Below are 121,446 nucleotides of genomic sequence, written 5' to 3' on the forward strand. Positions count from 1 at the left end.
TTCGGTTATTTATATAGTTTTATTCGTTGTCTTATCTTTTCTGATTTCATATTATTACTTTGTGATTTCTTTTTTTGTAGCTGAGATAGAGGAATCCTTCCAATAATCATATGGGAATACTGTCTTAAATTTGAAAATGTTTTGAAATGCATTTTTAAAGTAGATGTGGTTGATAGAGCAATCTTTAACCATAATTTCCAAGTACTGTGCTGAATGCGAACCTTGTGATGGGCTCCACTTGAGTAGATCTTCAATGAGATCCGGTCAAGTCTAGATTGGATGATGTAGGTTTCATATGGGTGATCGGAGCTGTTAAATGTGATCTGCTATCTCTGAACAGCATATATATCAAAAAATCATATAATTTGGAGACTGCTAGCCTATGCATCAAGTGATCGAATATACATATATATATATATATATATATATATATATATATATATATATATATATATATATATATACACACACACACACACACACACACACATATATATATATATATATACACACACACACACACACACACACACACACACACACATATATATATATATATATACACACACACACACACACACATATATATATATATATATACACACACACACACACACACACACACACATATATATATATATATATATATACACACACACACACACACACATACATATATATATATATATATATATATATATACACACACACACACACACACACATATATATATATATATATATATATACACACACACATATATATATATATATACACACACACACACACACACACACACACACACACATATATATATATATATATATATATATATATATATATATATATAATTTGGTATTATTTAGATTATTCAATTTTTTGATCATTTGATGCATAGGTTAAAAATTTTTAAATTACATGATTTTTGTCGTAAGTAGTTTGTAGTTAGTAGAACACATTCAATAACTTGGATCATCGATATGAAATTTTATCGTCGAATATAGATATGAGCGGATTGAAGTGGAAATTTACTCGAGTGTAGCCAAGTCTAGTTTTATATATATGTGCGTGCACGTGCTGACGTGCGCCTGCACATATGTGCAAATATAGCTTACTATATATTTGTATATAATTCTTTAAATTATCGTGCTTTTGCATGAATAACTTTTTTGTTAATTTTGGCTTAACAGAATTATAAGTAACTGTTTGTAGTATTTTATGACATGGATGCCCTTTTAAGTTATTACGACTGAAAAAATTTAACAGTCAGGTTGTATTAAAGAGTTACATTGTTGAGACATTGTTTTGTCTTGAAGGACTACTTAGATAATTTGAAGTTCCATAATAGTGTCCATAGGAATCAATATTAAGCATCAGATTTGTGAGTACCCTCAGAAGACTTTCCTGCATCCTTCTGTACCATCACATCTGAAAATGTTCCACAATGGAGCAAAGGACCTTTACAAGCCTTTCGTCAATTCCAATTGGTTTTCCTGTAGAAGATCGGCGACTAAAGCCTGGACGGCTAGAATTGGTCCAAGTCATCTGGTTTGTGTTGTTTCTGATGGTGTAGATTAGGTTTATAATTCACGGCTATTTCCATCATGCAGAGAGCTCATATTATTTATTTATATGCTTTAGTATTTATAAGTTATGGAAAATTTATTGATAAAATAATCTGGTTGCATCGAGGTATACGGGAAAGTTATATAACCGTTTATATGCTGGAATCTGAGCAGTGATGGGACTCGTCGAATAGTGAACTGTGATAGCGTTCTTGTAAATAATCTTCAATTAATTAACAAAGAGTCATTATTTGATCCTGTCAAAGTAGGGCAAGCAAGCTATGCCATCAGTGACCTACCTAAGTTCGGCTCTCAATTAAGAAATCAGGCGAGCTAGACCTAGGTTTAGCTCACTCGAGCACAGCTTGAACTACCTCAAAATACTGGTATATAAGTAATATATTATTTTTTAATTAGACAAGAAAGGATGGAGAGAGTGGGTGATATAGTCCAATGTGATGATCCTATCTATTTGTAAGTCAAGTTATAGAACAAGATCATAGTCTAATTTGTTTAGAAGTTTTACAAAAGAAATAATTGAGAAAGGAGAGCATGTATATTAGTTAATAGTAAGAAAGCCAGCAAGATAACTAGCATTTTATTGAAGATATATGGATGGATACTCGTGATAAAAATTGATGGACGAAATTAAGAGAACATTTTTTGGTTTCTAAACTGTCATTTATATACTAGATATTATGTAGAATATTATGCTGGCACCCTCCTCTGCTTCCACACCCTCGACTATTGTTTTATATGCATCCATCTAGCATTACAAGTTGGGTCCATCTAAAACATAAGGAGATCTATGATTTTTGAAACATGTCAACAGCATCTGAATGCATGTGCATAAGCAATTTCCGACTAGATTTTGGATGGTTGCCATCCCTCTTTACATGTCCCCATTTCCATCCCTATTGTAGAGTCCCTGCTACATTTTTTTATAAAAAAAGTATTTGCAGTTTTTATTTTAGTGGCCCTTAGAAGCCATGAGTTGAAAATCTCTCTCTCTCTCTCTCTCATGGTTTGGAATAAGTTAATATTTAAAATGGCTAACGTAAGAGTAATATATATATAATCTTTGTCTTAGTTATCCGAGGAGAGATAGAAAGTGGCTTATCCAGCAAGAAGTCAAGAGAATTTATCCTAGAATAACTAGAAATAGATTAGTCTTCCACTCTCCATTTTGCTTGACTAATTAAGCTAATGCTTTTAGGCTACCATTACTAAAAGCAAGAAAAACATTTGCATTGAAAGTTCAATGAAGGAAATTAAATCCTTTTAGACCCTAGAATGTCAAGAACATAGCTAAGCTACCATTTACTATTATAGAAAAAATGTCAATAAATAAAAATAAGGAGTCGGTCTCCTATAGACTTTCATAATCCTTCCCAATGAAGGCATGATTTTATTAGTGCAAGACATGCGAGCTAATTTTTTCTTATTACACCTCATTTGTATGCATAAAATGAAAACAACCATGAGTAAATTTAGGTCATGATACAAAATTTTTCTAAAATATTATAACATGTGTTATCGATCCTACCAAACTTAAGAAGGCAAGAAATAAAATAGATACAAGAAACTAAGCCCAAGTAATCAAATAATCTATATTTGTAATTAAAGGTGGAGAGCATTTAATTCTTGTTACATTATGTGCACTCTGGCTCCGTGTGAGAATTCTCACCGCAACAAGTCATTTAAGTAATGAAAAGCTTTCAACAATTTCTAGTTCAAATTTAAAAATATATATAGAAACTTAGAAATATAAATGTAATAATAAGTGAGCTTCAAATAGGCTTCAGGTCTCTTCTCTCTTTTCCTCTATTTGGCATGCATAACATACAAAAATTTGGTAACATAATCAGTTTTCCATGCATGCAGCTCTCTTGAAGTGGGAAAAAATGCTATATTAATTTCAAAATTGGTTTTCTCAACAACCGAACCCTTTTCAAATTCAATTTCAAAGTGTATGAAAGCTAATCAGATATCATGGATTATTAAGTTATTCATATTATCTTATATTTTTAGGTAGAGTGCATTTGCATTCAAACTTTTCGTTGTAACCCAAAAAGAAAAAGAACAGAAAAAGATAATGGAACAACCAGTGCAAAAAAAAATATCTACTTGGGACTGGGAACAAAATCAACTCCCTTGATAACCTCTCTATAGCAATTTGGAATGGAATAATATGTAAATGGAAGAAAAAAGAAACAGAAAAATTTGGAACAATTTGGTAACAACAAATTTGTTAAGGATTTTAGAAGGAGCTTGTTTTTTAAGAAATTTAATGATATTTTTTTGTTTATCTTATTTTTGCTGTGTAAATGTTCAGGAATCTAAAAAATTCAGCAAGTTTCTTAAGGTTTTAGCAAAATAGTTGTCTAGGAATATAGTCCAAATTTAAGGATGCATAATTATAATTTACAGTTATTCACCTATACTGACATAACCTAGTTGATATTTCTATATTTTTTAAAAAAAAATTTGAATTCTAGAGGGGGGCGGAGAGAGCTTTATTTCTCCTATATGTTTTATAGGTGTAGAGAAGCGAAGAGATTTTCATGTTACTTTTTTTATCTAGAATACTCTCCATGCAAAAAACAATCCCTACTTGTAATCATGATGCGTCTTTTTTCCTCTAGCCAGGGGTTTGCACATGATTAGAATTTAATACATCAATAAGTGTATTATGGAAAAATAAAATTTGGAGCTGAACTAATTGGCCTTTGCTCATGAACTTATTCATATTTCATGACTCAAGTTAAAGATGATTTTTTTGCAATTGAGCTTGGATATGGTCAAAGCTTATTATAGGTTACTGTGGCCCTCGCTTCACCCAATAGTTTTGTAGTGGAGCCTCTCTACTCACTTCAAGAAATTGATTTTAGTGCATTTCTTCATCTTCATCTTCATTTTTTATTCTAATCCATGGTTGGAAAACTCGGTAAGTCAATTTGTGACTCAATCAAGATGGCTAGGCTACTATAAAAAGACAAGCAAAATCCGGACGAGTCTTTGATGGCTCGATTAAATCGATGAGTCAAAAAAATGATCGGTTCATGTCCTTAATTTTTGTTTCCGCAAGATCTTAACTTGGCTAAGTTAGATTGAGTCATTGATAAGCTATGTCAAGTCATCTCGAGTCAAACCAAATCATCACCAATTTAGATAATGACAACGGTATTGATGATGAATAGGAGCAAGGAGACAATGGATGATGAAACAAAACTTTATCCCTTTGCTAGCAATAGCTAGAGATCATTGTGATCTTTTGTATATTTGCGAAAGACAAGTTTAATCACAAGTGATAAGTTTTTGTTTAATTTGAAGTTTGCATAATTTCTAGACTAAATAACTTGAACATGATTTTTAATTACTTGGAATGTAGATGACCATTTTGATAATACTATTCTTCCACTTGATTTTGCATTTAGTTACCATTATTGAATCTATAATATCCATATAATTTTCATATATTTAGAATTTTAGAATAAATTTAATTCATATTAGTTATAGATCTTTAGCATCATCAAATGTCTTTTAGTGATTTATAGAAACATGTCTTATATATAATACATGATTCATCTGAGATGCCAATGTGACTTGTCTGAGTCGAAAAATTAATTGAGGGTGAGTCGAGTCCAAGTCATGAGTTTTGCAACCTTAATTTAATCAATAGTATATCTAAAAGAATTTCCTATCTTTAAGGTCTGAGATAAGGTTCCGTCTATCTCCCTATTTGTTTATTATATGCTCCGATGCCTTTTTCACATTTGATGAGTTTAAAGAAGGAAGGAGGGTCCATCCATGGTATACGAATAGCCTGCACCATCTATAACATATTTAATGTTTGCAGATGATCTCCTTTTAATTGGTAGCGACCAATGATGAGTTTTCATGATTAAAAATGTGTTGGCATCTGGTCAAGAAGTCAATTATGAAAAAACTTCTCCTTTATTTAGTTCTAACATCCAAAGGCATAATATAAAACCGAGGTAGTAGTACGGTGGGAACAGAACTTTGATTTCACCGGAGTGGCCCAGGTTTGAAACGCGTGGGTGTCGATTAAATACGGGGATCGGATGCCGCCCACCTGGTTTGTCTGGTGAAGTCGATATCTGGTCCGTCGTTACTTAGGTGATGCTAGTGTGACGTACTTATACGGGGATAGGGCTGCCATGCTGGTGGGGCTCTGCCATGGATGGGGAGGGTATGAGTAAAAAATATTCTACCCGCATCGAATACTCTCCAGCAGGATAGGGACCCAGTGGGGATTGCTATGCGGGTGAGGTACTCCTCGCTTTCTTCTTTCATTTTTCTAAGCAAAAAAAAAAAGAAAAAGAAAAGGCATAATATATATGTTTTGGTGGGGGAACTTGGGGTGAAACAAATGACAAAAGAATTTTTTTTTTTGGGCGGTCCTCTCTCTTTATCTCGCTTTAAGAAAAAGTACTTTTAACTTCTTTATTGATACATTTAAGTCAAGGCTGAAGTAGTTAGAAGGCTTGTACTCTTTCTCATGCTGGTGCTATTAGTATCTACAGTTAGCATACCATATGTTATCATTAGTAATTCCCATAAATAATATCATAGCTTTTAGTGGAGTGCTCTTTGCAAGGAAAAACACTTACACATGAAATCATGGAAGTATTTTCAAAAGCCTAATTTCTTGGGTATTGGCACTTGAGACTTGTAAGTAGTGAATTAGGCCCTAGGTTGGAGATTGTTGACAACCAAAACAATTATGGAGTGTGTTCCTCCAAACAAAATATTTGTTGAAAGAAGGATTTTGGAATGCAAAAGGCTATTGGTAATAACTTCCACATATGGAGAAGCATTATTTCTTATAGAGAAATTTTACAAATTGGAGCTTAGGTTCCTTCTTTCCCAAACTATAGGCCAGCAATCATAAATTTTCATGAGGATTACTCGAAAGTTCCGATTTTATTGATCCTATTACAAGAAGGTGGAATGCTTTCATTGTTAATGAAGTTTTCAATTTGGTCGTTGCACAAACTATTTTCGAGATAAATTTATGCTAATTGCTAAGTGGATGTAAACCAACTAGATCAGCTCCTCTGATTCAAGACCAAAGTGGGTAAATTTTCTACTAAATCTATGTATAAAAAGCTCTTTCAAAATGTTTCATGTGAATCTTCAACTATGATTAGTAGTGACAAGGAATTATAGGGCAATATTTGGAAAGTACAAATGATTGCACCAATGATTCTAATGTTTATATGAAGAGGTCTCTTTGCCCTGCTTCCAAATAGATTTGAACGTGAGACTCCCAAATATGGGCACCACAAGCGCTATGTGCAACCAAATGGAGGAGACATTGGATCATTTATATACTTTTTTATGTTCAATTTGCACTATTAGTTTGGTTTGATTCATTTAAGGATGTTCGTCTATTCTAAATCTAAAAGCTTTAAAGAGTGAAGAAGCCTTGGGCAAGCAAGGGACCACTGGGGATTATAAATGAAGTTATCTTTACTAAAAGCAAGCCAAATCCTCTAGTACTTGTTAGGGCTGATGTATGCTAGGGAAGAAATTTATAGGACCAAAATTTTCACTTCTATCATTTTTCTAGGGGTGGTGATTGAGTTTACTTAGGATGAGAGTAGTGGATGGAAAGCATCTGAGATTGGTTATTTTAGATATAATAAGGTGGCACAATATCATCATTTAGATCAAGTATTGATAAGTGATTATCAAAGATCATAGAGGACATCAGGTATTTATAAAGCAATACCGATATCAACATGTTCGCCAAAAGAAGTCGAAGCATCAACATTAAAAGAAATTGACATCTCAAATACTTATTTGGAGGGTGATACAAATAATGTCTTCAAGATTCTATTAATTAAAGGATCTCATCCACCATGGTACATTCATCATACAATTTCAAATAATAGTAATCCTCTCCATAAATTTTAGCATATCAAGATAAACAGCGACTATAAATCCAACTATTTCTTCCACAAGGAATCACGAAATAATTTCCTACTATATTGAATCTATCTATGCTAATGATCTATCCAATATAGATATTTGTTAAGTTTTAATTGTTGAATGAAATCAAGTAATGTGTGACCTTCTAACAAAAAGAAAAACAGATCAAAACTTTGAAGGCTGCATTTGGCATTGCTGTCATTTTGTTAAAAAAAATCTAAAAATAAATATTCTATTTTTTTCCAAATTTCTGGCTATAGAAATCATGTTTAGTTTTTTTTTAAAACAAGGGTCAGCGATGTGGCTGATGATAAGGAAGAGGGGATGGGGAGCAGCAAAATGATCGAAGATAAGAAAAAATAGAGATAGGACTGGCAATGCAACATGAGATTAAGAAATATCTCGACATTGGATAGAGAAATGACCAGTGGGAACTGGGAAGCCGGTGTGGTTGGACGGAGGTAATAAAGCTGAGAGCGAGATTGGACAAAAAAAAAGGGCTCGAAAGAAGAAGGGTAAAAATCTAATTTTATTTTTATTTTTTTAAAAATGAAAAATATTTATAAAGAAAAAAAAGAAGATGATTTTTTTTTTTTTTGCATTAGATTCGATATTTTTGTTTAGGAAAAATAGTAAAAAAAAAGTTATTCTTGTCCATGGGCCGGCACGCCTGGTTCGATACTTTTCTTGCAGGGAAAGTACTAGTGGGGGATAAGATCCCGTCCAAGTAATATGATCTTGTCTTGAGATTTGCACCACATAAGATTTTCATTAGGAAGAGAAAATTTAACGAACGGCGGATGATTGGACATCCCTTTTCACTCATACACCGTTAATTAGTTGATGGATGGTGTGGGCAACATAATCACAGGAAGAATTAAATGTACCGAGCTTTACTTTTCTCCCTCAACACTAAGGGATACCCGTCCTTGAGGTCGGAAATCTAAGATCACCTCATGGTGGTGATTCTGGCTTAAAAGTTAAAGACAAAAATATCCCTCAATTTAGCAGAAAAATTGATATATCAATATACCATCAATATTATATATACATATATATATAATATTATGTTGATATTATATATTATATTAATGATATATATTATATTATATTATAATATATTACTAATCATATTATTATCCTATTATTATTGAAAGATAATTTTAAATTATAGTAGAAATATATTATTATATTTTATATTTATATGATAAAAATATTTAATATATTACTTCTATTTACCTTATTTTTCTAATCAAAATAATTACTAGTATTAAAAAATCTATTATAAATATAAATAAAAATATTAATTCTATAATGAAAAATAATATATTTTTATAAGATTAATAATTTATAGGAGTAATAAATATATTTTTATAGAATATGTTAATAATTAATATATTGATAAATATGTTAATATTTTATTATAATATATTTTATATGATTAATAAATATATGATAAGAGCTACTAAAAGTAGAATATGTGACAAAATTATGAAGCTATTATAAAAATTAGCATATTGACTTACATTTTTGATTCATGAAAATTAAAAATATATAAAAAATCCATCTAATATATATCAAGGTATTTGTGGTATTATATGGTTGGTGATTTTAAATTTTTGTACCATACTAAGCTATTTATGGATATTCGGAGATTTTTAACCAATGGCCTACCAAATATTGATATTGGATAACTAGGATCAAATCGCCCCCAGATCACCGGGATCTTAGATCTGTAGTGATCCTGTTGGAGTTACCAAACGCCCCCTAACACTCGACTTTTAAGACCCCTTTCCCATTCCTAGGGTTTTCCAGTTCTTTTTCTCTTCTGTGATCAATCTCCGAGTTGCTTTCGCTCCGTCCAGCGTCTCGCCATGGCGGTCGATCCGAGCCCTAACAGCTCCGCCGGCGGAGAGCAGGCCCCCCCCAAGCCCCCCTTCAAAGACCCCAAGAAGAAGAAGGACGAGAAGAAAGAAGAAGATCTGGTGATTTTGATCTCTCTCTCTCTCTCTCTCTCCCTCCCTCCCTCCCTCCCTCTCTCCCTTCTATGTTTGATCAATTTTACTCGATTGTCACGCTAATGGTCTACGGTTTCGTTGCAGTCGGAGGAGGATTTGGCGTTCAAGCAGCAGCTCGAGCTTTACGTTGAGAGGGTTCAGGATGCCGATCCCGGTGTCCAGAAGTTCGCCCTCGAGAGCATGAGGTATCTGGTTGATGCAAATCATGTCAACAATTGGATTCCTGATGCTTAGGGTTTTGCAGTTCTTGATTTACTATTTTCATATTTGTTTTCAAGAAGAAAGCCTGCTTCTTGTTTTGTGTTCTTGATTTTGCTGATGAGTTTGGAGAAGGTGGGTTAGGATTTTTTCCGTGATATGTTACTATTTTGTTAATAGGAAGGAGATTCGTACGGCAACAAGCTCCATGACGTCTGTCCCGAAGCCTCTAAAGTTCCTTCGACCCCATTATGGAACTCTAAAAGCATACTTTGAGACGATGCTAGAGTCTGACCTGAAGGTATAAATCATTAGAGTTTCTATGTTGTTGTTGTGTTTTTTTTTTTGTATGTTTTTGTTTAATTCTCAGAGTTGATATGGCTTTATGAATTGCAGAAGTACCTAGCAGACATTCTTTCTGTCTTGGCCTTAACGATGTCTGCTGAAGGGGAAAGGGTATGTAATTTGCTTTCAATTTAAATCATTATTTGGTTACAGTTGTTTATCTTTTGTTCTTTTTTTTATATATAAGAATGAGTTGTATGAAGGATGATTGGGATGTTGCAACAAACAAGGACCAAGAATGAGTTGTTTGCTTAGTTGAATGGATGTTTATTTTTGCTTCGTTGAATGGATGTTTATTTTTGGTTCAATTGGGTTACGGATTTTGATTTCCTAGTTCTTCCATCTATTTTTAATTTTTCTTTTATCCTAGTTAATATGCATGTTAGTGTTTGTGTCATCATTTTGGATAATGCTATTGTTGCCGAGCAACAAATTTGGCTGATGGCATCTAAGTTATTTCAATTTAGTTTGATAAACTTCTCGCTGGTTTTTCTAGGAACTTTTGCCCTTAGATTAATGTTACTTGAATCTTAGAGGATTAAAAACACAGTTCTCTTGTATTTTTATATATTATTATCTGCAGCAGTTAGCATATAAGAGATGAGATGAAAAAATGATAGTACCATCACCACCAAAGTAAACAACAAAGTGGTTGTTTAGTATATGTGCTTGAATGTTTTTAATCCAAGTCTCATGAATTGCTGTATTATCTATGGGTAATTCAATAACTCAGTAATAGCTAGATACTTGCTTGTTCACTAAATTGAAAATTAAAGTTTATGTGTATGAGAACAATTGCAACTGAAACTCACTTCCCCCTCATCTTCTACTATACATGTATGCCTCCGCATATCATTCTTTTCTTTTTTCACTCAGAGTTGATAATATGGCTGTCATTAGGTCAATTTTTGGTCCAAGTCTTATTTTCCAATTATTTCTTCAGTTACGTTGCCAATAAAGTTGTAAAGTGATTTTTTTTGTCAATTTATCTCCTTTGTAAGCCTTTGAGTCAGAATAATTTTTTTATGACATGAGCTTGTACTTTGTTAGGTGGTGTGGGAAGACTGTATTTAAGCATTACAGGGTAGGATTTGCGATGACTGTGTTGCCAGGTGTTCTCATGAGTTGGTCTATATCCTGATAGATAATGATGGAATATACTAATGGCATGGAGGTGGATAATTTAGAGTACAATGTATGAATTTTTCTATGATGAAGGATGCAATGCTTAATAGAATCGTTGAAACTTCTTTAACCTGTAAATGAATAGAAGGCTTATGATTGGGAAAAGCTTATATGTCACCTATTGACTGTACCAGCTGAGGATGCTAGTTCATAGAGCTGGGATGAAGATGTGAATTTTATAGTGAAACCTTTGTGGAAATTTTGGAATGATGATGGTATGTGAGACTTAACAGAATAGTTGAGGCTTTTTAGGTATCTGGTTGAGTATCAGGCTTATCATCGTGGAAGGCTTATGATACTAAGTTTGCTTGTTATTTTGTCACACCAACTTGGCATATTCCATAGTTCAGTTTCTAAATAAGGGCATTATGACAAAAGCTGAAAGGTATTGTATTGATGCGTATGTGGAACATGGTTATAAGTCCTATCTTTGTGATGATATTAGGTGGACTATTTAGGCTTGGAAAAACATCATAAAAAGCTAAACAAGTGAAACCTATATGTGAAAGTTGGCAGATGTAGTAAGATTACAAAGTGTATGTGTGCTATCATATTTTATATTATATTTTACAAATTTAGAAGTCATTGCATCTGTGGGTGCCTTTTTTTTTGGTGGGGTGCGGCGGGGGAGGTTGGGACGACTTTGAAACTTTGGACACTTGATCAGATTTTCTTGATGTTTTGCATGTCTAAATATTACCTCCAGTATTACCAAGTTAGCACCTTTTATGAATCCTGCAAGTGCACCCATATGATACCTTTGTCCTTTCATCATAGAACTCTTATTTTGACATTGTTATATATAAAGCATAAATATTACCATCATCATACTATACTTTTAATCAATCTAACATGATATTTCTCCACTATTGATGGATTACCTATAACTACTTTTATAAATCCTTTGTTTGCTAAGTTTTGCATCACATAGTTGCCATTTTTGTCATGTAGATATGCTGGTATTTTCCTACATGTTTTGCTAAGTAAGTGGGCGACTGTGAAATGCTTTCTGATGAAATCCTCAAAATTCCTTTTTACATTTGCACGTCATTGAAATCACGCTTCAACATGCATTATAGATGAATCATATTGGACACAATGATGGAGATCAATTTGAAGAAAAACATTGTATCATAGTTCATAATATGCAGGTTGAGTATTATACACTCTGTCATGTGTATTGTTGGGATCTTTCTGTGAAATAAAACATGGTCGAGATTTCTGCACTCCTCTTCACAAGTAGTTATGTTCTCTTTGGAAAAAAGATGTAGATGGCATATGGATTTGTGCTTGGGTCATTAAACATAAAAGAATAAATAAGATGACTTTAGCCAAATACGATGGTTGTGAAATGCCCTTGACTTATTACTGGAAAATGTCCTGTGACTGGAATTAGATGCGATGTGAACCAGGCAATAGATTGGTTTGATTACAAGGTGGTTTGAACAAGGATTGTTGGTTTGGATGCAGAACTTTCTTTGACAATTATGAATTTGTGAGGGTGGAATTTTTGGGTCTATAACGCTTCTATAACGTTTGCTCTTTCGGTACTGAATCCTGTATGGGTACCACAATGGTACAATTTTGATATGTCTGGTATGGGGGTCAATTTGGTGTATTGAGACTTGGGTATGCCCTTTGTATTAAGTCTTGGTTCGGTACCGTTATAGTATGGTACGCTTGTATGGGGCGGTATGCACCAATATGGTGAATTGTATCTTTGCTAGGTGCCTTGGTTTCTTGGCTTTTTTTTTTCTTTTGGCCATAAGATGTGGGGAAGCTACATGTACATAGATGTTTTTATAAGTAGCTTGCTAGTTGCATGCTTTTATGCATATTTTGGCTTTTTCCCCTTTGAGAGGCTCATTATACATGATGTCTGTTGAGGTCTTGATGCATTGGTACATGTCCACAGTTATTGTGCAGCCAAAGAAAGTATCATTTCTGAACTGCATGTCTAAACATGATGTTAATTGAGGTACCAATGCACTTTTACTTACTGTACATTGATCATGCACATTACAAAATGTGGTTCCACTACAAAATTGTCTTCTTGGAAAGGCATGATACCTTTCCTTGAAGAATAATAGCATTCTTGTCACATCTTTGTATATAATCAAGTCTAGTTTGAACATGCTACCTCCAGCTTTGGTCAATGTATTGTGACAGTGGATTCTTAGCTTGTGAAGCTCAATATAATAAACATTTATCTGCCTTTTTTGTAGGAGAGCCTGAAGTACCGGTTGTTAGGATCTGAGGAGGATATTGGTTCTTGGGGCCATGAATATGTAAGGTAATAAACTTAACTCATCTTAGCTCATCAATGGTGGTGGCTATCTGTATTGGTTTTTTGAATATTTATCAAACTTTCATTAGCCGATTGTTGTTTGCTTTCACAGAAATCATGATTAGCTGAGACAGGTTTACTTGAGTGGATTGTTTTGGCTGATGATTTCTTATGTGATACCATGGCTTCCATAAATAATGGTTATGTTTTGTGTTAATTACTAAATGAAGTTTCTAATTACTAAATGAAAAAAATTTCTTCAAGTTGTAGGTTTACTTAGTTGTTTCGTTCTTCAAAATTGATATGGATGATGGGTTCTTAAAAGGAGCCAGAACTGGTTTTTGAATTATATCTAGAAGGATTGGAAGTTTTGATCAAGCCTATCAGGTTGCATACAAGGGCAAATTGTTTAATCTCTAAAACCTACTTTCTACTAACAAACTAACAAGCGGGAAGGTGTAGAGGACTTGGTCTGGTATGAGGACTTCAGATAAATGTGTATCTTATGGTGTTGAATGGATTTGAACATTGGACCATAAAAATGGACTGACAGACAGGGAATCACTTCATAGACCTCATAGTTACAAAATTCGTTAATTGTTCATGTTCAGCATGCCAAATGAATTGTTCTGTAAATTATTCTTTCATCCACATACATATTATGAATAAGTCATGAAATCTTGTGTTTTTTGTGATTTATTTGTGAGCAGTATATAGTTCATAGCTTGTGGAAGGAGCTCCTTGGGCTCTCACTTTGAAGAGGGGTGCTGAGAAGAGATGGGCCATGAGCAATGGAAAATGGGAAAGTAGTGTCCCAATAACTGGGGATCTGACTAGATATTAGATGGACCATTTTTTTCGATAATGTAGACCATGAGTCACCACTCCTCTCTCCTTTCTCTCTTCTATTCTTCTTATCCAGTCTCCATGTTCTTCTTTTTTCTTCTCATCCTTCTAGGCCCCATTTACAACTCTCCCGTTCATACTCTTATTTTATGTTCTTCCATTTTCTAAACTTTCTTTTCTCATTCTCTCATGGCCACATCACTTATCTTTGTCTTCTCTTTACTGATGATGTCCAATGCTCAGCTCCATTCTTTAGAAGATAAAGATTCATAGTTGTTCAGACCAATTATTTTGCTTTCTCTCTCTCTCTCTCTGTATATATATTTGTATTTATTTATGAATAATACTTTAATTATTTAGCAAATATTTCTGAATTCCAAACTTCTCAATTTTGCCAGATTATTCCTGAAGATCGAATTTGTCACTATGACAGACCTTTTCTTATAAGAGCTAACTATTTTTTGGGGGAAAATGTGTGAGAAGAAATCTTCTTGAATTAAAAAATTGTTACTTTTTAAAAGTAGAATGGAGTAGGTCTTCACAATGAAGTTCAAATAAAGTACAAGAAAAGTCAAGGATTGAAAGGTTCAAAAGCAACAAAGAACATCTATGTGACGTTTTACTTATCCATTGTAGTGGCCCTGTTTTGACCTTCCTCTTTGTTGCTTTAGCTTCTGGATAGGCATATAAGTAGGAAAATATCCCCTTGCTTGTTATTAAAAAAATTAATTTTCATTTTTTATTTGTCTTTGTTTTTCTATTATTTTGATTTTTTCTTCATAAAAAAAATGATTTCTCCATGCCCTCAGAGATATGTATGCATTATACACCTCATTTGCTTCATGATGAAGAGGCCTTTAACTTTAAGTAATAGTCAAGATGATGATTGAATGTTAATTGGTTTTAAACAGATCTAGTTGATGGCGTTGCGACCATCCATCAAGTTCTCCAGTCTTTAACAAATCTGGTGCATTAGACCTGACAGAAGTTGCCCAAATAAATGTCCTAAATTCTGACTCTTTCCTCTATCTCGTGAGACACCCACCCCAGTCAGCCATCTCATGGCTGCACCACCTTCGATCTCTGCTGGCCACCATAATCTGCAAACCATTTCCTCCCGGTGCCAACCTTCATGTACACTGGCCTGCTTCCACTTATGTAGGTGCCTCGCCTCCATCATTGACACCCTCTCTCTCTCTCTCACCCCTCTCCCACCGTTTCCGCTCCTTTTGCACCTCCTGTCTCTCTATCCTCCCCGCTCCTGCCCCTTTCCCTCTCTTCCCTGTCCTGCTGTCGCTCCCTCTCCTCCTCCACCTGAGGCTTCTCCTTTCTCTCTACAGCTTTGTCCAAGCAATGAGTGCTTTTTGGATGCTGTTTCCATACCTTTTTGCTTGCGTTGTGTCATGTCAAGCGAGGTATACTGGGGTGCTCAGGCATGTTTGTGCATCATTGGTGAAATGAGCTTTATATTGCCACGTTAACAATTTTTTAAGTGCTCTCTTTTACATATTCTGCTTTTTTCCTTTAACAGTTCTGAAGTTATTTCTGCATTGGCATGGGTCTTTTTTTATCAGTTTGATAAAATCCAAGATAGCACCTGTCTAGACTCTACATGGAGGCATAAACATAAACTTCCAAGACAGGATGGCTAATTTTGGGGACAATAGAAGTGGAACAACTTGTCCTCAGTAAAAGCAGAGTCAGTAGAGAACCAGAAGCCAAGCTTAGCATGCTGAGATCTTCCAGTCATCTTAATTAACTTTTAATTTCTGTAGTTGCCGATCATGATAGAACTTGTTAACTTGGTTAGCTTTTTGTGAAGCAAGGATGAACCCAATAACATCAAACAGATTGCAATTTTGTTGATGCATGGTATGAGTACTAGATGCTTTTGTCTTCATTGTTTTTTATTGGTATCATCTTATTGTAGCATATTATTATTATGATTTTTATATTTTAATATTACTTTCTGGCTACTTTGATTTTATCATTCATGTTATTCTACATCCATATTTCTTGCATTGTTTTACATTTATTGTGGCATTATACATTATTCTATATTTAATGTACTTGGTCATGATTCCATGTTGACCAACTAGCCATGATTAGAGATCTATTGCAAATATATGAAAGTCAGGCCATCTTCACATACCAGTTGACCTCAATTAAAATTATGCCACAAAACTATGGAAAAGAGATGTTGTTGATGGATCATAAAATCAATCCCAAGTTAAGAAGTAGATCCTGCTTTAACATTGTTATTTATGATCATTGTGATAAGTTTATACATATATTCATGGTTGAATACTGATTAGGTAGTTATGCTTATTTTTCTAATGGTGATATTAATATTTCAGAAACCTGGCTGGTGAAATTTCACAAGAGTTTGCAAAACGCCAGGTTAGGCTCAGTCTCCCTGAAGTTGTGATCGGAAATTTAGACTTTGTTATATAATTTATGTTGGTAAATATATTTTCCATTTTATCCTATATTATCTGCTTGGTTGGTTTACTTGACATATATTGTTATATGTGGTTGTTCTCTTTATTGCATTTAGTGGTTTATGGTAATTGGTGGATTTAGAAATGCATTTATTTTTGTTTTGAATATGCATAAGGGGCGCCTTGACTTCACTGCGTTGCCAATATGCATTACTATATGTGGTCATTCCTTATATGGAACAAAAAGACATTCCACTTAGCATTGCATGGCCACATATGTGTCCTTCTCTGTATTGTATGGCTGCATATATGAGTCTTCTAGCATTCTGGAGCTACATATATAATGTACTTTACATGGGCACATATTGTGAAGCGGGTTCAAGCTGATATTTAGGTTTGAATGGGTTTCAGGTGGGACCTAATATGGGTATTAGTAGTGCTAAAATTTGATTATATTATAATTATTGCTGTTGGGTGTTAGATACTCAGTAAATGAGCACTAATTGTCAGTTGCTATTATAATTATTAATATTGCTATTATCCATCCACAAAAAAATAATATCATTATTGTTGCTTTTATTGTACTTTATATGTTTATTTTTAAATAGTTAAAATATATTAAGCACATGCACCTCATATGCAACCCATATGTACCATGGAATCCCTTGTCCGCCCACAAACCATAGCTGTTTTACAAAACACTGCAAGAGAATGACACTAATATCGTGCCTCAACAAAGAGTTGAATAATCTTATTAGTAATGTTACCATGATTGTGCATTTGGATGCCGCAGTACCCATGGTATCCAACTATAAGTTATTTCATGTGCATCGCCTACTTAGTTTCTTCTGAATTCATTTGTTCCAAAAGTGCATTGAACTACATTAAATGTATTTTGCTTCAGGAAACCTACAGATTGCTTGGGAATTGTAGAATGGTGTTGGTTTATGTGTTAAGCATAGAATAACATGTTGAGTTTTATGTCTATTAACCACAAAAATGAATTGTTGAGGTGCAGCAATGATTAAAGCTTTGGTGTAGGGATTGCTAATTTTCCATGTTTTTTCCTATTTGCCGTGATTTCCTATATAACTTTAGACTATGCAATCTATGTTTCTTGCTATCAATTCTTGTTCCTTCCCACTCACATTTTAATGAGAAGGATGTGAGAAGAAAATAATCGAATAAAAAATAAAGGGTTTTTTTTGCATAGATACCCTTCTAAATATAGGATTTTGCGTGAATACCTTTCCAAAATTGATATTTGCATGTATACCCTCGTAAAATATTTATTTTGCTATTCTACCCTTTTTTATTCTTATTTTTGCATATGTACCAATACCATCTAACACCGTTAACAAATTAATGGTTGTAAATTAAAATGACTAAAATATCCTTAATGGGTAGGCGTGCAAATAGAAATTTTTATAAGGATATACAAGTAATGAGAAGCTTTACCACGCTTTTAAATAAGAATTTGGGCAAATCTAATTAGTCATATCATAATTATGAGGTGCCGGGCGACCCATGACTTGAAAGACTTGCAATTGACCTCCAGTCAGAATAGGTGTCCCATGACCTACTAACTAAGTCCGTTTACAAGCCAGACCTTCCAAAATCCAATTCCATTGCAGAAAACTGGCACATGACCCATATTTAGCTGTGTTCCCTCACTTTCTCCCTTCAAAAGTTAAAAGAAACAAAAATCAAAAAACAGAAGGAAAAAAATAAAAACCATCTACCGAGACACCAGGGGTATCAACAGTGTAATAGATTGAGAGAGAATCCTGACGGGCCGAGGTTCCTTTGGATTCTGGGAACCTATGCTTGTTGCTATCCTTCCACACTTGAACCTTACTCCCCTTAGGGCTTTTCCTCCTCATTGGCTGGCATTTCCCATCCCTTTAGAGAATAATAAGGCCATGGGAGCGCAAGCTAACAAGATCCTAAGAAACCCATATCTTCTTCCTGTCTGCCTTGAAAACCCGCCATAAATTCACTTAAAAACGACCAATAGTACCACCACCCACACACAAAAAAAAGAAGAGACTCTCTTGCTTGTTATCACAAAGCAAACTCATTTCTGTGAGCTTTTGCTGGATTTTAGGTGGCTTTGTGCAGCCTTTATCCTGATTTTTTTTCTCCTTTTCCGTTTCCATTACCACCAACTCAGTGCTGTTAAAGCCACCTACTTAGCATCATTTCTGGTCCTTAGACAAGCCACCTTCTTTCCAACTCAAACCAGCAGTCCGCCCCCCCCCCCCCCCCCCCCCTCTCTCTCTCTTTTCTGGGCCCAAGAGATTCTGAAGCAGAGCACAGCTGTGTGGAGCTTCTGTCTTCTTCTTCTTCTGGCACAAGAACAGCTATGTGGAACGCCCGCGATCGGGATCCTGATACAGCGGGGGTGGGGGGGAAGCTAGGGAGGGGGGGTGGGGAGGCGAGGGAAGAGTAAGGCACCCGGGGGGGGGGGGAGTGGTGGGGTGGGGTGTGGTGGGGAGGGGAGGCGAGGGAAGAGTAAGGCACTTGGGGGGGGGGGTGTGGGGAGGAGAGGGGAGAGTAAGGCACTGGGAGGGGATGGGAGAGTAAGGCACCGGGGGGGGGGGTGGGTGCTGAAGCCGGGCACCGGGGAGGGGGGTGGGGGTGGGGACGGAAGAGTAAGGATAATAATGTCATTTGAATTTTTTATTTTATTTTTAATTAATATAAATATGATTTTTTTTAACACCGTTAGAACAATTGTTATATTAGGGGTATTTGTACAATAAGAGAGTTTTACAAGGATATACATGCAAATATCAATTTTGAAAGGGTATTCATGCAAAATTCGTTATTTAGAAGGGTATCCATGCAAAAAACCCAAAAATAAAAGAACAAATGAAGGATAGTATTGGTTATCCATCTAGACCCAAAATTGCCATTTTCAGACCTATGCTTCATTTGTCTTAACATAAAAATGTATCATGGTGGAATTGTTGGTTTCTAAAAGCTTGATGTTCAAGCAAAGTCTTTGCCTTTTGTTTTTGGAAGTGTTTTAGAATAAAAAATGGTTGCAATCTTAAAAATGTGTTCAATGTATGTACAGAGTATGTTTCATTTGTCTCAACATAAAAATGTATCATGGCTTGGAATTGTAGGGTTCTAAAAACTTGATGTTCAAGCAAAGTCTTTGGCTTTTGTTTCTGGAAGTGTTTTAGAATGAAAAATGGTTGCAATCCTGAAAATGGTACGGCTTTGTACGAAGCATATCATAGGGTATTGATATTGTATCGAGGTTCAGCACCGCACAAGGGCTGAACTAGCCTGTATAGGTGGAACCAACTGGTGTGGCCCGATGTTGTACCATACCGGCTCGTTCAATTGCTGATTTTGGCAATACCATCGTTGGGCATGACAAAAAGGTCTGGCATCCTTTTCTCAGCATAGGGGTTGTACTATGCCATACCATATCTACCATACCGTAACTGTAAGGTACCGGGTACCAATACAATGAGCATTTTTATAGACCTGATTAAGTCCAAGATTAGTATTAACTATTAAGGTTTTTTCAATCTGTACAACCAATGAAAAAGTTTCTCCTACTTGAAACAAGAAGTGGAAGACAAATGAAGAATAAGTTGAGTTATTGGTGCATGCATGATTTATAAGTTCTGCTAAAAATGGATCGTAAAGATACATATACGACATACGTTGTGCCTGCCTATATTGCTGTGCCTACACTATGCTCATTTTAAGCTTGAACTCCTAATCTTGATGGCTTCTTGCATCCTATGCTTCCTTGCAACTTCACACCTTGCAGTGGTTTGACCATCATGAAATGCCTTCACAGGGACAAGCATTAGTATGGAGAAGGGTATGGCTGATTTTAGTCGGGTTGTTCTATGATTCTTTAGCATTGGCTCGATTGGAACTTGTGATGCCATAACATGGGAACAATTTTCTTGTATCAAATAAAACCTCAACCACATTCACACACATGCAATTGTAGATGAAAAGGACCAGGTCGATAATTAGTCTTTACGTAATTGCAAACTAATTCTGAATCCTCCTTGATCAGGTAGGAAGGAACTCTTGTTCTGAAGAGAATTTAATGAAGCATATTGAGACTTGTTAATGCATATGAATTCATTTTGTCGTAGCACATTCAAAAATTGTCCTTCAAACCTCGTCTATTGCTCAACCTAGACATTCAACAGGTAGTATTAGTAGTACTTGCTGAGTATCCAGTGATACTCAACTGACTTCTCGTTTTGCTCATAATAAGGTTCTCTTAGTTGGCTCTTAATTAACCATGAGCTTATATTTGTTGATAAGCCACTTGTTTGGGTGAAACGTTGCTTATGTGCAGCTAATATGACCCTTGATCATATTATACTATGATACTTGAGCTAAAAGAGAACTTATATTATGTAAGTAACCATTTCTTGCTACTTGATTTGGCTAATGCTACGTCTGTTCTTGTTTACATGGAATAAATCTGTACATTAAATAATTGATTGCTTAGTTCCTTCAACTCTCTTTTTGTGAAATAAAGGAAATGTTTTCTTTTTTAATTTAAAATTTCCAATAAGAGGTCTTTTCTTTCTTAGGTTATATTCTTTCTTGTTTGCTCTCATTCCACGAAGGTTATCTACCTCATGCTATACAATAGATTTTGACATCATTCCTTTGGAGGACATGGAATGTAGGGTTATCTGTTGGCTAAGCTGGCATGTTTTGAGTGCATGAGAGCCAAACTCCTAGGCTTGGCTTATGTTTTAGGGCCATGGGCTTGGAAATTGAGGTGCATCTAATTTTCTTAACTCGGAGTTTTAATAAATCTTAGGCTTGGGTACTATAGTTATTTAGGACCTGTTTGCCATTGCTTTTGGAGGGCCAAAAGCTCTTTTTGGCAATTTTGAGGTGTTTGGTAAAAATTTTGAAATAGATTTTTGGCTTGCCCAAAAGCTGAAAAAGGTCTACTAGCGAAATGCTCCAATTTGGAGCTTTTGGACAAAAGCTCTACTCAAGATGCCTTGAGAAGCTTTTTTATTTTCCCTAAAGTTCACTTGAGAGACTTGGGTTCAAGTCCCAGCAATGGATTTTTTTTAAAAATTAAATTAGAATACCTTTTGTTACCATAATCATTTAAGTTCATGTCTTTTTTATTGCCATAATCATGAAATTACGGATTTTGGATTTAACCTTATGTTCATGAGGAGGATCTAGTCCCTCCTGATTGTTTAAATATTGATAAGCCGTAGGAAGAAAGAAGCGCAGAAGAAAGTCAGGCCTTGAATAACTGCAAGATGGATGTTTTGTGTAATCATATTGCAATTCTTCTTATATGTTGTTGACTTATTTATTTAGGATATTATGTTTGTAGCATGGATATTAAAAATGTTGGAGAATATTTATGTTGTTATTATGATTGTGGATGTATGAAACGGTTTTATTGCTATTTTATATTTGGGTGAATGAAGTCAAACATTTATATTACTATTAGAATCAAGAAGTACCCAGCTTGATTTTGTGATAGTTTTTCTTACTTGCTAATCACCTATAAAAAATAATTTTATTACTTATTACATTATCTACATTAAAGTGTAAAAAAATAATTCATACATCAACAATCCTTTATAATAACAGTTTATGATAGTTCAATATAAAAATCATACAATAATATTGTGCTACTCTAGAGGTAAGGATGGCATAGGCTTGTGCTGGGATTTTTTTTATTATTTTTGACTTAAGCCTCCAATCTTTTGCTTGCTGATGGTGTACGATAGTTTGGCCTATGCCTATAGCATGGGCATCGGACTAGGAGATTCGCACCTGACTTGCCCAACATATTTTGACACCTTAACCTTGCCCCAACCTAGTTTACATAACATATTATGCTTCGTTCCCAAATGTACTCATCCGAGAGCAGCTACTTAAACCAAACTTGCTAGAATTATACAATGGACTAGTTACATATATTAGGAGAATTTCTTTGTGATGCAAAATTGCAAATTATAACTTGTTTGGATGTGTTTCACTAGGAACCTTTCAAAGGCTTCCTTTATAATTGGTCAAATAAAGCATGCAGGTGTGTCTTGTACGTGACCAATTTAATACATCATCCATTAGTGAAATAACCATATCAAGTGTTGTTTAAAAACGGTCATAGCAGCCACTAGAGTGGTTTTGGACCTAAGCTGCTATGCTATGTACTATAGTGGCCTCTTATAGCATTGGGGCCTATAGTGCTTGATATTGAGAGAAAAAAAGTTGCAATAGCGGGCACTACAATTTGGGTTATAGTGCGTGTTATGTGCCAAAGCGGGTTTATATGGGCATACCTTAACACTTACCATGATGAGAAAGTTCATCGATAAAATAGATTTGGTGAGATATGAAAAAACTTGGTTTGCTACTTTTTTGAGCTTGCAAAGTATGATAGGTAAGAAGACAGGGTCAGTGATTGGGAGAATGCTAAATGGTACAACAAAAATCTTGGAAGGAGATCCAAATTTGGGGCAATGTGGCATTTGCTTTGAAATTTTGGGAACACTTGTTATAAGTGCTTAGGCATGGATATGGGTTATATATGGGGTGATTTGATGATTGTTAAGGAGGAGGTAGCCTTACATTTGAATGAAGATGAAAAGATCTTACAAATTACAATTTGGGCAATTATTGATTCAAGATAGGATGCAAAACTTAAAGGCTTTTTGCACACGGTGGGCTGCTTCTTGAAATGCTGCTTCTACATTTGAATTGAAAGTGTGTGCAATTCATGAATTTGTGATTGAGTTCATTATGAAATTCTATCGTAACTATCAAAATTTGCAAGATGAAATTTCATGGGAGTTTCCTTGTACACAGGAGCTACTAGATCATTGGAAGCAAGGTCCGCCGTACCGGTACCGGTGGCGGCCTGGCCCGGTACGTATCGGTTTAGTCCGGTCCTATATCGGTCCCGATTGAATGGCCGGGTTTTGGGTTCCAGCGGTTTTTTTTTCTTGAAGTCTGTCTATGTTGGATCTTATTTTGTGAAATTAAGTGAAGTTTGATTTTTTTTATTATTATTTTTATGATTTTTGATGTTTCTATGTTTACGTTTAGGGTTGAAGATAGATGATGCATCTTATTACTTCCTTCCGTTCCAAATGATACAAAATTAGAAATGATAAAATGATACACATAAAATATTTTCAAATTAAGATACAATCATTTACATACATTAAAAGTACTCTCGGATATCTAAATTCGGGACGAGTGCCGATGGCTCTCGTAGATATCCAGATCATAAGTATAGTCAGAAGGAGGCAGATCAACCCAATCAGAAGGAACGCGCGCCAGGTTATAAGAACTGTCTGATCTCTTACTCACGCTTTGGATCTGAGAGGTGTCTTCTGACTGTGTAGGGGCTCATCCGAATATGGCGAAAGCAAAATTCGATGCACCATATCCATATTTATGTCTGAGACTCTGGATAATAAATCTGTATCTGTATGCGAGCTCATCTGCAGCTGTATCTTATCTTTCTGAACCATCTCGAGGAGCTCGTCTTCTATATCCAATGATATCCTCACAGACTCTATCAGATGGTCGACCGTGGTCCGTATCCTGTGTAGCATAGATAAATTGGGACTCACCGGTGAAATGAAGACCACCCTTCGGTTGTCTCATAACTACCAAACTATCCTCCGTTCCCTCTATGGCTAGAAGATCCATTACCACCAGAGCCTTCATCGCTGCTGGTCCAAGTCTCCTCCTCGACACTCTCCATTAGGATCCTTTGTTTTTTTTGCCCCTCTTTGCTTGGTTGTCGCCCTCCTCTGCTGAGCATCTCTCGATCAGCTCTCTGAGAGGATGTCTCGTACCAATCATGTGGTGACTGGCTCTCCTGTGCCTGCAGCTGATCAGCTCTGGGCGTGCGTGGAATATTGCGCTCAACCCATTGCTCTGGATCGACCCTAGTCTCGGTGGCTATGAAGCTAGTTGGTCGTGGAGGCGATCCTGGCTCGTCAAGCTCGGGCTCTTGCTGCTGACCCACAAGCCAGTTGAGCAGTGGATCATCGTCATCATCGGTGAAGGTCGCGTAGATCGGATCTGCATAATTGAGCTCCACTTTCTTCTGAATGCTTTTTAGCCTCAACTGCAGATTGTAGTGCACATAAACAAGGTCGTTGAAGCACGTTTGTGTCAAACGGTTTCTTTGTTTGCTGTGGATGAGGGCGAAGTTGGACCAGTTGTGCTCACAGCCACGAGAGGAGACTGTTTGGAAGAAGATCCGGATAACTATTCGCTTTAAATTTTTCGCGGACCTATCGTAATGCACCCACCATTCATCTGCAAAAATATTTATGAAAATCACATATATGATAGTGCCATATTAGTAACCAAGTAACACCAAGTGAATGTCTTCCTGATGTGTGACGTATCTGGATTCATAGTCTGCTTGCTGACGACAGCCGCTTGTTGTCCAAAACTATAGTTGCCCTCTAAATATTTTGCTCTGTGAAAAAGAAACGTGTTCTACGATGTTAATAATTGAAGATGCGGGTATACTTACACATGCTGCTAATTACTAAATCATAGTTACCTCTTCAAGACAGGGCCGCGGTTTATGGATCATGCTCCATCTTGTAAGTGACATTACACAAAGCCTCCAGAAGTGTGCCATCTATACCAATTTCATCTACGTTGTACTGAAACCGGAGGTTTAGATAGTATGCTGCACATATATGAGATTATCTTAGCATAATTATACATGTACATCTATCACTATAATTGTCAATATTTTTGCTTACCTGCTAGATGCAATTTCGTACCCATTTGTGCTCCCCACCGTTGCTCAATGATGTTGATGTACGACTGACCATGGGCTGGATCTGCCTCTATAATTTGAGCCTTTGCCTTGCTCATCATGTGATACAGAAACCCCATCTGGGGGTAGATCTCACTATCCACGACTCGCAGCACTTCATATAATGGTTTGATAGCATTAACTATTGAAGTGGCCTGCTGGCAGAATAACTGTCTCATCACCTAGTTTTCTATCTTGCTCCCTTCGGTACCGGCATAAGAATATTTACTATCATGCCACTCGAAATTGACAAACATCTGACGTAGAACTTCTTTCTTCTCGAGAATGCTATCAAGTGCAATGAAGTTGGTAGCAAACCGTGTGATTTCTAGTCTCAGAATCTCTCCTACATACTTTCTAATCCGTGAAAGGATTCAGGTATGGTTATAAATATACCTGGTGATGCATTGGGCTCTCTCCACCGTTTGTTGTACCTTACAGATCTTTTCAATGCCCATCAGCATGAGATCGATACAATGTGCAGCATATGGGGTTCAGAAAATATGTGGCCGCCGCTCCATCAAGATCTCTTCGGTGGTCTTATATTGCAGCCCATTATCAGTGACGACTTGCACGACATTCTGCTCTCCTTCCAGATCAATCATGTCCTCCATAAGTTTCAGGATATACGCGGCGTCGTGCACCTGAGTTGAAGCATCAACCGACTTGTGGAAGAAGATTTTTGCATCACAATATGTTAGAAAGTTGATGATGCTCCGCCTGGTCGGACCGGTTCAACCATCGCAAATGATGGTTAGTCCATATATGGGCCACTTGCTCTTGTAGGAGTCAACCTATTTTTCTAGCTCCTCTTTATTGTTGTCAAGAAGCTCATCGTAGATCTCCTTCGGGCCTGGAAGAACCACATTAGGACCGGCAGCTTATATGGCGGAAATGGCAGACCTGTAGTACGTATTGTCTGCCACATTCGCTGGGATGTGGCTGAAGTGGAAGTAGGATGCGATAGCTCGCCACATATTTTTCTTCTTATCCTTCATCCATATTGAGTCTATCCTCTGCTGCCTTGAATCTTTGCTGGGAAGAGCATGCAGATCTATATCATGGATTATCGCTTCTGGTAGAATCCCTCTAGATGGCTTCTTTCAGCTACCAAAACCACCCAGCATAGATGCAATCCGGCCACGTTCTCTGCTGACGCACTTCCTGACTGAGGTTGTCCTCAAGAACTCTGGATCTTGCCTGGTGATCTTAGAATCGCCGCCCGACTCGTAGGCAGAGGGCCCAAATCGAGCTTTATGCCTGGCCACCTCCTCCTGCTGCCACCGATCATCTAGGCTTGCCTACATGGCCGCTTGGATCTCTGCCCCCTCCTAATCTAGATTCTCAATCTCCTCTGGCTCTCTAGAGTGATAGGAAAGTGGCTCTCCGCTCGGTGATCCACCTTCGCTCTCTTCTTAAAAATCCTCTTCTTTGCTTTTTTGACCTCAACGAGATTCTGTTTCATCAGCACACGAATCTCGTCTGGGCAATTCGGGCATGTAGCAACCTCATTGGAATTTCCGGCTAAGTGTTGTTTCACTTACCTACCCCTCCTCCCTTGAAGAACTTGTTGCAATAGTTTCACTGAAACTGGTGCCGCTTCCCGACTCTTCGCCCATACGACCAACCAATATCACGCTTTGTGGGGTTGGCTTTTCTTGATGGTTCCATTCCTACCATAAATCTACAACATATCAAAAAATTAAGCCAAAATAGTAAATTTTGTCAGGATCTTTTTTTTTTTGGGCAATTTCTAAACTATTTTTTTTAAGCTACTTATTAACAAAATTAAAGAAATAAGATCGGAGAAAGAAATCATACCTTAAATAGTCTCAGCTTGATTTTTTGGGAAAGACCTGCTCCTTAATTTGTGGGCTATCTTTCAAATCTGCCCTTCTCTGTTTATCCCTCAGAGACGCAGAGGGCACTTCATTTATATTGGATAGCTGAGGCTCTCGTTCGGTTTTTATAGCTGAATGAGAGAGACAGACTCTTCACCGCGTCTGCTGTGCTTTTTTTTTTAATAAACAATTTGTCGCCGAAACGGCGACAGAACCACGCGCTTTGAATACTTTCTGACGAAATGTGGCCGAAAGGGCCACAACTCATGCCACAGCGCGTGGCTTTTTGGCCACAAAAATACTAAAAGAAGTCGTCGTTGTCGACTTCTTTTAAAACCTTATTGTGGTCTTTCAGCCACGTAAAAGAAGTGGCCGTTGTCGGCAATGGCCACTTCTTTTAAAAAAATACGTAATTTTCTTTTAAACCACAGTTTTTTAAAAAAATTATGTATTTTTTTTAAAACCACAGTTTAAAAAAAATTATGTATTTTTTTAAAACCACAATTTTAAAAAAAAATACGTAATTTTTTTTAAAACCACAACGCCGTGTGTTGTGGTTTTTTAAAAGAAGTGGTCGTTGTCGGCCACTTCTTTTACTATGACGGAAGGCCACAGTAAGGTTTTAAAAGAAGTGGCCGACAACGGCCATTTCTTTTAGTATTTTGTGGTCGAAAGGCCACGCGCTGTGGCACGAGCTGTGGCCCTTTCGGCCACAGTTCGTTAGAAAGTATTCAAAGCGCATGGCCTTTCGGCCACACACTTGTTTCTGTCGCCTTTTAAAAAAAAACCACGGCAGACACGGTGAAGAGTCATTTTTCTCGTTTGGCTATAAAAACCAAATGAGAGCCTCAGCTATCCAACATAAATGAAGTACCCTCTGAGTCTCTGAGGGATAGCTAGAGCAGGGTAGATTTGAAAGATAGCCCACAAATTGAGAGCGAAGGTGGATCGCCGAGCGGCAGAACCACTTTCTTATCATTCTAGAGAGCCAAAGGAGATTGAGGATCTAGATTAGGAGGGGGCAGAGATCCAAGCAGCTATGTAGGCAAGCTTAGATGATCGGTGGCAGCAGGAGGAGGTGGCCAGGCATAAGGCTCGATTTGGATCCTCTGCCTATGAGTCGGGCGGCGATTCTAGGATCACCAGGCAAGATCCAGAGTTCTTGAGGACAACCTCAGTCAGGAAGGGCATCGGCAGAGAACGTGGCCGGATTGCATTTATGCTAGGTGGTTTTGGTAGCCGAAAGAAGTCATCTAGAGGAATTCCAGCAGGAGCGACAATCCATGATGTAGATCCGTATGCTCTTCCTAGCAAAGATTCAAGGCAGCAGAGGATAGACTCGATGCGGATGAAGGATAAGAAGAAAAATCTGGGGCGAGCTATTGCATCCTGGTTCCACTTCAGCCACATTCCAGTGAATGTGGCAGACAATATGTACTACAGGTCTGCCATTTTCGCCATACAAGCTGCCGGTCCTGGTATAGTTCCTCGAGGCCCGAAGGATATCTACGGTGAGCTTCTTGACAACAATAAGGAGCTAAAAAAATGGATTGACTCCTACAAAAACAAGTGGCCCATATATGGACTAACCATCATGTACAATGGTTGGACCGGTTCGACCAGACGGAGCATCATCAACTTTTTGACATATTGTGATCCGAAGACCTTTTTTGATGGAAGACCACTGCAGGAAGAATAGAGTAGGAAGAGGAAGAAGAAAAGAGGAGGAAGAAGAAGAGAAGAAGAGGAGAAAAGGAGGCCAAGTTTTATTCAATTCTTCAATGCCCTAATTCATGAAAGGGGTGGCCTTTATATAGGCCTTACATCAGGTCAATTAATTGACGACATTACCAAACTTGGATCCTCAATCAATTGATTAAGTCAACCAGTTGATTACATACCAAAATCGATCCAATCACTCGACCCAATTACACGACTTAACAGCGAACTCAATTGACTTGACTAAAACAAAAGCAAATGACCAAATCGACTCAAATGCAGAAAATAAAAATAAAACAGACTCGAATGGATCCAATCTGGGCCCGACTCAATCTGGTAGTTCATGATCATCTTCTGGCCACAATGAAGTCAATCCCTGGTGCGAACGCAAGCGAGCGGCTCTGATGGCTCTATTGTTTGGACGGAAGGCTCTGATGTCCCCATCATTCTTCCATAAGTTGGTTGGTGCTTCGACTCAAGTGCACGATGCCTCGTACATCCTAAAACTTATGGAGGATATGATTGATCTAGTAGAAGAGAAGAATGTCATGCAGGTCGTCACTGATAATGGGCTGCAATATAAGACCGCCGGAGAGATCTTGATGGAGCGGCGGCCACATATTTTTTGGACCCCATATGCTGCATATTGTATCGATCTCATGCTGATGGACATTGAAAGATCCGTAGGGTGCAACAAACGATGGAGACAGCCCAATGCATCACCGATGGAAAAGTATGCAGGAGAAGAGATTCTGAGGCCAGGAGTCACATGGTGTGCTACGAACTTCATTGCACTTGATAGCATTCTTGAGAAGAAAAGAGCTCTACGTCAGATGTTTGTCAGTTTCGAGTGGCATAATAGTAGATATTCTTATGTCGGCACTGAAGGGAGCAAGATAGAAAACTTGGTGATGAGACAGTCATTCTGGCAGCAGGCACTTCAATAGTTAATGCTATCAAACTATTATATGAAGTGCTGCGAGCCGTGGATAGCGAGATCTACCCCCAGATGGGGTTTTTGTATCAAATAATGGGCAAGGTAAAGGCTCAGATTATGGAGGTAGATCCAGCCCATAGCCAGTCGTACATCAACATCATTGAGCGATGGTGGGGAGCGCAAATGGGTACGAAATTGCATCTAGCAGGTAAGCAAGAATATTGACAATTATAGTGATAGATATACTTGTATAATTATGCTAAAATAGTCTCATATATGTGCAGTATACTACCTAAACCTCCGATTTCGGTACGTAGATGGAATTGGTATGGATGGCATACTTCTGGAGGCTTTGCGTAATGTCATTTACAAGATGGAACATGATCCAGAAACTGCGGCTCTATGTTTTAAAGAGGTAACTGTGATTTAGTAATTAACAGCATGTATAAGTATACCGGCATCTTAAATTATTAACATCGTAGAACACGTTTCTTTTTCACAGAGCAAAATATTTAGAGAGAGCAGCTACAATTTTGGACAACAAGCGGCTGTCGTTAGCAAGCAGATTATGAATCCAGGTACGTCACACATCAGGAAGACATTCACTTGGTGTTACTTGGTTACTAATATGGCACTATCATATATATGATCAACCGCAGGCACGAGAGAGCCAGTTACCACATGATTGGTACAAGACACCCTCTCAGAGAACTGATTGAGAGATGCTCAACAGGGGAGGGTGACATAGCCAAGCAAAGAGGGGCAGAAAAGAAAAACAAAGGGTGCAATGGAGAGTGTCGTGGAGGAGACTTGGACCAGTAGCGATGAAGGTTCTGGTGGTGATGGATCTTCTAGCCATAGAGGGAGCGGAGGATAGTTTGGTACTTATGAGGCACAGCTGAAGGGTGGTTTTTATTTCACCCGTGAGTCCCAATTTATTCATGCTACACAGGATAGGGACCACGGTCGACCATCTGATAGTGTCCGTGAGGATATCATTGGATATAGAAAAAGCACTCCTCGAGGTGGTTCAGAAAGACAGGATACAGTTGCAGATGAGCTCGCATACGGATACAGATTCTATCATCCAGAGCTTCAGGAATACGAATATGGATATGGTGCATTAGATTTTGCTTCCGCCATATTCATATAAGCTCCTACACAGTCAGAAGACACCTTTCAGACTCAGAGCGTGAGCGAGAGATCCGACAATTCTTATAACCTGGCGCGCGTTCATTCTGATTCGGTTGATCTGCCTCCTCCTGACTATACTTATGATCTGGATATCTACGAGAGCCATCAGCACTCGTCCCGATTTTAGTTATCCGAAAGTACTTTAAATGTATGTAAATTATTGTATCTTAATTTGAAGATATTTTATGTGTATCATTTTATCATTTGTAATTTTGTATCATTTGGAACGGAAGGAAGCAATAAGATGCATCATCTATCTTCAGCCTTAAACGTAAATGTAGAAACATCAAAAATCTTAAAAATAACAATAAAAAAACATCAAATTTTACTTAATTTCACAAAATAAGATTTTATAGAGGCAGAATTTCAAGGGAAAAAAAACCGCCGGAACCGAAAATCCGGCCATTCAACCGGTATGAGACCGGTACAGGACTGGACCGAACCGATACGTACCGGTTTGAGCTGCTACCGGTTTGCCAACCGGTCCCTTGAAAGCTCCTGGTGCTGCGACTATCACCAGTTAGAAGCTCAAGCGGTAAAGAGACCCGCACAGAAGAGGGAGAGGCCCTGTTTAGGTATGGCGGACCTTGTATATGTCTTTGGATCAAGAGATACGAACAATGTATTGAAAATAAGGCATGTTTTAATCTTGCATGAAATATAGGCGTAAGTGTAAGTTTTAATTTAATAATTTTTGATGTTAGGTTTGTGATGCTTTATAGCTTTGTCCTTGATTTTTTTCCCTTTTGTTTTAAAATAAAGTTAAACTATTTATTATTGATACTTAGTGAGAAAAAAAATTTATATGTTTTAACTGCCTGCTTTGTGTTCATGGCACCGCTATGTACTATCTGCTATAAAGCATGGGGCTGCTACATGCCTGCTATCTGCATTTTAATACATTTTGATTACTGATGAAATGTGCAACCGCACCCTTTTGGCACTTCCAAAGTCCATTTTTGCTATGCAATCTTAAAATATCACATTATCATTGTCCCTTCTGCCATATGCTATTTTCATTTCATGGTGAAATGAATTCATTCTAGTATGCAGGATTGCTGATGTCAATTTATTAAGTTGAGTTTCTACTAAAGTTATAATGAGCCAGCCTTAATTTAGCAATGACCTTAAGTGCACTTGTGTTTCTAATGAGGTAAACAATTCCATTGAACTTGCCTTTGAAGTTTGTAGGTTTTCTTGGTTAATTCACTTTGATAACTCTCTCCATTTTGTAGTTTAAATGTCCAACATTTATACCACTGTCTTTCCTGAAGATGATCTTTGTCATTCTTCAGGGGCTTAGCCACTAGTACGTTTGGCTGTAAATTTGGTTACTTCAGTTTCTTGGTTAGAATGCCACAATATTTGGCCTGAACCTTGTAAATTCTGGAGGGTTCACAGAAGTGTAAGCTGATTACCTTTCTCTTTATGTTATGCAGTACGATGACATGCCCTTAGATGCTCTAATGGAACTCGTTCAACAAATTGTTGCATTTCACATGAAGGTATGCTTTGGATGAAATCCTTGTCATTTAAATTTCTCTGCTTGTTCATTTTTGTAGTTTCTATGTTATGCTTTGTTATTCTATGCCTTCTGCATTTTTCCATTTGTTTTTAAGATGATGCTTCACTTGTATCTTGGAAAGTTGTTCCTGGTTTAGTGAAATGGTTAATTTTGGTGCAGCATAATGCTGAGCCGGAAGCTGTAGATCTTCTGATGGAGGTAAGTGATGGCCTACTTTTTTGTGTATATCATGAGGTAGCTGTATATGCTGAAATTTTCTATCCTTCCAGGTTGAAGATCTTGATCTGTTGATTGAGCATGTTGATGCTACAAATTACAAGAGGGCATGCTTGTACCTTACCAGTTCTTCTAGGTAAGTAACCTGCCTGATGGACATGTCCACAAGTTGCATCTAGTGTTTTTCTTATTTCAATCATCTTATTTTTTGGCTGAAATAGTTAATGTTACGTAGACTGCAATAATGGGACATTCCCATTCTGGCACTTGCTTTTTGAGTTCATTAGTATCCCAGACTTTGGGTTTAAAACTTTGAGTGCCTTACCTGAGGAGTGGTCTATCTACCTACCAGACCAATTAGTTGCAAACAAGTGCATTCTCCATGCACTTGTGCCATCTTGATCATAGCTCTGCTTCATGCTTGTATTGGCGTTGTTTTTAAAGAAATATTACCTGGAATTGTAAATCCTTGTATCTCTTATTTATTCTAGAGTACGAGCCTTGATAATATAATTACTCTCAAGAATATTATGTCTAAAATAAATGTTGTAATGATATCTTTCTGCTCCCAAGGAGTGTATAACTATAGATGTATATGTTCAAAATATTAAAATGCTTCAATAAAGTTATGTAAAAAAATTTTCTTTTTAAATTATTTATTTTCTTTGATGATCTTTTTGTTGATTGTATGTGTATTGTATCTTCACGGTTGAAAAATTAAATTCATCTTTAGAATATCCAACTATTTTGAACCACTTGACTATTGCTGTCTGATATTAAAGTGGTTGTTCAAGTGGCTGATTAACATTAATTTCACTGTTTCATGCACTACTATAGCAGTCAATATAGCAATAACAAGGATGAGGTTGATTTGTAAACTAGTATACATGGTTGCTGGCAATAACAATTTGGAATAGGTCAAAAACAAACCTATTCCATAGATATTTGGGCTGGAATCTTCCTGAGGTGAGACACGACATCATATATAGCCTTTTGGGGTCGTTGTCGCCGTTGAACATTCTCTTGCGGCGTTGTGGTGGCGAGGCCATCAAGTTGATACTTGCCATTTACCTCTGGGTTCTCACTTGGGTGCCTACTTGGAGCCTAGGTGCTAGGCATCTCCCTAGCTGCCTGTCTGTTGCTTACAGTCTTTTAAAATAAAGTTTTAGTTGGATGGATCTTATTACAAGACAGTTGTTTGTCCATACAAATTACTGTCCATTGGGAATATCTACTTTAGAAATTTGTTATTCCAATAACATTTTACTTTACTACCATTGCATATTTTCTTCCCTTGTGTGTTTGAGTTTGGTATTGTGGCCTACTCAAGGAACACTACTGGGTTACTAGAAAATGCATACAGGATATGAACTTGTTCGGTTTGCTTTTTGAAGGCCCTTTTTTTTGGAAAAAAATCATTTTAGATTTTTCAGTTGAAGCTAGAAGTCCTTTAGCAATATAAAATAATCATCTTGGTCAACTTTTGTTTCATTCTGTGTATGTGAGATTTCTTTTTTCCTGATTACACAATCTTTAGTTCTATAATCCCGATGGTTGGATCTTTTATTTAGTGTAGGAAAAGTGTAGGTTGTGTTTGGTTACCATTGTTTTCTCGCCCTTCTCTCTTTTCTCCTTTTTAGTTCATGTTTTCCCTAGGCTGAATATTGTAACAAGTGAATGATTTCTTTCCCATAGCCAGACTTTTTCACCTATAATTATGTGAACCAGGCTATGCTGCCTGATGCTTGCATGCCTCTTTCAAATGTTGGAGGTTATGAGTTAGATGACTCGCAGAGGTATTTTCTGTGATATTGGGTGTGATCAAATCTAAATTGTGAATTTCCCTCCCTTTCTTTCAAAAAAATAAGTGCATACACGATCTCATCCATTTGTTGATATCAATGAATAGAAATAACTATTTATTATACCCTAAATATCGTTCCTTTTAGTCTTATGGGGTTGCACTGTTATTTCTGCCACCTCACATTCTTTAAGGGTGACTCAAAGGTGGTTTCCTGTGCAATATTGATGTCAAGTTACAAGTGGCATCACGTATAAGATGGTGATATATCTAGGGGAAATGGTGAAAGCATACTTACTCTATTACATTGGAGCTAGCACCCTGTATGTACTCACTTGCATGACGGGAACCCTATCCGAAGATTAATTCCTTAAATTTAGCCAGTGATCCGGATTGAGATTACTGAATCGACTTGCCAAGCATCATGGTATAATTGTTGCCATGAAACATAACATGTCTGAATATTACAATCTTGGAACTGACAAGTTAGCATGTGATCATGAGATATGACTTGCAATATGGACCATTATGTTTGGGAAATATATTAACTTATGGTCAAAAAAGTGTCAGAGCAGATCATGTTTTATATGATTTATGAAGGTTTCTGCTTTTGTAGAGGTGACACTGGTATTTGTAGACATTATGATAAACATGTACTTCTGGTGGATTGACATCTAGACTTAATGGTATAATTGTTGCCATGAAATATGACATGTCTGAATATTACAATCTTGGAACTGACAAGTTAGCATGTGATCATGAGATATGACTTGCAATATGGACCATTATGTTTGGGAAATATATTAACTTATGGTCAAACAAATGTCAGAGCAGATCATGTTTTATATGATTCATGAAGGTTTCTGCTTTTGTAGAGGTGACACTGGTATTTGTAGACATTATGATAAACATGCACTTCTGGTGGATTGACATCTAGACTTAATGGTTACATATTATGATCAAACCCATATATCCTCTTCCCAACTATTTAGGGTCGACTTCATGTATCCTCATTCGCTAAGTATTCATATTTAGGGCCTCCTCTAATGTTGATTGCAAGTTTCTCGATGTCCTACCTCACAACTTTTATTTAAAGTTACCTTAGGTCTTCCCCTCCTTTTTTGCAGCCTTCAACACAAATCAAAATACCTCTCTTTACTGGAGTCTCCTCCGATCTATTTAATGGTTAAAATACATGCTTTTGGAAAAGTAATATTTTAAAAATCATCATGGAATCAGGTTATTAGCATTTGCATTTGTGCTTGAGGACATTGTTCGACTACTGAATTTGGTGTCAACTGTCAAGACTTGCTTTGATTTTGACATGAGATGTCATCCATTTCTATAAATGGGACTTTTCAAACTTGCGTTTCCTTGGCTTCTTATGTTTACACAGGTGTACCAGATATTCCTCTCTTGATTTTGAAGAGAAGTAGGTTCAGATCTGCATGGACTTTCGTCATTTTTCTTAGAAGCTTATTTAGCTGCACTGGAATCTCTTTTTTTCCCCTCCATGATTCTTTGCACTCCACATTTCCATGAGCCGTAGTGCTAATAACCACTCCAATCAAGTTCTTTTTAATCAATAAGTATGCTTTTTTGCAGCAACCAAACTACAAAGAAATCACTCTTATCATTAAGTTTAGCATATTGTGCAAAATGTTGGAACAAATTTCTAATTAAATATGTTTTGCAGCTATCTCCCAAGTCCTGATGATGTATTGGCGTTGGATATAGCATATACGATTTATATGAAGTTTGAAGACTATGCAAGTGCCTTACGAATTGCACTCTTTATTGATAACATTCAGGTCCGCTTGTGAGCCCTTTAGTTTTTAGAAACCTCTTTTCACTTCTCTGACTGGACCAAGGTTTGGCTATCATGAACATGCTGTAATGAGAATTTGTTGGAATGACAGTATGTGAAACAAGTCTACACATCGACCGAGGATCTGTTGTTGAAGAAGCAATTTTCTTATATTATTGCTCGCCATGTAAGCTATTCTTATCTTATTGAGCATTTAATATTGGAAGCCTTAGTCAAATTCAATTCCTTATGGTTGGGTGCATGTATTATAACTAATATATATAGGTCTTTTCATCTTTATATAGTTTACATTACCTGCCATTTGAATAAATAAGAACTTAGGTTATTAGCTTATTATGTTAAATTTGATCTATCTATCTTGGTAAATTTGGTGCTCTGCTAAATATGTAATTTTTCATTATATTTGCATGTGATGTTTGATTATCTTGCTTCACTGATCGCTGTTCTGTAATCCAGGGATTAGCACTGGAGCTTGATGATGATATAGCTGCAGATGATGATGATAAAGAGGCCTTGCAAGATATAGTCAACAATGTTAAACTAGGTGAAGGATACCTTACTCTTGCTCGTGATGTTGAGGTCATGGAACCCAAATCTCCAGAAGACATCTATAAGGTGCTGACATTTATAATAGCCTGAGTATATTACACATTTATTTTCTTTTCTTTTTTAAGTAATAAATAGCAAAATGAGTATATCTTTCATATATTTTTGTCTTTGTTGAATTGAAAATATAAATATGCTTCAGACATGGTCTGCCGATACGGGCTGGTACGTATCGGTACCGGATGGAACCAGTACGGTACAACTATATTTTTCGATTCCAACTATTTGCAGTCCGTACCGACCTGTACCGACTGGCCCGTACCGATTTCTTTTTTTTTTTTTTGCTTTTGGCCCGAACCAGCCAAACAGGTACGGTACCGGTTCGGTTCGGTATGGTACCGGTACCGTATCGGTACCGGTGCACACCAGTACGTCGGTACGGTCGGTACAACGGATCTTGCTTCAGAGCTTTTATTTTGTTTTAATCTCTGATGTAAATTTTTTAATTCCCCTTCCAATGATTTACAAGATTATGAGTTGTGTCAGCAATGATTCCAATTCATGTTTAGGTTATGAATTTAGCCAACAAGTTTTTATTGATTAATATTTGAACATTTTAATGCATCCTTTGTTCAGTGAAATAATGAGTTTGTGTTTTAGTGTTGCTCCTCTCTTACTGTCAAATTTTTAATTAGCATTGCTTTTAGGAGTATCCACGGACATGTGCAAGCATGCAGATATATTTTCAATTAAAGTAATGAAAATTTCAATGTATCATTCTGAAGGGAAAAGTTATACACAACCCATGCAGTTATACATTCTATAAAGTAATGAAATCTATGATCAAGATGTGTTGTTTTGAAGAAAAAGGTCACATGTGTTCAATTAAGTTAATGGAAGCTAAGATAAAGAGGTTGAAAGAAAAATATCACAAAGCTTGTATGTGACAATATACGTGGTTATCTATGTGTGCATTTCCTGCCTATGTGCTTGGTTTTTAGTGGACATGCTTAACTTATTAGGCACACTTGATTGATGGCCGAGCAAGTGCAAGTTCCAGTCTTGATTCAGCTCGACAAAATTTGGCGGCTACTTTCGTGAATGCATTTGTGAATGCTGGCTTTGGTCAGGTAGACCTGAGCGCTTTTTTCCTTATATATTTATGTACTCACATACATACATATGTACATATGTATGTATGCTTTTATAATTATAATATTTTGGTATATATAGTAAATTTGAATCTTTCCTCTGCTTTTGTGCAGGATAAATTGATGACTGTCCCATCAGAATCTACAAGCGGTGGATCTTCGGGTAGCTGGTTGTTTAAGAACAAGGAGCATGGAAAGGCCAGTGCGGCAGCCAGCTTGGTACAGTTCTTGTCCTTGTGTGTTATCTGGTATTGAGCTCTTAATGACCATCAGAAATTGATGCCTTTGGTAACACTAACAGGGGATGATTCTTTTGTGGGATGTGGACAATGGACTTGCTCAAATTGATAAATATCTGCACAGCAATGACAACCATGTTGTTGCGGGAGCTTTGCTAGGTGTTGGGATCGTCAACTGTGGTGTAAAGAATGACTGTGACCCTGTGAGTTGTCTTTTGCGTGTTCCCACAGGAGCGGTGATATCCTTGTTTGGTTGCACTTTATCTCATATGGAATTTCGCTATTTATTTATCTTTTTCCAGGCTTTGGCACTTCTTATTGATTTTGTTAATAAAGAGGACACTATCATTCGAATTGGGGCAATTTTGGGCCTTGGCATTGCATATGCTGGTTCGCACAAAGATGAGGTGAAATTCCTGTAGTTTCTTTTCTATCTGTAACCCCTGATTATTCTTGTTTTTCACTGACGTTCACTGGAATATCAGCTTAAAGTTCGCCTGTCCCTTATATTGGGAGACCCAAAAACGCCTCTTGAAGTTCTTGTATTTTCTGCCATCACCCTGGGGTTGGTGTACGTTGGTTCTTGTAATGAAGAAATTGCTCAATCTATTATCTTTGCCTTAATGGACCGTAGTGACACTGAACTGAATGAACCGCTCATCCGCTTGCTCCCTGTAGCCCTTGGCCTTCTTTACCTTGGAAAGCAGGTAGTAATATTTTTTACCCTCCTGTGGTTTTTGTTCATATTTCTTGTATTTGATTTTTTTTCCATCTGGCACCATTTTTTGAAGTTTCATGTATGAAATTACTGCTTCTTCCTTTCTAAAGGTACATTTTGGTACCAAAAGCACTTTCTCAATTGAACATTGTCCAGAATTTCTTTTTGGTGGAAAATTGGAAATCATTGGAGTCACTTCTATTTAAGTAGGAAAAAGGATCCTGATTTTGGTGTCGTTGAGTTGGTTCTCTGGTTGCATGAGCTTGGGTTCTATGACTAATTTGTTTTCTCACCGGAAACAAAAAGAATGGACTGAACTTGCTAGGTTGTATTGTGGGATGGTCTTGTTGGAGTTCACATGGCAAGACGAAAATTTGTGCTGTTCGTGATCTGGGTAGTAATTCAGATGGTTTCATATGTTAGCTTGGGAGCCAGGTGTAGAACGTACTATTTTTATGTGTATGCGGTAGGAATGGCATGATTTTTTTCTTTTTGTGTGTGTTTGTGGTGGGAATTGCATGATTCATTTCTCAATCTGCATTTTTTTTTAAGAAACTTTCAATAAGGTGTGTTGGTTTCTTACTTTTCCACAAATTTTTGTTCAGTTGTGGTTTATGTTAGCTGTAGATATTACCTTTATGCTGTGGACATTATTATATTATTGATTGAGATATGTGTTTTCACAATGTTGACTAGCAGCGTGCTCTATCATTTTCTTACAATCTAGTTTAACTTTTTGTCTGCAGGATAGTGTCGAAGCTACTGCAGAGGTTTCCAAGACATTTAATGAAAAAATTAGAAAATATTGTGATGTCACACTCTTGTCTTTGGCATATGCTGGAACAGGAAACGTGCTTAAGGTCGTTTGTCATATCTATCATAACCATAGTGCAGCATCACATTCAACGAGTTTGGTAAGCTGATAAGTATCATCAATTCCTCATCTTGCAGGTCCAGAAGCTTTTGGGGATCTGTGCTCAACATCTAGATAAGGGTGAGACTCATCAGGGACCTGCTGTCCTTGGAATTGCTCTAATTGCAATGGCTGAAGAATTGGGTCTTGATATGGCTATCCGGTCTCTGGAGCACCTCTTGCAATATGGAGAGCAGAACATTAGACGAGCAGTACCTCTGGCTCTTGGAATACTATGCATATCCAATCCAAAGGTAGGTCAATCTTATGGATGTTGGCTTTACGTTTGTCACATTGCTATTGCTATTGAAGTTTCACACTTGGACACAATAGGGTGAAGGAGGGCAAACAACATCCTGTTGGTTTGTCATGATTATTGAGTTTGACTTGCTTCATGCACAGTTGTTGGTTGAGCTGATGCAGATGATTTTAGGCACTGCGCCACAGACTAAATGCTGTTGTTTGTGGCGAAAGTTATTATATGTTTAGACACTGCATGACCCTGTATGTGGTGTTGCCGCATAGTTTGGAGTTGTTGAGTAAAGCAAGAAAATGAATATAGAAGTGGGAGGAGGCTGCTGCTTCCCTGCTCCCAAATTTTTGGTGTAATGTGTCCAATTTAGAAAGCGATTTTGGTACCATAATGGCTAGGTGACCAAACTGGCTATAAATCAACCACTCTAGCTTTGTCTATGATATATTTGCAGTGATTATTGTTTTGTGGCTTACGGAGTCCAGTTTGATCAGGTCAATGTCATGGACACGCTAAGCAGACTCAGTCATGATACAGATGGCGATGTGTCTATGGTTTGTTTCTCTACATGGTATTTCATTGCATTTTATTTCACTATATCTTTACTTTTAATCTAACATTTGTTCTACAGGCAGCAATTATCTCCTTGGGTTTGATAGGTGCGGGCACCAATAATGCTAGAATAGCTGGCATGCTTCGTAACCTTTCAAGTTATTACTACAAAGAAGCTGGGCACCTCTTCTGTGTAAGCATAAGCATCCTTTTCCTTTGTATTTTAGCTATTCGCAATATTCTCAAGTCACACCATTTTCCAAATATATGTACAGGTGAGAATTGCTCAAGGTCTTGTACACTTGGGCAAGGGTTTGCTAACTCTTTCACCTTACCACTCTGACCGGTTTTTATTATCTCCGTAAGTATTTTTTTCTTGGAATCCTCTCATCCCTTTATATGATAATAAATAATCATGAATCCCAAGTATTGCCTCTCCACAGGATGGCTCTTGCTGGACTCGTTACTGTGTTGCATGCTTGTTTGGACATGAAGTCTATTATCCTTGGGAAGTATCACTACTTGCTTTATGTCCTTGTCTTAGCCATGCAGGTGTGGCTTGATATCTCTAACCTATGCCTTCTCTATAATCTATGCAACAAATGCCCAATGAATTAGAAGCTTCCTCTTCTTTGCAGCCAAGGATGCTAATGACAGTGGATGAAACTCTGAAGCCTCTCTCTGTTCCTGTAAGAGTGGGTCAGGCTGTTGATGTGGTTGGGCAGGCGGGACGGCCGAAGACGATTACTGGATTTCAGACACATTCTACTCCTGTCTTACTCGCTGCGGGTGAACGGGCTGAGCTGGCTACCGAGAAGTATGATATAACACAATTAAGTCCTGGATTGCATATAGTTGTTTTCATTTATGTTTAATGATCATCTTACTGCTTGAGTGTGTGAACTTTGTTTACACCCGCAGGTACATTCCACTCACACGAGTATTGGAAGGATTTGTCATCTTGAGAGAGAATCCAGATTACCGTGATGATCATTAAGGACCTGCAACTACAGATCCTGCATGGCAGACTAGGTGAAGGAGGTGTGGGTACACCTGTGTTAAGAGGAACGACTTGTGTTTGAGAAACACTGGCTCAGACAGCTATAACACAGTTCTAGTTTGAAGCCTGAGCACACATGAGAAAGGGATGCAGGGTCAGGGATGGTTTGGTTGCAACTTTATCCAGACTGGAGAGAAATTTTCCTGAAGATAATTTATTATTTAACTTACCACTTGTCAATCGATTATTTTTTCTAATTAAATATCAGTTCTGTTCCTTGGAAATTTTCTTTTCGATCCTGTATAAATATTGTTAGAAATGGCTTAAAACCGATAGTTTTTTTTTTTAATAGAAATCTAGTCGTTCTGTTTCGCGTGCAGAGCATATTTCATCTCTCTTCTCCTCACAGTTATATTTACAAGCCTTTTACAATCTTCATACTCACCTAGGGTGCGAACATGTGAGGTTGGATTGGGGCTTGCTTCACACCAACCCAATCCACTTTCGGGTTCAAGTCTCAAGCGTGTGTTCGGAACTAACCTATTAGTTAATTAGGTCAGGTCAAGTTGGGTTTATAAATAAAAAGGTTTTGGACCTGGTGGGTTATTTGGGTCAGATTGGATTTAAGTGTGTTCGGACTTGGTCAGGTCAAAAGCCAAATATGTAGTTGGGTTAAGTATTTAGCTTTTTTTTTTGTTATTTAAATATAAAATGACAAAATTTGAAAAAAATAAAAAAAAATAAAAAATGAATTCCTTCTTTCTTTCTTTTTTTAAAATTTCATTCAAGAGATTTATAATTCTCTAGGTGCAAGTTTACCGACTATAACTTGTAAAATTGTGTATCGAAGTACTTAAAAATATATTAAAGGAAATAATAGATGTTTATATATAATTAAGAGAGTTAGCGGGAGCCCGTTAGTTTAAATGAGGACAGATAAATGGACTGGTAAGATACGTAAGGTGACGATGTTTTATCTCACTCGGTCCAGTCCTAGTCGGACCAGGAGTCCATGTGGCAGTCATAGTTGGAGCAGGTTTTTTTTAACAATCTTGGTCGGACTTGGATTCCTTTACTCATCGTAGTCAAAGCATGAGTTCTCTGCAACCATCTTGATCAACCATCCCAGCTGAACCAACACTCAAGAAGTCACAAATTTCTTAGAAATACACATTTGCAGTTGAATTTTTTGTTTGTGAAAAAAATTTAGTCATATGATGGGAAACCTCTACAAATAATGATGCTTTGAGACTAATCTTCCTCAGTTAGCGCATCTTCAAAATTAGGATGCTAGGCCGCAAGTTGCATAAATATATTTATGAATAGCATCATTTAATATGAGATGCATAGAATTCCAACGAGTAGATAAATCTATGCATATCTCTTTCTTACCATTCATCTTGAATTGTTTCACAATTCTCATAAACAATTCCAACCTTGCTGGAGATGATTTTATATATTTAATAGCCTCGCGGATTCTATGAATAACATTCTCCACTATCTTCAACCGATCCTTCGCAATCAAATTAAGATTATGTACACAACAATGCACATGAAAGAATTTACCATCCAAAAATAATTTTTTTCTAAATTATTTTTAAAGTTTCGTTGCTACAACTGTATTTGCATACAAATTATCAAGGATGATTAAACCTAACCTTCTCTCAATATTCCAAGATAAAATAGAGCTAGCTATACAATCACTAATGACTAAGCCCGTATGTGGTAAAGGAAACAACTTAAAATTGATAATATGCTTTTTAAGTTTCCAATCATTAGTAATGTAATGTGCAGTGAGACACATGTATCCCAATGTCCGATTTGATGTCCACATATCAGATGTTAAGTTGATTCTTCCACAGTTCGTCTTGAACAAATCTTCAAGCCTTCGCTTTTCCTTTTCATATGTTTTAAAGCAATCATAAGCCAATGTTGTCCTTGAAACAATATGAAATTTTGTTCTAAGATTCTTAATAAACATCTGAAAAGCTGGATGTTCAACTGTTGTAAATGGCAACTTTTATAAAATTACCATTCTTGCGAGATCCTCACGGCTTCTTTCTTGATCAAATGAATAGGACGTTAACTTGTTCAATACAACACCATCTTTTGAAGTCATAGTGCCTATAGTTTTTTCTATTTTCTATCAAGATATTTTTTATCTTACAGTTCTTTGTATGTTTGTGAAGATGACTTGTCCCATTTTTAGGATCAACTGAAAAAATAAAATAGCAATAATTGCATTTAGCCTTGTCTTTTTGTTTTTTACCTCACCATAATGATTCTAAATCTCCGACCTCCTTTTTTTTTTCGCTTTGGAGCTATTTGTATTATAGGGCTCTATAGCTTGAGAACTACTGCAACGACGTGCACTTGAAACTTTTGCCATTTTCATTGCTACCCATCATAGACATTAACCTATTTTGTATAAAATTCAATAAAGATGTATAAGCATGAAATGCAACTAAATACGATGAAAATAACAAAAAAAAGATTAACAGTTTCATAACGATGTATAAACATGCCGAACAACTGCCAGTCAAGCTAACCTCTTCCCTCTTAAATCTTCAGGATGAATATTTAAAATAAATTGATGCTATGTAATAAAAGCAGAAGAGCAAATGATATGATCCACTTGTTAGCAAGCATACTAAATAGTCCGCTAGCATCAAATTTCTATCAACTATCAAGTATTGAAAAATAGAAATTTCAGATACATTATACTCTTGTTGTATATAACTTACAACACCTACCAGTTTTAAGTAGTTCACTTATGCACTAGTTTATCTTCGTATTAGTTTTCATGGATATACATAAATGTATACATCCTATTGTAAAACCTAACTCAAATCGTGCAAGCTACTATAAATGTGACTATCGAGCTTTCTTTTTTTGATCATATAGTGCATTAATTAAAAAACTTCTCCTCAAGTTTCAGAGGATCAAAACTCATAATCACCACTAAGATCCTAAGCCAAAGCTGCTAAAACATGGCCAAGTGAAAATCATCTACACCTTGGATTGCACAAATGTGACAATTCCTTCATCACTATGTTTTTACTTCTCATACACCAAAATTCAGAAAAACAAAAATAAGTTGTCATCTGAAGAGCAATTAATCTAGAGAAGGGGACAAGACCTCCTTAATCAATCTGCACACAACATTTTCTCTACAATTGATGGCACTAAAAAATGCAGTGGTAAATGAGAACACTTCAAGATGATGTTGTCATAGCCCGTCACAAGTTGAACTCCAAACACAGCCAATAATATATTCATGGAACAAATTAACTAATCATGCAAATTAATCATATTGTAGTTAATTATTCATGCAAATAGAACAAATTAACCAGATGGAGATGTCTCATTCATCCCATAGAAAAAAATGCATTCACACAGAAAGTCATGTGGAAATAGAGCCAAGGCCGGCACCCAGAAGCTAGGGCTGTTAATGAGCCGAGCTGCTCGGGATCGGCTCGGGCTCGGCTCGTTAGTCAAACGAGCCTGAGCCCGAGCCCAATATGAGGCTCGTTTACACTCGAGCCCGAGCCCGAGCTCGAGCCCGAGCAGCTCACGAGTCCAAACGAGCTCTAGTTTTCCACTGAAAAATTTTATTTCAGCACCATAATTCATAAAAATTTGACAACATAGAGAAAAATAGCTTGTTATTGAGGCCGAGCCTGAGCTCGAATTCGATTACGAGCCCGAGCTCGGGCTCGTTATAGAGCTCGTAATTGAAACGAGCTTTACGAGCTCAAGCCCGAGCCTTTGCTTTACCAAGCAAGCCCGAGCTCGAGCCCAATATAGAGCTCGTTACCGAGCCCGAGCCCGAGCCCAAGCCCGAGCTTCTGTGAAACGAGCCGAGCCGAGCTCTTCCAGGCTCGGGCTCGGCTCGGCTTGTTGACAGCCCTACCAGAAGCCCACTTACGCATTTCATCAAATAATCAAAAACATTAGAAAAAATGCTGAAACCTAGGATTATACAAGGACCTAAACCGGAGTAATATTTCGAGGAGGAAGAACTAGGATTTTGAAGAACCGAAGAAGAGAGGAATATCTAGAGGAGGAAGAATCGAAGAAGGGAGGATGGAGGATAACAATGTAGGGTAAGCTGCAGATTTAAGGTTTTGAAGGTGGGAGATACCTTGGGAGAAGGGATGAAGCACGCCGAAGTTGCCGGTCGCCGAAGAGACTTGCTGAATCGCCGCAAGGTCTACAGTTTTGTATGAGCACGAAGGGGGAGATCGATCCAGGAAGGAAGGGTTTTCTTTAGGGTTCCTCTGTCTCATCCCTTAGGGGAGAAATGGAGAACCTTCAAAAGAGAGCGAATGGGCTTATGGCTGTGGCTAGCATCGGCTGAACGTTTAATTAAGCAGTGAATGAGTTATGGGCCTGAGGACTCCTCACGGAAAATCGACTGCTGGAGCGATTTCCCTTGCGGGTGGCGGCTGCGGCCTGTGGGCTTGTGGGTCTACATGGATAATTCGGATTCGGGTTAGGTCGGATCGGGTTGGGTTCGGGTTGGATTGAGATTGGGTTATTCCAAATCCGACCGAAAAAATAAAATGGGTCTAATTTTAGAACCCCACTTGAACCCACGGATCCTCTAAAATGGGTCAGGTCTAACTCGGTTGGGTCGGTTACGGTTCAACCCGGCCGTTTGCAGCCTTACGCAAAACCCTTGTAAAACCCTTGTACTTTAGGGTTTATCTTCCGTTCCGATTGGCCAACCGCCGAGAGACTCCACCGAGCTGTTCCTGCGACGCCATCGAGAGCTCGGCTATGGCGTCGAAGGCGACGAAGCCCGACTACGAGGCCCTCCGCGAGCTCTTCCGCCCGCACATCGACTCCTTCAACTACTTCATCGACGAGGGCCTCGAGAAGGCTCTCCTCTCCATCCGCCCCGTCGAGGTCTCCGACCCCTCCACCGGTGGCAAGCTTAGAAATATCCTTTATCACTTTTTTTTTCTCTCACTCTCTCTCTTTCTTTTCTTTCCTCGATCGCTTCAAAGGTTTCTTTTTTGTTGCTTTTTGGCTGCTTGTTTTTCCTTGACGGAGTTCGGGCACTATATTTTGAGAATCCCCAAGTTTTCCACCCGGTGAGGGAAGGCCGTATAACTACTACCAAAGGCCGTATAACGGAGGCTCTCTATCCCCATGAGGTTAGTGATTTTGACTTCGAATTATCTCTACTGTTTGCTGTCAATGTAAGTAGCTAGAGTTTCAAGTATTGGATTCGATGTAAGTTCTTTCTTTCTTTCTTTCTTTTTTCTTGGGGGTGGGAGCAGTGCAGGCAAGCGAGGACAACGTATAAAGGAGAATTCAAGGTGACAATTTGTCTTCAGTACAACGAACGACAGCCCGTGCAAACACCCATGAGCTTTGGGCATTTGCCCATAATGTTGAGGGTATGCTTATGCTTCTGCTTCTCGTCTTTTTTTCTTTTTGTAGTTTTGTATATTTTCTTGGGAATTCTGTGGGCTGGGGTGTTGCCGGGGTATGGGGTGTACTGAGATTGGCTTTTTTTTTTTCTCGCTTTGATTGGAAAGTGGAAAATCTTTTTTTTTTTTCTTTTTTTTTTTTTGATTTTAGTGCAATCACTGAGGATCTTCTTAGATTGAGCCGAGTGGTTGATATGTGCTGTTAGAGGTTTTTCATCACTATAGAGGGGTATCTTGTGCTCTTAAATGTTGTTCGGGCTTATAGGTGGGTCAAGGGGATCTATGATAGTGTTTTAAGCGGAGGAGTAGATGGGCTACTGGAATTTGATTGCTTGTTGAAAAATTGTGGGGACGAGGCATGGGAGCTCTTGTGGTTGTTAAGTTAACTGTTGCTTCATCAGCTGGATGAAATGAATAAAGTAGGAGTCTATCTGAGCTAGCCACTGGTCCAGACAAACAAAGGAAAAATACATGCTTTGGAATGACCATGAGCTACATGAACATGTAACGTGGGCAGCAAAGAACACAAGGAAATGCAGTGCAACTCATCAAGTGAAACGGTTGTAGAGTCTTAGTTGCATTCTATGTTCTCGTATTATGATGTTTAATATTTCCCGCCATTTGTGTAAGCTCTGTTTGAATATTCATAATATGAAACCGTGAGAAGTACCTGCATTTAGAGATGTTTGATTAATGATATCTAAGTGAAAGATATAGGAGTCTATAAAGGCTGGTTGTGTTGTATTATTCTCTCTTTATTCACTTCTCCATCTAAAAAAATAACTTCATAGGACGTGGTTCTTATTCAAGCACTAAGGACAGAAGTTTTGTTTTTGCAGTCAAGACTCTGCCACTTAAAAGATGCCGACCCTCAGAAGCTAATTTTTCATAAAGAGGAGGCAACTGAAATGGGCGGGTGAGTATCTCTTTTTAAAATGATGCTTCAACCCAGACTTTAATGTTAATTTTCTTATCCTCTATTATTGTATTATTCCTAACAGACCTCAATTAGGATGGTTGCATTTTGAGACATTTTACTAAGGAATTGTTTAGATGATCTGAATTTCTTATGGCAACATGTATAGGATTTTTTAATATGATTTTGTTACCAATTTTTTTGTCACTTGTTTGTCCGTAAGCATCTAGATGTTAATCATAGACTTTAAGGTAATGTTTGGAGAGTTGATGCCATCTTGACAACAAGTTGTAGTATGAGATTCTAGTTATAATATCAAGATTAGTTGGAAACTTCAAGTTATGGTGCCATACCTGCATCCGGAACTTTTGGAAACTCATGCTGACTCTTGATTCCTAAATATTTCCTTATCTCGTATGTGCATGCTTGTGTGTAACTATATATGAGATCCACTTTCCCATGCTAGTGCCCAAATGTTCTCCTGCTTTAGATAACTTAAATGTTAACTATTGAATGGATTCAAGTCAATTGGTCAGAGGAAAGGTTCCCTAGATGTGTACATTGAGATTATTAATGCATGCGTGGGGCAGGAACTACCAAGTATCATGCCAATGCCAGACATGTCTTGGTGCAACTCATAATGTAAAATATTTGTGTGCCACTGGTTTTTTGCAAATAGACACAAATAATTGGAATTTTTATGCAAAAGCAACTACTTTTGTTAGCTTTATTATTGGTAACTAGACATGTTTTAAATACTAAACCCAGAAATTTGTACATAAACAAATCAAACATTTGAAATAAAACTTAAAATGCTTGCTACTGCTAATTTGTTAGAGCTGATATATTTATGACACTCACAATTGATTGACATACTAGCTCAAACCTATTTGATATTGGACTAAATGTATCAAATACAAAAACCTTTAATTGTAAAGGAAACTTGTGGAATGGCATATTAACAATGTAAATGATGTTATAAACAGAAGGAATAAGATATTCTAATTAAATAATTAATTATATATAAGATCAGCATTGTAGGAAAAACTTTTTTTCTTGCTTCTTGTGTATGCAGTGAACCTTAGGATGGTAATTTAGGACTACCTTAATGTGTTGTGTCAATGGTTTTTGGTGGTGTTGGACCCGTCTTATGTAATGAATTTAGTTTTCTTGGAGTACTCTCTCATGAGGTTCAGTTAATAGTAAAGGTGTAAGTTGTTACCACTATATATTAGCACTACATCAGTGAATATGTAGACATGTGAGGATCCATATACTATAGAACTGAAATAACCGTCAGTTGTCCTTTAGAGAAGTAGATTGTAATGATAGCTGATATTTGTCAAGAATCAAGATAAAGCTCTCACTAGTGATGTTCATTCCACGCCTTGACCATGCTCTTGGAACTATAGTGCTGTATATGGATAGCTTTGGTTTTTCATGTATTTTCTTACTTATCACTAATAGCACAAGGCATTATTATGACCGATCAAGCGCCATGATAGCTAAGGCTAAAATTTGATACCCCAAAGTGTTGGTATGCCTTGTTGTGATGGTTCAATATATGCTTCCACTCCTCATAATTGCTATGATCATCCATTGAACTAATTACCAGAACTTCACATTATGAAGGGACACAAATGGAATCATTTAGCAAGTAAGACCAATAGATGTGTGAGTGCCTGCATGGGTGTGCATTTAATCCCACTTCATGGGCATGTTGGGGAGGTCTTGGGTACCTAAGCAAGGTTGAGGATCCTAATTAATAACCTTCTGATTAGCCTTTTTGGGGGAGGTTGTTGGTCGTTGTAAGATGAGTTAGATCAAATCAAGAAGTGTAACATATTGAGTCGGGCTAGCTTTGCCTTGCATACCTAATATTTTGGCTTCACCAAAATTTCACTTGACTATAACATAGCTAACCTCCTTTCCTGTTATATTCTTTCTCTGCTTTACGACTTTGGCATGTGTCCTTATCTATGGGCATACGGTTTGTAATGATAGCAATAGGAGGTAATAGCTGATAACTATGTCCACTCTCTCTTGCTCTCTCTTTTCTAGTATATGGGATATTGTGAGTAGTATTAGTGATTGTTGTGGCACCTGTGGATGGTGAGTATGCAATGACATTTGAGCAAATTGTGGGAATCTGGGAAAAGTATGGGCCTCTTTTGTTGTGCTACTCTTATTTCTCATCCTCTAAGGATTAGCAGGCATCGGATTGTGCTAGGTTTATATTCATTGCACCATGGATTTCTGGGGCCTACGTATGTGTTCTGCTCCTAGTGGGTTGGTGAGTTAACCTTCACTTGGCTTTGATCTCACCTTTAAGAATAACATTACCATGTGATGGTAGTCTCATCGTCTTATAAGGCCATGCCAATTATATCATCATTTATTGGTGAAAATGATTTCAATCTTGCATTTTGTTGGGTTGCTAAGCCATTATCCTTCAGCAATTACAAGCTTTTTGTTGTTCATTTAGTTTTACAAATCTGTTGCCTAGTACCCTTAAAATTACATGTGTCTTGAATTTGTAATGCTACTCCTGTTGCCTGATCATCCACAATGGACAGTTTTTTTTTGATGTGAAGTGTGAACTATATTTGCGATGTAGAGTTTTCCCCTCCTTTCATTGGTTTAAACTTTAAACTATGCTTGGTTCATTTTGGCATTATGATTTTGCTGTGGGTTCACAACTTTTGTTAATTGTAAATTAATAAAGAATAATATAAACTTGAAGTCTGCATGTTGCTGTCTAATAGCTCTGGGAAATATACAGTTTTGCAATCTGATATTTATCATACTACTATGGAGTCAAATGATCAAAGGTTGCTAGCTAAAACACTTTTGACAAAACAACTAATTTGATTAGATTGTCCTATTTTGCAGTGACTACTTCTTGTTATTTTTTTTAATTCTCAATTTAATTTCATTTACTTATAGTATAATTTCTTATCAGTGGCTTCTAATGTTTTAGTATTTCAATGACTGCATTTTGTGGTGAATCATTGGGCATTTTTACTATTGATTCTTTGTTTACTAAATATGGTTTATTTTTTTTCTAGTTACTTCATTTGTAATGGGTTGGAGCGACTTGGCCGACTTTTAATCGTGCCGAAACGTAACTATGTAAGATGCACCATTCTTCAATTATATTCTCTCCTTATTTAAACACAAATGTCATTTTTTCTTTACATTAGAATCTCCGCCGTACCGATTGTACCGACGTACCAGTGGACATCCGTATCGGTACAGTACCGGTTGGAACCGGTACTAAACTGGCCAACAGAGTAGACGCGCGTGGACGCGAAAAAAAACAACGCGTGGATGCGCGCCTCTGTGTGCGGATGCATTCAATGCAACAGAGTGGCATTAAATGGCCCACGCGGGTTGACCTGCGTGGGTGCGCTGCCTCACGCGGGGAATCGCATGCGGGTGTGTTCCCTGCGCGGGGAATCACGCACGGGCGTGAGTTGGGGACGCGATTCCCCGCTCGTGCTTGCGCAGGCGCTCGTTCCTGCGCACGGGTGCGGTTCCTAGTGTGGGAAACCGCGCGCAGGCACGCGGGGAAGCCGCACTTGGGTTGGTGCGAATCGGCCCTGTTCACAACGGTACACAGCGGAAAGCGGTGCCTGTGTGCGGGCACACAGGGAAGCCGCACTTGGGCTGGTGTGAACCGGCCCGGTTCGCACCGAGACAGCGAAAATTGGCCGGTTCCGGCCCCACCGGTTCACACCAAGACAGCAAAATTTGGCTGGTACCGGCCCGAACCTTACCGGTTAGGACCGATACTGGTACGGTACATGCTGAACCGGCCAGTTCGGTAGACCTTGCATCAGATACAAACTTTTCCTAATCTATCCTTTTGTATTTGTCTATAGTTTCATCACTATAAAAAATCTTTATTGTTTCAGCCAATGGGCATGATTCGTTCATCATTTCGTTCTCGTGGCGTTGGATATAGTGATAAAGCAGTGGTCATAAGGTGCGTTGCTGTTTTCTTAAAGTGACAATTAATTAATTATATTTTGTATCTTCACATTATCGATCATGTAGCTTTCATCTTTAAAATTTGCGTAAATGGGTTGCGATGGATTGTTTGCTTTCAAATTTTTTTGTAATTTTGTTATATTATATCTTTCTTCTTTTTCATGTTTTTTTGTGCATTCAATTACATAGTTTCTTCATAACTTTCTCAAACTTTGTAACATTTTCTTACTTTGCTAACTTAACCTTCAAGCTATAGTACAAAGATAATAAAAATAGAATTGAGGGTCAGCATTGTTGCTAAAATAGCTCATTGAAAATAGAATTTACACTGCAAGCCCATGAAGGGGGATACTTGAAGTACCATACTACCATCATAAAGAGAATATGCAACCAGATTTAAATATTATTTCTTGAAAATTTTCTGGACATCTAACTCTTCGAGAACAATTTTATAGGTACCACAGTGTTTTGCGTACCAAATCATGACCATTTTTACACAAAATCTTATGTCAATCAACTTCTTGTGATATATTATAAGTCACAGGGAATCAACAATTTTTCAAGAAAGATGCGTATGTGTCTATGTATAGACCTGTATATTCGGATGTGGTCCCTTGATCGCACTGCATTCCCTATTTGCTGTTGTATATCATTGTGTTGCAATGGTTTGAATAGGAAGCTTGCTTGGTATTATGTTGCTGCATACATGGACCTCCTAGCATTATGCAGCCATATATGCTCCTCTTATATGGGCCTACGTAGAAGGGGTAGGTTCAGGTGGAGGATGTATATATGTATGCATTTGTATATTCAGATTTGCTCCCTTGATCACACAAAGTTCCGTATTTGCGGTTATTGTATATCATTGGGTCGCAATGGTTTGATTAGGAGGCTTGCCTGGTATGCATACATGACCCTTCTAGCATTATGCAGCCATTTGTGCTGTTATGTAGGCCTGTTAGGAGGTTGTTTGGATTGGGGTGGGGTCATATATGATCCGGACTCAACTCAAAATATTTGAGTCCGCGTCGGGTCCGGTTGCGGCCATGACTACATTTGTTTACTAACAAGAATTCATGAACAAAATTTTGTTCTTACTGTTGAATAAAATTGTTTGCTAACATGGTCAAAACTCTGAGTTAAAAGTTTATCTAGAACCGTAATATGCTTCAAGAGGTTAATAACCTCGATAGCTGGCTTTCTTGATGCAGTGAGATTAGTTTAAGAGCTTTTCTCTTAATAGAGGAAATGAAGAAATGACTCATGTAACTGGTCTAATATTTGAACCTGACCTGGTCCCATGGGTCTTCCATAATGGATTGGGTTGGTCTAATCGGGTTGGGTTGAGTTGGGTCACAGTCAACCTGTCATCATTTGTAGCCTTAATTGGAAGCTAGGCACAAGTTATTCCTGTTTTTCTTTGATTACAATTTTTGGAATAACTTCTGGTTGAGAGTGTTTTCTGTATAATAAAGGAGGCATGCATAAATGATGGTTTTATGCTGGGAGCAGCTTATGATAGTTTTCTCTTAGAATAGTTTATGCTTGGCGTAATTAAGTTTTTTTGACTAGGATAATTAACTGCTGCGTATGCTTGGTTTTTGGAAGATGATTGACATGCATAAGGGTTATTCCAAGTCTTCTGCCTTCTTTATTTCCCACCCAAACACTGGCTTAGGACATAGGACTTGTTTTGCAAGAAGTTATTATTCCCAATAAGAAATAGATATAACTACTGTCAAGATTATTATATAGTAGCACATTAATGTAAATTAAGTGTATTAAGTCCAAAAAATACATATCTAAACATATTGTGATCCTAATGTGGACTTGGAATAATTAATTACTTGTTGGGCATCCCGCTCTCACTTGCAGGTCAATCAAACAACTTAGTAAATTTGAGTTGGATTCATAATTACTACAAGTAAATCACATTAACTAGTTGTACCCTTGGTTCCTGACAAAGGTAAATATATGCATAGTAATTTGGTGCATTTCATTTGATAATATTGTTTCATAAGAAAGATACACAATTGCTGATCACTTAATGCAAAGCACCCTCATAAGGGGAAGAAGATTGCCTGCTATAGACAAGATTATTAGATTCTCTCCATTAGTTTTTCTGCTCCATTAATCATAATCGAAAATGGTAAGAAGGAAATTTATCATTGTTTTGTTTTCTTTCATGAGCAGACTATCATGGTGATGCAGTGTTCTGGGTTTCTCCTACAATGTTGTTCTTTAGTCATTTCGGCTTTGCACAAAATTGTAGATCTTGAGATGCAATAATGTTGAACTGAAGGATTCATGTGCCAGTGCCAATTAGCATGCCTGTGGCTGGCCAACATGGAATGGACCATGCAGTGCCTGTGCCTTGCGCCAACAAAATTAAAGAAGTTTGAAAATTTTTGCTTAATGTCTATGGGTGCCAGACTGTATTGCCCCGTGCAAAATTGGAATTGGTTGATGTTCTGTGATGTGCAGGGTATTGTGGCACAAGTGTGCTTATGGCACCATGTTGCTATGTCACAGGATGATTGGCATGCATTGGCACTTGGATCGTTGGACTTGAACCATTTATTAGTTTGATAAAGTGCAGTAATAAGTGGGGCGGATAGGCTTAGAATAATATCTGAAATTGCCACGTAGAGAGCAGAAACTATGATGCACACTTGAGCTATGACCAGTCTACTCCCTATTTTCTCTAGTACTGATAGAGAAAAGTTCTAAAATGTGGGTTAATAGGAATTGGGGACATACCTATCTTTGACAAGGTTTGGTAACCAGCAATGTTAGAAATAGAATGTATCTCAGTATGCTTTTTGTGAATATACTCAGTTTGAGGCGTAGCCATCATAAATGTTGTGAAAATACAAAAAATGATTTTGACAGTTGTAAATCATTTTCAATTAAACTATCATTTATAAAAATTACAATGAAATGGTTAGAAGAAAGGCCTTTGCGAATTTTTCAGAAGAATGCAAAACTATTGATTTTAAAAATAGCAAGTAAATTTTACATAAGTTCAAATTATGAATTAATTGTTGATTGAATTGATATGCGCTATTGGAATGATCTCATAAAACATGCATGGTATAGATATGTAGTTTCATCAAATCTAACCAAGTTGGTGCAGTAACTAGTAAGTAAATTTTTGAAAAGGAATTTATTGGAAAGAGACATGGGAAGAATTACATGCATCAAGAAAGATGTAGCTTATTGTAGTTTCTTCTCACAGGGTGCATGTAATGGTAGGCCATGTTGTTTAAATTGTCATCCATACATAAACTGTTATCTCCAGCTTGACTTTGTGGAACTTATCTAGCTATACTTAGTAATTTATAGCAAGTGCCAAATGAGGTAAAGCTTGCAGAAAACCATTCCAGTTACTTGTTCTTATTGTAGACTTTATGATCTGCTACAATAATTGTTTTAGAGAAAGCCTTCTCTGCTGTACATAGAGTTAAAGTTTGTCTTTGTGATGTTTCTATTTTGTGAAAACAATAGTTAGTATTTGTAAGTGGGTGTTAGTTGCTTTCTTTCCATAAGAAAAAAGAGGAAAGAGTTGTCTTTCCACTTATGACATAAGTCTTATGTTATAACTATTAATTAATTCATATGCATATATCAGTAAATTCATGCATATATAGGTTATAGGATAAATATTTTAGTTGGAAATTGGTTTGTAGTGATGGCTATTCTTTGATACTGTTCTAATATTTTCTGCTATGTTGTAGATGTGTTCGAGAAGACCAATCTTCTGTGACAGTTAAGTTGTATTACCTTCAAAATGGAAGTGCAAGGCTTGGATTCTGGTAACAGCCCCTACAGTGACATGTCCCAAAAAGTAATCGATGTTCCATAGTATTTACAACATGGATTTTCTACTGAATTTTTGCAGGATAAGAGGAAGGGAGTTCTTACTTCCTGTTGGGATTGTTTTGAAGGTGTTGTATCATGATCTTTGTTCTTGTCAACAGTTTGTTTCATTTATCATTTATTGTTCAATATTCAAGTTAAAGTTAGAAGAAAATATTGCGAAATGCAGAATGTACATACACATGCATAGTTTTTTTAGATCCTAAACTTGCATTAATGCCCCTCCAAAAGTTTGAAACTTGTATCTGTGGCCCTCCAAAATCTGAATACTGTAGATTCACCCTTCTGGTTAGATGACATTTTGCAAATGAACGTAATGTTACCATTTCATCTTACCAGTGGATCCTCTCGAGGTTTTTTTTTTTGTACTTGCATTCTTCCAAAGTGCTTAGTTACTTAGTTTACATGTCAAAGATTAAAAAGTACTTATAAACTGTTTGCACAAAATTTCAGCTAATTGCCTATGTTTGAAAAAATCATATAGTATTAAATATTAATTGTAACTATAATATCTAGGCTTCTCCCAACTATCTAGGTTTGGCTTTGCCAAAAATTCCTATTTGGGGCCACTGCTGATGTTATATATAATTGCGATAAAAATATTCAACAAACATGCTGTATTAACTGTAATCTATACAAACTGAGGTTAGAATGAAAGATGAAAGCAAAACGTGGGGAAGGGTGTACATGCAAATTTTAACTTTCAAGGGCATACATGCATTTTCTACTATTTATTTTTCTTGAATGGTAAATTTAATACAAAGAGATTTTTGATGTGTTTATATGCTAAACATTCATTCCAAAGTCTTTCCGCTACGATAATTGTTGTTATTGTGGTTGTTTCATTCATTTTGATTATCATCTGATGTTAATATTGAGCAGTTATTTAGTAGTTCTTTTAAGAGTTTGAAATAATACATGTAATCAAGGTCGACGACATCGGTACTGGGCATCGTACCGATTCTCCGACGGTATGAGTTAGTACGGGCCTACGTCGTGCCGTGTCGGGCCTGTATCGACGGAGGAGAGGGTGACGGACCGTGAGAGAGAGAGAATGGGGAGAGAGGGAGGGAGAAGGATGCTGAAAAGAGAGAGAAAGAAGGGGGGAGAGGGAGGGAGGGAGAAGGACGCCGACGGACGGTGGTGGAGGCTGGCGAAATAGGAAAACCGGCTGTGGCCTCACCTTCCGCTAAGGCTTCGGCCTCCGACGGCCTCCGCCGGCATCTGCGACCCTCCGTCGGCCTCCCTCCCTCTCCCTCTTCCTCCCAACCCGGCTTGCTCTCTCTTTTTCTGTTTCCTTCTCCTTCTCTGCCTCCGGCAATGGTTTTCGTTTCGGTTGCTGGAACCGTACCGGTGAGCCTCCGGTATGGCTTGGAACGGCCGGAACTGCCCGGTCGGTTCCGCCGACCCTGCATGCAATATATATGAGCATATGAGCTGGTGAGTTTGATCTCTCATAGAAGAATGAAACCTAGCCAAGATTTTGTTTTAATAGCCAAAGTGAAGTGTTCACAATGAGAAAGAAGAGATCTAGGTGTGGGCATGTGAAGAAAGCTAGAGAGGCAATCCAAAAGAAGAATGATTGATAACATTAAACAATTGTATATGGAAATTGTGAACTAAATAATCTTGAATTTCTACTAAGTATGTTACTAATATTGATCGAATGCGATCTTGTTGTCTTGAAATTGAAATTGCAGTGCCCTTTTTCCATCAATTTTCATTTGGAGGTATTTATATTGTATTTTCATCTACTTCTATTTGGTGTAAACTTAGTAGCAATAACTTATTACTCATCTTGTGCTATATTTTCATCATTTATATGTAAATCACCATTAGCAGCTCATAGGAAAGTGCTTGTATCAATACTAAAATGACAAAATTCCTCCATTACTAATCTCCATATTTTCTACTATATTTACATATTTATGTATCTACATTTATTTATATATATGTATGTTATATATCTGCAGATTCATGGTATTTTGTTTCTATACAGAATATGTATCTAACATTTGTGCCATGTAGTTGAGGACCATTACTTGTAGAAGTTACTAATGGTTAAATGATTATCATAACTACTATCACGTAGTAAGAATTTAATTTTGGGTAGTGTAGTTGAGCAAACGAGCATGATTGTTTTTCTCGCCGATTTGAATATCTGTAGCAATGGAATGATGTCAAATTTGGTATCCTTTAGTGCTTTTAGGGATCATGTCAAGTTATAGCCAATAACCAAGGTATGCTGAATGGTTTAGTTCCATTTTGATTACAAAGGGTTGTAAGTGTGCCAAGTTCAAACAAGTTAGGCCCGGCTTAATCTCCTTCACAATTGAGCTGAACATGAGGTAGCTTATTTCATTTTGAGCCAAATTTGAACGGTTTGCAAGTAGCTTGTTTAAGGGTCTAGTGTGAACTTGAGGCAAAGATTCGAAAGCCCCCGAAACAAGACTGTACCACTGATATCAACATTTGCCAAACTGATCTGAATCTAACGAACTAATCTAACACAAAATTGGGACGGTTCGACTGTTCAGGTTGGTTTGGCTTATAAAATCCCTGACCCTTCGGCTGAAGGCTTTGATTACTCTCTCTATCTCTCTCTCTCCTCTTCGACATCAAAGATGATGCTGTTGGCATCATTGATACCAAAGATGCTGTTGTCATCCTCAGTCGACGCCATGGGGTTCCTCGTTGACCCCGATTAACGATAGGGTTATGGTTAGGGTTTTGGTTAGGGTTTTGGTCTTCCGATTGCTGCCATCTACAAGGTAAACCCCGTCTATCTCTCTTCATAAGGGTGTGCTCGGGTCGGGTTAGGTCGGTTTGGAGATAAATGTGAAACCGAATCGATTCAAACCAGTTTTCTAAAATCGAAACCAAAACTAAACTAACTATCTACAAAAACCGCTTGAAACCGACCTAAAAAATTCGGTTCGGTTTATTAGGTTGACATTCAATGGGCTGGGCTAAATGGGTTGGGTTAAGTCTAAACATAAAAAAATTCATTTTATATAGGTTTGATATTCAATCGACTAGAATAAATGGGTTGGGCTAAGTCTGAACATAAAAATTCTATTTTATATACAAAAGAAAATATAAGAAAAAAATAAAAAATTGAAATTTATATATATAGACACATATGAGTTGGGTTGGGTTGGATCGGGTCGGGTCGGTTTGAACATATACATATATGTGTGTGTGTATGCATGGCTTAGGTCAGGTCGGCTCGGGTTGGGTCGGTTTGAATTGGTGTTTTGAAAACCCAAACTAAAACCAAGCTGAATTTTTTGGGTTCAAGATTTTCTCAAATCGAAACCAAACCATTTTTTTTTAAAAAAAACCCGATATAAGTTGTGTTCGCGGTTTGGCTATTTTTGTACACACCCCTCTCCGTCCCTCTGTTCCTTCCCCTCTCTTCCTCTCTCACCCTCTTCTCTCTCTTTCTTCCTCTCCTCCGTCTTTCCCATTGCCATAACCCCTCTCTCTCTCTTATTCTCTCTTTCACTCGCGCTCTCTCCCCTCCTGCCCTCTCTTCCTCTCCTCCCCTGTCCCCTCTTCGTAAGCCCCCCTCTTCTCTCTCTTTGTTTCTCTCCCTTCCCCCTGGTTCGGTACACCTCGGCTCGGTATAGTAAATAACAGTTCCATATGGAACTAGTCGTTAGTTGGTATGACGGTCGATGCTAGTTCGGCGAACCTTGACTCGTACCATACTTTTCGTTATGGAAATGGGACTGGGAGGCCCTCAGAGCAACCAAAATAAAGGAAAACAAGGTTTGGTGGCATCAGAGGATGTAGTGGGCTAGTGTTAGACAAGGTGGAGGCGGAAAAGGTGTGGCATTCTTCTGACTCTGGGTCGTGTAAGGGGAAGGAGGCAATTATGTTGGGTAGGGGGAAGGAGAAGGCTGGGAGCAGTGGCTTTCGCTTGCAATTATTATTATTATTTTTTTTTTGTGGGGGGCGGGGCGAAGGCTGGCTTTCACTTGCAAGGATTATTCGCGGGGGGGGGGGGGGGGGGGGGGGGTTGAGGAGTTCCCTCTGTGTCAAGAACCAAGGAATTAAAGCTAATTTTATTGGGTGACCTGCCAACCCAGTGCTGAAGCGGGACTAGGTGATGTATTCAAGGAATTAATGTTGCTTCCATGCCCAAGTGAAATGCTTGACCCTTTCTGAGCATACCAATGATCTTGTGCATCAGAATGGGACAATATCTAGGGTATATCGTTCCAAGGGAAAATTAGAAGGCCCTTGTATCCTGAGATTTCAATCTTTGAGGTCTTTTGAGCCTTTTGTTTGTTTACTTTGTGGAATTTATTCAGACAATATCTTAATTTAATGGTTGAAAATACATTACAAGTTATGTCAAATTATAATAATTAAAAATAAAATATATTTCTTGTTTACAAAATAACAACTAAAATATTACATCACCTACAATATATTTCTTATATATTCCTATTTTCAGCTCGATCGATCCAAGCTCGAGTGAGCTAAGCCTAGTTCGAGTTTGGGTCACTTGCTAATAATTGGGCCAAACTGGAGCTGAATTTTGAGCCGAAAATGGGTTGGTTTACAAACCAAGGTCGGAGGAACCGGTACCAGGCACCGTACCGGTTTTCCAGCGGGATGACTCGGTATGGGCCGTGCCCGGCCTGCACCGAGAGAGATTATTGGTACCATGGAAGAGGAAGAGAGAGAGAAGGGGGGAGAGGAAGAGGTGGCGGATGCTGGCGGAGGGCTGCGGGGGGCTGGCGGAGGGCGCGAGGGGCCGGCGGTGGCCGCGGCAGGCGAGGCTACAGCCGGTTTTTCTGTTTTGAATGAAACAGAGGTTCGTCCGTGGCTAAAACATTTTAAAATTTTTAAGTGAACTGCCTCCGCCGGCTCTCCGCAGCCCTCCTCTGGCGTGCGCCACCTCTTCCTCACCCTCCTTTTCCCGCTCACTCTCTTTCTTTCTCCTTCTTTGGCTCTGACAATGGGTTTCATTTCCATTGCCGGAACCGTACTGACGAGCCACTAGTACGGTTCGAGTCGGCCAAAACCGCCCGGTTCGGGACGGTTCCACCGACCTTGTTACAAACAGCTCACTAATTTGGCAGCCCTAGGTAATTTGGGGACATTACAAGTTCCAATTTTGTTATTGTGAAGGGATGTGCTTTTGATGTCCAAAAGTAGCTGCTCATGGCTGAGTATCTATAAACTGCAGATTTAATTAGTGAGATCATTTGTTTCTGCATGCAATCGATTGTCTGGTCATTCCAGTGGTATGATACGTTCAAGATCTTACTTACAATCTAATACCAATGCACTTAGCTGTATTCTAATGAGTCTCACCTATTTCTGTAAATATTACAAATTCATCAAGTCACTTGTTTGGCTGCCAAATGGGACCGTCAACTCCTGGGTCATTGAATGAAGAATATTCACAAAATGATTGAATGAAGAATATTCAAAAATTTTTGGCACCATAAATAGAAATACAGGAAAGCAAAATTTTGATGATCTGGGTTGTAATGACTTGGGTGTTCTCAAGTATCCAGGAGACTTCACAATGATCTATGACTAGCATATGTTTTTATTAGTTCTCTTGAACACAGAACCTGTACGAAGATTGATGCCAATTAAATCATGATAGTTTTAATTAATGCATGAATATATTGTTCAGTGGGCTATTTCTAATTTTATCCTTTTTTATTTGTGCTTCATCCTTTGGTCATTGTGGTTGCAGTCTTATGTTGTGTCTTAAACCTTATGAGTACCTCTAAATTATGCTTTTCTTCCTATGTTCCATCACTATTCTCTTTTTCTTGTATTGATGGTTTGATTGCTGAAGTGCTTGCTGGTTGTTAACAGGCTCTTATTGACACCAGTGACCGTGAAATCTTTGTGAGCTTGACATGCTGTTATAATGATAGATACCAAAAGCAGAGGGGTGCAGTTGGCAGTCAAATAATTGGTGAAAGGGCTCAAATAATTCTTGAAGAAGTCAGGGATTTGTCTCTCTTGACAAGCTATCAGTGCTTAAAGCATATTGGTACTCATGTTCTGTTTATACTAGTCATATGGTCGTTCTATGCTTCTATGATATATATATATATATATCTTCTGATGTCTTTGTTTAGGAGAGTATTTCCGACCTGTCATGGATGGATTTGAAAATGAGTTTCATACAACTGTAAGTTAGCCTCAGGAATGTCATTGGTGTTCTTCATGTTAATTTGCTTTAATGTGCCAATGTTTTCTGATTGGCATGTTCTTGTTACACTATCTGTATAGGTTGCAGAAGCTGTTCTTAGAGACTATGTTTTTGTGCATCTCACTAGAAACCATGACAAGTTCAATTTACTGATGTTAGTTACTTCTTCCTTTCTCCTATATTGCGATCCTTTAGTGTTTCAATGGTTTTTTCTCAACTTGTGGCATCTTTGCACCAGATATTGGAGATATAAATAGCTGGGTTTTCATAAAAGTGAAGTCCATTCTTGTGGTATTAATAGCATCTCTTGCTTTAGTTTTATGCTGCAGAAACTTTACGCACTTGTTGATCAAACTGTTGCACCAGATAATTCTGATGCATTACAAAATCAGGAGATTCTACTGCCTGGACACTTGATTACCATTTATGTCAAGGTATTCTGTTTATAGCTCGAAGTAAATTCATTGAACTTTTGTTATAATTTTGAGAGTTCAAGCAAAAAGTAAGTTTGATTGGGCTTCGTAAGCTACCTTGTGGAGCTAAAACTTCTACAATTAGCAGGAGCCAATTCTTGGCAGATTGTGGTTATGGAGTGCTTCTTGTTTTCTCTATCGTAGTTTCTAGGTATCTCTTCTATTGAGCTAAAATGGCTTTCAATCTTGAGCAGAGTCCTGCATTTATCAGATTCAAGGTGGCTTATCGGTACGGTTCCAGCAACAGAAACGAGACCTGTTGTCAGAGCCGGAGAAGGAGAAGGAAAGAGAGAGCGAGCGGGGGTGGGAGGGAGAGGGAGAGGTCGGGATGCCGATGGAGGGTCGGCGGAGTCCGATGGAGGCCGCGGGGGGCGCGATTGCCGACTTTACTTAAAAATCGTGAAATTTTTTAAGACCGCGGTCGGACCCCTATTTCGCTCGAAACAAGGAAACCGGCCATGGCTTTGCTTCCCGCGGACTCAACCAGCCTCCGCCGGCCCTCCGCCAGCGTCCACCACCCTTCCTCGGCCTTCCTCCCTCTCTCTCCCTTCTCTCGCTCTCTCTTTTCCTCTCTCTCTCATGGTACTGTGCCCTCTATCGGTATAGGCCCGACATGGTCCGTACCGAGTCGTGCCACCGGAGAACTGGTACGGACGTACGATGCTCGGTACCGGTTTCTCCGACCTTGATCAGATTACTAAAGATATATATGTATATATGTATTTATGTATTTTTGTATGTATATAATTTTCTGATTTGGGTGGCTTCTGCATTGGGTTGTTCAATCTTATTTGCCTAAGCCACGTGCTTCTTTTTTTTTAATCTTAATTTAACAGTATCTGACCAAGTTGTTCTATACTTCTAAGAACTAAATGTAATAGATTCATACCAGTCATGTATATTAATTGTTAATACAGAAGTCACTTGGCATTTTTTAGTGGTTAGCCGAGTGAATCTTTTGTTCTCATTCATTGTTTGAAAGAGCTCATATTCAAGCAATGGCTAGCATCTTGAGGAGAATATTGATTCATTCTATAGCACCAAAAGTTCTGTGGTTTTGTACATCAGTTTTCTATGGTGGTGGATATGTCATCTGAATACCTCCACTACTTTTGTTGATGAGTGGTGTTAATCATTTTTTGAGAGAGAACTATTTCTTGGCCTTCTGGCCTTTGTTCTCTTTTATCAACTAAGTTCTGAAGAAGAAAATTCATTTCTTTTTTGCTGTTGTGCAGTTTCATGGTTCATTTGTTTTCTTTACTTTATATGAAGGTTTCCAACATAAAGGATTAGTCATATTACTACTAGGAGTGAAATTGAATTCAACATCTACTGAATGGAGCTCGTACAAGAAAATTGTAGATGATGATATATAATAGTTTCATGTTGAGTTTGCCTTTGATGGTAAAACTTCTAGGAAGGATTAATTAAAACGCTTCCATAGCAGAAGAGATGGAATGTTCATGAATCAGTTTATAGGTCGATCTGATGGTTAAGATATATGGATCAAAAATATTTCCTTGTTAATATCATTTCTTATAGGGCTGTAAATTATTATTATTTACTTTAGTTTTTATATATCCTAACTGGATTTTTGTTATTTGGTTAATTAGGAAGATATGTTCTTAGCTGACATATTTTATATTTTGTGATATTTTGGATACTTTGTCAACTTTGCAGGAGAAGGTTCAAGATTGGTTAAACAAGTCAAGACGTCAGCTTCTTGATGAGCTAGCAAAGAAAGAGAAAAATCTGCAAATCAGTATGGGTATGTTAACTATACGAGTTTGCTTTTGTCTTGGCTTAAAATAATTTTTTCTCTTGGCTTACATGGAAATTGATTTTATGGAGCAAGAAGAAACCGTTTTTGTGTTTCTTATGCTTTTATTCTTTGGCATGCCTTTTAACAAGTATCTTTAGAGATGCTTTGAATTTTTCATTGATTAGTCATTTAGTATTATCTTAATTGAAAACTAAAAATCTATACCATCTTATCTAGTGCCACAATCATTTCAGGTCTTGCAATTACCAAATGTGTAAAATGAGAGTTGTAGTAAACCTATTATTTATCATAGAAAAGTCAAGACTTGAAATGGTGTCCTATTGTTAAGATTAGTTGCAAATCACGCCAACACAGTATCCGTGATTCTGTGATTGGTAATCCAAAGTGAGGATTCACAACAATGGTCATGATTCATAATATTTGTGGGAAAAGAAATGAACATTATCTATAGAGCTTGGATGCTAAAAAATATTGATACTGGGTACATGAAATGAGAGTTCAAATTATTGATCTTGATCTAGATGTATTAAGCATGTAAACCAAAATTCAACCTATTTGCATGCTTTTAAGCTACAAATCTCATAATAGCATTGTATCTTGCCATTAAAGTTGTTTTTTGGCCCCAGACCACTTGATGCATTGGAAATTACGTAACTTTTGTCATTTAATTTGTAGAACTTTTAGATGTTGTAGATCATATGTACTGTTGTGGATTTTCAATCAAGATGTTTCATCATCAATTTTGCATTGGCAGTATTGACTCTCCCATCCTAGTAGGACTCACTCTACTCTCTCTTTCATACACAATCACCCACACACACATATATAGGTATATATGCATACACAGCATACACACACACATGCACTTATGTACATAGATACATATAAGAATATGTACATATGTTTACATATGCACATAGGTATACATATACAGATATGTACATGCGCACGAACACAGATACACATGTATTACTAGAGCCTGCTGGTACAGCTTAATTGCAGGAGTCTCCCACTTAAGGAAGTATATCTGCTTTTCAATCTCCTTGGAAACTTGTAACCGCACCTACTTCCTAAACAATTTTTAGTAGTTAATTTTAGTTTTACAAGACCTGCTTCCCCATACTTGTGTTCCTGCATCAGCACCTGATTAACTAAGCCGAAGGGTTTAAGCCTCAATTTTATCAGTGCAAAGCTAATAATGAATCTTTACAATTGCAGTGCTCCATCTTACTAGTCCAAACCCAATAATGAGTCTTCGTAATTCATGATGTACATCGCTGGTTGGTTTCTGAACTATTAGAGTACCTTAAAATGGGAAAAGGTAGGATTTCAGGCTATCTTGCCTCAAGTGGATAGAAAAGGTGCAACATTATAGAGCCGGTATGCTCAAGTATGCTGTAGGCCTTGCAGATTGACAGTCCAGATTGTTAATCATGGTTTGCACATAACCAATAGACAAGTCAAAATAATGTATGGCGATTAAAACTATTAAATTGTTAATTCAAATGCATTAAAAGGAAATCTCTAAACATGGGACTTTTGGTTTTCATGCACTAAAAGGATATTCTAGGTTCTATTAATTGTATGACATCGTTGTTTAGTTACTTTGCTGGTTTAAAATAATAGTAAGAGAACCCTAGAGATCAACACAATTATATTGCTGCACACCAACTGTTTTTGGTTTTTTATAAAAATTCTTATTGGCAAACCATTTGAATATTGGTTTGAAATTGGCCATAATCTCCTATTTTGGTTGGTTCTAGACGGTTTGAACCAGTTTGAGTTAGTTACATCTGGTTCAACTAGTTTCAGTCAAAAATGACAGAAACTTCTTTTTGTTGCTCAACAGTGTATCATTTTTGAATTTCTCCTGTGTTTGAATTTCTTTACTAAAAAGACATCACATGTTGGTCATTCCTTTTTCCTTAGATGTTTCTCTTTTTTCATACAGAAAATGAAATATTGAATGAAGTGATGAAATGAAATATTTTCGTATTTAGATGTCTTTTCTTGCTTAGATGGGTTATTAAAATGAAATAGAATGAACTATGTTTTTTTTAAATTCTGCTTAGGTAATGGAGTGGAATATGCTTTAGATTGGTTATTAAAATGATATGTGATTAGCTGATTTACTAGTATGATTTTATTGAAATCAAAAGAAAGATGTTTGCATGAGTTTCTTATTGCTTAGATGGGTTATTTATCAATTTTTTTTTGAAATGCAGTGTATACTTCCACATATGTGCCTGCAAATGTGGATGTGGTCCCTTGACTGCACTGTGTTGCCTTTATGCAATACTATATGCGGTCATACCACATATGGACCAAAATATAGTCCATTTAGCATGGCGTGGCCCCATGTGGCCTGCTTAGTATCATATGGCTGTGCATAAGCCTGCTTAGCATTCTAGAGCTATGTATACAACCTGCTCTTATGCGGGCCCACGTAGGTAGGTGAAGCAGGCTCAAGTTGATATTTAGGTTTGATATGTTTTTTGGTGGGCGCGAACAGATATTAATAGTGTTATGTTATAGTTATTGCTATTGGGTATTAGATATTAAGTACTAAACACTAATTGTTAGGTCTTTGCTATTATATTTCTATTATCCATCCATAAAAAAATACCCTCCTTATTGTTGTTTTTTTATTGTAGTTAACATATTATATTTATTGTTGAATAGCTGAAAAATAGTAACTACAAAAGCACCTGCATATGCGACCTGCACACTGCATAGGTGCTATTCCCTCGACCACCTGCACACTGCAGCCGCCATTGAAAACACTGATTAATATTATACTCTTTGGATACTGAATAGGTACATGTAATAATTCTATACTCTTGTGTACTTATCCTTGTGATTAATTGAGTGGGTTTGATATTTACACTCGATAGTCTAGTTACTTAGTACATTATTTTGATCTACTTAATGCATTAAGCTTCAATGAATCTATACAATTGGATTTTAGTCTAAAACTACCCAATTTATACAAATTACAATCCTAGATAACCTAGAATGCAGTATTACAATGTTGAATAACTTGTCTTGTTTATTTTATTTTTGCTAATTTTGTTTTTATATTTTATTTTGACTTTTCTGTTCAAAACTTTGAAATTTTTGAGACAATTTAAACATCCAGAACTGAATCTCTACTTGGGGTCCGAAATTGAAACCAAGTTTTGGAAGCATATCGTGGATGGATATGAATATCAGTTGGTGTATAGTCCGTCTGGTTTTGGTATGATAGTTCAATAAACTTTTTGAACTGTATAAATTCATGGATGGCTATGGGTGATGTTTCATCAGGTTTTCTTGTTTCAGTCCATGAAATTGCGGGTGTAACACAGCTGAACTTGATGGAGCTTGGTTCTGATCTAGCTCGGTTTGAAATTAATTTCAAGCTTGAACTATTAGATCAAGCTTGATTTGTTACCATTGTTTTATGCTCAACTTGAGCTTAGTTTCGAATGATGCTGAACATGAGTCTAGTTGATGAACTTGATAATCTTACATTGAGCTGAAATCAATTCTAGATTGAACCAAGCCTGGTTCAATGTTGAAAGCTTGATTTCAAGCTTTCTTCAAGCTTGAGTTAACATTTAGTTGATTCCATGAATAAATAGAATGCAATAATTCACGCCCTAATCCAGCAATACATTATTTATGTAATATTACAATATACAATATAATTATATTCAAGCCTTACATAGTCGAGCTTGATCAAGCTGGGGCAATTTTTCGCTCGGCTTGAAATTTATTTCGATCTTGTTTTGCTGGTTCAGGCTTGATTTGCTTAGAGCATCAAATCAAGCTTGATTTGAGCTTTTCTTGAGCTAAGCTCGAGCTGAGCTTAAACTGAGCTTGAGCTGTTTGGAGTTTGTTTGGCAGCCCTACATGAAGCATAAACGGACTAGTAGGCAAGAGTGCGTGATGATTGAAGTGCCATTGGTGGAATCATTGGAATCACCAGGTTTTTGCTCAACAACTATTCTTGCTTTAGCATGCTTTCTGGCCTCTGCAATAAGGTGTCTTCTTTTAGTGAGGTTTGGTTGCAAGTATGATGGTGGAATGACCTGTAGCAACAGGGATATGTGGGTGATGATCAAAGCCACTTCTGCTTTTTACCCTTTCCCTCTCCTGTGTAAATCCAAAGGGAAATAACATGCATATCAGTTCATGAATTTACTAACAAGGATTTAACATTCAGCATGCATCAACTAGCACTACAAGTTTCTTAAACTCGCGACTGTCTATGGGCAGCACAAAGCTTGGATTTGATTTGCAAATCAAGTCTTGCAAAAGTTTTATGTCAAATACCTTTTCTAAAGCATGTATTTATACATTAATACAAGCATACACATACAAATATGAGTTGGAACATGAATTAAATGCTAAATCTCTGGTGAATGATTCTTATAGGACCATGAATGATTCTTATAAATGGCAGGCCATCCAAATTAGAGATTTGGGGCGATAATTCTTTCTATGGACTGGCTGAACTCGCCTGAAATAAAATAATTTAGTTAAGGTATTTTTATATTCTGCATCAATTTGGGAAACACAAGATCACAAGATTATAATTGGAAGGTTTGGACCTGGGTCTTGCACGAGATGGGTCATGATGAGTTGGAAAATTTGTTAAAACCCAGACTTAGGCCCCTAGGAACAGGCAGTAGTGTGGTGGGCCATAGGTTATTCATGTCTTGGTTTGGGTGATTCAGACTATCAAGCAATTCATGGCTAAGATAAAAGACAGTAAATGCTGTCTTGGTTTCGGTGACTTGGATGGTCATGCAGTTCCTGGTTAAGAGAAAGAACAGTAAAACTGAAAGATAAATGGACTAAGAGAGCGTGTTTAAGATTTATTGCTTTTTTTGTAATTTGATTTACTCTTCTCACTTTATTTGGACACCTAACCTTAGATTCTCTATTCTTTGCCCTACTCTGTTATCTTTTTTCTAGGGTCCATGAATAAAAAGTGAAAAACTGATTAGATTGGTGGGTTAGGCAAAGGTCTATAAAAAATAAAAGGATTGATAGGTTATCCATTCCAATACGATTCTAAATGGGTTAAATATGAATTGAGAGTTTTATATTCGATTGGCATTTGTCCCATCCATAACCCAACTGACCGGTTGTCACTATTATTGGAGATCTACACTGTTGATTGTGGCTTGTACTGCTTAAAATGCCTAGAAAGTAAAAATCATATGTTTTGGTGTTCTCCTACCTATAGCCTCAAATGGTGCAAAAATGGACGGCGCCAAACTACTAATTATCTGTATGTGATAAAATTTATAATGTAGCATGTGAACTAAAATTCTACACCGTTCATGATAGCACTGAAGTCATCTATTTCTGAAGCCACTTGGTGCATATTTAGTGCCTTCCAAAACTTATGATTTTGGGCTTCTAGGCTTTTTACATACATCATGATCAATGTGGATCTTCAATTTGGATGTTTTATCACTGTTTTGACTAACAAAAGATTTAACAGTAGTGTGAGGTCCATCACTGCTGTCTCTGTCGTTTACATGTGTGTGCAAATGAAGCACTGAAGGGAGTGAGGGATTAAAGTTTAGCAACTTATTGGGAATCTTGTTCCTTTTAAATGTTGCCATCCAAGAAAATTGATTTAAGTCCAAACATTCATTTTAAATTTTCAGCTTATTAAGTCAATAAAAGTTGTTTGTTTCTAATGTTTTTGACATGGCAAACAACAATGAAACTAAGAATTTTGATTTATTTCAAATCATATTTCGTAACAATCCTCATGGTGTATGTTTTGGAATATGTGGATAGTGTCATTGTTATGTCAAAATGTCTCTTATGGCTTGCCCGAACTTTGTCAAATTTTTGTGCCTTTTCATAAATATGGGTATGAAGGCCCGAACCCAGCTCATTGACACGATATATTCTAGCTTCTAAACATCTGAGTTTAATATTTCCTTCATTTGTAAGTTATTAGCAAGCTTTCTTGGAGATTTATGTAACCTGTATATGAACCACAAAGTAAACATTGTAAATCCGTCAATGTAGTATTTATTATTATTCTGGTATACAATTCATTATTATGCACCTTATTAGTTCTTGCCGATCATTGGCAGATTATGGCAACTTGATATAATATTTCAGCTGGTAGAATTTTCTTAGTGCTTCATCTTATCTTGAATTTTTCTTCATTTCTCTTCCTCCTTAGCTTCAGTGCGCTTATCTCAATTGGACATTCTTTATTGCTTTTGTTAGTTTAATAAACATTGTGTTGCTTTTTGGTTTTTGGCTTTTTGAGTAGAAGATCTTTTGCTTCTTGTTATTCGACCATTACATCTATAGTCTATCTTTTATTAAAAAAATCCGTTCTGCATAATTTGATACTTCTATGGCTATTCGAGACAAGTTTTATGAATACAGGCTTACAGAAAACTGAAAATGGAATTTTACAAAAGTAGTTTGGTTGCTTTCCATAAAACATATTTTGCCGAAACTGACAAATCAAAAATATCTCAAAAATGAGTTTCACGAAAAACAAATCTCTCCTGGTTTTTCATAAGGCTTGTTGGGGAATCATGCTTTATTATTATCTGTTTTAGGAAAACTCATATCCAACCAATCATCCCTGTAGTACATTGACTTATTAGGAAGCCCTATTTACCAGATTTTTTTGTAATTTTATTTTTAGAGCACTGCTTCCATCCTCCTGCTTATGAACCTGTTCACCGTGATGTGCACTGTTGCTTTTCTAGTGCGGTTGCTGTCATGTTTCTTAGAACTTGTTATCAAGCCTTCTGTTTCAAGGTCCTTTTGTTATGTAGTCATTTGCCCACCCTCATTAGTTTCTTCATGTCGTCATCTTAACTAGTTTGAATTCCAACCTGAATGTGAAATATAATATGGTTTGTCAACTTCAAATTGTTGAATGTGTAGATAGAGCATTGTAGTTATACTGACCAAATGAATCATTATGTTTAAAACTGCAGAACTGAACATTGATTCGATCTTCTTAAAAGCCTAACCTATTAATGTTAGGTAGCTTAAACTACATACTCTTCTCATAATTGACTTATCATTTATATGTATTATCTATAACAGTAGGAAGATATGTTTACTTCTTATCTTGTGGTCACTTGGGCATATGATTTCTCCTGTAGTAATAGCTTATGAATGGTTGAATTTGTAATGCAATATTTACATTCTAACATTGTTTATCAAACTGATATCTTCATGTGCATTGCATCCAGTACACCAGGTAGCAAAGTTTTTGAATCGAAATGCTGCTAGTGTAGGAAGGTCCGTTGAAAGTATGATAAAACTTGGAAGATTGACTACGTCATCAAGTCTTGATTTGCCTCAGGTTTGTTCCTAAAGCATTCCTTTATAGAATTTCCCTTCTTAGAATGTGAACTTGTACATGCATTAATGCTGTTTTTATCTTATGCTGAAGACATTCGTGTAGTGGACTTCACTCCAGCTGTTAATCTAGTTACTGTCCATGTGGTCTAATTGCCTGTGTTGTACAAGAATGATATTGATTGAAATCTAGATTCTGTTGATATCAGCAAAATCTGTTGCTCCCTAATGAATTTTATGCTGTTGCTTTTCCATATAATTGTTGTCACCATTTTACCTGACATTGGATTTTTTTTCCTTTTTCATTTATTAGATGATAAATAGTGTTATTTTAAGTTGTCCACATATGTATTTAAAAATGTAGTCAATGGATTCCACTAATGTTTAATTTAGTCTTTTTTTGAGACAATGCATGTAGTGTGTGTCAGTTTTCCCCTTTTGGGATCATATCTATTGTTTATCATTTCCACATAAACAATTTAACAGAATTTATCATCTTCTAGGGACTCTTTTCTTGTCTGTGAGGAATCTTAAAACAGAAGATCACAAAACCTTATTTACCATAAACACGTTTGATGAAAATGGGGGGAGATTTGTTGTTCACCAAACTCAATTTTCAAGTTTTTATTATGAAAAGTAACCAAACAATTTTTAACAAAATTTACTTATTTTAGGTTATGTATAAATCCATCTTAGTAAGCCTGCCATCCAAACAGGCCTTTTGACATATATGATTGCAACGGTATCTTAAGGGCATGCGGGATGGGGAATGGAAACATGGATGGGTTGGAAGTATATGGAGACCGTGATCTGTGGAGACCATTTTTGCATCTGTTTAAGCTTTTGATGGATATTGTACTTTTGGGTATTTAGGTGACCAAATTCAAGTTTGTGACTGAAGATGCTAATTATGTGACTTTCTTTATTTTTCCATTATTTTATACAAATCAGTCAGTGAAGCTTAGGAATCTCTAATTAGGACAACTTAGTAGGTCTTACATATGCGATTCATCAGTTGAATTTAAGAGGAAGTGCAGTTTGGATGCTGTCTCTCTTAATTAGTGAAATTAGGGATATTACGTTGCAGTATGAGGGTATCATGTTTGGTCATGCCCTGTCTTGCACCAAGGCTGTTGGACAACCTTGCTAAAGGAGTTGTCAATGCCCTCCTTTAGATAAGAAGAAGTCACTGATGGGTAAAATATTTTGTCAACGATCCTTTCCAGATTTTCCTTTAATCTTTTTCCACTTATTATTTCTAGCATTTCTCATTGTTCATTTCATAATCATCGAACTTAATCTTGCCAATAAAAGGTAGTTTGTCTGACCTATTTGTTGAATATCAATTGTACGTAAATATGCATAGTAACAATATTTTTATTTCTGTACTGAATGTTTATTAGATGAATGAATTATATTTTCAATTCAAAAAACTAGCTGTCAAATAGGGATGAAGCCATGACATATGTCTACTAATATCCACCAAAGCCTTTAGACTTGCTAAGTTGTTTTGAAGATACTTTTTATTTTCTTATTTTATCTTTTTTCTGGTACAACAAATATTATGTTTGCAATTATATGAAAAAAATTATAGCAAGCATATGTAGAGAATGATAATTACAATTTTTTAAATATATTTTTGATTATGCAATGAATTATATTTAACCTTGAGGATGCTTATTTAATTTTATTCTAGTAGAATTTTAATATGTTGACATTATTAACGATTTTTTTCATTATTTTAATAGAGAGAAGGGATGACTATTCAGGCTGAGAGGCTTAACTTTTACCGTTTCCTCTCACATTTTCGTTCTGTTCATAGAGGTGCTTCTTTTGCAAAAATGCGCATAACAAGCGTTCGAAAATTGCTGCCCGAGTATGTTGTCTTGCATATCTTATTTATATAATTTTTGTTCATTCTGTATGATTTGTGATGTCTAGACAGCTGCTTAACAGGTCTTGGGGCTTCCTTTGCCCTGTTCACACGCCTGATGGGGAGCCTTGTGGCTTGCTGAACCATATGACTTCTACATGCTGTAAGATTGTCTTACATATTGTAATTTGTCTCCATTTTTTAAATTAACTTCAGTTTGAATTTCTATGTTAATCTGTCATCCTCTAGTGTGCTGTCTTCATTTTAACTCTAATATGCATATGGATACTTGAGTCATCTTTCTATTTATCTCTGTTGTCTTACATGCACCTTCTAAACTACTATGATAATGATCTTGGTCTAGTACTAGATACATTATTAACTGGTGATCATCATTTTCATTGTAACTCATGCTACTGGCTTGGTGAAGAATGTGTTATAATCCTAGAAGAAAATATCATTTATTTTCAAACTTACCATTTGGTTTGGATCATTTTATATGGTTTTGCTTATATTTCCTGACAGCTGTCACTTATAAGTTTGATGTTTTAATGTATATTCTTCAAAATTTTGCTAGAGGTTGATGTAGAAACTTCTAAGTTAAGATGTATCATGTAACTAAACAGCTAATGTTCATAGAACTTTATGTTTCAGGCATTTCATCTTTCTATGATTCTGAAGGAAAAGTTAAAGATTTTCTTAAAATAAGAATGTCTATTATGACTGTTTTGGTTGGGGTTGGAATGACACCCTTGCTGCCGAAGCTTGAGCGGGCTGGCCCTCCAGTAGTTCTTCATGTTCTTTTAGATGGATGTGTCGTAGGCTCAATTGCTTCTAGTAAAGTTGAGAAAGCTGTTGCACACATTCGGAGCTTAAAACTTTCATCTCTGTCAGGGGTCTGTATTGTTGAATTTGGTGCTTATTTGTTTTTCTAGTTTTATTTTTCTTTTTCTTAAACAATAACATTAATGATGGCAATTTTACAGGTTCCTAATGATTTGGAGGTCGGCTATGTACCCCTGAGTTTGGGTGGGACCTATCCTGGCTTGTACCTGTTTACTTCTCCATCAAGATTTATTCGGCCAGTTAGAAATATATCCCATTCTTCAGACAGCAATCTTAACATTGAGCTTATTGGGCCATTTGAACAGGTGAAATAGCAATGGTTCATCTTATTTTTATATTTTCTTGTTTACTATTATAATTTTTTTAAGTTGCCGTATGAGTTTTAAGTTATCTAATGAAAGACTATTTCATTTTACATGATTAATTAGGCTTTTATGGAAATAAGATGTGCTGATGGTGGAGATGGTGGAAGAAGAGAGTCCTTCCCTGCAACACATGAAGAAATCCACCCAACTGGAATACTTAGTGTAGTTGCCAATCTCACTCCTTGGTCTGATCACAATCAGAGTCCTCGCAACATGTACCAGTGTCAGGTTTTTAACTTCTGCTAAAATTTAAATATGCGTGAAAAAAGGAGAGTTTAAATGTTGTTATTTTGGATCTTACCCTTCTCCATTTCTTTGGGGTTCTTTAGATGGCAAAGCAGACAATGGGTTTTTCTGCCCAAGCTTTACAATTTCGTGCAGATGTGAAGTCATATCATCTTCAGGTATGGTTGATCTAAATATATTCCGTTGTTGCATTTATTTGACGATGAAAGATGCCCCATTGCATAAAAGGCCTACTATTTCAATTATCCTAAGGTTTGGGCTGCTTTGAACCATCAGACTGCTTCTTGACAAACTACATCTTACTGGTCCTTTTAGTCTTTAATTTTTCTTTTGAATTATTAAGCTCTTTATTCATTAGTAGTCTCGTGCCTTTGAGATAATTTTTGGAAAGAGGCAACTTGAAGACTTTGATTACATGAGTTTTAGCCTTCCGAAGGCAACCATGTGCAAATTTTTGTGATGCAGAGTTTTTTGCTAATGACATGCTTCTAAAATTTTTGTTTCATGATAACTGAATGGATCAATAGGTTTATTATGTTTACCAATATGTTTTTAACTTGGTAAGTTGGAAGGTAGCATTTTAAGCAAGGTTTGCGGAACTGGTACTGGGGCTTGTATTAGCTAACACTCGTTCAATATGGTAATGTACATACAATACCAAGCCGAGGTGTATCGGAGGTGAAAGATTGCGAGAAATGGAAGGGAGAGAGGGAGAGACCCTGATGCTAACCCTAACTCTAGAAGGAGGGGAACCAACAGGGACAGAGAAGACAAAGGGGAGAAAGAGTGAGAAGGAGAGGGTGAAGAGGGAGGAGAGGGGTGTACTGAGGGAGAGGCGTTAGTGTTGACGTCGATGTCCATCAACATAGATTGTTGGGGGAGAGAGAACACTAGGAGAGAGATCGTGAAGAGAGAGGGAGAGACTCGCATAGATGGAGAGGGAGAGATTGTTGAGAGAAGCTTTGAGAGGCCGCTCGCTTGGTCGCCCACCTTATATCTTAAAAAGAGGATCGAATTGAAGGGCCTAACCATGCCAGTCACTGATTGGTTGAGTTCAGTACATCATGAATTGCCTGGTTCGGCATGATTTGGTGAACCTTGATTTTAATGTTTCCTTCCCAACTTTGCTTTTCTGCATAGCTAACCTTTTCTTTCCATCAACTTCCTTTCCAACCAAATCAACAAAATTTTAGGTTTTATGCATGTCAAACATGATTTAAGTTCATATGAGTCGATGACAGTCTGTTTTACAGCAAATGTTGGAAACGTTTTTGAGGAATATGGTGTTAAATGATATATTTTGTAAGGACGTTGGATATTAAGGTCTGAGAGTAGATAGAGAGATCTTAAGTTGAATTGTATCAAAAAGCAAGATTATAGAAGTTAATATAGTTTTTGTTTCTTGAGAGAATCAAGTGTAACTAACAGACTAGGGCTGGCATCTTATGGAGGACCATGGTCGAAAATAATGATAAGATTGAATAGTGTTGAGAGATGAGCTTCTAACCAGAAATATTTTGAAATAAGTCCATCATTAACATTGATGGAGTGATGAGCAAAGGAATAACTCATAGTGTTAGATGGAGCAGATTGGTACGTCTGGGATGTTGTATGTTTGCCAAAATTCATTTCATCTGCAAGAGAATAACTTAATTAGTAAAACCCCCCCATATTCTAAGCATGGATCAAGGAAAATGATGATGAATCCCTAAGATCATAACAACGATAAATGAAATTATAAGGAGGTCCATTTAAAGGAAGGTCTTGACTCTTGAGTTTGTGTTGAATTATCAAAAAAGTGGGTGATACAACTTGAGGAGAGCATTGTTGCAAGCATGTTCCGGTCTATTCAGCCTATACCGGACCGGTGCCTGTCCGGTCGGTTCAGCCCATCTCGTACCGACATGCACTGGTCCGGTACAGCCCTTAAAATCGGTTATGACCCCATCTGGGTCGGAACTGATCGGTTCCAACTCCGTCTCGATGCAAACCGGCTCGATTCACACTGATACGAGACCAGTTCGCACCGGTACAGGTTAAATATTAATTTTTCCGCGCCCTATGGCCTTTCTGACCACAGCGCACGGCCTTCTCCGTTTCGGTCCGGTTCGGTACGGTACTGATACCGGTGCCCATTGGTACGGCTGACCTTGGTTGCAAGTTTCTAAAATAGGTTGGTAAAATCTGCATTAACATAGAGTTGCCCTTTTGAAGGTTTGTAAGTGTTTTAGAAAGTAGCTTGATATGCAGGTGATCAAGCTATTGTGTAGTACATATACGGTATGCAGGGGGGTGTATATGCAGTTTCTATATTTTAATTGCTTTAAAAACAAGTATAATATATTAAATCCAATGAAAAACAACAATAATGAATTTTTTTTTTTGGATGGGTAATAGAAATACTGATAACAATAATAACTAACAATTAGTGTTTATTACTGTTATTTAATAACCGATAACAATGATTATAGCATAATCAAGATTTTAGCACTATTAATATCCATATCAGGCCCAACTGAAACCATATCTAACCTAACCATTAGGTTGAGTTTGCTTCACATAGATGGGCCTACATAATAGCGGGCTGTATTTGTGGCTCGAAAATGCTAAGTAAGATCACATATGCAGCCATACGATACTAAGCAGGCCACATATGTGGATGCGCATGCTAAGCGGATTATTTTTTTAGGTGTATATGCGGTATGACTGGATATAGGACTCCATGTAGGCAATGCAGTGCCATCAAGGGACCGCATATGCATTGTGGGCACATATGCAGCTGTAGGCACTGCATTTTAGAATACTAAGGGTTATAACTAAAGGACTTAAAGCTGGCAGATGTGGCTATGGCATAGCGAATGACGTATTATCTTTGATCACTTGTGTGAGTCTCTAGTAGAGAATTGATTTTCTAAGCTTCGGGTGCCATTTGGAATGCATGCTACTTTAGATGAAATGCAATATTTACATGATAAGCTGAAACCTGTGATTGTAATGAAGGACATAAGTGATAACTGTACCTAATCATTGTTGAAATGTTGATTGAATTATGCCAAAAAATGCTAATATTTTTGTGATATGAATAAGCATTAAGTAAATTTTGTTCTTGTACATGATAGTGTTACCCAGTATTACCATTAAAGAAAGATAGTGGAAAGATAAAAGTGCTACTTCACTTGTTTTATGGGGCCTTCTCATAATTATTTCAAGGGATCTATGTGGTAAAATTGCTTACATTAAACAATAATGTCAACTGAGAGTCTCAGTCTGAGACAATATAGTGGAACAGTGCCTTCAGCTGGAATGATCATATATGAATACAAATTTTGTGGGAAAAGGTTATGATGTAAGGGCAATATAGGACCTGTGACATCTAAATGGACCAAAAAAATGTTTTTTAACATTTGTGCTCCATTAAAGTTCCTTCCTAAATATGGTTAAAATGTGTGTTCCATGCCCTTAGGTTTTGATATCACTGGAGAATTGGGAACACAGTCCTTTGTACATAAAGAAACACAAATACTCCTTTGCGTTTATACTTGATAATGTTTTTTTTTGTTAAGCTTTTAATCAAGGTTCGCCGGACCGACCGTACCGGCATACCGGTGAGCACCGGCACCGGTACGGTTTCAGTTCGGTACTTGCTTGGAATCGGTACCGAATCGGAGCCGCGCGTGCGGCCACTCTGTGGCATTTAATGCCCCCATGTGGGCTGGTAGCCCGCGTGGGCGCGGTGCCCCGCGCGGGGAACCGCGCTCGGGTGCGATTCCCTGCTGGGGACTCGCGCGCGGGCGCGGTTCCTGCGAGGGGAATCGCGTGCGGGCGCGTGTTCTCCTGTCGCACGTCCGCGCGCGATTCTCAAAAAAAAAAAAAAAAAAAACGCTTCCGCGCGCGTCCGCAGACGCGCGCGGACCCGTCAAAAGCCACAGAGTGGCATTTAATGCCAGCATGCGGGCTGGCAGCCCGCATGGGCACGGTTCTTGCCCGGGGAATTGCGCGCAGCCATGCGTTCTCTGCTCGCGCGTCTGCACGCATTTCCCAAAAAAAAACGCGTTCGCGCGGACGCGTTAAATGCCGCCCACGCGGGCTCTAGCAAGCCGGTACCGGCGCGAACCGGCCCGGTTCAAGCTGGTCCAATTACGGAACCAATCGATTCCGACCCAGTTTGGGTCGGAACCGTTTTTATACGCTGTACCGTACCGATGCCTGTCGGCACCAGTTCGGTACAGGCTGAATCGACCGGTACAGGTCGGTTTAGCAGACCATGCTTTTAATCTTCTATTTGTAGTTTTGCTTCTGTTTCTGTTCAGTTCCTATCCTTGGAGCCACAACTCCTATCCCCGCTTGAACCAATGGAGCATTGCTCGGATCTCTGAACTCTTTTTCTTTCTCCATGTGCAAGTCTATGTTTGCACAGATTTGTCAAGCAAAGAGGTCTGGAGCGTTAGATGATTTAGGCCCTGTTTTGGGGAGCTTTTGGAGGGCCAAAAAGTACTTTCTGGCTCTCCAAAAGTACTTTTAGATGAAATAAGGGTATTTGGTAAAAATTTCGGAAAGCTATTTTAGCTTTTCTATAAAGCGAAAAATAGCTTTTTGGGAGAAGCTATATTTTGGAGCTTTCCAGAAAAGCACTTTTAGGTCCGGTCGGAAAGCTATTTTTTGGAACAAAATATCCGTGATAAAATATAACAATTACACAAATGTTTCTTTAATAATTGTTTAACCAATTTTATCACCAGGTAGAAAATTTGTAATATTATGAAAAATTAATTTACGCTAATAATTATAATATTTTATACCTTTATTATTGTATTATACTATAAATATAATATTATATTACATTATATCATAATGCATTGATATGTTATGTTAAATAATTTAATATTATATTAAATTATTATGCTATAGTATACAATATTATATTACTATATTATAACAATATTATATTACATTATAGTAATATTATACTATATCATATATTTATGTATTAATATATATTATATTTTATTATGCTCTGTTGTATAATACTATGCAATGTCCTTTATTGTCATTTTGTCATACCAAAAGTACTTTCTCAATTTATTTACGAAACATATGTTAAAGTAGCACAACATTTTAGAAATGTAGTTACCAAACAGCAAACAACTTTTTATAAAAATTCTACTTCAGAAAGTTCTACTTTCAAAAGCTCTACTTCCAAAAGGTCTACTGCCAATAGTTCCCCCAAACGGGGCCTTAGTAGTCATACAACTTTTGTGCGTAGTGATGGCTGCTAGATTGTTTGAGAGGGGGGGGGGGGGGGGGCTGCTAGCCAGTAAAGTAAGGAAAATAGCCTTCACCTATGGGAGGTGCAGAGTTTGGTCCTGCACATTTATGGAAAGCATGTATCTTAAGGCCATGAGTTGCAAAAAAAAAAGTTATACAAGTAATAGCTGTTAAGCCCCATATGAGATTGAAGACGTTCAATACTCCGTTATTGGATTATACTCTTACACTGTTACTACTTGAGCTCAACCTCCTTTATCCTCATCTTACAGTTTTTATTGAATTTAACTTGCATTACTAGGTCCAAGTGATTAAGGGCCTTAGATCCTCGTGATCCAAGAATTGTTTTCCAAAAATAAAGTACTAATGTCTTCCAGCAATTTTCATACTTGTGGTTTTTGTCTTGCTTTTCAAAGTCATTGGATAGGTTGGGAAGGTGTCACTTGAAAGGAAATGTATAGTTGTCAATGTGTCACTTGGCTGAAGTGCTCCAAGTCCATCTCAAGCTGGCCCTTAAGTCCATCTCAAACTGTGCCTTGTCACTAAAATTGGTCTTCATAATGACAACATCGGCTCAAAAAATACTTTGCAAATCAAGATCCAAAAACCTAAGATATATTATCCCTTCTAATTGTGTGTTGGATTCACATAGCATGCTTGTTTCTTTTTCATCCATCTTTTCTCCTCTTCTCTAAATAAAAATTATCCAACTATCCCTCTCCTTAATTTTTATCAACCTTGGGCTTTATGAGGACATGGAACTTGGCCTAAAAACACGTGGATTTGGACTTGGGATCAACCATTAGAATGCAATTCAAACCCGGTCTTTTATCCAATATCTACAAGTTGGATCCAGAGATGCACTTAAATAGGTTTGACTGGTGTACATCTGGAGATGTTATTTGGAGATGGCTTTCTATAAATAAGGTGAGGCTGTTCTTATTGTTAAAATTGGGTTTGGGATGGCATTGGGTTCTTGTGTGGTTGGGAGAAATGAGGGAATTAGGTTTTATCTTTGTGCAAGCTGGAAGAAACTCCTGTTCTTGCACATCTCACATTCTCAACTGCATTTTGTTGAATTGCAGAGAGATGCAGTAGGGTGGAGGACGAGGATGGCTATGAGTAAGTGGCATTGACCATGGCTGGGGATACCAGGTTTGAAATTGTGTAGGGTTCTGGTTACGTTCAAGAAGGGTATGGATGTGGGGATTTGTGGCTAAAAAGATTTGGTGCTCATGCCTAAGTGATCTGCAAGAGAAGGTTCAGATGGTTGTTGCATAACTAGGAATGCTCAATTGCTGCTATAAAAGGACTTTGTCATCTATTTGATTGTTTGATTCGTTTCATATCACCGTGGTTTTAAAAGACGAGAGGTGCAAGGCGAGCAGCCTGGGGGCCACTTAGTGCCTAGGTGCTAGGTTGGTGCTTAGATGACAGTCCAACCACAACCCCATCGTAGAAGTCTAATAGTGGCAACATATGCTGGTGTTATTGGTACTTCCAGAAGTTGCAGCTGTTGGTTATGGCTCCGCTAATAACAAGGAGAGCACTGCAGGGAACAGAAGAAGAAGAGGAGGAAGAGGAAGAGAATAAAGGAACTTACTTGAGCCACTTTCCCCACTGCTGTTCATCACCTACTACCCTATTGATGATCAGCACCAACCAGGTCATAGCCATATAGATTTGATCAGGAGAAAAGGTAAAATCCAGCATTATTTGTCAGCTATCACTCAAGTAGTAGACATCGCTTGCCACTTGGTGGCCGATTGACGACCACCACCAACCAAGCCATGACCACCACTAGATCTGGTCAGGAAAGTAGGTGGGGAGAAATAAATTGGGAAAGCACGTTTTAGGGTACCCTATCTGATTTGGACCAATGGTCTCGCCCCATTGTCTACCCTGAGCACTTGATTTAGGCACTGACATGCGCTTAGTTGCTCCCTTATTTCGGGCTGATTTTCTTTTTTGCACCAATGCGGCCTAGTTGAGTCGCTGTAGGGTCGAATGCATTTAAACCAGGCCCCTAACGCATTTTTTAAGATAACGTGTCATATATTCATTTGGAATTTGACTTTCCCTTGTTGATTGTCCTTGTATTTTTGGTACCAAGGAGGAAAGCTGTTTGATCAAGCTGTATTTTTCACCCACACCAGTCTGGACTAATACCCTGAAGAATTTTGTAGTACAAAATAAGAACTTTATGGTCATCATTGTTGCTTGTTGAGTTGGCATATGATTAGGAGGCTGACCATTCATATGCTGAAGTTGGATGTGTCAACAAAAAAGGTAACTCATGATTCTTATAGGTGCATAACTTGTTTGACCATTCATATGTTGAAGGCATGTAACTATATATGAAATCCTATATCTTTGTTGCATTGACAATTTAGATTGAGAAAAATCACATCTTTTGTCCTCTATGCTCCAAGGGTTTAACTAGATTGATATTGAGTACCAAAATCTAATTTTATAAGATCCCCTCAAATTTAGTAAAGTGATAGATGCTTCATTGGCAAAATATTCCAATTTTGAGGGCATTCGTGATTACAACAACCAAGAAGTGAAAGCATTCCTTTTAAATTTCTTATGGTTTAAAATACTGGCCGAACGAGACAATACCATTGCTATCATACTGTTTCAGCAAGAAAAGGAGGGGTGAAGGATGGGCGATAGCCTCCCCACAGCAGTTAGTAGTGGTTTGTGAGCGTTGGGACATGGTTCATGGCTTTCTCCTCCTGCATTCAAGCCGAGCAGTAGAAGGCAACAGTCTGCAGGGGGAGAGAGAGAGAGAGAAGGCTAGGAGTGGCAGCCTTTGTTGTGAGAGTGGGGAGTTACCTAGCTAGGATTCCTTGCTTTGCTTACTCATTTCACTATTTCACTGCTTGGATGTCTATTTTATTTGACGGCCCACTGAGATACACTGCCCAGTGCTAAACTTGGCAGATTAGGTGTACTTTTTTGGTAGCTTAAATGTTGATTTTAGCCCAAGTATCCTGTCCCTTGCATCCCAACCATTGGGAGGGGATAATTCGTGGGCATGTCGTTCCATGTTAAAACTGGTATGCCTCCATACCACTGGATTTGAAGCCTTGAAATTATTTTGTTTCTTCCAGTTAGTTGTTTTTTCTTTTCCTTTTTTACATGATCGTTTACTAATTATTTGGACTCTTGTCAGTCTCTCATTCTACGTACCAAATTTAATAAATTTCTAGTTCATTTTGTCTTGTAAAAGTAAATCAAAAGGTATGGGAAACCTTATGCTTTAAGGTCATGGTGAATAAAACAGATACTTTTCAGTTTTTTTTTTTTGATTCTGCTGTCTCTTTGAAATTTTTGGATGTAAAGGTATAATTTCAGTTTTCGTGGTTTCTTGAACCTTCATAAACAAGTTGTCTTCTGCGTCACATGAAGTACATGGAGTCTTTCTTCAAACCTGTCTCTCCTAAATGTGTTGCCATGTGTATTGGGTTTTCTTTCATACTCTTATCCATTCCAAGTAGTCAATGTTATTGTTATGCTGTTGCACCATAATTCTTGTAAACATATATTTTTGTTCCTTTCTTCAATTAAAAATCTCAAAGGTCTTTTAGGTGTACTTGCTCTAACTTAATTTAAACTTGCTATTGCCTGATTTGGTAGGTTTGAGCAATTATATTTTAGGCCAGATGGTCTGTAAATTTAAACTGCTGTCAACTATGTTCTCTCCATAGATCCTGCCAGGTTATTTAGAAGTTATATAAGGCATGTTATCGCAAGGTAGAATTCCATGCAAATGGTATCTAGAATCCTGAGCGTTGTAGTTTTAGGCACTCGATGTCGTAATTTCATGTTAAATGGCAGGCTTGAGTAATGATCCTGTTTTGATTTCTAATTTGCTATTTTCAAAATTCAGAACCTGCTAATATGTACTTCTTTTTTTCATTCATGCTGTATTTGTAGTTTATCTAGACTCTATAGCACATCATGTTTGATTTCTAGGTTCATGAATGATTTTCTATTATTTAGATGATTGGCACTTTTGTGATTATTTTCTGTAGTAAGTTGAGCACCATAATATAGAATTGTCGTTCCATCTTAGATTTAGACAGTTTATTTGCTATAATGTTTTTAGTAACACAGTGTTTTGTTATATGCTTCTTTAATTGTAATTAGTTATTTGTCCTTTTCTCCATTGATTGAGCAGTATTACAATTATATCTTTACCTTTTGCATTTATAAAAATGTCAATTGTCTTCTTGTAGACTCCACAATCACCAATTGTGCGGACAGCTTCATACAGTAAATATTGCATGGATGAATTCCCGACAGGGACAAATGCAATTGTAGCAGTTTTGGCATACACGGGGTAAAGCCATTAATGGAACCAAATTTTTTTACCACCAATTTTGAATCAGCTATCATGTTAGTTATTTAATTATATATATTTTACATATTTCAGTTATGATATGGAGGATGCCATGATCTTAAATAAGTCATCTGTTGATCGTGGGCTATGTCGTGGGCATATATATCAGGTTCCTTGCTTTTCTAAACGATGCATCAATTTCTCAACTCTATATGAATGTCGCAATCAATTTAAATAATCTTTTACATTCTTTCACAAAAGAATATTGAATTTCATAAATCATTCAACATTTGCAATGAAAACATTTGTTCTAATATTTGCACTGTAAATAATTCTAATGCATGGTTCCTGTCAGTCTAATCATGTCATTATATGCATTTGTTCCTGTTAAGAAGTATGGGGATCAAGGTACGCCGTCTCGATACGGGGCCCCATATTGGTGCCACCTAGTTACTGTGTCCATATGCTGGGTATGGGGCCAGTTCGGCTTACCAAGTGTCAATACGCCCCTCATACTGCATTCCAATACCAAACTAGTACGGTATGACATTCCTTAATGGGGATTATACACTACATCGCAAAATCATTCTTTATACATTACGACTATCAAGGCCAAGGGTGACTTTTTGATTGCTTTATTGCGATTTTGCAAATATGCACAATTTTGTTTTTCCCAACCAGAAAATGTAGTAGCATAATGTTGGGCTATAAGTGTGCTAAATGAGGTTTGAGAGTCTTCGAGACATTCAATTGTTAAATGAAATGGGATAGATCTAATAGACTTGGGCATTAAAACTAATTTTTGTTGGCTCGAGGCAGGTCCATTCTGATTAATCTGAAACCTGTGAGGCCATATATTGACCCAATCAAATTTGAAGTCTTTGCCTAAGACCTATATCTAATATAGTTTTCTACTTCAGGTTTAGGTTCGTTGTAGGATGAGTTGATGATGGAATAATATCTTTGTCATGTCAAACTTATGATTCAGTTGTTTCACTTCTTTTAAAATGTTCAAAGTTACTCTTTTTTAGTTGGGATTTCTTCCAACAAGGATTCAAATATTGAGCGATTTGATACATATTGCGTGGTAGGCACTATAGAGGGGTTTGCTTGGTACAAGGAGGCTCGATTTGGATGAGAACCATCTGAATTGCCCCTGAACATCATTGAACCTAGGTTCATCAAGTAGTTCGAGAGCTGGTTGAGGTTGCTTTGCCCTAAACTGGTTTTGAATCACTTATGAAGTATGCTTGTGTTCTGCTTGGGAAGTCTAGTAAAGGGTGATTCTCTCTTGTTTTCAGCCATTTGAAGGTGGAAATGAAATGAACAGGAGACAAGTTTAGGGCTTTTCATACTAAATCAACCAATTTATTTCATTCTCTTATATAGATATTCATTTTTGCTAGGTTATATTCTTCATAACTTTTTTAATAAAATAATTAATAATGTGACCCCTAATTAGTGACCAATCAGTGAAATTGGGGGGAAACTCCGTCAGGTTGCTATTAAACCATATTTGATCATCGAATTCATGTCCTGTAAATATATTCTTTTTTTGTGTTATTTCTATTTTAATTGCTAATTTTAAAACATGTATCTTAAATGTGTTTCTAGGTTGCAAGTTATTTTTGTGCATATTAATGACTTAAGCACTTGCTCAAAATGTTGACTAGGGCACTTGACTTGATGCTTCTACTTTGTTTCTTGAAAAAACACATTTGGACAAAAAAATATGATAAAATTACCCAAGATCAAAGTTTGAAGGCCACAAAAAAAGACAGGTATTTGTGGCATATCTATGTGTATCCATCTATAACCTTTATTAACACAATCCTCAATACAATGCATGCCATTCCTGCAATTGGTTGGTATGGTATCGATATGTGGTATTTTGAACCTTGGTCTCCATTTTGGCTCTGGCCCAGAGAGGTCCAATCATAAAATCACGTCTATTTGTGTATTGCACGACGGTCATGATTGCATCGGACCCATGCTATATATGGGGCATCAGCCTCCTGTACCATACAGAGCTTGTGTACTCATAACTGTTGTGCAATACATAGATGGATGTTATTTCAGGACTGGAATTGCCTAGTTCGGGCTTGAACAAGAGAGGGTCCAAAGTCCAAACGTTCTTTTGTTTCCTCGACACATTGATCAACCTTTTTAAGTTTTGGAGCCTCTTACAAGGTTGCTGGATTTAAAATTGTCAATAACAGGGTGAAGACATCAGCAAAGGAATACATTGACAGAGAGGAAGCACAACATAATGTCTTTATATTTATTTTCAATTCCTTTTCAACAGGGCACATCTAATCCCCAATTCCCTATTGGCCTTGTAGAGCAGTACAGCTTTTGATTTTGTGGCTCTCAAGAGTTTATAAATTGGTAGTATATAACATGAGAGTTGCTTAAAAATGCTTCAATCTTTGATTTCATTGTTCGGGCTTAGTAATGTAAACTGGTTCAACAGGAGCGGAAGCAGCACCCGGTCCCAGAGCTTGTCTAGTTATTAAAACAGGACCTGGTCCCAGAGTAGACGAAGCACAAATTCATAGTTTTTCTTGGTCGCATTGTTTTTCTTTTCATGCTCACTCCTATAATTAGTATATCCTCTAATCAATAGAGATATAATTAAAATATTTTCTAATCATTGGAGGTCTAACTGTGTGGCAAGCAATTTCTCTAGTAACAGATATTTATAAATACAAGTCCAGCAATGTTTCATTGATGGCTCTGCTTTAATGACAGTCAGTTATATGCTCATCTTAATAATCACGGTAGTCATATTAGTCAGGAATGGAGGGCCATTTAATGCTTGCACAACTATATTGTTATAACCCTGAACTTTCTGCATGTTTATTTAGTCTTCATGGATTTCCTCTGGCTTTTGAAGATTGATGCCATGCACTTAACAATCTAGGACGAGCTCAAGCATTATTGGTGCTGCTATATTTGCAGTTCCTTGGAGTCCTTGGATACTATTTCAATGGAACTCGTTTTGCTGTCAAGCAAAATTCTCATGCAAATATGCATATTTTTTCTTCTGTTGACTTCTTATTGTTCAGTCTTTCTGTTTAACTAAACCAGCATTAGATTATTTTGAACCTTATTACTCATAAAGTCATAATATAATCCATTTTCCACATTGTTTTGCTATGCAGACGGAATCTATTGACTTAACTAAGAATCATGACAGAGAAGATCGAGTTTTAGAAATCTTTGCGAGGAGCAGTGAGAAAACCATGAAGTCTTCAATTGATTCAGATGGCCTTCCTTACATTGGACAGGTTTCATGCGAAAAAAAATCGATTATGTAGTTCACCTTTTGATATGTGTAACCCAATCCTAAGGAGAGTTCTATTTGCTTTTGCAGGTGATACACCCAAATGAGCCTTTGTATAGCTCTTATAATACACTTACCAGTGTAACGAAACCTACACGGCTGAAGGGCTCAGAACCAGTCATTATCGACTATGTTACTGTGGATGGTACTACCTCAAAGAATTACATGCAAAAGGTAAGCCTGAACTTACTGTGCGCCTGAATGCATATACACACACATGAAGAGATAGAGCATCTACACGTTGTCCTACAGTCAAATGACCAAAATGCCTCTTATTTCCATCAACCTATGCTAGCGGCAATCATGGAGCATTTATTCATTTTATCTGTCGGACAATTTGCTAAACTATGTGATTGGAGCATTATAACTATACATATACATATGCATATGTCTGCTTCTGTACGATCAATGTTTATGCAATTGAATTTAATATACGATAATTGTCACATACAACTGTGAGATCTATTCAGTAGGTTTTTGATTTCAAACTATGGCCACAAGCGATTAACAAACTAGATGTTGAAAATTTGTAGAATTACCTAGTTTTGAAATAATGGCTTATAATTGTATAGCAGCATTTATGATGGTTTCAGATGCCTCCCATTAAGTATATATATTAGTGAATGGCATTTAAATAACAGTCCGTATTTAGCTGTTATTCTGTTATAATCAGCATTGTTTGACTTTTCGTTGTTCATTTGAGTAAAAATTTCAGGTGGATAAAAGCAATAATTTAGGTAAACAATGATCGAAGCAAATAAGTGCTCAATTTTTTGGTTACTGTCCATTATTTTGTTGTTACAACCATTATTTTATCCAGCTCAATTATGCAAATATTGGTTGTTCTTTCTATTATTACAATAAACAATGGTTTCAGAGGGAGGCTTATTGTGTGGGGATATTCATGTTATTGAACCCTTGTGAATTAGCAATGGAGATCAGAAAAGGAAAAGTTCAATGAAATCACCCCATTATGAGATCTTGAATTAGTTCTTGCTGTGGATATTAAAATTTTCTGAAGACAGTTAACAGTGTTGGGAATGCTATACCACTAGTACAAGATATTTCTTAAAGCATGGACTGACTACATGTCTGACACATGAAGCCTCATTGGTGCGGAAACCTTCCTCTTACTAGGATCCTCACATGCACATAATGTAAAAGGCAGCATACCTATTTAAAACCAGTGATTACGAGAAAGTTTTGACTGGAAGAATGTTGGAATAAATGTCCTTGATAAATCTGTACGTAATTAATTTTCTATGGGTCAAAGCATTTTAAGTTTGAATATCTTTTGAAATTTGCATTGTCTTTCTAGTAAATAAATTAATAAAAGCTTTTGTAGGTATAACATTGAACTCTTGCATGCAAGTTGTTATACTTTTCTCGAAATTTCATCCTAGTGTATTGAAACCAATGAATGCCGAACCGGCCCGTACCGAACTGGTCCGGTTCGGCGTTAAAAAACGGTACTGGCCTGTGCCAGCTAGTACCGTCCCCGTACCGTCTTCCGTACCGGTCTGTACCCGATGGTATTGGCTAGGCCAAATTTTTTTGGGCTTTTGGAGGCTGAACCAGTGGTACCGGTTCGTACCAGTCCGAACCGGTTCGGTGGCCAACCGGTATGCCTACCGGTACCGGTTTGACGATCGTTGATTGAAACTGAAACATACTTTGTGATCACAGATATCAAAGCAATCAAGTGGTTCCTAGGTAGGGTGAAGCTTGAACATTTGGGCACAGGCAGTCCCTTTTTAGAAGCAGATGTCTGAAGTATGAATATATTGCATACAAAGGATTTATGCGTTCATAAATTCTTAATCATTTTGACCTGGTAATCTTTCTTTTGATAACCTTGGACTGAATTAACAAGCATCCAGGGAATAAAGTTAAAGGGTCTTTTATCAAAAGTTATTGATAAAACGAGAGCACTTTTGACTATATTGCATGACCTACTAAGAACACTTTTAACTTTGAAGGAATTTAAAATTTATGAGCTTAGAGAAAAGAGATTAATTCTTGTAAATACTCTTTCTATTGGACAATAACATATAATCAACTTGGACTGGAAATAGATAATACTGATTATATCACCTCATACTAAAGGATGCTCGGTTAAGAATCACTTGCTTCAAGTATTTTGTATACTTTCTACTTCATAATAGACAAAAAAACACTGCAACTTGTTAATGACACTAATTTATAACTTTTTGGATATTCCAATTAAGCTTGATGGAAATGAAAACTAGACATACTTCTGACTTTATACTAGATGACCATAATCATTTTTTTTGGACAAGATGAAAAGATAATAGTGAAAAAAGAGGTATCGACAAACTAAGGAGAGGGGGTAAAAGAGGAAGAAAAGGGATGGGTCAAAGAAGAAAGCAAGGAGCGAATAAAAGTTAAAAAGAGAAAGATTATGCATGCAGTAGAAGAGGGAGAATTAGAACAATAGCATGATAAGGGATGAAGAGAAGCTTTATCTTCACTAGAGTAAAGAAAGAAGTGGGAAGAAAAAGAAAGAAAAAGAAACAAGAATGACAGAAGAAAGTGGAAGAAGGTAAAGAATAAATTAACAAAGATAGAAAAAGAATCCTAGAGCTGAAATTTTAAAGAGAAGTACCTGAGAGTTAAAAGTAGTAAGGTTATAGCCAAGGTCCGCCGTACCGACCGTACCAATGTACCGGTAGGCGTCGGTACCGGTCCGTCGATACCACTGGTTCGGTTTGGTTCATGCATCCAAAAGCTCCGAAAAATTTTTAGAAACAGTATGGGCCGGTGCGGATTTTTAACACCGAATCGGACAGGTCAGAGCCGTTATTGGTTCGGTACGGGCTGAACCGGCCGGTTCAGCATTCCTTGGGTTATACCCTATTGTATGACGTTGTATGCTAACTTTCTCCATTGTATCTTATTGTATATGCATATTTACATGTATATGCGTGTACATTCATGCTTGTGTTCGTATTTTACTGTCTTTATATTCACGGACTATATGCCAGTGTAGTTGTACCAATGTAAGCTAGATTCATCCGGAGTAGTAAACAAAAATAATGCAACATAATAAGCAACTATTTCAGAATCATTTTGCAGACATTTGGAGGTTGATGTGTGCATATGTGATGCACAATTGTTAGGACATTTAATCGGTTCCCACTGTGCATGATCTTGGATGAATTTGCCTCCCTAGGATACACCAAGCCAAGAAAGTCCTTTGTGCCCACTTACACACCCATCAAGGTTGACTCTAGAATACCCTTGAAGTCTCTCTCTCTCTCTCTACAGGTTGGAGTCAAAAAGGTTTATGGGGAAGACAACTCAATTGGGTTCCTCATTTTCAATTCCCATATAATCAAGCAAGCTTGCTAGGCTCATCAATACGACTACTAAAGTCCATTGGGCTAGAGAGAGGCTACATAAGTTCTCTATTCTCATCATAAACTACAGTAGTTTCATGGGTTTCATTAGGGCATGTGTACAATTAGGTTAGTGTATGGTATAGTCATTCAAATTAATTATTAGGTTATTAAATCTAGTACATTATCTATGACTAATAAAGTCAGTCGGCTAAATAGAAGACAGCCCAGTATTTGGTTTGGTTTACCACCAACTATGAATAGGACACCCAATTTAAGGTTTATTGGTATCTAATTTCCAGTTGTAGTTCACTGAACTGAACTATTGATGTCTGCTCAGTAGAATATTGAACTACATAAGTTCACAAGTCATGAGCTATATAATAAGGATACACCTCTATGTCATATACCTTAGAACAAATGCAGTAAACAAATTCTAACAAGATCAGAACACCAAAGGTCAATTTGTTATTATCTAATAAAGATGAAGTTGGCGAGTCCGACAATATTGGAATAATTAGGCCACATCAAATTAATATATCTTTATTAGCTTATTGAGGATAATTCTCAAAAAAATGAGACACTAGACACATGAATGGGTAAAAATAATGGATAGTTTTGAAATAATTTTAATAGGATTTCCTCTATATCTATCATTTTTTTCTTGATTGGGCTAAAAGTTAAAGCCTAAATCACATGAGCGATCATAAGTCAAATCTCAAATATATCGAGGTCTAGAAAATGGATCTTAAACCATTTGAAGTAAAGGTGATGTTTTAGCCTGTCGTCATTTCCAGCATAGAGAAGAGTGGAGACATCTTGATATAGCATGGTCAAGCTGAGGGTAGAGAGCAAAGAAGAGATTGGTGCATCGATCACGATGACGGGTAGAGGGTTTCTTGAATTCTTGGCTGGGAGTGGACTTTAATCCATCTCTTCCTTCTCAACATCTCTCTATAGTTTTCCCTCCACACTTTCCATCTCTTCTTTTAGATAGTTAGGGGATCCATTACCTCTCCTCTTAGTTTAAGAGAGAGGAGAGGCTATTGGCATGAGAAGGATGCCACATGGTGACACATGGTGACACATGGGTACCCATGTGTAACCCATTGGTAGTGTCTGTTTTTGCCTTATCTCTTAAGAGAAGAGATGGACTAGGCGAGCAAGGCCAAGTTGAGTATCATCGATAGGCTAGGTTTGTGGTTTAAATCGGGTCAAGCATGCCTGTAGTAATCGCGAGCTTAGTATCACTCAAACAAGGATTTCTTATAGTATGAGGGTATATCTATTGGTGGTTGGTACTCTATACTTTTCATTGCATGTTGTATCAACAGAATGGATGCCAATATGCTGTACAACTTTGGTTCAAATGTTGTAAATGTAATGCAGTTAAAATATATTGGTATATATGTATATATGTTCTTTGACAACTGAAATGCAATTAGGTTACTGGAAATCTAAAAATCACCCAACTCTAACAAGCATCATTTGCTAGTATTATTTTAATATTTACATGAATTTTTGGGGTTTCATCCAAAACTGTTATCTTGATTTGATCTAGAGCAACAATCTGGTGATCATGCACTAAAAACTCCGCCTAAAACATATTCCTTATAAGTTCAATTAAATCTAATCATTATTTGTTCTTTGATCTCTGAAAGAGGGGGGCATCACCTTGCTAAGTTTTAGCCCCAAACCTTGTATCTAAGCACCAACGAAATTCAGTTGTTCTTAATCCAAAGCCTTCTGACTTCTGATCTGCCCAAGCGGTATTAGACAGATTGCTTGGTTCGATGCGGTGTAGGGCTATTTCTTGCTTGATCTGCCCGATGCTCAAAGATGGGAGCATTACAATCAGTGATCTTGTTTCGCCAAATACCAGTACATACAGTGCCTACCACACCAATCCATGGCCGATAAAATACTTACTAGTCAGTTTGGGGTCAATTTTATCCCACGACAAAGCAGGCAACCAACTGACTTTTTTTTTTTTTTTGCGGTGGTGGTGGTGGTGGTGGTGGGGGGGGGGGTTTAAGACAAGGTTAGTAAAACTTTTACTTTAAAACACCTTGTTTTGAGATCAGATTACCAGTAGTATTACTATATCCCTTAGTTACTAGATGCAGGTCAAATGCGGGTACCAGGAATTGGGGCTCTTAAAAATTTAATAAACACTCAGGACTAGGTGCATGATGAGTTTCTAGAAGATTCAGAAGCGATTGCACCACCCTAAATGGAAAATTCCTGCTACTGAGTTACATCCAAGTGTAGTATGACACTGAAATGTATATTGGTTATTTTTTGGTGCTTTGTGGCTTTATTAATATTTAATATTCAGCTGTACTGTTATTAAAGAATTTTGACTTATAAAGAGTTGATGCTCGGGTGGCATACCCTGTGCTCTATACTGAAATTTTTTACTTTATTAGCGGAACCTTTGATCATTTTTTCCCCTGCTTGCTCCTAATCTAGTTGATTTAGGTCATGCATTTTTTCAAAATTAAGGATGTAGATTTATTTGAGGCAGGAAGCTTTGTCTTGGAACAACTTGGAGAACAGAATTGAGTCAATGTATTGCAGTTTTAATAAATAGATGGAGACTTCACTATTGATTGAAACTAATACATATGTGCTGATAATATGACCCTGAGATCCTGATATCATTCTATGGGACTGCAGTATGGTTTATATTCTATAAAACTTACGCAATGTTGCATAGGATTGAGACTGCAAGGGTCCTTAGCTTTCTTAATTTGATTTTGCCTAAATATTAAATAGTTTTGTATTGCACCATATAATGACAAAGTATAATGCTATAAATATTATGCTGAATTCCACTAAGTGTGGTATAATGTATTATGTTACAATATACTGTTATGAATTATGATATGATATGTTATTGTATGCTCAATCATTCACAAAAAGATTCAAAAAATATTCGGCAAATAATTTCAGTCATCCTCCAAATATGTTGAACAACAAAATCACCAATTCTTTGTGTGCACTCCCTTTCTTCTGCCAAGAATTGCCTTCTGTTTTCTCCTTTTCTCGTTTTGGTAATAGAACACAAAATTCTTTGGAAACAATCAAATCTCCCACTACTAAAATTTGTCTACCAGCCGATTATAATTTCAACAGAGATCAGTATGCAACATATATCGTTTCCTTTTTGCAGGTGAATATTCGTACCCGCCGCACTAGGTATCCTATAATCGGCGACAAGTTTAGCAGCAGACATGGGCAAAAGGGTGTCTGCTCTCAGTTATGGCCTGACATTGACATGCCATTTTCTGCTGTCACTGGGATGCGACCAGATCTCATTATCAATCCTCATGCATTTCCTTCAAGAATGACCATTGGAATGCTTTTAGAATCTATTGCAGCTAAGGTACCAGGTTTCAAGTTTTTTGTTGTTTTCCTTGTCTTTAAAGAAACCCTGGATTTGAAGGTTTTTACCCATTGGACATGTAATCAACTTTCAAATTATATTTTGTTTATTTTCCTCATCCATTGTGAATAAGTTTTACCCTTTGAATACTTTAAAAAGCTAACATCATATTATGAAAAATATTCCTCTCTAGACCTGAACGCCAAGAGTTTTATTCATAATATAGCAACTTACAAATAATAAATTTGGTTAATCCATCAAAAAGAAAAACGATAAATTTGGTTAATCAATGGGCAATGTATAAAGCAGACCATGTAGGCTCTTATTTTTTACTTCTGAGTCTTTTAACTGGATAAACTTCATTGGATGAAATTTTACATCTAATATGGATCCAGAACATTTATTCTCTGCACATTTATATTGCTTGTCTTTTTTCTGCCCATGAACTTCCATGAGCCAGGTTGATAGTTGACATTTCTTTGTTCCTTTTTCACTTGTGAAGTTCTGTTGTTTAATTTTTTGTTGATAGTTGTGGAGCATTCTTCACTCTAATATTTGTATGGAACTGATGATTTCCTGACAGGGAGGAAGTCTGCATGGAAAATTTGTAGATGCAACCCCTTTCCAAAACTCAGTCAGTGAAAAAGATGAAGATAGACCATCTAAATCAAGCACTCTGGTTGATGAGCTGGGTCCAATGCTGGCCTCTTATGGTTTCAACTATCATGGAGTAGAGGTCTTATATAGTGGAGTTTTTGGTACAGAGTTAACTTGTGAAATTTTTATTGGACCTGTTTATTACCAACGCCTTCGACACATGGTCTCTGACAAATTCCAGGTATGCTGTCTTTCTTCCATCCTCTTCTAGTGCTAATGCTGGTATTTATCTGCTTAGACTGACAGGACAAGACTGGTCATGTAAGTTTGAACTTGTTCGCCTATGCAAGGATAAAGAACTAAATGACATCTCGTTACTTCTTATTGTACTTAATATTTTGTTGCTGATAGTTTCCATCGTATCAATAGAGTGTATGATGGAAATGAAGGATAAGGAACCGGTGTATAATGACAAGATATCATGTTATATAGAGAACTAATTTGTTTATGTGATACATGGAAAAGATATGTTAATCAATTTGAAACCAATTTTGAGGAAGAACTTTCTGGATCATTATAGTTTAACTTCAAAAGAACTTCACACCTTGTGATCATCCTATTCCTTATTGCAGCAGTAGTTATTCATACAGATGTAGCCATGTCATGCAAGCAAAGTTATTTGGACAGTAATTAGCGTGAATAAGATTTTTATCATAATTCAAAATAGATAATTGTATTAAAAAAAGGGTTCAGAAGTCAAAACTACTCATTATGCCTTATTCATGCAGCCAGTGTCATGGGAACCAAATATTTTGGTTGGTAACTGTTGTGTAATCTGAAAAGAAGATTTTTGTGGACTCCATATTTGGAAATGGAGACAGTTACCACTTACCATCCTAGCCCTAGTTAAGATGGCATTGCATAAAAGTAGTTAAAAAAGTTGTATAATATTTGTGAGGAGTGTGGAGAGATAAGATTGGACAAGAAAGAGGGCCTAAGCAAACAAGATGAGTGTATTAGATATGGGAGCATTGTTGTGCTGTAAAACTAGAAAGAATAGATGATGCTAGGGTAAGCTAAGGAGTTTCTTTCATTATGGATAGGGGCAATACAGAACTAATTAAGATGGCATGCCCGTTAAAGGATGCCTCAGTCTATTGTCTGAGAAAAAATTGAAGTCACGTTAAGGCACGGCGCTTCTGAAGATTTAGCATAGAGAGGGCATAACCTAAATTGACATGGATGAAAGTCTTGAGAAAGGATTTAGAAATGACTGCAACAACACTATTGAGATAGCCCTTGACTGGAATGACTGGCAAATAAGGGTGCACAGAGCCAATTCCAAATATTTATAATAAGGGTTAGTGTTATAATGGTAATGATGAAATGATTAGGGGGATTATCTTTTAAAAAAGACCAAAAAAGTGCAAGTCTTAAAAAGTTACTAAAAATAATTACAGTTTTTATATAGGGTTTCAAGATGGTCACTATCGCATGTCATGGGAATAATTCATGACTTGATCTTCCAAAAATTGAAAGCAAAAAATCCAGCACAAGCTAGTTAACATTATGATTAAAGCATTGGATACTAAGGCCATGCTGGCTAGGAGCAGGTAGAGTACATGTACAATGCAGACAGGTAACTTGCATTAATGCAAATACCCATGCATATTGCTGTTTATGTACACCCATTTGTTTTTCCCCCCTTTAACATTGCTTGATTTTAATTATGCTATACTGGTGTGGGGACATATTTTGAACGAATAAACCTAGTTTGTAGTAAATACTGTCTTTATGTTTTCTGTTTCTGTATCACATACATATTGCATAATTTCAAGGAATTTATCATTCAAATAAACATTTGATGTCGCTGTTAAGACATCAGCAAATCAAAGACGTTAAGAGTACATCAAAGAAACTATACACATAACATGTCTACACACTAATAATGCATATGTACTGTACACCTGTCAGTATTTTGGGTTTTATTACTATGGAATGCCAATCTACTATGGGCATCCTAATTTCTAGCCTTCGTTCATATGTAGGATGAAAATTTTGCATGATTATTGTCTATAAACATCAGAAATTTCCAGTTGCACGGTAACATTTATATAAACCCTCATTACATGAAACTTAGTCATACAATAGTGACATTATGGATTTCCTCGTGTTTCTAACCATATCCTCATAGTGACTGATTCTGCATGTGCATTAGACTCAACTAACCTGAATTCTGAATGCAGGTTCGCTCTACCGGAACCGTGGACCAGATCACTAGACAGCCTATTGGAGGAAGGAAACGTGGGGGAGGGATCCGTTTCGGGGAGATGGAGCGTGATTCAGTTCTTGCTCATGGAGCTGCCTACTTGTTACATGACAGGCTCCACTCATGTTCTGATTATCACATAGCTGAGGTATGCTCATTTTGTGGAAGTGTTCTCACAGCATCTGTCATCCAACCTCAAAAGAGAGCAGTTCGAGAAATTCATGGGCTCCCTCCTGCAAGAACTCCCAAGAGTTACACATGTCATGCCTGCAAAACAAGCAAGGGAATGGAGACAGTAGCAATGCCTTACGTTTTCAAGTATCTAGCGGCAGAAATGGCAGCAATGAATATAAAAATGGAGCTCCAGTTGAGTAACAGAGCAGGATCCGGAGGTTGAGGACGTCTGGAAAATCCCAAAAATATCTTTAGAAGTGCTGAAGCCACTTGGAAAGTCAATTTTTTGATACTGCCACCAGCAACTGAAAACTGAAGTTATTCTGTTAAAGCCTCATGTTTTTATCTCGGATTGCTAAGTTAGGAGGATGGTGATGTGACCAAAAGCATCACTTTTGAAATGAGAGCACTTTTATATCTTCATTGTACAACAGAACTGGAGTTGGGGATGTTTTGTTCTATTTAAGATAACAATTTTTTCTATTTTATTTCCAAACTTGGGGTTTAGTATCTCATTGTATGCCCGTGCCATGTATCAATATATTATAATATTATTTAATTTTTCAGTTGCTTGCTTCCTGCGCATCAAATGCGATGCCAGAATTCAGATTTTGCATTTTATGCTTCAATTCAGGGTTAGAGTAGTATTTCTGGGCATCAGCTGCAACTTCTGTTTTTATGGTTAACTGAAGTTCTTGTATAAAAATACCCTTCTCACAGAATTTATGAGTCAATGAAGAAGTATGAAAATTTTGTATTGCACTTTATGACAAGTAACATTTGAAAAAACAATATTTAGCTTCAGTGACCATTACAATCGGCAGCTAAACAGAGCTGCTGTATATTTCCAGTTGCTATTGTTATTTTCTGATTATTGATGATTCCATAATGGGAGCATACGATTTATTATTCTTCATACAGTCATGAGTATTCCAACCACGAGAACCTACCTCATGCCTGTCAGGTGGTATCAACCGTTTATATGTGCTCCTTGAGTTATAAATCTTTATGGGAATGATTTGTATTTCAGGTACTTATGACGTATATATTCTTATACACATTTGCATGTTTCAGTGATATGCCTACTGTAACAAGGGTTGCATTTATGTTCTTAAAAAGCAGTTTATATGACATACTTATTGCAAAGCCTGCAATGAAGAATTACCAACATGATGGTGCCAAATTTCTCCAATTCCCTCTAATGTTTCTGGATTATTTCCTTTTCTTTATTTTACTATTCCCTACATAAGTTCAGTCTAAAATTACTGTATTGCAGTTTTTCACCAAAATGTTCCCTGGAACTGAGATTGTGATGTTCTTATGCCTCAATTAGGATGTCAGTTTGGCTTGTGAGCTTACAAAGGGAACCCAATAACTAGTAGCATCATTGGCTATGTCAGTGTATACTGTGACTCTGGGTTCGAACAGAAAATTGATGAGTAGATCATCAGCCGAAAGTTGGGCCATATAAGATTTTATGAGCATCCATAAGCAGGAAAAGGTGAGTAGTCAACCTAATGACAATGCACACAATGACTGGGGGAAAACTTTTTTCCTCCATTTTCATCAAAAAAAAAAAAAAGACAATGCAAACAATGAGATAAACTCGAGGTTCCGTTTATAAGTAGATGTAAGAATTCTTAAATAGAAATTAAATCAAGATAGTTGTCACTTTTGTGAAATTAAACAATTCTAACAAAAAGAAATAGCCTAAGAGTGATCAGCACGATAATCTTAAATTGAGCTGGAATTAGCTCGAGATTAAATGAAACTTGGTTCAAGCTTGGATGGAAGCTTAATTCTTGAATTCAAGCTTAATTGAAGGTCTTGTTGAGCCCTGAATTCACATTTAATTGATCCAAAGAAAATAATGCACCTATTAAAACCTTAATCTAATCGGTCATTTTTTTATTGCTGAAAATGCCTTCCTCTTTTCTCTGCAATCCATGGTCATTTTTTTTAAAAATTATCTTGATTATTTGAAAAAAAAATTATGGTTTTAAAAAGAAAGCAAGATTAATTGAATCGTAATCTCTACTTGTTAAGGAGGCATTCTGTTTTGCTCTTTGATATGATTCTAAATTGATTTATAATCCCTTTTACAAGGATGACACTACAAAATGAAAAGAACAGGAATCATCACGTATCTGACATGTTCGGTTGCTACTTTTTGTAAGATCTAATAGGATGATTGTAGTGAATATGGTTACATTTCATGAGTAGACAAGCATGAAGATCTTGAGCAGTGTTGTATCATAGCCAGAGAAAGGCGAATGAGAGGGAGGAAGGCACAGGAGAGAAGGGAGAAGATAAGAGGAAAGGGAGAGGCAAAGAGCTGCAGGAGAGGGGATGAAAAAATGTGAGACAGCATGGAAGGGGTTCCTTGGCTACACCAAGCCGGGGAGCCCCTAACTAGAATTCCTTGAATTCTCTCTTTAGAAAAGTTTGATAAAGAGAAAGTCCTTAGTTTACCATGCCACTATAATAGTAAAAAAAAAAAAAACCAGTTTAGCTCATGAACTTGCTATTTTTTCGAGCAAATTTGCCATTAATTTTGTGATAAAATGTTAGCACATATTTATGAAGTTAAAAAATCATCTTCCACTAGTCAATTACTTTACCCATACTTATCTTTAACCAATTTTAGCTCTTTCACAATTTTTTTCCAAACTACCTATTTTTTTTTCTTTCAAAAAACTTTAATTCGACATATGCATTTTTATTTGGCATTGTACCAATAATACTATTTCAAAAAAAATCTGTAACAAATAAGAATCTACTGATATTAGTATGCATGGATATGATCCAAAGAGTTAACAATTCCCAATTAATAATAGACTATTTAAATTGAAGATCCAGGTAGTTGAACATTAACTATATTATAATATATATATATATATGTATTACTTAAATATAAAAATAATTATTTTGATTATTGGCAGATGGAAGTTACATCTTCATTAACAAAATCTTTAGGAAAAGCAAATAAATCAACTAGAAGAAGAAGAAAAGAAGAGAAGAAAAATTTTACGGACCAACTCACTCTCTTGAAAGATGTGCAATGGGAAAGGAGTTATAATCTGCCTCTTTGCCATTCGAAGTGAATCCCTTGCATCAATAGACCTATTTCTTTTATTTCCCTCTTCGGGATTAGCATATGATGAACAATCCAAAAAGAAGAGAAATGTGTTCTCTTAGAACAAGAAGAAACAAAGGGTTGGAGTTTCTGTAATGCCAAAATTTGCAATGCTTCTTCGAACTTTGGAATCTCTCGGAAGTTCAAGTTCATGGTTGGAGGACTGTGGAAGGTCAGAAAATACAGTAACCGCTCTTAGATTAAGGTAATTGGGAGTCAAGCCTTGGAAGAATTCAAGAAGTGGCATGTAGTTGGAGATTCAAAGGACCGCAAATGAATGGCAAAGGAGAGGTAACACATAGAAGTGCTAGGTAGATTTGGAAGGTGAATTCTGTTACAAATTTATAAAAATGATTTTACAAGAATGATAATAACAAGGAGAACCAACAAATGTAGCATGAGAGATGTTTCAAAGAGACAAAAACAGATAAGGAGGTTTATTGATGTACTAAATACTAGAGAGACATGGTGGATTGGATCAAGTTGAATTGCTTTGCATGGGATGGTAGAGGTTTATTTTCGCTATTTTAGAAAGAAAATTTGAAGGGTTGAGTTGAATCTCTCTCTCTCTCTCTCATGGTTCGGAATAAGTTAATATTTAAACTGTCTAATTTTCATAAGAGTAATATATGTATAGTCCTTGTCTTAGTTATCTGAGGAGAGGTAGAAAGTGGCTTGTCTAGCGAGAAGTCAAAAGAATTCATCTCAAGAATAAGTAGAAATAGACTAGTCTTCCACTTTCCTTTTTGCTTGACTAATTTAAGCTAAAACTTTTAGTCTACCATTACTAAAAGCAAGGGAAACATTTGCACGGAAAGTCAAATGAATGAAAGAAAATCCTTTTAGACCCTAGAATGTCAAGAACATAGCTAAGCTATCATTTACTATTATAGAAAAAATGTCAATAAATGAAAATATGGAGTGGTTTCCTATAGACTTTCATAATCCTTCCGAATGAAGAAATGATTTTATTAGCGCGAGACATGTGAGCTAATTTTTCTTTGTTACACCTCATTTGTATGTATGAAATGAAAACAACCATGATGCAATTTTTTTTGAAACATCATAGCATGTGTTACCGACCCTACTAGACTTATGAAGGCAAGAAATAGAATAGTTACGAGAAACTACCCAGGCAATCGAATCATCTATACGTGTAACTAAAGGAGGAGAGCATTTAGATCTTATTACATTATGTAGACTCTAGCTTTGTGTGAAAATTCTTGGTGTAGCAAGTGATTTAAGTGATGATAAACGTTCAACAATTTCCAGTCCAAATTAAAGAAAAATATAGAGAATTAAAAACATAAATGTAACGATAAGTGACCTTCAAATGGGCTTCAGATCTCTTCTCCCTTTCCCTTTGTTTGTCATGCATAACATACAAAAATTTGGTAACATATTCAGCTTTCCATGCATGCAGCTCCCCCATGTGGGAAAAGAAAAGATATCAATTTCAAAATTGGTTTTCTCGACAACTAGACTCTTTTCAAATTCAATTTCAAAGCGCATGGAAACCTATCAGATAGCTTGAATTATTAAGTTATTCATATTATCTTATATTTTTAGGTAGAGTGCATTTGCATTCAAACTTTTTATAATAGCCCAAAAAGGGAAAGAAAAGAAAAAGAGAATGGAACATGTGCAAAAGAAAAAAATCTAATTAGGATTGGGAACAAAATCAACTACTTTGACAACCTCTCTATGGTAATTTGGTATACAATAATGTGTAAAAGGAAGGAAAAAGAAACTGAAAAATTTTGGGACAATTTGGTACCAACAAATCTGTTAAGGATATCAAAAGGAGCTTGTTTTTTAAGAAATTTAATGATATTTTTTATGTTTATCTTATTTTTGCAGTGTAAATGTTCAGGAAGCTAGAAGATTCAACAAGTTTCTTAAGGTTTTAGCATAATACTTATCTAGGAATATAGTCCAAATTTAAGGATGATGTTGCATAATTGTAGTTTACAGTTATTCACCTATAATGACATCGCATGGTTGATTTTTTTATGTTTTTTTAGAATTTTTTTGAATTCTGGATGGGAGAGTTTTCTCTCTCCTATATGTTTAATATGTATAGAAAAGTGAAGAGATTTTCATATTACTTTTTCTTTATCTAGAATACTCTCCATGTAAAAAACAATCTCTACTTGTAATCATGATGTGTCTTTTCTCCTCCAATGAGGTGTTTGCGCACGATTATAATTTAATACATTAATAAAGTATATTATGAAAAAATAAAATTTGGAGCTGAACTAATTGACCTTTGCTTATGAACTTATTCATATTCCGTGACTCAAGTCAAAAGTAGATTTTTTTGCAATTGAACTTGGATATGGTCAAAGCTTATGATAGGGAACAGTGGCCCTAGCTTGACTCAATAGTTTTGTAGTTGAGCCTCTCTACTCACTTCAAGAAATTCATTTTAGTGCATTTCTTCTTCTTCTTCATTTTTTAATCTAATCCAAGGTTGCAAAACTCGGTAAGTCAATTTGTGACTTAGTAAGTCGAGTTAAAAATTAAGATAACCAAGTCAAAAGTCAAGATGACTAGGCTACTACGAAAAGACAAGCAAAATCCGAACGAGTCTTTGATGACTTGATTAAATCAATGAGTCAAAAAAAATTGATCGATTCAGATTCTTAATTTTTGTTTCTGTAAGATCGGCTAAGTTAGATTGAGTCCTTGATGAGCTAGGTCAAGCGATGAGTGTTTTTTTTAATTTGAAGTTTGCATATTTTCTAGATTAAATAACTTGGACATGATTTTTAATTACTTGGAATGTTAGAAGACTATTTGATAATAGTATAATACTATTCTTCCACTTGATTTTGCATTTAGTTACTATTATTGAAACTACAATATCTATATAATTTTCATATTTGTAGAATTTTAGAATAAATTAAATTCATATTAGTTATAGATCTTTAGCTTAATCAAATGTGTTTTAGTGATTTATAGAAACATGTCTTATATATAATACATGATTCATCCGAGATGCCAATGTGTCATGTTCGAGTCGAAAAATTAATAGAGAGTGAGTCGAGTTCGAGTCATGAGGTTCGCAACCTTAATTCAATCAATAGTATATCTAAATGAATCTCTCATCTTTTGAAAGGTCTGAGATAAGAGTGCCCTCTATCTCCTTATTCGTTCATTATATGCTCCAAAGCCTTTTTCATATCCCTCCATCCATGGTATACGAATAGCCTATCTATAACAAATTTATTGTTTGTAGACGATCTTTTTCTAATTGGTAGCGACCAATGACGAGTTTTCATAATTAAAAATGTGGTGTTAATTTTTTATAATATTTATCTACCAAATAACTGATCAGGTCGAATATTAAATATCCGAGGCAACAGCGACCACCCATTGCTCCAAAATATTTGGGTAATGTTGAGAGATGGAGGGGTCTTTCAAGCCAAGCATGTTTTCCGAAAACCTAATTGAGCTGTGGACTGAGTGGCGGCTTATGTGGCCAGTTCTTTCGGTAATACTTTATAGATTGGAGATGAAAAGTTGCCTTGCGCATTTTAAGGTATTTTATTTTCGAATATTATTGGATGCATTCATGTATGATTTACCGCTTAAGCCAAAAAAAAATAAATAAATAAATAAATAAGGGTCACGCATTTTTATATTATTCTTTTTGTGTTTTTAAAAAATTCCTGGAACTGCTCCCTCCTTCCGCTTCCTTCTTCTTCTCTGTTCCTCCTACCCTTTTCTTCCGATACAAACCCAAAAATGCAATTTTTTTCTTGAGCTTTTCTTCTCTTCGTAGATGCCATGGAACTCGAGGCCGAGGACGGTACGAGAATCCGCATCGAGAGGGGTTCGAAGACCGAGGTCGGAAGAGGAGCGAAGTTAGGGTTTGGGCCCTCCGCTGCTGACCGGACCGTCTCCCGCCGCCACCTCTCCCTGTGCCTCCTAGGCCCCACCGGAGACGATGCTGGGTGCGACGACTCCGGTGGGGATTTCAGGGTTTCTTTCGAAGTAACCGGGAAGAACCCCATCTTGGTCTGTCGCAACGGCGGCGGGGACAAAAGGGTTTACCGTAATTCAGAGAAGGGCGAGCTCCGAGCTGGGGACCGGTTCTCCTTATCCCTAAAGAACCCTTCTTTCTTCGTTCTTAGGAGGAACGAAGGAAGTGGGGAGGCGCCGGAGGTGGAGAAGAGAGTCTTGGATGCGGTGGAGAGGAGGGAGAGGAGGACTCTAGAGAGGAGAAAGGAGAAGGAGAGGACGGCGAGGGCGGAGGCGCCTGGAGGCGAAGGAGATGAAGAAGAAACTAATGGAGGACTGGAACTAGAACTGGCCTCCTTGGACGTTTTCCAGATCGACCCCGTGAGAGGTTAGATTGCTTATTTGTTCAAGTGTTTGTTTTTTTTTTTTTTTAATTTGTTTTGTATCAATTTAATCTCAAATTTTGAATCGAATTGGGTTTATCCCGCTAGCTCCCATCTGGTATCCAGCCTTATGAGTTCCAGGAGAATGCTTGTGATTAGAATCGCCAATTTTAATTCCACGATTCGATGTTGCAGAGTTTGGATTCTTGGCGAGAGGTCATGAATTCGATAATTACCCGAAGCAAAAGATTCGTCCCATTGGAGATTGGAATTGGTTCCTCGAGGATCCAGGAGGGGATAGTGATGACGATGAACTTACTGATGAAGCAACTTGCCCAAGGGGGAAGGTTAGGAGGAGAAAGAAGAAGAGAGACGGAGGCAGCGAGGACGAAAATTGGAGCGGGGAGAGTGAGGAAGAGAAGGTATTGGTTGCAAAATTTGGAAGTTCTAAGCGACCTAGCTACCATACCAGATCTAAAGATGCCAAAAAAAGGCATCCTGCATTGCTGAAGGATGTCAAAGCTCAAAAAGATGAAGATATTGAAGAGGATGAGGAAGATGAGACTTCAGGAGGTTTTATTGTTGATGACAAGGAGGAGGAGGAGGAAGGAGAAAAAGAAGAAGCACTGGAAGAAGATTTGGAGAAAGTTGAAGAAGATGATGAAGAAGAAGAGTAGGATAATGAAGTTTGAGTTGGTGAGTACTGAGTAAAGCAAGTTCTTAGATTCTTTTGTATCACATATTATTGTGTAACCAACTAACCATGATATCAAATTAGGGAATTTTGGGTTATTCATTTCTAGTATGTATTACTAGAATTTAAGTGCTCCATACTAATAAGTGAACTGCAAGTACTTCAGATAATGTCATACATGGATCTTAAAATCAAATAATTGTTGTATTTTCTTTTCAGCTTCTATTTCCTGGGATGCCTAAACTATAAAATTCACCCTTTTGGTATAAAACTTATGAAAATGTCATTTACAATGTCACTTGTATACCAACCTAATTTTATTCTAGGAGATTTGTATGATATCTGACAACATCCCTCTTGATCTGGTACTGTGGTTATGGGGGTTGGACGAGGCACTTACAAAGAGATTGTGGTTGCATCAATTGCGAAATGGTACAACTTGTGTGTCATTAGTTTAACATTTCTTTCCAAACAAACCACCTAGCAGGGGGCAAAGGCATGAAAATCCTAATATGTTCTCTTCAACATGGAACTATTTTCCTGTGCCATAATGATCCAACTAAAGGTGGCCGACCTTTGACTTTGAATTTAAATTTTAAAGCAATTCAAATAAAGCAAACCAATCTATAATGCAAAAATAAATAATTGGCAGTTTCAAGATGCTGATTGCAAAGAGCACTCTGTCCACCTTCCCAACTTATGGGTCTCAAATTATCAATTGTAAGTAATTCATTCTTTTGTCAAAATTCATATAAAAATCTTCAATTAAGAGGTGCACAACCTTTCCATGATTGTTCAAAGACCAATAAAATTTGTGGATGGAGAATGCCCCATGAGCATCCATCTTATTTCCATTGCAGTGCTTTCCAAAAGGCTAACATCATTGAAGATGATTAAAATTTTGAACTCCTATGGTTGTGGCCAATGATAATAAGCACTGCCACTTATGGAAACGCAAGATGAACATTCCCTATTCCTCAATCTTCACAGCAATTTGCCATGTGTTGCGCAAAATCATAGAATCCAAACGATGAACAGAACGAAGAAATTTGAGAGAGAAAGAGGAAGAGAAAATCAACATAGGGATTTTATGTCATTCGGCAACGTGCCTACGTCCACGAGAGCGAAACGGCTGTAATTTCACAATCTCTCAAAATAACAAGGGTTACAAAATATTTATAGTTAAACTTTAGCCTTAGAGTTCCAACCCCTATTAGCATCCCTGATAAAATAAAACACTACATAATTGCCCCAGAGATAAGTATATGTCGTCGCTTTGCTCTATTCCGTTTGAATATCAGTGTACTACTCAAATAAGAATATCAGTGTACCACTCAATATGAGCTACTTACTCTAACAATCTTCACCTTGGCGAATATTCACCTCTTCGGAGAAAAAATAACCTGGGACACCATCTGATGCCGATGAGTTGGAACACCTCCTCTCTAACATCTAAAGATGTTAATCAAGTCCAAGCAATGCTTTAACTTTTCTGCAGTAACGGATTTTGTCAACATGTCTGCTGCATTTTCAGAAGTGTGAACTTTCTCAAGCAATATGTCACCAGAAGTAACGAACTTCCTAATCTTGTGATACCTTATATTTATGTGCTTGGTTCTCGCATGATACATCTGGTTCTTCGCTAAATAGATCGCACTCCGATTGTCATAATGCAACTGAACTCCACCTTGCTAAAAACCAAGTTTCTTGACTAATCCTGTCATCTACAATGCTTCCTTAGCAGGCTCAGCTATTGTCGTATACTCTAACTCAGTCGTAAATAGTGCAACTAGAGACTGAATCATGGACCTCCAACTGATAGGCCTTCTTGTAAGAGTGAATACATAGCCTGTAGTCGACCTCCAACCATCCAAGTCTCCTACATAATCTGCATCAACATACCCTATGATTGAAGGATCATTATGATGTCTGACAAACATGATACCATAGTCTGTAGTACCTCTCAAGTATCTGAAAATTTACTTGACTGCATCCCAATGTTGTCTCTCTATATTCACCATAAACTTGCTTATTGCACTAACTGCATGCGCTAAATTTGGCATAGTACAAACCATAGCATACATGAGACATCCTACTGCACTAGCATATAAAACCTTTGACATGACTTCAATTTTTTTCTCTGTCTCCGAGCACTATGAGATAGACAATCTGAAGTGATTCGCTAAAGAAATGCTCACTGGCTTCGCATTATCCATGCTGAACCTTTCCAACACCTTCAGTACGTAATTACTTTAAGATACCAAAATTTTTTGGAATCTCTGACCCTGCGAATCTCCATCCCAAGAATCTTCTTGGCCACACCCAAATCCTTCATGTCAAACTCTCTACTCAACAAAGTCTTCAACTTGTTGACTTCATTCATACTCTTCACAGCAATCAGCATATCATCTACATAAAGTAATAGAAAAATAAAAGAATCATTATCAAGGCTTTTCACATAAACACAGCAGTCATACTCATATCTTGTATAGCCAATCCGAATCATATAGGAGTTAAAACGCTTGTACCATTACCTCGGAGACTACTTCAACCCATAAAGTGACTTCCTTGATTTACAGACTAAGTGCTCCTGTCCAGGTTTAGAAAATTCTTCTAGCTGCTACATGTAAATCTGCTCCTCCAACTCACTATGAAGAAAAATTGTCTTCACATTCATTTGCTCCAAATCCATGTCGTAATGTGCGACTAATGCCAACACTGCCCTGAGGAAAGTGTGTCTAGCCACTGAGAAAAAAATCTCATCATAATCAATCCTAGCTCTTTATGAGTATCTCTATGCTACCAGACATGCCTTGAACTTTTCTTCTTCTTTTTCTAATACTGCTTCCTTTTTTTTGAACACCCATTTGCATCCTATCGCTCTTTTCCCCTCCAGAAGCTCCACCAATTCCCATGTCTAATTTTTATTTAAAGATTCTATCTCCTCCATCATAGCACCATCCATCTGCTCTTCTTCTAGCTGTGTACTGTCTCCTAAAAAATAGTAGGATCTCCACTGCTAGTGATTAATGTATAGAAAACAAAATCTTTGAAACCATATCTGGTTGGTGGCTTGATAGCGTGCTTGGATCTGTCTGTGACTATATTGTGATGTTCTTGATCTGTTGAGGTAGAAGTCTCTATATTCTGAGCATTGTTTTTCTTGATAGAACTCTCTGACTCCACCTGCATCACCTGCTTATTACTGCTGCAATTTTCTGGCACATGCTTCTCTTTTTTCTGAGTACTCTTCAAAATGGCTTTCTCATCAAAAATCACATCTCTGCTGATCACCACCTTGTTTGTCTTTGGATGTCAAAGCTTATACTCTTTCACTCCTTTCTGATACTCTAAAAAGATACACTATCTCGACTTTGGGTCTAGCTTTGACCTCTTCTCACTAGAAATGTGTATGTATGCTGGACATCCATATACTCTGAAATCTGAGTAGTCTACCTCATTACCTGTGTGTACCTCCTCTGCAACCTTACTATCTAGTGTTGCTCTAAGCGACCTATTAATCAAGAAGCATGTCATACTCACTGCCTTCACCTAGAAGTTCTTTGCAAGCCCTGCATTTAATCTGAGATACCGTACTCTTTCTGCAATAGTCCTATTCGTCATTTCCGCTACACCGTTCTGCTGTGGTGTCTTGCATATTGTGAAGTGTCTCTTAGTCCCATGCTGCTCACAAAACTCAATGAACTTTGAATCTGTGTACTAAGTCCCGTTGTCTAACCTGAGATATTTGATTTTTCTCCCTGTCTGGTCTTCTATTTCAGCTTTCCACAACTTGAACTTGGAAAATGTTTTTGACTTGTATTGCATGAAGTACACCCAAACCTTTCTCATTAAATCATCAATAAAAGTTACGAAATATGTATGTCCACCCCGTGATACTACCCTAACTGGTCCCCAAAATCTCTATGAACAGAGTCAAGAATACCCTTTATCTTGTGCGTGGCAGTCCCAAATTGAACCTTGATCTATTTTCTAAGAGCACGTTGCTACTCTAATTGTTCTGTTTCCAATTCTTTCAACTCTGCATCACCCATATCATCTGGTTTCTTTCCGTACAGGGCCCCCACCATCCCCTATGATACTAATAGATCCTTTACCCTCCTCCGCCATAGCCCGAAATTCTCAGTTCTCTCGAACTTTATCACATTAAACTTTATAGAAGAAACCCCTGCCATCTTTATTTTTTGCAAACAGAAAAGAGGGAGCAAAATAAAAAATAAGACCTGTTTCGACTCAATAGAAACTCCTCCTCTCCTTGCACGCGGACGGCGATGCATGGGTAGGCGGACGCAGACGGCGGCGCGATGAGGCAGCGGACAGCAACACATGGGCGGCGATGGAGCTGCATGGGACGATCTTTATCCTTCAGTTCCGGCCACAAACGGCAGTTCGAGCGGTGGTGGCGACACACGGGAGGGCGTGCGACGATGCTTCTCTTTTGCATGGGACTTTCCATACAAGCTTAAATTTTTGGGATTGATTGGTTACTTAACATGGCCTCGGAGCTCAAGTTTACTCGAGGTTGCAAGTTCAAATTCCCTCTCTGCTAATTATTTATTTCAATTATCCAAGTTATTGTTTCTTAACTCGTTTCAATCATTGAGATCCCTCACATGAATAGTCCGGGTTACACGTTAGGAGGAGCTTTAAGCCTCGTATACATTATTGACCCTTTTCCTATAAGCTTAAGCTTTTGGAGTTAGTTGTTTGCTCAAGAGGAGTAATTACCATCCGGAGTGGCAAATCTATCCAAGAATACCTCTAAAAAGGTCATTATGGGTTAACAGTTGAATCATTATAGGATAACAAACGAACACTTAGATTTGGAGAATGCTTCTGCCAAATAGGAAGTGTCATTGATAAATTATTATTTAAAACATCAAGAGGAGATTCTCTAATGACATATCATTTATTTTATTTATGTTCATATCCAAAGGTTAAATTAGGAAATATGTAACCAATATCAGGAGGAACAAGTGCAAAAAAAATGAAGGATTTGAGAGATTCGACTCTTTTATATTTATGAAATTTACGGCATCATACAAATGATCAAATCGTGGGAGAAATCTAGAAACAAAAGAGGTGCTAGGTTCCATAACTATTTAGTAACTCCGTGCATTGGATAAATATAGATAAAATAAGCATCCTTGATTATGGAACCATATAGAGATTTTTGGTCCTAATAGGCAAGATCTCTTCCCAATATTCATGAGTGGAAATGGAGGAACACAGTTATAGCTCCTATTAAAAACCAAGGAATGAATCTTACGTCCAAGTTGTCTAAACTTGTGAGGTTGGCAAAATGTTCTTCCTTCAGCTGACCCAACGAAGTGTTGTGAGAGAGATCCAAACCAACCTGCTGAGATATTTGTCCCAAATTTTCAAGAAGAAGATCAAGTTGAGGTTATTTAAAAGATCGAGCGCTGTGAGATTCGTAAGTTCTCCTATCCAAGCTAGCAACTTTGCACTAAGAGAAGAAGCATAATGCAAGTTCAGTTCCTCTAAACTACTTGCCACGTACACAACTTGAATATGATCCTCTAAAATTTCATCTAACATGAAATTAATGTTGATGTAGATAAATCCAGTTTCATAAGCTGTGGAGAGTGCTCTAAATTTGTGGTATCCTTGCTTCAAGGCTAGAAGTATAAGCTAGTTCGAGGATCTCAAGAGAGGCCAAGTTCCATACAATAGTAGGAATGAGATCTTGAAACTCAGTTGAACTTTAAATAACCAACTGGGTAATGCAGATTTGGTTGAGGTAGAGGGAAGATGAAGAAGTAAAAGAGATGTGAAGTTAACATGTGGGACAGAGAAGGCGAAGCTACAAAATTCACAACTATATATCTTCTTTATTGAATGGGGCATGTTTAGCATGTCCAATTGTCAAATGTCAAGTTGTTGCAAAGAAGTGAGATGAGAAAGCCAACATGCATTGTCAAGAGCAAGTGCACTACCATGAAGATTAAGACATTGTAAACTAGAGAGCTTGCTAAGTTGATAAATTTAAAGTTCCAATGGGATTTACATTCAAGAGGCTGAGATATCTCAACCCCTTGAATGAACCATGGAATAGTGGATTGTCGAAAGCGTCGAGATCTTTATTGCTCATATCCAGCTGATTCAATTGTTGCATGGATGGGCAGAAAGAGGAAATGAAGGCTAGGGTTTATGTGGGCATGAGGCTGCAGAGGGAGGGAGAGTTCAGATCTCAACTTGAGAGGGGTTCGCAAGGAAAAGCAAGACATAAGGAGAATAAGAGTGAGAGAGAGAAGTTAATCCCATTCAAAAAAATTTAGATCTAAAAGAATCATAAAAATAATAGAGCATTTTCATTCTCATTGATAATTTATTATAAATATATATATATATATATCGTATAAGAGTTACAATTTTTTTAATTATAAAAATCAAATGGCAACACATTTTTGTTTCAATATTTTTTTTCCGTGACTTATGATTTGACTACTTGAAGCCAAACTTAACTTTATATTTTTAAAACTTATGACTTAAACAATATTTTTTACCATTTTCAAGCATCATTATAATTTTCCGCAGCTCATAGTTCATTGAATAACGTTTTTGGTACATCAATAAGTTAAAAAAAAAGTAGTTTAAGATTTTGTAAATAGTTTATAAAATATCAAATTATTTCTAAAAAATTGATCGATTTGCAAATATTTTTTGGATCTAATATTGGGCATTGGGCTTGAGTTTGGGTTTGGACGGATCAAACCCAATCGGAGCCACCTGCTGACGCCGCTTATATAGAGGGTTCCATTTCTCGCCTGCCACAGTTTCAGTCTGCGAGCAGTCTGCTGCTCAAACCCACCCTAGCGTTGTTCCGTCGCCGCTCTCTCTCTCTCTCTCTCTATCTCTCTCAAACCATAAACTAATCTTGGGAGAAATAGTTTTGCTTTGTGAAAACTCTCGGTGAGGAAATAAAACTCCGATCGTTTTCTCTTGTCTCTTCTTTTGGTGTTCCTATTAGCTCACGGTTTGATTTTTATTCGTTCTTGTGCTAATCTTTACTGCTGTTCTTGTGATGTTTTGTATGTTGATCAAATTTTAGTTTGCCGACGATTTTTTTATTCGATCTCGAGAGCCTTCAATCTAGCTTTTTCTGATTTTTGCCGATCTGCGCCAGTCTTCATGATATCTTATGCAATAGATGTAGCTTTCTGATCGGCGAACTTCATAGCTATAGCGCATATCAGATTTTAATCTGGTTGAATTCAGAACCATGACCAGCAAATCTTTTCACGTTGAATGGAGTCAACACAACGAGTCCTTTATAAATGACTCTTTTTAAAGGCTGCATATGCTGTCACCACAAGATTTCCTGAATTTGTTCATACAATTGTTATCCATGTTGTTTAGTCTTCTCGTCTTTCTTGGCCCTTTGACAAATCTGAGCTTTTATTCTCATTTGGGGCAGCACATTTTTGTTGTGCATGATCATGTTTTCTCGATCAATTCTCCATTTTGTCGCCGTCGATTTGGCTTAACTTTTCGTTTGCTCAGGTGTATTCGTTAATTGTATGTCATTTCTAAACTTGACTAACATCTGCTGTTGTTTGTCAGATCTGCCAAGGTTATGTTTTTGTGCTTGTTATTTTCCCCTTTTTTTGGTGGCGGTGTTGGGGGGATTAGAGTACTTGGCTTTCTTTAATACCCAACATTTTGTAATATAATACATAGTCGTCCTGATATACTTTTCCATCGAGTCTCAAGGGCATGCATCAAAAAGAAAGGATAGATTAATGGAGGTTTTCAAAGTCTTTGTCAAACTTTGGTCAGTGCAACCAAGATAAGTAATTCCAACAACTCCAGGGGAAAAACAGAAAAAGTCGTATTTAATAAAGTAATCGGTTTGCAACTTTGTTCCTCAATTGCTTCTGTTCAGCAACTAAACTAATGGGTCTCTTGTTTTATCTTTTTATATTTTTTTAACTGCTGGGGTATTTCCATTGGATTTTTCTTTTTTATACATTCAAAAAAATTATTCGGGTTACAATTCCTGCATTAGTAATTAAATATCCTTTAATGGATGACACTTTATCTGTCTTATTCTTTTAATCACAAGATATATGCTGTTTTCTTAAGTATAAATGGTATGTAATTTGTTCAATTTGAGCTTTTTCTCCACATTTCTACTTATAAAGCATCAGTTAATGAACTTGCAATATGTCTATTAACTTTCCAAGTCTACAAGTATAACTTTTCTATTATTATTTCCTTATTAACCTGAAAGCCTGAATCTTTAGCATGTAGTTACTTAAGTATATAAGCCGACCTTCTTTCAGGCATGATTTTACATATTGGATTGTACCAATTTGTACCAGAAATATACTGTGCCATATTGGTGGAGAATCTATATATAGTATGAAGGCTTGATACAGGACTGTACGGACACGTGGTATGGGTGTTGTGCTGATTTAGCATTTTTACCGGCAACAAATCGTTCCTTAACTACAATGTATTGGTTTTACACCCGGCACCAAGATGTAAAACCTTGCTTTTAAATAATATTTATTATAAGCACATACTAGTTTGCCTTGGTCATGTTTTCTACCATGTCTTCTGTTTTGTTTAATTCATTTCAATATATGAATTATGCCATTCAAGAACTTATCAGGGTCATGATTGTTTTAGGTGCTTTCCTATAATGTTGCCTCTAGTCTATGAGAACTAAGCGCATTTAGTTTTTTAATGTTATTGATTGAACGAGTCCTACCATTTTTGATCTAGAAGTTCAGTTAGCACGTATGATTTTTGCATTCTTCCTTCATAAGAATTTCAATATTTTTGGAACCAAGGTGCCGTAGCTGATAATATATATATTTTCAACTGTCATCTTTTATCAATCTATATGGCATTTTTCTAGTGTTTGCTTATAAATTTTTGTGGTCTTGATTCATTTTGACTTTCAGATGCTTCCTAGTTTAAAAATTAGTACGAAGAGCAAAAATGCATGCTTGCTATGCCTTCATTGTATATAACAGCGATTGCCTGTTTCCTTAATATTCTTTGCCATTAGTTATAATTTGCTTCTTCCTAATGGAAATTCTAGCATAGCAAAATCTAGGTTACTTTTGGCTATTCTTCCAATTTGTTTGTTTTGCTTGTCCTGTATTAGTAGGAAACTTTTGTCTATTGTGACATACCCCACTCTGGAGACCATTTAGAATCTCGAACCTAGTTCTGCTTTCTGAGAGCTTTCTTACTGTTTTTGTAATATCCACTCTCCCACACCTGCACATGTACTCGCTCCCACACTATCTTTTGTTTTTGGCAATTAAGATTTCTCCTTTACTAGAAGTGGTCCTAGTCATTCTTATACATTTAAACCACCAACATTAGTTCTTGCATATGTTCAAATGCTTCTTTCTGTCGACAGTTTCATAATTATATGCATTTCATACTCTGTTGTTATATCGAATTAATATCATGAATTCATGATCCTTATTTATGAAAAATATTATTTGCTTACGACCTTTTTCATCCATATCTGAGTTTCTGTTAGTCTTTCATAATAAAATTTGTTATACGGGAGAAACTTTTCTTGCCCTATATGCTTTTTAACTTACGTTTGAGAATAAGTCCAATCTTGTACCCAAAAGTAGGTGCAAAGGGTGAGGTTTAGATACTATGAAGGTCATCATGATCCCCACCACATATTGTTCGATAATTTTTGCAACGAGTGGTGCTTTACTTTGGCTGCAAAACTGACAGAATTCTTTGTTACTTGCATCAAGAAAGAATGTCTAAATTGGCAGCTTAACCATGCTTTACCACTAATTTTCTGGACTGGCCGGTACATGTGATGTCAATGTTCTTGGGTATTTATTCCTTGCGATAAACGTGTACAAGTCATCAAGTGCGAACATCATCTAATTTTTGTTCCTCAATATTTCAGATATTGATTTCAAGATTGAAACATCATGCGTGAGGAATACTTAAAAGCATGTATTCGTTTGAGAAAATTCTTGACAATCAAAAGAACTGTTTTCTGGAAAGGCAAACCCCCAGATGCTTCTGTCTGCTCTATTTTGGGTCGCAACAAAGATGAGGTCCATAGTTCGATCCCAGCTTGTCTCAATTTGTATAGGTAAATTCTGGCCTTTTCCTATTGGTGGTGCTTAATTTGCATCATTTATTTGAGTATCATGATATTATGCCGTTTATGTAACTATTATTGCAATTAGTTGATAAATTCTGATCTACCTTAGCCTTGACCCACTCTAGTTCCAATTTGCATTTCTTCGTTGCCTGGTTGCGGACATGGTAGGATTCCTTAGAGTTGGTGTCCCATGACTTGCTGAAGATCAGCCCATTGTAACTATTCAAAACATCTAAGTATCGAAGATGTGGCAAGAAACTAAGGATAGTATCAATAGTGCCATCCACTTATAAGCTAAGTTATTTGACAGCAGATCTCCAGTTTGTAGCAGTCCCCATGGTGCTGATGGTAGACGAGGCCAGAGATGGTGGCTGCAAGTTTCTTCCGATCGTGAAGGCATGCCATAATTTCTATTTTTAGCTCCTTCATCCATGCACTTGGGTGACTTCTTGAATTCATGCTTCCTCATCATCCCCTCCGTCAGCTAGCATTGATTTGGTTAATCTCCTTAAGTCTTTTGCCATATTTTGTCCCTGTTTTGGCTCTAACACACCTACTTCATCAAGCATTTAGATATCTGCCTTTTCTTGCGTCCCTTGAAATCATCATGGTCGTTCTATATTTGTATACCGAGATGATATAATAATGGAATTACTTCTTGTTTCAATCATGTTTATGTTTTCCATCATATCCTTTAAGGCTAATTTTCCGTATCTGATTTTTATCTCATGATTAAGCAACTTGCATGTAACTACTCAAACCTAGTATGATTCCACCAAGGGCATACCTGTTACAAGTAAGTCATAATTCTGTTCTACATTATCTTGCTTTCCAGCTTCATTAATAAATATTGAGGAAACACTTCTTATACATAAAAATTGCTGGTTTAGATGAAATCAGGGTCAAGCAATTGAAATTGAACTTCTTTAGAGGTATTACAAGCATTACTAGCATATACACAGCCATTTAGAATGCAATTCTAGATGAAAAAAATCTCCTCATACGAAAAGTATTTCCTTCACCAACAATTTGACTAAGTTCTGGCAATAGACAGAAACTCAGAAAGTCATGACAAAATTTTGAACAATTAAGTCTTGTCCTTGAAATTGACAAAAAATGTGCTGAATTATCTTTAGCTAAAAAAGATCTCCAAGAAATACCAATCAAAATTGTGTATTCCCAACACTTCTCTATAAGGTGTTGCACTAAAAAATAAGAATTAGACGCTGGCTGCAAGCAACATATTGGGCTTCTAGAACTAAGGGCAAATATACTGCTGAATTAGTAAAAGATCCCTTGTTTCGGGCTGCTACTACTGATATTATTAAAGGTCACAAATCCTCTTCTTGATGTCTTGTGTCAGATCAATCAAGGTGATGATGCTGCTAAGGAAGAAATAACAACGAATCCAGGAGGTGAGGAAGCAAAATATTCATATGGGACAATTGTCTTCGTAGCCCTATTCATTATGCTACTTACTTTCTTAATCCAAAACATTTTTTATGCAGGCGATTTCTTCGTGGACGCTGAGGTCACTAATGGAGTGTTATGCTGCATCGTCCTTTTAGTTGAGGACCAACATGACCAAGAGCTGATAATTCCACAGCTTTATGGACTTAGAGCAGCTTTCAGTGGATTTGCCGTGTTGATCAAAGAGCACAAATTTCGCCAGGTCAGGAAAATCTTTCTCTTTAAATATTTAGAGTTACCATTAGCAACATACAATAATGCTGAAAAATTGTTAGCTGTAGACTTTGGACACAACTCAGGCGAGAAAAATAGAGATCCCCTGACTTCTATTTACAGCTCTATGAAAACAGAGAAAAGGAATATAACAGATCTTTGGTGTTTTTCTCTCGGCATTACTAGTTTTAGCTTCCCATTGTCGGACTTTGTGGCCGCTTGATGAGGTTTATATGCAAATGAATGTTAGCCACGGTTTAGCAATTTTAGGAACCTATGTTAATGGACACCCCTCCTAGACCATCGTTTACTATGTTAAAAGGAGTAACAATATTTAAGAAAAAAGAATGAAAAAAATGCCTTGGTTTAAGTTTATTTTGAGAATTGACATTAACTTTTATAATGATTGTTATTATTCATTATAACTGAATATAGTGGATAATAGCAGATATTTTCTATGTAAATAGAGAAAGGGAATTGAGAAAAAAAAGAAAATGATCTGGTAACAAAGATAGCTCAGCGGTAATTAAGCTTCTGTTAAATTATCACAAATATGGGTATGCTAAATTTTTAACAGCCCACAAAAACTTGCTTACTGAAACATAAGGCTTTACAAAGATAAAACCACCCCCAACCTATACTTATATTTAAATTTGGGGACTAGGGATTTCAGCAGAATCAGAAGCGACGGACGATCTCTCTGGTTCTTCTCGGTCCTCTTGATTGAAGTGGAATGCAGAAGCGTAGAGATAGGAGACCCACCTACCTTCCTTTCTAACAGCTACAGGATACGATCAAAGAACTGCCAGTTAGAAGGGAGCGCATTTGGGACCTGCTGATTTTAACAGAGGAAGAGTGAGCAAAAGAGAGCGTGAGAGAGAGAGAGAGGTGGTAGGTTGATCATGTCAATTTCGTACAAGAGGGGTGTGACCCATTACCTGCTATAGGGATAGGTCATAATTTCATAATTCTAACTAATTTTTAATTTAAATAAATTTGATTTTAACTAACAGTGCCAGCAAAACCCTGATATTGGGGGGTATTCAAGCAAAAATAGTGTTTTATGATAGTGTATATATATACATATATACATCTATTTATATAAATATACATATACACATATGCATGCACACACACACACACACACACACACACACACACACACACACACATATACATATATACATATGTCAAGACACACACACACAAATATCAATTTGTGAGGGTATTCACGCATATTTGCATATTTAGGAGAGAAAAAAGTAACCTAGTTTTTTCTTAGTATGACTAAGTTACCTTCATTTTTTTTTCAGTACTCAAGAAATATTTCTCTTGTTTTCTTAGTACCTGTCAATGATAGTATAAATATTCATCTCATGTTTGTGCCTGGGATCTATGTAATGGAGTAATATGGATCAAACGAAATTTAGTTCTTTCTTGTCTTCCGACTAATAATTTATTAATTTAATTTTTCAGGTTTCATATTCCAATGATATGCACCTGAATTTCCGAGAAGCTTGCTCCTTCATCTCAAATTGCTAAAGGTCCAGAGTCCGATCCCCACTGAGCTCCAGAGGAGAAAGTGAGATCTGGCGGTTAACAAGTAATGAATTCATCATTTAATAAATCTGTAAAACCAGGAAAGTGATTTATTTTTTCTTGCTAGGCTTGCATTTTTGAATACTATACATGTTGGCCAATGAATATCAACCTGACTCAATTTTGACCCAATACAGCCCGACATGGGTTCCATTAATTTGAACTATCAATCAATGCCATTCACTTCTAAATAGGTAGTCAGTGGATTTAATTTCATCTAGTTGGATCTTATGTCGGTTCTCAAATCTGATCGTATGTGACTCAATCAATTCTACTTTTGAGTAGGTTTCTTTGGCTTGAAATTTATTTGATGTCAAAGAATGAATAGCTATCATGATCTGTTTGTTTTGGATGTGGCGTACGTGCGCATGTTTTATAATTTGTAATACATGGAAATGAAGATATTTGCTGTAACCAAGATTTAAAATCAAGGTGCCGATCCATATTAGCCACCGGATGGCACTGATTGTACCCTGGTAGCGGGGCAGTACCGGGCTGGCATATCCTCAAGCATAGGAATCAAAAACAAGTCTGGTTGGATGGGGAAGAAGTTGCTTTTAGGAACGGGGCATGTCTATGTGGGAAAGCTAATCTGCCGCATGTTCTCCATGAAATATGTTTTTCATAACAAAAGAAGTTGGTTTTATTTTTCCAATCAGTTAATAAGACCTTGCAATTTATTTTTGGACTTCTATTTGTTCTGCTCTATTTATCTAAAATTTCTATTTATACCTTAGCCTGTTTAACATGCCGGCGGGCCCTTTTCGACTATGAAGAGGCTATAAAATGGTTCATAGCCGTTCCTTTCTTTGTTGATGAATGCTGACTTGGTATAGCCCGTACCTTGTGGCACCTTTTCATCTTTTGTTCACTTGTGCTCATCAGGATGGGTCCCAAATCATGACACTACTGCCTGTCAAGAGGACAATGGATAAGCATAGTTAATGATGGATACTGGATACTGTCGCTGCAATACTCATTTTTTGAATACATTTTCCTTTTTTTAAATTTTTAGGTTCCTTCAGTTTTATGTTTATAAGTCATTAAACCTTGGTGGTTTTGCCCCATACAGATATCCTGTGTGTGTTCGGAAGTTTTTGCTGCTGACATTGCAAATGAATCCACTTTGAGTTTCTATATACTATGCTAACATTGCGTCAGATGCTTAAACATGATCTCTATAGCATTGGCAGATCCAGTGCATGTTATCATTGTATAAATATTCATGGCGGTCTCTTCTCTGAAGTCTTGCAGGTGGTCTTGTAGTTAACATCAGTGATGATGACCTGAAGCAGTGGGTACAGTGAACGAGAACTCTTCTGATGAAATGTTTTTTTAATATAATTTCTGCAGAAATAATAACAATAATTATTACAGAATATCAAAAACACCAATCATTTTTAACATGGTACATTAAAATGGCTGCATGGGTTGGATCTGATAGAGGTGCCATTTAGATTCAACATGAACAAACTTGGAATAATTTTATGAGGCTTAAACTCATGGGTCAAGATGAAAATACTTGCATTTGAGCACTGGATAATAATTGGTTCAGTGGCAAGTCAGGCATTAGTTGATCTTCCTCTAGTTTAGGCCCTTGCAGCTGTATGAATAGGGAACAATCAAAATGT

At 37.0% G+C, this 121,446-nt stretch overlaps 5 protein-coding genes and 1 long non-coding RNA gene across 15 annotated transcripts in view; all 6 read left to right on the forward strand.

Moving 5' to 3' along the window:
* The window catches only part of LOC103719267 (Translation elongation factor EF1A/initiation factor IF2gamma family protein), a 10,852-nt gene extending 10,818 nt beyond the window's left edge, over window positions 1-34 (forward strand). For all 7 annotated transcript variants that reach the window (XM_008808425.6, XM_008808423.6, XM_008808426.6 and 4 more), the window contains one exon: window positions 1-34. This exon is cut by the window's left edge and continues 470 nt beyond it. The gene's annotated coding sequence lies outside the window, so the exon portion shown is untranslated.
* A 9,202-nt stretch (window positions 35-9,236) lies between these two features.
* LOC103719270 (26S proteasome non-ATPase regulatory subunit 2 homolog A-like) lies at window positions 9,237-42,480 on the forward strand. Of its 2 annotated transcripts, XM_039116927.3 has the most exons (25): window positions 9,237-9,508; window positions 9,626-9,726; window positions 9,920-10,040; window positions 10,136-10,195; window positions 13,495-13,562; window positions 16,760-16,802; window positions 32,807-32,872; window positions 33,052-33,090; window positions 33,162-33,244; window positions 36,606-36,720; window positions 36,829-36,903; window positions 37,194-37,352; window positions 38,306-38,413; window positions 38,549-38,653; window positions 38,736-38,876; window positions 38,976-39,080; window positions 39,159-39,380; window positions 40,138-40,251; window positions 40,343-40,558; window positions 41,052-41,111; window positions 41,189-41,302; window positions 41,385-41,470; window positions 41,553-41,661; window positions 41,748-41,926; window positions 42,031-42,480. In XM_039116927.3, the coding sequence occupies exons 1-25, from the start codon at window positions 9,398-9,400 to the stop codon at window positions 42,104-42,106; spliced, it is 2,676 nt and encodes an 891-aa protein (XP_038972855.2). In that variant the 5' UTR covers window positions 9,237-9,397; the 3' UTR covers window positions 42,107-42,480. The 2 variants fall into 2 exon arrangements, with proteins under 2 accessions (XP_038972855.2, XP_088573834.1); XM_088717708.2 differs by lacking the exons at window positions 9,237-9,508; window positions 9,626-9,726; window positions 9,920-10,040; ... (1 more) ...; window positions 13,495-13,562; window positions 16,760-16,802 and adding an exon at window positions 31,835-31,942.
* LOC148714233 (uncharacterized) lies at window positions 30,100-30,994 on the forward strand. Its single transcript, XM_088717709.2, has 4 exons — window positions 30,100-30,381; window positions 30,491-30,588; window positions 30,676-30,751; window positions 30,833-30,994. The coding sequence occupies exons 1-4, from the start codon at window positions 30,246-30,248 to the stop codon at window positions 30,856-30,858; spliced, it is 336 nt and encodes a 111-aa protein (XP_088573835.2). The 5' UTR covers window positions 30,100-30,245; the 3' UTR covers window positions 30,859-30,994.
* Window positions 42,481-46,811: 4,331 nt separating the features above from the next.
* NRPA2 (nuclear RNA polymerase A2) lies at window positions 46,812-98,817 on the forward strand. Of its 2 annotated transcripts, XM_008808427.6 has the most exons (27): window positions 46,812-47,054; window positions 47,177-47,271; window positions 47,398-47,517; window positions 48,390-48,466; window positions 51,535-51,598; window positions 52,384-52,454; window positions 56,197-56,274; window positions 56,361-56,406; window positions 62,189-62,369; window positions 62,458-62,510; window positions 62,612-62,685; window positions 62,848-62,965; window positions 64,685-64,772; window positions 72,026-72,138; window positions 73,883-74,010; window positions 74,091-74,170; window positions 74,662-74,903; window positions 74,994-75,158; window positions 75,282-75,446; window positions 75,548-75,622; window positions 84,974-85,077; window positions 85,171-85,246; window positions 88,242-88,367; window positions 88,454-88,597; window positions 94,958-95,170; window positions 95,754-96,008; window positions 98,014-98,817. In XM_008808427.6, the coding sequence occupies exons 1-27, from the start codon at window positions 46,892-46,894 to the stop codon at window positions 98,431-98,433; spliced, it is 3,534 nt and encodes a 1,177-aa protein (XP_008806649.2). In that variant the 5' UTR covers window positions 46,812-46,891; the 3' UTR covers window positions 98,434-98,817. The 2 variants fall into 2 exon arrangements, with proteins under 2 accessions (XP_008806649.2, XP_038972853.2); XM_039116925.3 differs by lacking the exons at window positions 51,535-51,598; window positions 52,384-52,454 and having other exon boundaries at window positions 46,817-47,054.
* Window positions 98,818-104,974: 6,157 nt separating this feature from the next.
* Window positions 104,975-106,607, forward strand: LOC103719271 (SMAD/FHA domain-containing protein). The gene is made up of 2 exons (XM_008808429.6): window positions 104,975-105,700; window positions 105,891-106,607. The coding sequence occupies exons 1-2, from the start codon at window positions 105,139-105,141 to the stop codon at window positions 106,370-106,372; spliced, it is 1,044 nt and encodes a 347-aa protein (XP_008806651.3). The 5' UTR covers window positions 104,975-105,138; the 3' UTR covers window positions 106,373-106,607.
* A 6,595-nt stretch (window positions 106,608-113,202) lies between these two features.
* On the forward strand, window positions 113,203-120,006 carry LOC103719272 (uncharacterized). Of its 2 annotated transcripts, none has more exons than XR_605948.5 (5): window positions 113,203-113,343; window positions 116,330-116,521; window positions 117,897-117,948; window positions 118,042-118,205; window positions 119,693-120,006. It is a non-coding gene; the product is annotated as an uncharacterized LOC103719272 (long non-coding RNA). The 2 variants fall into 2 exon arrangements; XR_003387919.4 differs by having other exon boundaries at window positions 113,204-116,252.
* Window positions 120,007-121,446: the final 1,440 nt, after the last annotated feature.

Source organism: Phoenix dactylifera, chromosome 3 (genome assembly GCF_051530095.1).
Source record: "Phoenix dactylifera cultivar Ajwa chromosome 3, Ajwa_hap1_PhDact_Kaust_v1.1, whole genome shotgun sequence".
In the NCBI taxonomy this organism is placed as follows: domain Eukaryota; kingdom Viridiplantae; phylum Streptophyta; class Magnoliopsida; order Arecales; family Arecaceae; genus Phoenix; species Phoenix dactylifera.

What these genes read in the sequence shown, in the direction of transcription:
- LOC103719270 (XM_039116927.3), top strand. Translation starts at nt 9,398, where the DNA reads ATGGCGGTCGATCCGAGCCCTAACAGCTCCGCCGGCGGAGAGCAGGCC. An exon ending in TGCTAGAGTCTGACCTGAAG is followed by an intron (nt 10,041 to 10,135) that starts GTATAAATCATT and finishes TATGAATTGCAG; the next exon opens with AAGTACCTAGCAGACATTCT. An exon ending in CTGTAGATCTTCTGATGGAG is followed by an intron (nt 33,091 to 33,161) that starts GTAAGTGATGGC and finishes CTATCCTTCCAG; the next exon opens with GTTGAAGATCTTGATCTGTT.
- LOC148714233 (XM_088717709.2), top strand. Translation starts at nt 30,246, where the DNA reads ATGGGGTTTTTGTATCAAATAATGGGCAAGGTAAAGGCTCAGATTATG. An exon ending in TACGAAATTGCATCTAGCAG is followed by an intron (nt 30,382 to 30,490) that starts GTAAGCAAGAAT and finishes TTCGGTACGTAG; the next exon opens with ATGGAATTGGTATGGATGGC. An exon ending in CGGCTCTATGTTTTAAAGAG is followed by an intron (nt 30,589 to 30,675) that starts GTAACTGTGATT and finishes TCTTTTTCACAG; the next exon opens with AGCAAAATATTTAGAGAGAG.
- NRPA2 (XM_008808427.6), top strand. Translation starts at nt 46,892, where the DNA reads ATGGCGTCGAAGGCGACGAAGCCCGACTACGAGGCCCTCCGCGAGCTC. An exon ending in GCAGTTTTGGCATACACGGG is followed by an intron (nt 85,078 to 85,170) that starts GTAAAGCCATTA and finishes TACATATTTCAG; the next exon opens with TTATGATATGGAGGATGCCA. An exon ending in TAGAATCTATTGCAGCTAAG is followed by an intron (nt 95,171 to 95,753) that starts GTACCAGGTTTC and finishes ATTTCCTGACAG; the next exon opens with GGAGGAAGTCTGCATGGAAA.
- LOC103719271 (XM_008808429.6), top strand. Translation starts at nt 105,139, where the DNA reads ATGGAACTCGAGGCCGAGGACGGTACGAGAATCCGCATCGAGAGGGGT. An exon ending in CCAGATCGACCCCGTGAGAG is followed by an intron (nt 105,701 to 105,890) that starts GTTAGATTGCTT and finishes TCGATGTTGCAG; the next exon opens with AGTTTGGATTCTTGGCGAGA.